This window comes from Cynocephalus volans, chromosome 2, assembly GCF_027409185.1.
Source record: "Cynocephalus volans isolate mCynVol1 chromosome 2, mCynVol1.pri, whole genome shotgun sequence".
NCBI classification, from domain to species: domain Eukaryota; kingdom Metazoa; phylum Chordata; class Mammalia; order Dermoptera; family Cynocephalidae; genus Cynocephalus; species Cynocephalus volans.
The window spans coordinates 206,475,146-206,619,324 of record NC_084461.1 but is presented as its reverse complement, the minus strand read 5'-3'; the positions used below and the strand labels follow the sequence as shown (position 1 = coordinate 206,619,324).

At 41.4% G+C, this 144,179-nt stretch overlaps 1 protein-coding gene, 3 pseudogenes and 2 gene segments (V, D, J or C); 1 reads left to right on the top strand and 5 right to left on the bottom strand.

The window, feature by feature from the left end:
- Window positions 1-7,262: 7,262 nt before the first annotated feature.
- On the bottom strand, window positions 7,263-9,582 carry LOC134370779 (immunoglobulin lambda variable 10-54-like). The segment is given in 3 exon segments: window positions 7,263-7,321; window positions 9,113-9,415; window positions 9,537-9,582. Coding segments are annotated over 3 exon segments (408 nt in total).
- A 160-nt stretch (window positions 9,583-9,742) lies between these two features.
- LOC134370777 (immunoglobulin lambda variable 6-57-like) lies at window positions 9,743-20,666 on the bottom strand. The segment is given in 3 exon segments: window positions 9,743-9,898; window positions 20,164-20,498; window positions 20,621-20,666. Coding segments are annotated over 3 exon segments (537 nt in total).
- Window positions 20,667-46,945: 26,279 nt separating this feature from the next.
- LOC134370776 (uncharacterized) lies at window positions 46,946-57,644 on the bottom strand (annotated as a pseudogene).
- A 14,716-nt stretch (window positions 57,645-72,360) lies between these two features.
- LOC134369641 (sodium/glucose cotransporter 1) lies at window positions 72,361-114,222 on the bottom strand. Of its 4 annotated transcripts, XM_063086230.1 has the most exons (12): window positions 114,118-114,222; window positions 103,811-103,916; window positions 102,714-102,794; window positions 101,987-102,207; window positions 101,620-101,755; window positions 100,134-100,241; window positions 83,161-83,311; window positions 80,902-81,070; window positions 77,590-77,805; window positions 75,696-75,801; window positions 73,798-73,806; window positions 72,361-72,575 (listed from the first exon to the last, which is right to left on the bottom strand). In XM_063086230.1, the coding sequence occupies exons 1-12, from the start codon at window positions 114,211-114,213 to the stop codon at window positions 72,361-72,363; spliced, it is 1,614 nt and encodes a 537-aa protein (XP_062942300.1). In that variant the 5' UTR covers window positions 114,214-114,222. The 4 variants fall into 4 exon arrangements, with proteins under 4 accessions (XP_062942300.1, XP_062942297.1, XP_062942299.1 ...); XM_063086227.1 differs by lacking the exon at window positions 73,798-73,806 and having other exon boundaries at window positions 72,361-72,578; XM_063086229.1 differs by lacking the exon at window positions 73,798-73,806.
- LOC134369642 (large ribosomal subunit protein uL30-like) lies at window positions 111,743-112,486 on the top strand (annotated as a pseudogene).
- A 6,488-nt stretch (window positions 114,223-120,710) lies between the features above and the next one.
- Window positions 120,711-120,883, bottom strand: LOC134371248 (U2 spliceosomal RNA; annotated as a pseudogene).
- Window positions 120,884-144,179: the final 23,296 nt, after the last annotated feature.

Here is a 144,179-nt window from a genome sequence, read left to right as displayed (position 1 = left end):
TTACAACTGACACCTCAGAAATGCAAGGAATCATTAGAGACTACTATAAACAACTATATACCAACAAATTTGAAAATCTGGAGGAAACAAAAAAATTTCTGGATGCATACAAACTACCAAAAATGAGCCAAGAAGAGGTGGGGGAGAGGAATGGTAAAGGGGCATGAACATCGACTACAATGTCTTTTGAGAAGTAAAATAAAAAATAAAAATGAACAAGCACATGGAGCAATGGAGCAGAATAGAGAACCCAGAAATCAATCCACGAATTTACAGCCAACTGATTTTCGACAAGGGCACCAAGAACATACATTGGGGAAAAGACTGCCTCTTCAATAAATGGTGCTGGAAAAACTGGAAAGCCATTTATAGAAGAATGAAACTTGATCCATACCTCTCAAATTACTTCAAAATGGATTAGAGGCTTAAACATAAGGCCTGAAACTTTAAAACTCCTGGAAGAAACCATAGGGGAAACACTCCAGGATTTAGGGCTGGGCAATGACTTTATGAATAACCTCCAAAAGCATAGGCAACAAAAGAAAAATAAACAACAGAAGAAAAATAAACAAATGGGATTATATCTTGCTTTTCTTTCAAAACAGAGAAAGAAAAATCTCTGGGAAGTTGAGGTAATATCTACCAAAGAAATTTGATATACCTACTAAATCTCTTTAAAAACCCATACTCAATTAAAAAAAAAAAAAAGACAAATGAAATTACACAAAACCCAAACTCTCAGTAAAATCAGAAGACAGAAAATGTCCAAACTTCAAATTATGTCAAATAGAATTATATGTGAATCACCTATAAATAAATAAATAAACACACACACTACCAAATCCCAGCAGGCTATTTCCCACGCTTCCATCATGAGCCATAGTCTAAGCAGAAAGCAAGGCCAGTCAAAAAATCTTTGAGGTAGATAGAAGCGAAAAGCTAGCAACAGGCCTAATATTGATCTAAAACTATGGCAAGGAATAGAAAGTATAGAGATTTGAGTGTAGAGGTCCAGAAGAAGAATGCAGGGAGGCCAGATCCCTGACCACAGTGTGGGCTAGGGACAATCAAGTAAAGGAGTTGTAGGAAAGGTAATGCTTTGTGAAAGACGGGAACTAAAAGGAAAGGATGGGAGCTGTTTAGAAACCATATGGTGAAGGCAAAAACAAGCAAGGGGGAGAAATTTACAGTTCTTCCAGGTACAAGAAAGTTAAAATGACAAGTGAGGAACAATCTATTTACCCATCACAATAAAAGAAACCATTTACAAGGCAAAGAATTTTTATTAAAAACAGTAGATCAAAACAGTACATCAAAATATTTTTTTAATTTATTTGTTATGAATATTCATGAGATACAAAGCTAATTGTCAGCCTTTGTGTCCATAATGTGAGGGCCAGATTCATACTGGGGCCATATCCACTACCCAAAATTACTTTTGTACACCATGTCCCCTACCCAATTATCCCCCCCACCTCACTCCCCCTCCCCCTTTCCCCCCATGCCATTTTATAGCCCTAGGAATGTTCCCTCCCTCTGTACGACCAATGCACTATTGCGATCTTTCTTTCCTTCCTTCCTTTCTCTCTTAGCTCCCACAAAAGAGTGAGCACATGCAGCATTTATTCCTCTCTGCTTTGCTTCTTTCACATATGTTCTCCAGACTCATCCATGTTGTTGCAAATGGGAGTATTTCATTATTTTTAGTATATGTGCTGCCGAAGCGAGCACTTTTATGGCAGAGTAGTATTCCATGGTATATATATACCACAGTTTCCTTATCTAATCATACACTGATGGGCATTTAGGTTGGTTTCATATCTTGGTTATTGTGAACAGAGCTGCAATGAACATGGGAGTGCAGGTATCCCTTTGACACGATGATTTCCATTCCTCTGGGTATATACCCAGAAGTGGGATTGCTGGATCATGTGGAAGATCTATCTGTAGTTGTTTGAGAAACCTCCACACTGTGTCCCATAGTGGTTGTACTAATTTACATTCCCACCAACAGTGTAGCAGTGTTCCCTTCTCTCCACACCCTCACCAGCATTTGTTATTCACCATCTTTTTGATTATAGCCAGTCTAACTGGAATGAGGTGTTATCTCAATGTAGTTTTAATTTCCATTTCCCTGATGACTACTGATGTTGAGCATTTTTTCATGTATCTGTTGGCAATTTGTATGTCTTCCTTTGAAAAATGTCTATTCAGCTCCTTTGCCCATTTTTTAATTGGGTTATTTGTTTTTTAACTGTATAATTGCTTGAGTTCTATGTATATTCCGGATATTAAACCTTTGTCAGATGCATAGTTAGCAAAAATTTCCTCCCAATCTGTAGGTTGTCATTTCACTCTGTTTATTGTTTCCTTTGCTGTGAAGAAGCTTTTTAGTTTGATATAGTCCCATTTGTTTATTTTTTCTTTTGCTGCTTGTGCTTTTGGGCTCATTTTCATAAAGTCTGTGCCCAGACATAATTGCCGAAGTGTTTCACCTATACTTTCCCTTAGTATTTTTACAGTTTCAGGTCTTATTAAGTTTTTAATCCATTTTGAGTTGATTTTAGTGTATGGTGAGAGATGCATATCTAGTTTCATTCTTCTGTATATGGATATCCAGTTTTGCCAGCACCACTTGTTGAATATGCAATCTTTTCCCCAATGTAGGTTTTTGTTGCCTTTGTCGAATATCAGATGGCTATAAGCCTGAGGGGTGATTTCTGGGTTCTCAATTCTACTCCACTGGTCTGAATGTATATTCTTCTACCGGTACCATATTTGGGTACAATAGCTTTGTAGTATAATTTGAAGTCAGGTAGTGTTATGCCTCCAACTTTTTTTTTTTTTTTTTCTGCTCAGGATTGCTTTGGCTATTCAGTGTCTTATGTTGTTCCATATAAAAGGTAAGATTGTTTTTTCCATTTCTGTGAAGAATGCCATTGGTTTTTTGATGGGGATTGCATTGAATCTATAGATCGCTTTGGGTAGGATAGACATTTTCACAATGTTATTTCTTCCTATCCAAGAGCATGGAATATCTTTCCATCTTTCTGTGTCTTCTTTAATTTCTTTCAGAAGTGGTTTGTAGTTCTCGTCATAGAGGTCTTTCACCTCCTTGGTTAAATTGATCCCTAGGTATCTTATTTTGTGTGTGACAATTGTAAATGGGCTTACTTTCTTTATTTCTCTTTCTATTAATTCATTATTTGAGTATATAAATGCTACTGATTTGGAGGCATTTATTTTGTATCCTGCAATGTTATTGAAGTTATTAAGCAGCTCTAGGAGTTTTTTGATAGAGTCTTTAGGTTACTCTATATATAGTATCATGTCATCTGCAAATAGAGAAAGTTTGACTTCATCTTTTCCATTCTGGATTCCCTTTATTTCTTTCTCTTGCCTGAATGCTCTGGCTAGTACCTTAAGTACTATGTTAAATAGAAGTAGTGAGAGTGGGCATCCTTGTCTTATTCCTGTTCTTAAGGGAGAGGCCTTCAGTTTTTCCCCATTCAGAAAGGTACTGGTAGTGGGCTTGTCATAAAATGGTTTTTGTTGCATTGAGATATTTTCCTTCTATAACTAATTTGTTGAGAGTGTTTATCATGAAGCGATGCTGAATTTTGTCAAATGCTTTTTCAGCATCTATTGAGATAATCATGTGGTCTTTGTCCTTGAGTTTATTGATGTGATGTATCACATTTATTGACTTTTGTATATTGAAACATCCTTGCATCCCTGGGATGAATCCCACTTGATCATAGTGTATAATTTTTTTAATATGTTGCTGTATCCTGATTGCTAATATTTTGTTAAGGATTTTAGCATCAAGGTTCATCAAGGATATTGGCCTATAATTTTCTTTTTTTGTTGTTTCTTTATCTGGTTTTGGTATCAGAGTTACGTTGGCCTCATAGAATGAGTTTGGGAGAGTAGTGGCTGTTTCAATTGTTTGGAATAGTTTGAGGAGAATTGGTGTTAACTCCTTTTTAAACATTTGAAAGAATTCAGCTGTAAAACCATCCAGACCCAGACTTTTCTTTGTTGGAAGATTGCTAATTACTGCTTCAATCTCCTTGCTTGATATCGGTCTGTTCAGGTTTTCTATCTCTTCTTGGTTCAGTCTTGGTAGTTTGTATGTGTCTGGGAACTTATCCATATCTTCCAGATTTTCATATTTGTTGTCTATACAGTTGTTTATAATAGTCTCTATTGATTCTTTGTATTTCAGTGGTATCAATAGCAATGTCTCCCTTTTCATTTCATGTTTTTGTTATTTGGGTCTTCTCTCTTTTTTTTTTCTTTTTTTCTTTTTTCTTTTTTTTTTTTTCTTTTTTTTTTTGGTTAACCTAGCTAATGGGTTGTCTATTTTATTTATCTTCTCAAAAATCCAACTCTTTGTTTTGTTAATCTTTGCCATTGTTTTGTGGGTCTCTATTTCATTTAGTTCTGCTCTGATCTTAATTATTTCTTTCCATCGACTACCTTTAGGTTTGGATTGTTGTTGTTTTTCAAGTTCTTTGAGGTGTAGTATTAGGTCATTTATTTGAAGTCTTTCCATTCTTTTGATATAAGCATTTATTGCAATAAATTTGCCTCTTAGTACTGATTTTGCAGTATACCATGGGTTTTGGTATGATGCATCTTTATTTTCATTAGTTTCTAGAAATTTTTGATTGCCTGCTTAATTTCTTCTTGGACCCATAGGTCATTCAGGAGCCTATTATTTAGTTTCCATGTATTTGTATAGCTTCCAGAGTTTTGCTTATTGTTTATTTCCAATTTTAGCCCATTGTGGTCTGAAAAGATAGTTGGAATGATTTCACTTTTTTTAAGTTTGCTGAGGCTAGTTTTGTGACATAATATGTGGCCCATCCTGGAAAATGTACCATGAGCTAATGAGAAGAAAGTGTATTCTTTAGCTGTTGGGTGAAATGTTCTGTATATATCTGCCAAGTACAGTTGTTCTAGAGTGTGGATTAAATCCTGTGTCTCTTTGTTAACTTGTTGCCTGGAAGATCTGTCCCATACTGAGAGAGGGGTGTTCAGATCACCCACTATTAATGTATTAGGTCCTATTTCTTTCTTTAGGTCTTAGGGTGTTTGCTTTATATATCTGGGTGCTCCAGTATTGGGTGCATACATGTTTATGATTGCTATGTTTTCTAGCTAGATAGATCCCTTTATCATTATGTAGTGGCCTTGTCTCTTTTTATGTTTTTTGGTTTAAAGTCTATTTTGTCCAATATAAGGATAGCTACTCCTGCTTGTTTTGGGTTTCCATTTGCATGGTATATCTTTTTCCATCCCTTCACTTTTAGTCTATGTGTGTCTCTACAGGTGAGGTGGGTCTTTGAAGACAGCATATACTTGGGTCTAGCTTTTTAATCCAATCAGTCAGTCTGTTTCTTTTGAATGGGGAATTTAATCCATTCACATTTAGGGTAGTTATTGACAAGTGTTGCTTAATTCCTGTCATTTAATTGCTTCTTGTTTAGATGGTTTAAATGTCTTTTGATCATTATTTCCCCTTTTATTTCTCTTCTTCAATGTTAGTTGGGAATTTAAGGTGGGATGATTTTGCTTCTTTCTCCTTCTTCCTAGCATTTTTGTTTTAACAGTGGGTTTTATTTTTTCTTGTGTATTTGTGATATTGGTCATCATTACTCAGATTCCAAATGAATGACTCCTTTGAGAATTTCTTGCAGGGCTAGTCGTGTGGTGGTGAACTCCCACAACTTTGGTTTGTCTGGGTAATATACTATTTCTCCCTCATTTCTGAAGGAGAGCTTTGCTGGCTAAAGAATTCTTGGCTGGCAATTTTTTTCTTTTAGTATTTTGAATATATCATTCCACTTTCTTCTGGCTTGTAGTGTTTCAGTTGAGAAGTCTGTTGTTAGTTTGATGGGGGCCCCCCTGTAAGTGACCTGATGCTTCTCTCTTTCTGCTTGTAGAATTCTCTCTTTGTCTTTGGGCTTTGAAAATTTAACTATAATGTGTCTTGGGGAGGATCTTCTTGGGTTGAATCTGTTTGGGGACCTTTGAGCTTCCTGGATCTGAAGGTCTGTATCTCGCCCCACACCTGGGAATTTTTCTGTTACTATTTCCTTGGGCAGGTTTTCAGTACCTTTTCCTTTCTCCTCCCCTTCAGGAATACCCATGATTCAGATGTTAGCGTGCTTGAGGTTGTCTGCTGTCTCTCTTATATTTTTGTCATTATTTTTAATTCTTTTTTCCTTTTTTTTTTTTTTTGTCTGCCTGAGTTACTTCAAAAAGACCATCTTCAAGCTCTGAAATTCTTCTGCTTGCTCTACCCTGCTGCTCAAGCTCTCAGTTGTGTTTTTTATTTCACTGAGTGAATCTTTCATTTCTGTATGTTCTGCTACACTCTTTTTTAAGGTATTAATCTCTTTGTAGATTTTCTCTTTCATATTCTGGATATTTTTTCTTGTTTCATTGTGTTCTATAATTGAGTCTTCCTTTATTTCTTCAAGTTTTCTTAAGATCATTGCTTGAAATTCTTTTTCAGACATTTCAAGGATTCCCTGTTCCATGGAGTCTGACTTTGGAGCACTACTGTATTCTTTTGTTGGTGTCATTTCTTCTTGTTTGTTTGTACTTCTAGTATTTTTTTGTTGACATTTTGGTCATTTGATAGAAGCTTTGCTTCTTCTATTACACTGAGTTTGGCTGTGGAGTAGCCCTGGTTGCTACTGTGGTGGTGAATTGTCTTTGCTTGACAGTAGGTGTGGTGTTGGTTATGTTAAATCACCTTGGGTCCTGTTCCAGAATCTGTGGTCATACAATGAGCCCCCACTGTTGCACAGTTCTGCTGGGCATACCTCGGCGGGTCAGATCCCAGGGGCAGTTGTTCCCCTCAAGGTCCAAGGAGGGTGGAGGGACCACCTCTAGCCATGCAGATCCACCACTGCTGCTGGGCTCACTTTGGTGTGGAATGGGTCAGGGTGTGGGGCGGGGCTGGCTGGCACTCCCCTCCAGGTCCTAGGAGGGGCAGGGCTGCCACTCTCAAAATCTTTTTTTAAATGACAGAATAAAAGAACCACTTACTAACTTATTTAATGATGATAGATAATTCTAAATATGTATAAATAATTGAAAATTAAAAATAAAAATAACCATGAGATAACCTCTATTTTAAAAATCAGATAAATCCATGCATTCCTTAAAAATACAAAATGTTTAAACAGACCACTTTGTTTAGGAAAATAACAGAGACTGTTAGTATGGAACAATTCCACAGAAAGTCATGAGGTCAAAATAGTTTCCTGGGAACCTTCTAACTCACCTTCAAAGATCAGATGGCTCCAGTTGGCTTGTTTCATAATTTTTTCCAAAGCATTGAAAAATACAGACAAAAGGTGAAAAGAACTGGGAAAGGGAAGCAGAAAGAGGTCTTAGCCCACATGCCCTGGGGCCAAGAGCACAAAGAAAGCTCCAAGACTGTTATTCAGGTCCAGAATAATAGTCTCCTGCTCAAGTTGCAGCCCAGGATACAGCAATCATCACATTCATAGGACTTTAGAATGGGAACTGTGGGTTCCAGACTGCATCAAAATTACCCACATCTCTGAAGCTTCCATTACAAAAGATGGTGACCTTCTGGCTTAGTGACAAATAAACTGAGACAGAGAGTTGTGAGCTTGGTTTCACAGCACACCTGTTCCTTGCAAACCAAAGAAGAAAGGTGGACTTTTGTTATCTCAGGGACGTCTTCCCTTAAATCCCTGGCAAATGCCCCCCTTTATAAAGGACTGAAGGAGAAAGAATCCGGGGCATGGTGGAAATGCCTCGGAGCTCTGTCTCCAGAAGCTCCTTATGGGGATTATACCCACAAGCAAGGTGTCATCCCCCAGTCAGGCTCTCCAAGGAGCAAACTTAATCCTTCTACATATAGTCTGGGTCCTCACTATCTACCAGCCCTTCATAGAACAGATTTGGGGAAATTCTATAGAGAATAAGGAGGAAATGATCCACATCTGAACAATTTGAGTGAGAGAGGCAGACCCAAAAGCTCATGGTATGATGGGGCTCATCACAGGTGGAGGAAAGTCACACATCAATGAGGACACCGTTAGTCCAACTCCCCTAGAGTCAGCTCAGTGGTTTACCAGCTGTCCGGCACGCACCTGTTCTCTTAGGACACCACAGAGTGCCACCTGCTGGCAACAGAACCCACCTCCTCCAGTCACTGTGATGACCTAGGCACATGGAGCAGAGTCCTTTCTGTACAGTAGTGTTTCCTGGTGTCGCTATCTAAGACAAAACAGTGAGAAGTGTCCTTTATAGGTCCACCATCAGAATAGTGATGCTCACACAGTTGGAGTTTTATCTCAATGGAAAACCATCATTTTTTTAAAATGTCAGTGTCTGTCAACTGTATCCCAGAAGCTCCAACTTTGCCTGCTGTTTCCAGACACTGGCTGTGGCATGTAAAGGAACAGTTAAAGAGTGCCGGGGGGAAAAAAACACCTGTGGGGAAATTGTCCTGTCTGCAAGTTGGAGGTATGCAGGGAAGTTGGGCAACAGAAACCTCAACAAAGTATGATGCATAAGTTTCGACCCATAGAGTGAGTCACGTGATCTCTGTGACAGAGAAGGGGAAGAGGCTATTGTAATCAGAGGTCAAGGCATGTACCAGGGCCAAAAAAGGAAGGGAAGCTGGTTTCCGGAGACCTTAGTACATGGCCACTCAGGTCAGAGAAGTGGACCGTCTGAGCATGTGAATCCAGCATCTCCAAATGGAATAGAAAAGAAAAATATGGAAAAACGTATCCTCCCTTAGTTAAACCACGCATTCCTTTTAACTAATATTAATGCATGTGTATGTACATATCTAAGTTGCTGCAAATAGATTCACAATGATCTTGCTTATATATTCATACACTTGTTAATAACTTTGCAGGTTCAGCCATTTTAACTCATTTTATTATTTTAATATTCCTAAAGTGTACACACCTGTCACTTGGAATTCAGCCCTTGACTTTCTGTGGGTCCAGTTTAAGCAGTGCTCCATGAGGTCCCCATGTGCTGGGTGAGGCTGGGGAGCTCATGGGTTTCTGTCTCACTTCCCCACTGGCCTGAAGCACCGTGCAAGCATTTAGGCTGCTGTCCCATGCTATGCAGTAATAGTCAGCCTCGTCCTCAGGCTGCAGCCCAGAGATAGTCAGGGAGGCCGTGCTCCCTGACCTGGAGCCAGAAAACCTCTCTGAGATCCCAGAGGGCCGGTTGTTATTCCTATGCATCAGGAGTTTGGGGACATGGCCTGGGTGCTGCTGAAGCCAAGCTGCTCCTTGGTTGCCAACATTGTTGCTGTTCCCAGTACAGGTCAGTGTGACCATCTGTCCCAAGGCCTTGGACACTGAGGGCAGCTGAGTCAGCCCTGCCTGGGCCACAGACACTGTGAGGGAGGCAGAGAGGACTGTGAGATCAGGACCACCAGAGCACACTGGACTAAAGTGGGGGACATAAAGCAGAGCTGGGTGAGGATCTCCCACCTCCCAGGTAAGTTCTACACTCACCTGTGTAGTGAACAAGGAGGGTGAGGAGGAGAGGAGCCCAGGTCATGGTGCAGACTCTGACTCTGCTTCTTAAAGTTCTGATTTGAAGTCTGGGCTCCCCTAAGTCTCCTTATATCTCCCCAAACCTTGGGGGAGGAGTCGCCGCATTCAAATAAGACTTTGCTATCTGTCTCTTCCTGGCTCTCCCTGCCCTGGCTGCTCACAGGTCAGAAGAGGGAGGAGGAGATGAGCTGATCCAGTAGGTGGAGGTGGCCTGGCCCATGATGATCCCTGGCTACTACTGGGAGGTCAGCGTAGTTGCACAAACACAGTCCAATAGACACACTGATAGCTGAACCTGGAGGCCCTGAGTGAATTTCCAGCTGGGGGAGGAAGGTCAGTCTCAGGATTGTCCCACACTGCCCCACACTGTCCTCAGACCCAAAACCCTACCTGTCTCTTTGACACACCTGGGCATTTCAGTTAGAGGCCACAGGATTTCCTGAGTGTATTTTCTCTGTCAGTTTTTCATGGAACCCACATGCACAGTTTAATTACACTTAATTTCTTAGCACTCCCATCATCAGCCACTGAAAGGCCCTTTTTTATTTTATTTTATTTTATTTCATTTCATTATTTCATTTTATTGTTTACCATTATGATCATTTCAAATCATGTCTCCACCTACTCTTGAAGCACCCTCTCCAGTGTAAATAATGTAGTTCCAGGCTAACTTCCATTGGATATTCTCAAAGATATAAGTGTTTCTGTTTTTAAATTAAATATGTGTTTTTTCTTTTAGGTCTCATTCTGCTTCTTTTTTTTTTTTTAAACTTTGTGTAGGTTTTTGCTTGTTTTTTGTTTGTTTTACTTTCTAACTCATAATTATACTTCTATTTTATCCATGTTGCTATATGCTATGTGAAAGTTTCTCACTACTTACAACTGGTAGCTCTACACCTACTACACTGAAGTTTTAGTTCCCCTTGTGTTGGGCACTTAAGTTGACGCCGGTATTTAACCACCAGGATGGACTTCCCCGTGGACGTTTCCTCGTGCCTTGTGTAAGAGTGGACGTGCTGCACACACACTTAATATTCTCGGAGTGCTGAGGGACATCCTTCCTGACTGACTGGACTGACTTACACGTGCCCCTCCGTAAGCAACAGATTATGATTCTTCACATCCTCCCTGGTGCTTTATTTTCATTGTTTTTCTTTACAAAATCACTCCTCTAACATCCTCCAGGACTTCATGCATCCCTCAGAAGTAAGTCCATAGTTCTCAAAAGGTCCACAAGAACCTACATTTTTTGCCTCTTCTCCTGCCTGTGCCAGCTCCTTGATCCATATCTCACCCTCAGCGCTCTCTGACCTTCTCAACACTCTCCCGTGGTTCCAGCCGTGGGCCTGTTGCTGCCCCTCACCTCCTCCCGTCTCACTCCCACCTGAAGCCCTTTTCCTTTGCTGGTGGCTCTGCCTGGGCAGCTCCCTCCACGCAGACATGCGGGGCTCTCTCCACAGCTTCACCTGGGAGATTCCATTCCCTTCTTTTTGCCTTTGGTGCAATTCACCTATGTTCGTGTAACTTTTATCCACTTACATTTTGCCTGCTATGAATAGTTTATTTGCATTTTTGCCCATTTCTCTTGGGTTTCTTAGTTATTTGTCTTCTCTATTTGAACTTTTCATTTGAATTATATATAGCGGTACTTTGTCATCTGGCTGTTGAGAGACAGAGGGAGAGATGAGTCTGAGAGAGGTTTTGGAGTTTGAACCCACAGGATTAGCAGGCAATTAGATGGTAGTGGCATAAAAGAAGAGTACATGATCCTCTTAATTGCACAAAGATTCTCTCTTTGTGGTGATGTCTGGTTGGCACTAATGCCGTGTCTTTGATCCAGGAAGTGGGCAATGGGGTGGATACATGTGACAATGTCTGGAGACATGTATCCACCTCATGTCACACTTGGGGCAGAGGGGTGCCACTGATATCTAGAGATAGAAGACAGGGATGCTGCTAATCACGCTTTAATACACATGACAGCCCCCTACATCAAAGAGCTCTCTGGCCCAAAAGTCAACTAGTGCCAAAGTTCAGAAACTAAGGCAACGAAAACATTTGAGAAGGAATATAACTGGTAATGAGTCTGGTTTTGTTTTTCTTGATTTATAGAACATGGTGGAAATACAATGGTGAAATTCAGGGAACTATTAGGGCTGCAGGGACTTCATTTTCTCTTCCTGTAGTTAAGGTATGAAAATAGGAAGGTTTGCTTCATAGGGTTTTTAGCATTCATTCATTCATTCATTAAACAATTATTTAAGGAACCTCTGGAATATGCCAGCAGTAGGACTGCTAACAGACAGAAGGCCATTCTGGCTGTTGCAGGGAGATAGGGACACAGGAGATGGAAAGGTCTGTCCACCACAGACCCATACATATGCAAAAACAGTTTTAAAACCAACTCTTCTATATACATCTCCTGGAGAAGGCAGGAAAGCTTTCTCTTCTTCTGGAGGGCACAAAATTTATTTCATCGCTTTGTCCCAGTCGGGTCAGTGTCCAGGAACTGTCATGTCTCTGAGGCCTCCTCACATCCAGATTCCCACCTCCTTCCCCTTCCCTCTGTCCCTGGGCCTGGGGTGAGAGTATCTGAGTGCACAGCTGCAGGAACTGGAGAGGCTGAAACTGCAGAGCCTGGAGAAGCAAAGGCTTCAGGAGGTAGAGATGTTGGGTCTTCAACCTCCACCCTGCCCACAGGATGAGGTCGGAGGTTAGAGTGTCAAAACCCAGGCCCAGAGAAAGAAGACAGTGTGATGCCCAACAGTAACTTTTTAATATATATTTTTTATATTTATCGCAGCTCTAATTTTACAGAGAAATTGAGCAGAAAGTACAGTTTATTCCCATACCCTCCCTTACCAACATATACAGTTTATCCTATTATTGACATGTTACAGTAGTGTGCTACATTTGTTACAATTATGAATCAGTATTGATATATGGTTATTAACGTAATTTTACATTAGGCTTCCCTCTCCATATTGCACAGCTCTATGGGTTTTGAAAAATGCATAATGTCACCGTCACAGTATCACACAGAATCGTTTCCTGCGCTGAAAATCCTCTGTGCTCCACCTATTTATCCCTCCCTCCTTCCCTCATCCCAAAAAACCCTGGAAACCACTGACTTTTTTTCCATTATTTTAAACATTCATCATTTCTTTGTCCTGACAGTAATTATTTTTTATCGAAACATATTAATTGTACATATTTATAGGATACAGAGTTATATCTCAATCTATGTATACAATGTGTGATGATCCATTCAGGGCAATCAGCATATTCATCCTTGCAAAACCCAATCATTTCTTTGTCTTGTGCACATTTCATCCCCCCTGTCCTAGTCATTTGGTAACATGCAGTAAATCATCCCAAGAGTTACTTCTTACTCGGAAAGAAAAATGATCTAAAGGAATCCTGTTGCTTGGCGGGTTAATTTCTTTGGTGATGGAAGTTATGCATGTGAATCTTTCTGTGGGAGCTTCCTAGGTCATTTCCCTCTTGTTGATTTCCTAATGCTGCACAGTGATCTAGCACTGAGCCTCATCTGCTGGAAGATGCAGCCCTGGGTGAACACCAGAAACCCGACAGCTCTTGCCACAGATGCCACATCCGATGCACCATTTGAACTTCACCACTAGTGGGGAGGACACCTGTGACCCTTGCAGGAGGAAGAGTGAAGTGAGGATCTTAGAGGTTAGGGGCCTTCCCTGCAAATTGTGGAGCTAAGGAGTGTTTGTTCTGGCTTTTCCCACTCTGTATGATACAGGGGAGCGAGGATCATGCGTTTGTGCTCAGGAAATAACTGTGTGAAAAGTGGACACCTGGATCCTTACAGAAGACAGGACCCTCCAACTAATCCAACCCTCATGGTGGAGGCCTGGACCCCAGCCCAGCCCAGGAAGGAGGCAGACGAGGAGCAGTTGACGATGTTACCTCCAGGGTCCCCCAGGGATAGAGGGAAAAAGCAAGTAATTGTCAGCATGGACACAGAATGTTTTGATAATTTCCCCAAAAATCAAGACCTTGCTCTTTTGCTAAAGAATTCTGCCTTCAATTTATCTGATTCATTACATATTTCACTATAAACAATAAGAAGAAACTGGGCCACACCTTCAACACTTTGAAAAATCTCCTTAGGTGAATATTCAGTTCATCCTTTACAAGGTCTGCTCTTCACGCAAGTGTAGGACACAATTCAGCCAATCTTTCTGCCTCATGCAACAGGGATCCCCTTTCCTCTGTTACATCCTTTCTCCAAAACATGTTTCTCAATTCCTTCTGAGGCCTCTCCAGCAGCATCTTAACATACATATTTCTACTAATGTTGTGTTTAATTCAATCTAGTCTTTTTCTATCATGCTCCTCAAAATTCTTCCAGCCTCTACCTTGTACCTAATTCCAAAATTACTTCCGCATATTTAGGTATTTGGTACAGTAGCACCCCTCTTCTAAGTAAAAGAAATCTGTATTCATTTCCATTGTTACTGTGATGAATTGTCACAAACTGGGTGACTTAGGAGGACATTATTTATATGTCACATGACATATTATATGTATATAATATATATATAATATATAAGTATATATATATTATATATGTGTGTGTATATATTTGATATAAATTGAAGGAGCGGATGGGGGCTGGGAGGTGTAGGGCAGCACCCAGGGCTGGCGAGTTGTGGATAAGATGATGGATACAATGACGGGGGGCAGATACCACACTGAGGACTAGACATTCTATCCTCTACGGATTTGAGAATATCTTGACTTTTTAGTAGAAAAAAAGGAGAGGAAAGAAAAGAAGTGGAATTTTTAATCTACTATGTTAGATATTTCATGGAACAGAGAATGGACTTAGGCTACTTGTCACACAAGAAGGGACAGTGTAGTGACATCTACAGAGAAAAAAAGGAAAAATCTGAAGAATGCATAGAATTTTAATCTCCATCTCTGGTGACCAACTAGATGTGCAGCGCAACTGGAAAAGAAGAGCACATAATACTCGAAGGTTTCCAATTTCTTCGACTGAGAAAATGGCAGTGTCATGAAAGCAGGTAAAGTATGTTAGGTAAGGTGCATGATTCGGGTATAAGATAATGCATGAAGTTTGTGGATGAGTATGGTACCTGTTTCAACAAGAATATAAACTTCACAACAAAACCATGTTAAGAAAATTCTTTAACAACAGTCAAGTGCTACAGAGATCTATATTTTGAAAACATACTTTCTGTGTGATAGTAAGATTATCCCTCTTATATATTCAAAACCAGGGTGAGAAATGAATTCAATATGAATAATGACCTTCTGTTTAAAGGCTTTTCTTCACTTCACTGAACAAAACGTAAGCACTTAGGTCACCAAGTCACCAAACATTTCCATAATGATTAATTGTAATATATAGTTGATTTTACCACAGATGTAAACTGTGGTTTTCTCCCTTATGTGGTTTTTTTTTTTTTTTTAAAGATGACCGGTAAGGGGATCTTAACCCTTGACTTGGTGTTGTCAGCACCACACTCTCCCAAGTGAGCCACGGGCCAGCTCTACGTGTCATATTTTGATCATAAATTTCATTAAATAACATGCATCATCGAATTTTGGTAACAGGAAGGAAGGTATCATTCCAGCTGTATAGGGATGCAAGCTTATTGTCCTATAAGCTTTAACAGATGTGCAGAACTTCTATCTAGAGTGGGCATCAGAATTGAGAAATAAGGTCCTCGTACTCCCTGGACTCTTCTTGGCTATGTAAACTAAAGGATGTCAAAATTTTCAGCTCCCACACCCAAAAGTTCTTGTGTTTTTATTTCCTTCCATGCCCATCTTCACAACTGAATTTGCATTCTTAGTGTCACTTTTCCTTGTATAAGGACAGGGCCTGGTGCTGACTGCCACTGCTGTTGGATTTCAGGATGGGTTTGAAAGATGTTTAGGAGACACAACCTGCAGTGGACTCTACAGGGAGGGCGAGGAGTCCTCCTTAGGGCTGACTAAGCTGATCTGATGCACAAGGAGATCCTGGGGTGAGGACTACAGGCCTGCTCGCATGTTTACTGGACACAGTTCTTCATTGTAAGCTGTCCTCTGGACAAAACTGACCTTCAGAGATAGGTTACCAGCAGAAAATTCCTCTCAGATTCTGCCAATGGTGGAATTCTGTTGGTTCGAGCAATTTTTTTTTTTTTTTTTTTTTTTTTAGTCCTTGCAGTTATTTGGTGAAAAATTGGGAGAGTTTTCCTGAGTGGAGTTTCTGTTTTGTTTTGTTTTGTTTTAATAAATGTAGTGTAGATGAATTTCAACATCAACAAAGTAAGAGTCATAGACCACCACGTGTGCGGTTTTTGTCCCACTCCCCCATCTGTGTCACTATGAGATGCACCACTGTGCCAGATCCCACAGTAGTAATCGGCCTTGTCCTCAGGCTCCAGCCCAGAGATGAGCCAAAGCCCTGCACTGGCCGAGGCATTTTGTATTCAGAGAAGCAGCTGGGGACCCCAGAACCCTGGTGCTTATTAAAATCAGAGTGGTACTGTAGAGGGTACAAGGGGGGGCTCCCCCGCTTCTCCAGGGATAAGCATGTCTAGAAGTCACCCACATGGAAGCACTGCTCAGGGTGCAGGAGAGACTCACAGATGCTCCTACAGGTGCAGAGAAGGAGGGTGGTTGAGTCAGCCAGGCTGGGAGAGGGAACCTACAGACACAGACACTTGTGGGTGTTGGAGCAGATACCAGGGTTAGCCTGCTGGGAGTCTGAGCCAGGGGGGTGGGCTCTGATGGAGAAGCTGACCCCGGTGTCTGAGAACAGAGCCTACCTGTGCAGTGAGAGGGGAGCACGAGGAGGAGAGGCATCCAGGCCCTGGTGGACACAGTTCTCCTGATCCTCACAGCAGGGCTGGGCAGCCCCAGGCCTTATTCCCTCCCCAATGGCCTCATGTTCTATTCCCTCCCCATTGCCTCACAGAGGAACAGCTGCTCATGGGCATGTTTTGCCACCACAATGTGTCCTAATAAAAGGACTGGGGGCCTGTGGAGAGTGAATTTCCTGATGGGCAGGACCTGAGAGGAAGCAGTTGCTGGTGCAACACCCACAGGACACAGCTGCTGAGTGCCCATCAGTGAGCACAGGGTCCACTTCCCTCGGTCCACCCCACAAAGACTTGAAATCCTTTGGGGACTTCTCCACCTGCGAAGTTTATGGGGTTCTAAAAACTGTCCCACAGGGCCCCCTGCTGACCACATGTAAAACTTCAGTCTCCTCCTGGTCCTTGGCCTCTGCTATTTCATCTTTTTAATGTGATTCCACACATACTGTTTGAGATGTTTGTGTGCCAGGCACTGGCCTTAGCTCAATATTACTTGCACTAATGGACTCTCTGTGTTTGTGAGGAGCTGCCCTGCTGGACTCAGGCACATCCACGTGTCATCCTTTGGAAAGGGAAATGTTTAACTCAAGCATCTTTAAATTTGTCTTTAAGCGTTTGGGATTGAGAAAAATTTGCTTTTGCAATTCTGCAATTCTCTATGATTCCTTTTTTTTTTCCATGTTTTATGATTCTCATTCTTGTATTTTTCTTCTATTTGTGAAACAAGCAAAAAAATACTTTCTAAGCTCATCTCTTAGAGGTGTGTTGTAAAATTCAAACAGTGAGAATTAACCTGTGCTTGCAATCAGTATTCCAACTCTAATCCTACAGCCACTGGCTTAATAGAATTGTTTTTCCTCTTATGTGTTTTGCAGGTAACATCTAATGAAATATATGCCAATAAATAAAATGGAAAACTGTTTTTGCAACCATCATAAACAGTTTTATCAATGCCCACTGTCAGTCACAAAAGCCGATTCTCTATATTTCATTATTTTTGATACTGCTGCCCCCAACCGACCCCAATTTGCTATTTTAATTCCTATAGTGCTCAGGATAGGTTGCAGTAACGAATCACACCAATATCCCAGTAGCATACAAAAACAAAAGTTTGCTTCTCATTATACACCATTTCCAACACCAATCGGCTGTGCCTCTTACTTATTTTATCTTCATTACAGAATTCAGGCTAGCAGAGAAAATCCCACTGGGTAAACTGCTGATCTCACAGTAGAGAAAGAAGATAACTTGGCTAAGCTAGTCTTGCATCTGGTGCTCAGAAATTACACTTTTCACTTCTCCTCATTTCGTTGGCCTAAGCTAATCATGTAACCATATCTGAGGTCAGTGAGGTGCAGTGGTTCAATATAATACTCCCACAGAGAGGGCTGAGGAGATTGTGGAAAGTATGAAAATTCTTTAGAGTTTTAGACATCTTACTTTACAGGTGACGAAAGAGTTAAGAAAATGCTATGTGAATTGTCTAGTGGACAATTTTTTGCTGTGATGGAAATGTTATATCTAGTTTGTCAAATTTGGTGGCCACTAGGCAGACATGGCCATTGAGCAGTTGAAATTCAACTAGCAAGACTGAAAGATAAAACTTTTAATTTTCTTTAATTTTAATAAACTTAGACTTAAATATAAATATCTACATGTCATTGGTGGAGACTATAGTGTTCACTGGTGGTAAAGGACATGCAAATAGAGGCAGAGCCAAAATGTGATCCCAGACACTGGTGAAAAAAGTGCAATATTGTCCACACAGTTATGCATCTGCTCTGACTTGTCTCATATCCATCATAAAATGTAGACTCCAAGAGTTTAGGACATTGTCACATATTTCTTCATCTTAGTATCCTATGCTTTAAAAATACTCCCCGACAGAATAAATGGTGATGGTTGTATTATAGTTTCATGAACTTGTATGAGGATTAAAAATTTCATTACATACTTAGTCTGGCCAAAAACTGTACTTGACACTTTGGTGGGGAGGAGATTCTGTGTGATTGATTAACAGGTTCTCTGACCTCTGGTGCTTGGAATATTATTCATCCATCAAAACAATCATTTGAGTTCTGTGCAACTGTTTTGTCCAACAGATGAGAAAGCAGGAGCACAGAGAGTGAATACTTCCAGCCTTACCTCCAGCTTAATGGCATAAACAGGATTCAAAGTCAAAGGCTTTCTTTAGATAACAACATGGTCTTTTAACCCAGTACTTTTCAAACTCAGGTGATACTGCCCCAAGGGGGGAAACATTTGGCAATGTCTAGAGATTTTCTTTGTCACGACCTGAAGAGTAGGTTGCTACTGGCATCTGACGTGTGGGGACCAAGGATGCTTCTAAACATCCTACAATGCACAGAACAGCCACCACCACAAGAAATAATCTATCCCACATTGTCAATGGTGCCAAGGTTCATAAACTCTGTTTTGAACTAAATCTTCTCCATGAAGTCACTGCAAAGGGATTAGAAGATCATCCATCAAGACATGAGAGAAGAAATTCATAATCGGGAGAAAAAATAAAAGGACTCTTGAACAGAAAATTCAAACTTCAGCATTCATTCAGGAGACAGAAAAGATATATCCAAAGGAATGGAAGTCAATATGTTTATCATGGCTCCATATTTATCACAATACCCAACCTAAATGTCCTTCAACAGATGATTGGACAAAGAAAATGTGGCATATACACACAATGGAATACTACTCAGCCATAAAAAACAATGAAATTCTTCTGTTTACAGCACTATGAATGACCTTGGAAAAAACCATGTTAAGTGAAATAAGCGAGACACAGAAAGAGAAATACCGCATGTTGTCACTCCTATGTGGAAGCTAAAAAAGTTTGATCTCATAGAAGTAGAGAGTAGATTAGTAGTCATTAGAGACTAGGAAGGGGAGGGAGAGTGGGAAGAGGACAGAGAGGTCAGTGGATAAAAAATTGTAGAGAGATAGGAAGAATTAGATCCAGTGTTCAATAGCAGTTATAGAGAGACTACAGTCAACATCAAAGTACTGTGTATCTTTGAGTAGTTATTCGAGATGATGTTGAATGTTCCCAACACAAAGAAGTGACAAATATTTGAGGTGATGGACCTACTAAGCACCCTGATATGATCATTGCACATCATAAGAAAGCACCCAAATAGCATATTGCACTCCATAGGTATATATAATTATCATGGGTCAATGATGAAAACTAAATTACAAAGAAAAAAGAGAGAGAAATAAAGAGTAGAATAGTTGTTACCAGAGACAGGGAAAGGAAGGGAGGAGGAGGAGCCAGGGAAAGATTTGTAAACTGGTACAAAGTTACACAGTCACAGTTAGACAGGAAGAGTAAGTTCTGGTGCTCTAGAGTGACAATAGCTAATAACATTGTATTGTATATCTCAAGACAGCCAGAAAAGAGGATCTGGAATGTTATAACCACAAAGAAATGAAAATGTTTAGGTGATAGAAATGCTAACTATTCTGATTGGATTATTACACAATATATGCATGTAGTGAAACAACAAACAGTGCCTCATAAATATGTAAAATGAAAAATAAATAAATAAAATTTTTAAAAAAGAAAGTAGGGATAAATGTTTTTTTTTAAGTGAAATTAAAAAAAAGAAAAGAGCAGTGCTGCCTGGTGAACTCCCTGGTGGAGTCAGGCTGAGGCTGACCCACGATGGGGACGCTCTGAGGAGTTTTCGTCTCACTTCCCCATGGCTCTGGTGCACTGTGTGATTGTTGTTGCCATCATAAGACTGACAGTAGTAGTCGGCCTCGTCCTCAGGCTGCAGCCCAGAGACGGTCAAGGAGGCAACATTGGAGGAGCTGTCGACGGAGCCAGAGAACCGATCAGGAACACCTGAGGGTCTTTGGTTATCCTCATAAATCACAGTGGTGGGGGCACTGCCCGGGCGCTGCTGGTACCAGTACACATATCTATCATCAATGCTGCCACTGCTGCGGGTGCAGGAGATGGTGACTGTCTGCCCCAGAGACCCTGACACAGATTGGGGCTGAGTGAACACAACCTCAGCCCAAGACCCTGCAAGGGAGAGACACATAGATCAGTGAAGACAAGCCAGGCCTCATTCCCAGGGAGGAGGGAGAAGTCATCATCCCAGTTGACAACCTGATTCCCTCCTTGAATTCCCTGCAGGCAGTCACCTGTGCAGTGAGCAAAGAGGGTGAGGAAGAGCGGAGCCCAGGCCATGGTGGAGAAACCCCCAGTGAGGCCAGAGCTCCCCAAGCCTTCTTATCCTCAGGGTGGGAGGTCTCCATGCAAATCTTCCTTTTTCTGGAGGCTGCACAAACCCCTCCTTTAACGTCAAACTCGCTCTGGCTGAGAAAAGAGACTGGGGGGGAGTTGTTTTTTGGTTTGGGGTTTTTTTCACTCCTGTGAGAGCACGGGAACACCTGCAAGGGTTGGGGGCAGTTTCTGAGAAACTGGGCAGCACCAAGGAGGGGCTTAGGCCACAGCGCCCTCTGGTGGGTGGAAGAGACACGTTGACCCAGGACAGGTGCTGGTGCTCAGGGCTCCCACTCTCCCCAACCCTCAGCCCTCACAATTCAGGCCATGTGTCCTGGGGGTCTCTGCACAGCACCCTATGCTCACTGTATATTTAAACCATGATATCTGTCCAGATGGGCCAAGGGCCACTGCTCTGATACAGACTTTTTGAGTCACTTTATGTTATTGCAGGTGATGAATATCATGGTGAGAGGAAAGCTCTGCATTTCTCCAGGAGGTACCACATGGAGCGAGGCTGTGAGCCCTCCTCTGAAAAAAGGCCCAGCCTTTCAGACAGGCAGAGGAAGGAGCCCAGGGATCAGGACAATATTCCATCATCAGAAGGCACCGAGAGAACAGAAAGACTCTGTGGAAGCAGGAAGGGGTGGGCCTGGGTCTGAATTAGGGGAAATTTAATCATAACCCATAATAATTAAGTTCCATAAAGGTCTGAAATAAGGCATTAGAATGGAAAGTCAACAGGACCAAATTTGAAAGCGGTTTGGAGGGAGAATGCATGTGGCTGGTGACCAACAAGATCTCTGTGTAAAGATAATTGTCAATATAAATTTCAGATTTCTCATTTTGCAGTTGGATGTTAACTACTTCTATTTTTATGTTGAGTAGCCTTAAACCAAATTTGCACCTCTTTATTAAGGCGATATATGATTACCGTTAGTAATTCTGAAGCGGGTTGACAATAAATGATATTTGGAGATTCTGTGACCGCCGTGACGTTCTTTCATGAACGCATATGTGAACTCCATTGATGGCATGGTCACAGCCACTGCCATTGGTACCACTACCACTATGGCTTTATTTGGGAGCCAACATTCCAAGAGGATGAACGTGTTACTTTTCAGCATGAGGTGAGAGAAATTGCAGATAGAATTTTTTCCTATGCATATTCACACACCCACGCTGTCCTCCGTGCACCCACGTGGAGCCTATGCTTCAACAGCGCTCCTCATCTCTGCCTGGCTTCTCTATTTTAAATTTTGGTTAAAAACATACAATATGCAATTTATCATCTTAAACATTTTTAAGTGTACCCTTCTGTAGTGTTAATTATGTTCACGTTGTCGTGCAATACACCTCCAGAACTTTTTTATCTTGCCAAATAGAAACTCCATACCCATTAAATAACACTCTTGATTTCTCTCTCTCTCCAAGCCACTGACAACCATCATTCTAGTGCATGTCTCCATGAATGTGATGATGTTGGATACCTCATAGGAGTGGAATTATACACTATTTGTCTTTTTGTATCTGGCCTATTTCACTTAGCTTAATGTCCTCAAGATTTATTCATTGTAGTATGTGAGAGGAATTACTTCACTTTTAAGGCTGAATAATACTCCGTGGTATGCATACACCATATTTTGTTTATCCGTTTATCTGCGGATCATCGTTAAGTTTGCTTCCATATGTTGTCTATTGTGAATAATGCTGCAATAAACATGGGTATACAAATATATCTTCAATATCATGCTTTCAATTCTTTGGATATATACCTAGAAGTGAGATTGCTGAATCATATGGTAACTCTATTTTTAATTTTTTTAGGAACCACTGTACTGGTTTCCATAGCAGCTGCACCATTTTATATTCCCACCAGCAGTGCACAGGGATCCAATGTCTCCACAGTCTCCCCCACACTTACTATATGTTAGATTGTTTCTTTTATAGTGGCCATTTTAATGGGCATGAGATGATATATCATTGAGGTATTTGTATTAGTTCATTTTATGTTGCTTATAACATTACCTGAAACTGGGGAATTCATAAAGAAATAAAATGTAATTCTTACAGTTTCAGAGGCTGGGAAGTCCAGAGTCCAGGGCGTACATCTAGTGAGGGGGTTTGTTCTTAGTGGTGACTCTCCACAGCAACACAGAATATCACATGGTAAGAATGGATTAAGCAGGAGAGGTAATCTGCTCACCCACTCTCCTTATAGATCCTCAAGGCCATGGCCATGACCACCCATTAAACCATCAACTCATTACTTCATGAATGGATCAATCCATTCAATAGGACACGGTGCTCACAATCTAATCACCTTAAAGATTCCACCTTTCAAATACCATAATTAGATTTCCCACTTTCTTAACACTGTTACAATGGAGATTAAGTTTCCAACACATGAACATTTGGGGGAAAAATTAACACATAACATTCTATCCTTGGCCCCCCAAAGTTCATGTTCTTCTCACAGGTAAATACATTCTTTCCAACCCCAATGTCTTAACTCCTTTCACCTCAAAAGTCCAAAGTCTTATCTGTGAAATCAAACAAGTTCTCTACTTCCAAGATGTAATAGGGGAATGGGCATAAAACAGAAATTGTCACTCCAAAATGGAGAAATAGGCCAAAATAAAATAGTGACAGGCCCCAAACAAGTCCAAAACCCAGCAGAGATGACATCAAATCTTGAATCAGGTGAATAACCTCCCTTGACTCTGTGTACAGCATCCTCTGCACACTGGTGTGTGGGTTGCGCACCTAAGTCCTCAGGCACACCCTCTGCTGTGGCTATCCTGGTCTCTGGCCATGCTTCAGATCCCCCAGGCTGGCATTCCACTCTGGTAGCTCCACAAGTATGGGGTCTCCATGGCAGTCCTGCTACCACAGCTCCACTAGGCATGGCCTTGGTTAGGTTCTCTGCTGCATCTCCAACCCCACATTTCTGCTTGGCATTGCTCTAGCAAAGCCTCTCTGAGGTGATTCCACTCCTGTGACAGATCTCTACCTGGGTCCCCAGGCTTTTGTGTATATTCTTTGAAATTAGGGTGAACACTCTTGCACAGCTCTGGCATTCTGCAAGTCAGCACGCTTACCACCACCTGGACACCACCAAGGCTTCCAGCTTGTATCATTCAAAATAGGGGGTCCAGCAGCATCTGGGGCTAATTTAGCAATGACTGGAGCAGCTAAAGAAGCCATGGTTCAGGGAGCAGCATCCCATGGTGACCCTGGGCAGCAAGACCATGGAGTGCACGTTGGGCCTAAACCACTCTGCCTCCCCAAACCTCTGGGCCTATGATGGGAGGAGCAGCCTCAAAGATCTCTGAAATGCCTTCAAGGTATTTCTTCTATTCTCTTGCTTCTCATTTATACCCAAGACCTTCTCAGAATGGCCTTTACTGTCCATGTTTCTGTCAGTATTCTGGTCACCACCACTAAACCACTCTCTAAGACCTTCTGACTATTCCTTGGTCTTCTTGTCTTCTAGCCCTTACCACAACCTAGGCTTTCTCTAGCCTGCTTTTTCAATTCTTCCAGCCACTTCCACATTTTCAGATATTTGTCATAAGCACACCCCACTCCCACTACCAACTTTCTGTATTAGTCTGTTGCTGTTGCTTATAACAGGATACTGAAACTGGGAAATTTATAAAGAAAGCAAATTTATTTCTTACAGTTTTGGAGTCTGTGAATTTCAAAGTCCAGGGGGCATATCTAGTGAGGTCCTTCTTCTCAGCGGAAACTGTCTGCAGGGTTGCGTGGCTACCAGGATGTCATGTGGTAAGAATGGGTCAAGCAAGAGAAAGCTAAACTTCTCACTCACTCTCCTTATAAAGCCATCATAGCCATGCCCATTGACCATCCATCAATGGATTAATGTACTCACAAGGTTACAGTCCTCATGATCTAATCACCTCTTAAAGGGCCCACCTTTCAATTATCATAATTGGATTTTCCATCCTCTTAACACTGTTATAATGGGGGTCAAGTTTCCAATACATGAAATTTGGGGGGATACATTTAACCCGTAGCATTCAAAATGCCTAGATCCTGGTGATGGCTTAGAAGACAAGAAGACCAGGGAAAGTGCGGAACCCCTTAGTGACTGGTTAAGTGGTGGTGACCACGATGCTGATAGAAATATGGACTGTAAAGACCTTTCTAAGAAGATCTTAAGTGTAATTGGGAAGCAAGAGAATGGAAGAAAGACCCAGAAAGCATTTCAGAGATCTTCCAGGATGCCCCTCCCATCACAGACCCAGAGGCCTAGGGAGACAGAACGGTTTGGGGGAACAGGCCCAAGGTGCCTTCACAGGATCACTGCCCAAGGCCACCTCAGGAAGCTGCTTCAGCTGCTTCAACCATGGCTAAATTGGCCCCAGCATGGCTGGACCCACAGCTTGGGAAGACGCAAGCTGGAAACCTTGGTGGGGTCCACATGGTATTAAGTCTGCAAAGAATGCAGGAGCTTGTGGAGCCATCACATCCAGATTTCAAAGGATGTATGAAAAAACCTTAGAGATCTGTGACAGGGGTGGAATCACCACAGAGAGCCTTCACTAGAGCAATGCCAGGTGGAAATGTGGGGTTGGAGTTGCATCACAGAATCCCCAGTAGGGCCATGCCTAGTGGAGCCATGGGAGCAGGATCACCGTGGAGACTCCAGAATTGTAGACTTACCAGCATGGAACGCCAGTTTGGGAGAGATGAAACATGGCCAGACAACAGGAGGGGGGGTGTCAAGGACTCGGGTGCCCAGTTCCAAACCAGTGTGTGGAGGAATCCATACTTGGAATCAAGGGAGATTATTCACCAAATTTAAGATTTGATGTCTGCCCTGCTGGGTTTTGGACTTGTTATAGACCTTTTACCACTTTATTTTGTCCTATTTCTCCATTTCAGAATGAGAATTTCTGTTTTATGCCTATTCCCACATTGCATCTTGTGACATTCAATTTGGGAAAGTCCCACCCCCTCCCCCATTTTAGGACTCCCCAAAGGTCGTCCTTCCCAGCAAAAGAACCCCATCTCCACGTGCCCTCCTGAAACTCTGGTCGTTCTGGTCAGGGACCTTTATAGTGCTGACTGACTTTGCTGCTGTTGCTGCTCAGGTCTTCAGAGAGGGACCAAGTGGCTGTTCTAGAACTCCATATGAAATGGAGGTGACTGTGGGCAGCCACCACATTGGAGGTGAGGTCAGGATCCCATCTCTTGCTGCACTTCCATAGCACACAGTGTTCTTACATCAATTCTATATTAATGATAATCATTGAACCATGTGGGGAACATACTCAGCCCTGATGCCCGGGTCCACAGTGTGGAGTAGGGACAGCAGAGTCTCTCTCATTCTTCTCCTTGATTCTTGGGGGAAGCCCAGCACTGAATGTCTCCATGGGGCTGGAGCAGTCCCAGCCACAGGACAGTCAAACACTGCTGTAGATTGGATGCCCCCCCCCCAGCCTCACTGGAACAGTTGAGAGTGGGAAATCCTATTATGGTAGTTGAAAGGTGGGGCTTTGAAAAGGTGATTAGGTTGTAGGACCTGCCGTAGGGAACGGATTTAAAATGGTGGTCACATGCGTGGTTCTGAGGGCTTTAAAAGAAGAGCACATGAGAAGATAGTCGCTCTCTGCTCTGCAGTTCTCTGCCATGGGAGACCCCTGGGTCACTGTCGTCGCCACCAAGACCCTCACCAGATGTGTTCCCTGGACTTGGGACTTCCTGTTCTCCAAAACTGTAAGCAATAAATTTTGTTTTCTTTATAAATTACCCAGTTTCGGGTATTTTGTTATAAGCAACAGAAACTAACAGAGACTAACATACACATCCCAGGGCTCTTTGCTCCCAGTCCCACTTGGAACAGTCTCAGCCATTTTCTACCTGAGGGCGCATCAGTCTCTCACTCTCTTGTCAGACCCACAACAACCCCCACCTGGCCTCAGAATCACAGTCCTCCACTTCATTTACGTTACACAGCTGAGCACTAGGCAGGTTAACCTGCTTCTGACATCTTTTCCTACCTTGAGAAGGAGAGGACGGTGTGGTTGGAAAGTCTACTCCCCAGGTGACCTCATGTGGTGTCACCATACATTGGAGAAACCATCAGCTGGCCTTCTGCAAACGCACTTTACTTGCCACCTCCTGCAGGCACATCAGTGATCCCAGTGTTGTGCTCATGGTTTTCACTCTTCCCTAGGTTTCCAGATATTCTGTTCCCAACATCATAATTGATCTCTTTATTAAATTCTCATCAAATTATCCTAGCTGAGTATGCCAGGTATTTCTTCACAATCCCTGATTAATACCTGCTAATCATATTTGGATCACAGGCAGACTTATTTTGGTAAATAAATCTCCCATACCATGTAAGAGTCAAAACAGTATCACCACGCTTGTCTCTCTTGGAGAGATTCTGTGTCCCGAGCAAGGAATTGCTGCATACCCAGAGATGTTAAAGCTCACAATGAGGCTCACATTCTCTAAAGACTAGTTCGATGGAAGGGCAGCAGGCTCACACAATAGAGCATAAACGGCTGAAGTGGTCACACAGATGTTAGCTGTTGTCACAGGCATGAGGGCCTAGAGAGAGCCCAGGCGGCACAAGCAGAGGTGGGGTTTCCTCCCTTCTCCAATAGTCTAAAGCAGGTGTGGCAGTGCCCTGTCATCCCACCTGACAGTAATAAACAGCTCCATCCTTGGGAAGAAGGCCTGAGATGACCAAATAACCTATATTAGTCAAGGCATGTTTTGATGCAGAGAAGCTGCTAGAAACCCTGGTGACCTGGTTCTTGCTTTAATCTATAGTATCTCAGGAGATAACAGGGAAGGCTCCCTGGTTTCTCTTAAGACCAGAAGATATTATTGCAGCCAGCACTGGTGCCTCTGCTCAAGGTGCAGGTGAGTCTGGCCAACAGTCCTGGAGACACTGGGAGTGAGCATGGTTGAGTCACCACAAGTTGGGAGAGAAAACTTGGAAACGACTATATAAATGCTGGAGCAGGGGTCAGAGCTAAACTGCTCTGAGGTCTGACCCAGTCGGGTTAACACAAGCCAGGGAGATGACCCAGGGCTGTGGGATCTGTACCTCCCTGTGTGCTGATAGAGGATCATAATCAGGCCACGGTGCACACAGCCTCCTGAGGCCCACAGTGAAACAGGCTAAACTTATCCCCTCCTTATGGGCCTCACCCATGACATGGCTGGTCACGCAGATGTGGCCTCAACTGTTATCTGCTCCCACGTCTCCCTGAGCACTAAATAAGGAATATGAGCTGAAGAACTTGTGGTTTTAAAAGGCTGACAGGCAGTGAGATTCAGCCCTATTGGATGGCCCAAGAGGAAGAGAGGCCCAGAGAGCACCCTGCAGGGAGCTCCCATCAGTGAACTAAGACTTGGCCCCAAGGCTTGCCAGCATTAGAGCACACCCACCTAAGAGAACCCTCCACGGGATACCCCACGGCAGTCCACAGTGCCCCCTGCCGGCCACAGTCCATCTTCAGTCTTCTCGAGGGTCCTAAGACTTTCTATCATTTGACCTGGTCACTTTCATGGAATAAACACTACTTGGAAAACCTATGTGGCTAGTATGGGACCAGCTCCAATGCAACTAATAGTAATATTCCACATTGTTTGAGGACATTTCTAATTTATAGGGGGATAATTCAATAAATAAATGAAAAAAGAGCATGAAAGATGCTGTAAGAATAGAGTGATGCCTGAGAAAACCTCCACTTACAGAATTTAGGGAAGCCTTCTCAAATGAGCCATTCCTTAATTTGAGCCTTAAATGATGGATACAGGTGTGGTTCTTGAGAGAGAAAAACAGAAAGGAGTGTCCTGGATGAAGACATACAGCACGATGATGGTCAGTGTCATAGAAGCATATGGCATGGGGATGCGATGAGAATGTCCTCAAGTGAGATGATGTTGTAGGAAAAAGCATGGAGGTTGCTGCAGAGCATTGCAGGCTTGAGTGTGAACAAGAACTTATGGAAGAGAATGAAGAAATATGTGAGAAGGAAAAATCAGGAGGAGACATGAACTGAAAATGTCTTCAGGAGGTAGAAAATACAGGAGAGTTGAACAACTAGAGGCTTTGTGTGAGGAACAGGTAAACATAGTCATGAATTTAAGGATTCTGGTTTGGAAAACAAGAAGGTTTATGTCACATGGTTTCATATGTTATTAAAGACTCAGTTTGATTCGCTCTTTTTCAGAATATGCAATTTATAGAGAATCAGATATAGGGTCAATATATGGCAATAATAGGCAAGGGTGTCTGTGAATAATGGTCTCAAATCTATAAATGATGTTAATAGACATCCAGGAGAGAATAGCAGTCACTAATGAGTCATGTGTATAATTGGAAGAGTCAAGGAATGAAAAACCTGAACATTTAAGGAATAAGTAGAAGAACCTAAAACCTACCTGATAGGGTGAGGAAGTCTCTCACTCATATACCCATTTATTATCACAACACATTCAATTATTGTCACAACACATTTATTGCTCCTTCTGCTTTAGCATCCTGAAGTAGGAACATGGTTGAAGACAATAACACACAAATGTATGCTCTGAGGCTGTTAATAATAATCAGTCTCCTTCTCAAGAAGCAGCCCAAGATACAGCAATTGTCACATTCATAGGACTACAGGATGGGAACTGTGGGTGCTAGACTCATCAAAACTGCTCACATTCCTGAAGCTTCTGGAATTGCAGAAGGTGGTGACCTTCCGACCTAGTGACAAATACACTGAGACAGAGGGTTGTGAGTCTGGTATCACAGCATGCCCGCTCCTTGCAAACCAAACAAGAAAGGCAGATTTTGTGTGATCCCAGAGAATTGTTCTCCTAAATCCCTTGTAAATGCCCCCCTTTATAAAGGACCAAAGGAGAAAGTCTCCAGTATAGTATATACAGTATTTTTATTAGCTCATCTGTTTCAATTCCAACAATAAGGATTATTTTATTTGTCAGTTTTTCATAGAACCAGTGTGCACAGAATTTAATCACACTTACTTTCTTAGCATTTCCATCATCAGACACAGAAAGACCTTACTTTTGTTTTATTGTATCTTTCTTTTTTGCTTTTATAACGATTACAAATCATGTGCCCATCTGCTCTGGAGAGCACCATTGCAGTGTAAATAATGTAGTTCCAGACTGCTTTCCAAGTAGTCCCTTATATATTAATGAAGAATTCATAATGCTTTTCTTTTTAAGCTAAATAACCGCTTTTTTTCTTTAGGTTTCATTCTGCTTTATTTTCGTTTGGCTTTTAGGAGGTTTTTGTTTGTTTGCTTGCTTTACTTTTTAACTCACACACTTATTTTATCCATATTGCTATATACTATATGAAAGCATTACTTCCAACTGGTAGCACTACACCTACAGCGCTTAAGTTATAAATTCCCCTGTACTGGGCACCTAGGTTGCGGCCAATATTTTCCTACCAGGATGGACTTCCTCATACATATTTCCTTGTGCCTTTGTATAAGAGTGAACCTCCTGGGCAAACATAGTATTCTCTGAGTGCTGAGGGACTTCCTTTCAGACTGACTGAACTTATTTTTACGTGCCCAGCTGTGAGTAAGAATTTGTGATTCTTCACATCCTCACTGGCACTTCATTTTCATTTTTTCCGTACAACATCACTCTTCTACTCTACTCCTCAATAGCTTTGTGCCTCCCTCGTAAGTAAGTCCCTAATTCTCAAAGAGTCCACAAGAACCCACATTTTTCTACCACTTCTGCCTGTGCCAACTCTCGCACCCCATACCTCACCCTCTAAATGACCTGTGACCCTCTCAACACTCTCTCTTGGCTCCAGGCACATGGGCTTCCTGCTGTTCCTCAGCCCCTCAGATCTTGCTTCCACCCCAAGCCCTTTTCTTTGCTGTCGGCTCTGCTGAAAGCTCCTTGCACACAGATGTGCTGGGCTCACTCCACAGCTTCCACTGGTCCCTCCTATTCCCTTTTCTTTGCCTCTAGTAAAATTGAGCCTATGTTCAAACAACTTTTATCCACTGATATTTTACCTTCAGTGAATGTCTTGTTTGTATTCTTTGCCCATTTTTAATGTGCTCCCTGGTTATTTGTCTTCTGTGTTTGAACGTTTCAATTCTGAATTCCATATAGTAGTACTTTGTCCTTTAGCTGTGGAGAGACTGAGGGAAGATTGGTGTAAAACAGGTTTTGCAGTTTGAATCCACAGCATTAGTAAGCAACCAGATGGGTGGTGACATAAAGGAAGAATCCTGATTGCACAAAGGTTCTCTCTGCACAGAGGCAATGAAGCCACCGGTCTGTCTGGTTGGCACAGATGCTGCATCTTTGAGCCAGGAAGCAGGCAATGGGGTGGGGGTGAGCACTGCCTTCCTCCTTGTCTGACCAGCAGCCTTTCTTTCATAGCTGCTTGTTTGTCGGGGCTTTAATTTTCAGACATATATGTCTTTAAACAGTGATGTCTTGTGGTACCCAGATGTACATAAATTGTGAGCCTTCATTTTCAGAGTTAAATTCAGTTTGTACATTATTCTGTGTCTTGTGGATTTGAGCAATTCATTGAAAGAAGCTTCATGATAAAATGCTAGCGTGCTTCAAGATGAAACCCCCTAGGTCCACCTCAATGATAATAAGGATAGAGCTGCTTTTTAATACAGCATCAATATGCCACAACCTGTAGACTTTGGTTTGGCTCCACTTCCCAACCTGCCTCAACCACACTGAGCCACACACTGAACCCCAGCTGGAGCTAAAAGCAGCCTCACAGAGACATTATCAAGGTGGCAGAATAGACAGTCCCCAACATCACTCTCCCCACAATAGACCAATTTACAACTATTCAAAAGCAAATACTGCCAACCTGGGACCGCTGAAGCTCAGGGAAGAAGAGGAGAGACCCGTGGAGTTTGTGAAGGCAGCAGAAGCTGCAGAGAGAGAAAGAAGAAACCGCTATCACCCTTCGAGCCCCTGATGTGTCAGGGCCAGCCCTCTGAGAGGCGGGAAGAAGCTGCAACACACACGGAGCATGAGCCAGCAAAAGCCACAGCTGAGACCTTTGTGTGAAATTGCCTGGAGTCTGCAGGGAAGGAGGGGACCTTGGAGCACACCCTAACAGCCTCCAGACAAGCGAGACCACTGACAGGGTTCCCGTGGACCCACACAGGAGCAAGGGTCATAGCTGACCAAAGGAAACACCCAGAGGCCCAGAGACTCACCCCGAGGGACCCCCACAAGGCCCACTCCATGTGAAGCATTTGGAGTGTGGGAGAGAGGCTGGCCTGCTGAGAGAACACTGGAGTATGGAGTGGGAAGCTGATCTGCCTTCTGATCCACACAGGTCCGCTCAGTGGAGACTAGTCAGGATGACAGAACTGCAGGGGGCACAGTTTGCTGTCCAGACTCGGTGCCAGGCCAGTATTTCCACACAGCCCAGGTGTATCTGACCTCACAAGACCCAGAAGTATTAAAAAACCACCAATTAAAATCTGGTTCACACAAAAAGCCTTCCCCAGAGAATTAGCAGCAAAGCAGCAATTTAGCACAACCACAAAGCTCATGTGCTGATCTCCATGGGAAGTTTCCCTGATTTTAGAATAAAGCAAAACCACATACTAGAGACAAAGCTTTGATATTAACTGGTAAAGGTCTAACACCAAAGAACACCTATAAAGTCTAGAAGAGGTGCAAGTCTCCTCAAATGCCCAGGCATTGATGTAAAGACAGGAAGGTCAAGAAAGAACAGGAAAATATGGCACCAACAAATAAAGCACCAGCAGTGAACACAGAGGAACAGAGGATTTATAAAATGTCTGACAGAGAATTCAGAATAATCCTCATAAGGATGGTCAGGATGTCACAAGAAAATATAGGTAGAAAATTAGGTGACATCTGGGAAACAATCCAAGAGCACAATGAGACACATGACAGAAAAATGAAATCAATTTAAAAAATAGAAATTCTAGAAGTAATACATTATCTGAACTGAAAAACTCAATAGAAAGATCCAACAGCAGACTTTAATCAAACAGAGGAAAATATCAGGGAGCTTGAAATAGAGCATATAAAATTATCCAATCAGAGGAGCAAAAAGAAAAAAGAACAGGAAAAAATGAAACAGAAATACAGCAAATATGGGACTCCCTCAAGCGAAATAACCTCCATGTAAAAGTCATATCTAAAGGAGAGAAAAAGGAAGAGATGTAGAAAGCACAGTCAAGAAAATAATGGCTGAAAATGTCCCAAGTATGGAGAAAGATAACAGCGACCAGGTACAGAAAGCTCAGAGATTTCCAATCAAATTCCATCCAAGGAGGAACATCCCCAAGGGACATCATCATCAAATTATCAAAAACCAAAGACAGAGAAAGAATTCTGAGAGCAGCAAGAGAAAAGAAACAGGTAACATTCAATGCAGCTCCAATACTTTCTCGGAGGATTTCTCAGTAGAAACCCTACAGGTCAGAAGACAATGGAATGATATATTCAGGGCGCTGAAGGGAAAAACCTGTCAGCCAAGAATTCTCTATCTAGTGGAACTAAACTTCAGTTATGAAGGAGAAATAAAATCTTCCCCAGACAAACAAAAGATAAGGGAATTCATCAACACTAGACCTGCACTACAATAAACGCTAAAGAGAGTTCTTCAATCTGAAAGAATATGCTAAGGAGCGGCAAGAAAACATGTAAAGGCACATAACTCATTAGAAAAGTGAGTTCACAGACAAACTTAGAATACTCCAGCATCATAAGGGTAATGAATAAACCACTTATATCCCTAGCATGGAGACTAAAGGACAACCCTAACAAGACACTAATATGCAATAACCATATAAGAGATAGGCGATATTAAAAAATACAATTGGAAAACCAAAAAAAAAATTGTCAAAAAGAGGACCGGGGTGGAGAAGGATACCAAAGCATAGAGTTGGCTTTGTTTTTTAACCTTTTCTTAGATATCAAAGCCAAGTTGTTATCATTCTAAAATAAGCTGTTATACATTGTATAGATGGTTTTCAAGATGGCGGTGGCTGCGGCGGTTGGCGCGGAGTAGCTGAGGTGGAAAAGGCGGCCACTGGGCCTCAGGCAGCCGGGAAACTTGTGGACCTTTCTCTCGCCATCACTTAAGGGAGGACCGCAGCTGCTGGCCGGTCGTGGGGGGTGACCGCCAATTCGGCCCAGCAGGAGAGGCTGCCTCATTTACAGGCAACAGCTTTGAAGTGTGGAGCAGGAAAAGAACTGTTTCTTAGCTGCAAAAGCAAGTCTCGAAACAGGGAACACGGCGCCAGGGCTGCTGTGGATGCAGACAGGATCCCGGAGGCCAGGGCCGCGCTGAAGGCGGCCAGCTGCCCTATTCAGGATTCAAGGTTTCAGGCCGGCATTAAAGAAGATTCCTGGGAGCGCCCGAGCCGCGCCACGACTGAACAGCCCGAGGCGGCAGCGGCCGAGAACGGGAAAGGCAGCAAACCAGAGGCAAAGAGTGAGCGCCCGACCTGGCACAGCCCTGTGAGTGACCCTTGGCCCAGTTCTGTTCGGGGGGCTGATGCCCACCCGGCTCCCGCCTGCAACACCGGTTCACTCACCGCCCCGGGGCTGCCTCCATTTTCCCAGGAGCAGGCAGCTCTGCCCGGCTCGGCCATCACTGAGCCTTCCCACTTGCTTGGCCCGGCGCGGGGCTTTCCGGAGCCTGCGGGCCGGCCTCCCCTCCCACTCCCTCTGCGGTTCTCTGGTGGGGCTGGTGGTGTGGGGCGTCCCCGGCCAGTGTCGGGAGGGCAAGGAAGTACGGGCGGGCCGACTGTCACTCCACCACATCCTGGACTCCGGCCCCCGGTAAACTTCCTGATACTGGGAGGCAGATACCATCTCTGCGGCCACAAGTTCAGAAAAAAGCCTAACGAATTTCTGGTTGGGAATAGTGTGGTAGGAGAGTTCCCAGGTTCGCTTGAACCTGCCGGAGAGCTGGCTGCAGGTGGGCGCTAGATTCGGTCTATGCCGGGGGGATAAAAAGGTGAACAAGACCCGAGAAAGATCTACACAGTGCTAAAAAGGCACCCAGAGCGACCGGTAGTCTGTGCCTAGCAGAAACCTGGTAGACTTCCTGGGCGAGGTGGTGCCGAGCAGGGTCTTGAAGGCCCAGCTGATTGATGAGGGGTGCAGAAGACACGCCCCAGCCCAGCACAGTGCGCACAGAGTGGGGAGACGTGCGGCCAGGGAGGTGGAGACTCGACAGAAACCACACACCCTGTGGGGTCGCCACTGCACAATCCAACAGCCTGGGCCAGAGCACACGGAACAGGGAGAAGTCCTGCACAGGAAGTGAAAGCTCAACAGAGATCACACACCCTGTGGTATGTGAGCCACCAGCCCAGCAGAGTCCAAGCTGAACAGAAAGGTGGCTCCCCGGAGAGGCCCAAGACCCAAGGCAACCACACACGCAAGGCACTAGAGGCCAACTGAGCAGTCACGGAGGGAGCCATACGAAATTGGCAACCACAGCAACATCCTAGGTAGTCATTAGTCTCAAACCGGTGGACTGTGAAACCCCCTGCCACAATGAATAAACACCAAAAAAAAGATACCAGAAATACCAAAAATCAAGAAAGTACACCACCAAAACTTAATAAATCTCAAACTCTAGATCCTATAGAACAAGAAGCCCTTGAAATAACTGACAAGGAATTTCGAGTGATAATTCTAAGGAAACTGAATGAGATACAAGAAAACTCAGCTAGACATCATGATGAAATGAGGAAAAGTATACAGGATCTGAAAGAGGAAATGTACAAGGAAATCAATGTCCTGAAAAAAAATGTAGCAGAACTTGCTGAACTGAAGAAGTTATTCAGCGAAATAAAAAACACAATGGAGAGTGTAACCAGCAGGCTTGTCGAAGTTGAAGAGAGAACCTCTGAACTTGAAGATGAGCTGTTTGAAATAACACAAGCAGACAAAAAGAAAGAAAAAAGAATCAAGGACATTGAAGAAAACTGAGAGAGATATCAGACAACCTTAAGCGCTCAAATATCCGAGTCATGGGTATTCCAGAAGGGGAGGAAAATGCAGATTCCATAGAAAACATATTCAACAAAATAGTGGCAGAAAACCTCCCAGGTATAGGAAAAATCACAGATCTTCAGATCCAGGAAGCTCAAAGATCTCCAAATGTATTCAACCCAAAAAGAACTTCTCCAAGTCATGTCATAGTCAAATTGGCAAAACTCAGAGACAAAGAAAGAATCTTAAAAGCTGCAAGAGAGAAGCGTCAAATCACCTATAAGGGAGCCCCAATCAGGTTAACATCAGACTTTTCATCACAAACCCTAAAAGCTAGAAAGGAATGGGATGATATTTTCAAAATACTAAAAGACAAAGATTGCCAGCCAAGAATACTCTACCCTGAAATACTCTATCCTTCCGAAATGAAGGGCAAATAGTGTATTTCTCAGACAAACAAAAACTGCGGGAGTTCACTACCACACGACCATCCTTACAAGAAATCCTCAAGGGAGTACTGGGTTTGGTTCCTGAAAAATAACTACCACTGCCATAAAAACCCAAGAAAAATCTAAACCTGCTAGTACAATAAAAATGGCATTCATGAAGAGAAAACAAGCAAACAAAAACACTATCTACAACCTAAGGAACCAACAAACAAAGAAACCAAACAGTAAATCAGAAAGCAAGGAGCAAAAGACACCTAAGACAACCAAACAACCAATAAAATGCTAGGAATAAATCAACACCTTTCAATAACAACTCTTAATGTAAAAGGCTTAAATTCCCCAATTAAAAGACACAGACTGGCTGACTGGATCAAAAAGCAGGACCCAACTATATGCTGCCTACAAGAGACCCACCTCACTCATAAAGATACACACAGACTAAGAGTGAAAGGATGGAAAAAGATTTACCATGCAAACAGAAAAGAAAAATGAGCTGGAGTAGCTATTCTTATATCTGACAAAATAGACTTTAAACTAAAAACCATAAAAAGAGACAATGAGGGACACTACTTAATGATAAAAGGACTGATCCATCAAGAAGACATAACAATCATAAATATGGACGCACCCAATGTTGGAGCAGCCAGATTTATAAAACAAACTCTATTAGACCTAAAGAAGGAAATAGACACTAATACCATAATAGCAGGGGACCTGAACACTCCACTGTCAATATTGGACAGATCATCTAGGCAAAGAATCAGCAGAACAACACAAGATCTAAACAAGACTCTAGACCAATTGGAATTGGCAGATATCTACAGAACATTCCACCCAACAACCTCAGACTATTCATTCTTCTCATCAGCACATGGATCATTCTCCAGGATAGATCACATATTAGGTCACAAATCAAGTCTCAATAAATTCAAAAAAATTGGAATTATCCCATGTATCTTCTCAGACCACAATGGATTAAAACTAGAAATTAATAACAAACGAAACTCTGGAAACTATACAAACACATGGAAATTAAACAGCATTCTACTTAATGACATATGGGTCCAAGAAGAAATCAAGCAAGAAATCAAAAAATTTATTGAAACTAATGAAAATAATGATACATCATACCAAAACCTGTGGGATACTGCAAAAGCAGTATTGAGGGGGAAATTTATTGCATTAAACGCTCACTTCAGAAGAATAAAAAGATGGCAAGTGAACAACCTAACACTTCACCTTAAAGAACTAGAAAAACAAGAACAATCCAAACCTAAAGTTAGCAGACGGAGAGAAATCATTAAGAACAGAGCAGAACTGAATGAAATTGAAAACCAAAAAACAATTCAAAAGATCAATGAATCAAAAAGTTGGTTTTTTGAAAAGATAAATAAAATTGACAAACTATTAGCATGGCTAACAAAAAAAGGAAGAGAGAAGACTCAAATAACCAAAATTAGAAATGAAAAAGGCGATATTACAACTGATTCATCTGAAATACAAGGAATCATTCGAGACTACTATAAACAACTATATGCCAACAAATTTGAAAATCTGGAAAAAATGGATAAACTTCTGGACACACACAAGCTCCCAAAACTGAACCATGAAGACGTAGAAAATTTGAACAGACCAATAACAATAAAGGAGATTGAAGCTGTTATCAGAAGGCTCCCAACAAAGAAAAGCCCAGGACCAGATGGATTCACAGCAGAATTTTACCAAACATTCAAAGAGGAATTGACACCGATTCTTTACAAACTATTCCAAAAGATTGAAACGGACGCAAATCTCCCAAACTCATACTATGAAGCAAACATCATCCTGATACCAAAACCAGGCAAAGATATAACCAAAAAAGAAAACTACAGGCCGATATCCTTGATGAATATAGATGCAAAATCCTCACTAAAATACTAGCAAACAGAATACAGGAAGACATACGTAAAATTATTCATCACATTCAAGTGGGAATCATCCCAGGGATGCAAGGTTGGTTCAACATATGCAAATCAATAAATGTGATACACCATATTAATAAAGTCAAACACAAGGACCATATGATCATCTCTATAGATGCTGAAAAAGCATTTGATAAAGTTCAGCACTCATTCATGACAAAGACCCTCTATAAGTTAGGTATAGAGGGAAAGTATCTCAACATAATTAAAGCCATATATGACAAACCCACTGCCAATATCATCCTGAATGGGGAAAAGCTGAAAGCTTTTCCTTTAAGAACAGGAACTAGACAAGGATGCCCACTCTCACCACTCCTATTCAACATAGTGTTGGAAGTACTAGCCAGAGCAATCAGAGAAGAGAAGGAAATAAAGGGCATCCAGATTGGAAAAGATGAAGTCAACCTGTCCCTGCTTGCAGATGACATGATCCTATATATCGAACAGCCTAAAACCTCTATAAAAAAACTGCTGGAATTGATAAATGATTTCAGCACAGTAGCAGGATACAAAATCAACACACAAAAATCCGTAGCATTTCTTTTCTCCAATAGTGAACATGCAGAACGAGAAATCAAGAAAGCCTGCCCATTTACAATAGCCACCAAAAAAATAAAATACTTAGGAATTGAGTTAACCAAGGAGGTGAAAAATCTCTATAATGAGAACTACAAACCACTGCTGAGAGAAATTAGAGAGGATACAAGAAGATGGAAAGATATCCCATGCTCTTGGATTGGAAGAATCAACATAGTGAAAATGTCCATACTACCCAAAGTGATATACAAATTCAATGCAATCCCCATCAAAATTCTAATGACATTTTTCTCAGAAATGGAAAAAACTATCCAGACATTTATATGGAACAATAAAATACCACACACAGCCAAAGCAATGCTGAGCAAAAAAAATAAAGCTGGAGGCTTAACACTACCTGACTTTAAGCTATACTACAAAGCTATAATAACCAAAACAGTATGGTACTGGCATAAAAACAGACACACTGACCAATGGAATAGAATAGAGAATACAGAAATCAGCCCACACACTTGCTGCCATCTGATCTTTGACAAAGGCACCAAGCCTATTCACTGGGGAAGGGACTGCCTCTTCAGCAAATGGTGCTGGGATAACTGGATTTCCATATGCAGGAGAATGAAACTAGATCCATACCTCTCACCGAATACTAAAATCAACTCAAAATGGATTAAAGATTTAAATATACACCCTGAAACAATAAAACTTCTTAAAGAAAACATAGGAGAAACACTTCAGGAAATAGGACTGGATACAGACTTCATGAATACGACCCCAAAAGCATGGGCAACCAAAGGAAAAATAAACAAATGGGATTATATCAAACTAAAAAGCTTCTGCACAGCAAAAGAAACAATTAACAGAGTTAAAAGACAACCAACAGAGTGGGAGAAAATATTTGCAAAATATACATCCGACAAAGGATTAATATCCAGAATATATAAGGAACTCAAACAACTTTACAAGAAGAAAACAAGCAACCCAATTAAAAAATGGGCAAAAGAGCTAAGTAGGCATTTCTCTAAGGAAGATATACAAATGGCCAACAGACATATGAAAAAATGCTCAACATCACTCAGCATCCGGCAAATGCAAATTAAAACCACATTGAGATACCATCTAACCCCAGTTAGGATGGCTAAAATCCAAAAGACTCTGAACGATAAATGCTGGCGAGGTTGCGGAGAAAAAGGAACTCTCATACATTGTTGGTGGGACTGCAAAATGGTGCAGCCTCAATGGAAAATGGTATGGAGGTTCCTCAAACAATTGCAGATAGATCTACCATACGACCCAGCTACCCCACTGTTGGGAATATACCCAGAGGAATGGAAATCATCAAGTCGAAGGTATACATGTTCCCCAATGTTTATCGCAGCACTCTCTACAATAACCAAGAGTTGGAACCAGCCCTAATGCCAATCATCAGATGAGTGGATACGGAAAATGTGGTACATCTACACAATGGAATACTACTCAGCTATAAAAACGAATGAAATACTGCCATTTGCAACAACATGGATGGACCTTGAGGGAATTATATTAAATGAAACAAGTCAGGCACAGAAAGAGAAATACCACATGTTCTCACTTATTGGTGGTAGCTAAAAATTAATATATAAATTCACACACACACACACACACACACACACACACACACACATACACACACAAAACGAGGGGGGAGAAGATATAACAACCACAATTACTTGAAGTTGATACGACAAGCAAATAGAAAGGACATTGTTGGGGGGGAGGGGGGAGGGAGAAGGGAGGGAGGTTTTGGTGATGGGGAGCAATAATCAGCCACAATGGATATCGACAAAATAAAATTTAAAAAAATAAATTAATTAATTAAATAAAATAAAATAAGCTGTTATAATTCTAACATTTTTTTAAGCCTCATGGTTACCATAATACAAAAAAAAAAAAACCACAAAATCATGTGACACATATAAAAATGAATAGCAAGAAATGAAAATACACTGCTAGAAAAAAACAGTCAATCATGAAGGAAGACAATAAGATTAGAAAAAAGAGAAAAAGGGGGAAAAAAACAACCACACTAAAAGAATGAAATGGCAGTAACAAATCCCCATATATCAATAATAACTCTAAATATAAATGGATAAATGACCCAAATAAGTGGCAGAGTGGCTCAATCAATTATAAAACAAGAACCAACAATATGCTGCATATAATAAACATATGAAGACGTACACCATCTAAGAGAGAAGGGATGGAAAAAGATATTTCATGAAATGGAAACCGAAAAAGAACAGGAGTAGCTATAATTATATCAGATAAAATAGATATCAAAACAAGGAAGGTAAAAAAAGATAAGGAACATCATTATACATTGATAAAGGAATCAATTCAACAAGAAGATATAACAATTCTAAATATCTACACACTCAACTCTGGAGCACTTAGTTATAATAGCAGTTACTATTAGACTTAACCAGAGAAATAGATCCCAACACAAAAGTATTGGGATTTAACACCCCACTATCAGCAATAGACAGAAAATGTAAATAGAAAGTTAACCAGGAAACATCAGAATTAATCTTTACTCTAGACCAATTGGACCTAACAGACATATATAGAACATTTTATCCAACAGCTGCAGAATACACATTCTTCTCAGCATCCAATGGAACATTCTCTAGAACAGACCATAGGTTCGGTCACAAAACAAGTCTCAACAAATTTTTTACAAGTACATCATGTCAATAACCTTGTTCAACTACAATGGAATAAAACTAGAAATCAACAACAAAAGGGATGCTAGAAACCATACAAGTACTTGGATATTAAACAGCATGTTCCTAAACAACAAGTGGGTCAATGAAGAAATCAAAAAGGAAATTTAAAAATTCCTGGAGACAAATGAAAATTAAAGCACATCATACCAGAACCTATGGGATACAGGGAAAGCAGTTTTAAGAGGGAAGTTTATATTAATAAATGCCTACATCAAAAAAGAAGAAAGACGTCAAATAAACAAACTAACATTATACCTTAAGAAGCTGGAAAACAAGAACAAACCAAACCAAAACTCAGTAGAAGGACAGAAATAACAAAAATCAGAGTAGAAATGAATGAATTACAGATTTAAAAAAACAACACAAAAAATCAATGAAACTAATAGTTGGTTTTTCAAAAAGATAAAATTGATAAACATTTAGCTAGAATAATGAAGAAAAGAAAGAAAGGACTCAATAAAATCAGAAATGAAAAAGGAGACATTACAAATGATACCACAGAAATACAAAGGATCATAAGAGACTACTCAAACAACTATATGTGAAAAAATTGGAAAACCTAGAAGAAATGGATAAATTCCTGGATACATACAACTTAACAAGGTTGAATCATGAAGAACTAGAAAACCTCAGCATACCAATAATGACTAATGAGATTGAAGCAGTAATAAAAATTCTCCAAACAAAGAAAACCCCAGCACCAGATGGCTTCACTTCTGAATTCTACCAAATATTTAAAGAACTAGTACCAATCTTCTCAAACTCTTCCAAAAAACTGAAGAGGAGGAAATACTTCCAAACTCGTTCTAGAAGTCCAGCATTAATCTCATACCAAAACTGGAAAAATACAACAGCAACAACACAAACCCCACAGACCAATATCCCTAATCAACACAGATGCAAATATCTTCAATAAAATACTAGCAAACAGAATCCAACAACACATTAAAAAGATCATTCACCACAATAAAGTAGGGTTAATTCCAGGGATGCAAGGATGGTTTGACATACGCAAATCAATAAGCATGATACATCGCATTGACAGAATGAAGGGGAAAAAAACTGTCGTCATTTCAATAGATGCAGGAGAAGCAATTCATAAACTCCAATACCACCCATGATAAAAAAAATTCATCAAATTAGGTATAGAAAAAATGTGCCTTAAGGCCATAAGTGACAGACCCACAGCTAATATGATACCAAATGGACAAATGTTGGAGGCTTTCACTCTATGATCTGGAACATGACAAGGATGACCACTTTCCCCATTCTTATTCAAAATAGTACTGGAAGTTCTAGTCAGAGCAATAAGGCAAGAAAAAGTAATAAAGGACATCCAAATTGGAAAGGAGGAAGTCAAACTATCCCTACTTGCAAATGACATGATCCTATATGTAGAAAATCCTAAAGACTCCACCAAAAAATTACTAGAGGCAAGATACAAAATCAACACACTAAAGTCAATAGCCTTCCTATACACCAATATATTAGTCTCCTTCTGTTGCTTATAATAGAATATCTGGAACTGGATAACATATAAAGAAATAGACTTTATTTTGTGCAGTTTGGGGAAGTCCAAAGTCCAGGGAACATATCTGGTGAGAGCCTTGTCAATGGATAGTGACTCTTCACAGCAAAGCATGGTATCACATGGCAAGAATAGCAGAGCAGAGAGAGAGAGACTCTCACATGTCTCCTTTTAAAGCCTTGAGAACCAAGCCCATGTCCATCATTAAACTATCAAATTAGTAATCCATTTACTAGGGCACAGTCCTCAAAATCTAATCACCTATTCAAGTCCCTACATCTCAATTACCATAACAGGATTTTCCAGCCTCATACTGTTACAGTGGGGATTAAGTGTCAGTGAGTTTGAGGGGACATTCAGTCTACAGCAGCCAGTAATGAAATAGCTGAAAAAGAAATCAAGAAAGTAATCCCATTCACAATCGCTACCAAAAAAAAAAATGAAGTACCTAAAAGTAAGTTTAACCAAGTAGGTGAAAAATCTCTGCAATGAGAACTATAACACATTGGTGAAAGAAATTGAGAATGACACAAATATATGGAAAGATATGCCATGTTCTTGGGCTGGAAGAATTAACATCATCAAAATGTCTGTATTACCCAAAATGATCTATGCATTCAATGCAGTCCCTTTCAAAATACCAATGACATTCTTTGCAGAAATAGAAATAGAAAAAAATAAGATCATGACATTTGTAGGGAACCACAAATGACCCCGTATAGCTGAAGAAATCTTGAACAAAAAGAACAAAGTTGGTGGCCTCACACTTCCTGACTTCAAAATATACCATAAAGGTATAGTAATCAAAACAGCATGGTTCTGTTATGGAGCAGAATTGAATGCCCAGAAATAAACCCATGCACTTACAGCCAACTGATTTGCAACCAAGGTGCCAAGAATGACAGCCTCTTCAATAAATGGTGATGGGAAAACTAGATATCCACATGCAGAAGATTGAAACTAAAACCCTGTCTCTCACCAGACACAAAAATCAACTCAAAATGAATTAAAGATCAAAATTTAAGACCTGAAACTATGAAACTGCTGCAAGATAACATAGGGTAAATGCTACACAAAATGGCAGGGGCAGCACTTTTTTGAAAAAGACTACAAAGGTACAGGTAACTAAAGCAAAAATACATGAAATGGACTAGACCGAACTGAAAAGCTTCTGCACAGCAAGGTACACTATTAACAAAGTGAAGAGACATCCTACAGAAGAGGAGGAAGTGTTTGCAAACCACACATCAGATAAGGGACTAATATCCAGAATACATAAGGAACTCCAACAATTCAACAGCAAAAAAAAAATTTTTTAATGGGCAAAGGATCTGAACAGACATTTCTCAAAAAAGACATACAAATGACCAGCAATCACATGAAACAATGCTCAAAATCACTAATTATCAGAGAAATGCAAATTAAAACCACAATGAGATATCATCTCACCCCAGTTGCAATGGCTAATACCAATGTGACAGAAAATAACAAATGCTGACGAGGATGGGGAGAAAAGGGAACTCTCCTACATCGTTGGTGAAATGTAAATTAGTACTACTATTGTGGAAAACGGTATGGAGGCTCCTCAGAGAATAAACGTAGATCTACCTTGTGACCCAGCTATCCCACTACTGGATATATACCCACAGGAAATGAAATCAATATACCAAAAAGATACCTGTACTCCCGTGTTCATCACAGCACTATTTACAATAGCCAAGAGATGAAATCAACCTAACTGTCCATCGATGGATGAATGGATTTTAAAAATCTGTGGTACATATGCACAATGGAATACTGTTAAGCTATACAAAGAAATGATATCCTACCATTTTCAGAAACATCTATGGAACTGGAAACCATCATGTTAAGTGAAGTAAGTCAGGCACAGAAAGACAAATGCCAAATCAAATAACCTCATTCATATGTGGAATCTTAAAAAAAAAAAAAAAAATGGTTCCTATAGAAGTAGAGCATATAATAATGCTTACCAGAGGCCGGGAGGGGAGGGGAAGTGGTGGTAATCAGAAGTGTTGGATTAACAGGAACAATACTTTGCTGTCTACCCTAAGTGAATCACTGTACAATTTGTGAATGTATTGAAACAACACACTGTACCTCGCAAATACGTGCAAGGAAATGTTAAAATAAAATTTAAAAACAAATTGAAAATAACAAAATTGGCCCCATTCTATATAAAATGATTAAACAGACCAATATCCTTCAGGAATAAAAAAAAAAAACCCAGAGAATGTCAAAATGGAACCAATCCACACAAAGGCACGAGGTCAAGATAGATTCACAGGAACCTTCTAACAAACCTTCAGAGATCAGATGGTTCCAATTGATTTGCTTCTTAATTTTTCCCAAAGCATTAAAACAGATGGAAGAAAGAAGAAAATAATTGGGCAAGAGGAGCAGAAGGGAGGTCCTAGCCCACTTCCCCTGGAGCCAACAGCACAAAGTAAGCTCTGAGGCTGTTATTCAGGTCCATAATAATAACCATCTCCTGCTCAAGTTGCAGCCCATGATACAGCAATCATCACATTCACAGGACTTCAGGATGGGAACTGTGGGTGCCACACTGCATCAAAATTACCCACATCTCTGAAGCTTCCATTACACCAGGTGGTGACCTTCTGACCTAGTGACAAATACACTGAGACAGAGGGTTAGGAGCCTAGTATCACAGCACACCTGCTCCTTGCAAACCAAAGAAGAACGGCTGTTCTTTTGTGATTTCAGGGGCTTCTTCCACCAAAGCCCTGACAAATCCCTGCTTTATAAAAGACCAAAGGAGGAAAGACTCCATGACATGGTGGAGATGACTCAGAGCTGTCTCCAGAAACTCCACAGTGGGGATTATTCCCACAAGCAGGGTCTCATTCCCTGGCCAGGCTCTTCTAGGAGAAGAATTGCTCCTTCCACATACATTCTGGGTCCTCACTGTCTATTAGCCTTTCCTGGTCCAGATTTGGGGAAATCTCTGTAGAGAAAAAGGAGGATATGACCTACATCTGAAGAAATGGGATGGGAGAGTCAGACCCAGGAGCTCACGGGATGATGTGGGGGTGGGCATCACAGATGGAGGAAAGTCACACATCAGTGAGGACACCATTTTTCCAACTGCCCTAGAGTCAGCTCAGTGGTTTACCAGCTGTCTGGCACATATCTGTTCTCTTAGGACATAACAGAGTGCCACCTGTTGGCAACAGAACCCACCTCCTCCAGTCACTGTGATGACCTAGGCATATGGAGCAGAGTCCATTCTGTACAGTAGTATTTCCTGGTGTCGCTATCTAAGACTAAACAGTGAGAAGTGTCCTTTATAGGTCCACCACTGGAATAGTGATGCTCCCACAGTTGGAGTTTTATCTCAATGGAAAACTATCATTTTTTTAAAATGTCAGCGTCTGTCAACTGTATCCCAGAAGCTCTGACTTTGCCTGCTGTTTCCAGACGCTGGATGTAGCATGTAAAAGGACAGATACAAGGTGCAAAAAAACACACAAATGGGGAAATTGTCCTGTCTGCACTTGGGGATACACAGGGAAGTTGGGTAAAGGAAACCTCAACAAATATGATGTATAAATTTGGATCTATAGAATGAGTCATGTGATCTCTGTGAAAGAGAGGGGGAAAGGCTATTCTGATCAGAGGACAACGCATGTGCCAGGGCCAAAATGAAGGGAGGTTGGTTTCTGGAGACCTTAGTAAATGGCCACTCAGGTCCAAGAAGTGGACCATCTGAGCATGTGAATCCAGTCTTTCCAAATGGAATAGAAAAGAAAAGTATGGAAAAATGTATACTCCCTTAGTTAAACCATGCATTCCTTCTAAGTAACATTAATGCATGTGTATGTACGTATCTAAGTTGCTGTGAATATATTCACAATGATCTTGCCTATATACTCATACACTTGTTAATTGCACAGGTCCAGCCATTTTAACTTACTTTACTATTTTAATATTCCTAAAATGTACACGTGTCACTTGGAACTCAGCACTTGTCTTTTTGTGGGTCCAGTTTAAACAGGGGTCCATGAGGTCCCTGTGTGCTGGGTGAGGCTGGGGAGCTCATGGGTTTCTGTCTCACTTCCCGACTGGCCTGAAGCACCGTGCAAGCATTTAGGCTGCTGTCCCATGCTACGCAGTAATAGTCAGCCTCGTCCTCAGGTTGCAGCCCAGAGATAGTCAGGGAGGCCGTGCTCTCTGACCTGGAGCCAGAGAATCTGAGATCCCAGAGGGCCAGTTGTTATTTCTGTGTTTCAGGAGTTTGGAAACATTGCCCAGGTGCTGCTGAGGCCAAGCTGCTCCCTGGTAGCCAACATTGTTGCTGTTCCCAGTGCCAGTGAGTGTGACCTTCTGTCCCAAGGCCTTGGACACTGAGGGTAGTTGAGTCAGCCCTGCCTGGGCCACAGACACTGTGAGGGGGCAGAGAGGACTGTGAGTGCAGGACCAGAACACACTGGACTGAAGTGGGGGGACATAGAACAGAGCTGGGTATGGGTCTCCCAACCCACAGGTAAATTCCACACTCACCTGTGTAGTGAGCAGGAAGGGTGAGGAGGAGAGGAGCCCAGGTCATGGTGCAGACTCTGACTCCCCTTTCTAAAGCTGTTATTTGACAGTGCATTGTTCTCAAAAGGTCCACAATAACCTACATTTTTCTGCCTCTTCCCCTGCCTGTGCCAGCTCCTTGATCCGTATCTCACCCTCTAAATGCTCTCTGACCTTCTCAACACTCTCTCGTTGTTCCAGCCATGGGGCCTGTTGCTGCCCCTCACCTCCTCCCATCAGCAGGACAAGTAACAGAGAGAAGGCCATTCTAGCTGTAGTAGAGAGATAGCGACACAAGAGGTGGATGAATCTGTCCACCACAGACCCATATATATGCGAAAACAGTTTTAAAACTGACTCTTCTATGCGGGTCTCCCAGAGAAGGCAGGAGAGCTTTTTCTTCTTTTGGAGGACACAAGTTACTTCATCGCTTTGTCCCAGACTGGTCAGTGTCCAGGAACTCTCAGGTCTCTGGGGCCTCCTCATGCCCAGATTCCCTCCTCCTTCCCCTTCTCTCTGTCCCTGGGCCTGGGATGAGAGTCTCTGGGTGAACAACTGCAGGAGCTAGAGAGGCTTTGGCACCAGAACCCAGAGGAGCAAAGGCTTCAGGAGGTAGAGATGCTGGGCCTTGAACCTCCACCCTAACCACATATGAGGTGGAAGCTCAGAGTATCAAAATTCCAGGCCTAGAGGTGGAAGACAATGTGATGCCCAACAGTAACTTCTTTTTTTAATTATTTTTATTTTCATAGCAGTTTTAGTTTTACAGAGAAATTGGGCAGAAAGTACAGATATTCCCATACCCTCCCCCATCCATAGTTTCTCCCATTATTGACATGTTACATTATTGTGCCACATTTGTTACAATTATGAATCAATCTTGATATATTATTATTAACTTAGTTTTACACTAGGTTTCCCTCTTTGTGTTGTATAGTTCTACGGGTTTTGTCAAATGCATAAAGAGATCATCCATCAGGACATGAAAGGAGAAATTCATATTTTGGGGAGAAAATAGAGGGACTGTTGAACAGAAAATTCCAATTCTTGCATTTAAGCAGGAGGCAGAAAAGAGCAACCATTCCTGCTAGGGACAGGTTGAGGACAAACCCAGCACAGAGACTGTCTGAGGAGTTTTTGTCTCACTTCCCCATGAGTCTGGAGCATTGTGTGATCAAAGCTGCTATCGTAAGACTGACAGGAGTGGTCGGCCTCGTCCTCGGGCTGCAGCCCAGAGATGTTCAGGGAGGTGGCATTGGAGGAGCTGTGGATGGAGCCAGAAAAATGAACGGAAACCTCAGAGGACATTGGGTTATCCTCATAGATACTGTGGTGGGGGCAGTTCCCAGACACTGCTGGTACCAGTGCATATATTTGCTCCCAATGCTGCTGCTGCTGCGGATGCAGGAGATGTGGACCATCTGCCCCAAAGACCCTGACACAGAGCCACCTGTTTCTCAAGCAGTGGGAGAAACATATTTTTAAAGTGTTTCTGGCGGGACCGAGTGAGCAGCCTCAGGCGGTGGCAGCCGAGGACGGGGATGGCGACAACGCAGAGACGGAGAGAGAGCCACTCGGCCCAGCCCAGCCCCGTGAGTGACCCCTGGCACGGCCCTGCTCATGGGGCAGACACCCACCCAGCTTCCACCTGCCCCACCGGGCCAGTCACCGGCCCCGGGGCTGCCTCCATTTTCTCAGGCGGTGGTGGCTCTGGCCTGGCTCAGCCGGGCCTGTCCTCCTCGCCCGGCTCAGCTCCTCATTGAGCCTTCCCACTTGCTTGCCCCGGCGCGGGGCTTCCCAGGGCCTGCAGGCGGGCCTCCCCTCCCACTCCCTCCGTGATTCTCTGGCGGGGCTGGTGGCGTGGGGCGTCTCCAGCCAGCGTTGGGAGGGCAGGGAAGTGTGGGCCAGGCTGACGGTCACTCCACCACACCCAGGGCTCCTGCCCCCCATAAACTTCCTGTTACAGGGAAGCAGATACCATCTCTGCGGCCACCAGTTCAGAAAATCTCCTAACCGATTTCTGGTTAGGAATAGTGTGGTCGGAGCATTCCCGAGTTCGCTTGAACCTGCTGGAGAGCTGACTGCGGGTGGGTGCCGGAGTTGGTCTGCACCGGGGGGATTCAAAGGTGAACTGTGTGCTGTGGGCTCCTCCCCCGAGGAGCTCACACTCTGGTGTGGGTGATAAGACAAGTACACAAATAACTGCAATACCAGGAGGAAGGTGATAAGTCCCGAGAAAGATCTACACAGTGCTACAAAGGCACCCAGAGCGACCAGTTGTTTGCACCTAGCAGAAACCTGGAAGACTTCCTGGGCGAGGCGGTGCCGGGCAGGGTCTTGAAGGTCCGGCTGATAGACGAAGGTTGCAGAAGACACGTCCCAGCCCAGCCCAGTGCACACAGAGTGGGGAGACGTCTGGCTAGGGAGGCGGAGACTCGGCAGAAAACACACACTCTGTGGGGCCGCCACTGCGAGATCCAGCAGCCCAGCCTAGTGCGCACAGAGTGGGGAGTGGTCCGGCTAGAGAGGCAGAGACTTGGCAGAAACCACACACCTTGTGGGGCTGCCACTGCGTGATCCTGCAGCCCAGGCCAGTGCACACGGAACAGGGAGAAGTCCTGCACAGGAAGTGGAAGCTCAGCAGAGACCACACACCCTGCGGTACCGCCCTGTGATCCAGCAGCCCAGCAGAGTCCAAGCTGACCAGAGAGGTGGCTCCCCGGAGAGGCCCAAGACCCGAGGCAACCACACACAAAAAACACTAGAGACCAACTGAGCAGTCATGGAGGTAGCCATACCAAATTGGCAAACACAGCAACACCTTAGTTAGTCAATAGGGTCAAACCTATGGACGGTGAAACCCCCTCCCACAATGAATAAACATTAAAAAAAGACACCAGAAATACAAAAAATCAAGAAAGTACACCACCAAAACTTAATAAATCTCAAACTCTAGATCCTATAGAACAAGAAGCCCTTGAAATGACTGACAAGGAATTTTGAGTGATAATTCTAAGGAAACTGAATGAGATACAAGAAAACTCAGCTAGACATCATAATGAAATGAGGAAAAGTATACAGGACCTGAAAGAGGAAATGTACAAGGAAATCAATGCCCTCAAAAAAAATGTAGCAGAACTTGCTGAACTGAAGAAGTTATTCAGTGAAATAAAAAACACAACAGAGAGTTTAACCAGCAGGCTTGTGGAAGTTGAAGAGAGAACCTCTGAACTTGAAGATGGGCTGTTTGAAATAACACAAGCAGGCAAAAAAAAAAAGAAAAAAGAATCAAAGGCATTGAAGAAAATCTGAGAGAGATATCAGACAACCTTAAGCACTCAAATATCTGAGTCATGGGTATTCCAGAAGGGGAGGAAAAAGGAGATTGAATTGAAAACATATTTGACAAAATAGTGGCAGAAAACTTCCCAGGTATAGGAAAAATCACAGACCTTCAGATTCAGAAAGCTCAACAATCTGCAAACGTGTTCAACCCAAAAAGGTCTTCTCCAAGACATGTTATAGTCAATTGGCAAAACTCAAAAACAAAGAAAGAATCTTAAAAGCTGCAAGAGAGAAGCGTCAAATCACTTATAAGGGAGCCCCAATCAGGCTAACATCAGACTTTTCATCACAAACCCTAAAAGATAGAAAGGAATGAGATCATATATTCAAAATACTAAAAGACAAAGATTGCCAGCCAAGAATACTCTACCTGGCAAGGCTATCCTTCCGAAATGAAGGGCAAATAGTATATTTCTCAGACAAACAAAAAATCCAGGAGTTCACCACCACACAACCACCCTTACAAGAAATTCTCAAGGGAGGACTAGGTTTGGTTCCTGAAAAGTAACTATCACTGCCATAAAAACCCAAGAAAATCAAAACCCACTAGTATAATAAAAATGGCAATTATGAAGAAAAAACAAACAAACAAAAACACTATCTACAACCTAAGGAACCAACAAACACAGAAACCAAACAGTAAATCAGAAAGCAAGGAACAAAAGACACCTAAGACAACCAAACAACCAATAAAATACTAGGAATAAATCAACACCTTTCAATAACAACTCTTAATGGAAAAGGCTTAAATTCCGCAATCAAAAGACACAGACTGGCTGACTGGATCAAAAAGGAGGACCCAACTATATGCTGCCTACAAGAGACCCACCTCACCCATAAAGATTCACAAAGACTAAGAGTGAAAGGATGGAAAAAGATTTACCATGCAAACAGAAAAGAAAAACGAGCTGGAGTAGCTATTCTGATATCTGACAAAGTAGACATTAAACTAAAAACCATAAAAAGAGACAATGAGGGACACTACTTAATGATAAAAGGACTGATGCATCAAGAAGACATAACAATCATCAATATGTACACACCCAGTGTTGGAGCAGCCAGATTTATAAAACAAACTCTATTAGACCTAAAAATGGAAATAGACACTAATACCATAATAGCAGGGGACCTGAACACCCCACTGTCAATATTAGACAGATCATCTAGGCAAAGAATCAGTAGAGAAACACAAGATCTAAACAATACTCTAGACCAATTGGAATTGGCAGATATCTACAGAACATTCCACCCAACAACCTCAGAATATTCATTCTTCTCATCAGCACATGGATCATTCTCCAGGATAGATCACATATTAGGTCACAAATCAAGTCTCAATAAATTCAAAAAAATTGGAATTATCCCATGTATTTTCTCAGACCACAATGGATTAAAATTAGAAATTAATAACAAACAAAACTCTGGAAACTATACAAACACATGGAAATTAAACAGCATACTACTTAATGACATATGGGTCCAAGAAGAAATCAAGCAGGAAATCAAAAAATTTATTGAAACTAATGAAAATAATGATACATCATACCAAAACCTGTGGGATACTGCAAAAGCAGTATTAAGGGGGAAATTTATTGCATTAAATGCTCACCTCAGAAGAATGGAAAGATGGCAAGTGAACAACCTAACCCTTCACCTTAAAGAACTAGAAAAACAAGAACAATCCCAACCTAAAGTTAGCAGACGGAAAGAAATCATTAAGATCAGAGCAGAACTTAATGAAATTGAAACCCAAAAAACAATCCAAAAGATCAATGAGTCAAAAAGTTGGTTTTTTGAAAAGATAAATAAAATTGACAAACCATTAGCGTGGCTAACAAAAAAAAGAAGAGAGAAGATTCAAATAACAAATATTAGAAATGAGAAAGGCGATATTACAACTGATTCATCTGAAATACAAGGAATCATTCGAGACTACTATAAACAACTATACACCAACAAATTTGAAAATCTGGAGGAAATGGATAAATACCTGGACACACACAAGCTCCCAAAACTGAACCAAGAAGATGTAGAAAATTTGAACAGACCAATAACAATAAAGGAGATTGAAGCTGTTATCAGAAGGCTCCCAACAAAGAAAAGCCCAGGACCAGATGGATTCACAGCAGAATTTTACCAAACATTCAAAGAGGAATTGACACCGACTCTTTACAAACTATTCCAAAAGATTGAAACAGACGCAAATCTCCCAAACTCATTCTATTAAGCAAACATCACCCTGATACCAAAACCAGGTAAAGATATAACCCAAAAAGAAAACGACAGGCCGATATCCTTGATGAATATAGATGCAAAAGTCCTCAATAAAATACTAGCAAACAGAATACAGCAACACAGATTCATCCCAGGGATGCAAGGTTGGTTCAACATACGCAAATCAATAAATGTGATACACCATATTAATAAAGTCAAAAACAAGGACCTTATGATCATCTCTATAGATGCTGAAAAAGCATTTGATAAAGTTCAGCTCTCATTCTTGACAAAGACCCTCTATAAGTTAGGTATAGAGGGAAAGTATCTCAACATAATTAAAGCCATATATGACAAACCCACTGCCAATATCATCCTGAATGGGGAAAAGCTGAAAGCTTTTCCTTTAAGAACAGGAACTAGACAAGGATGCTCACTCTCACCACTCCTATTCAACATAATGTTGGAAGTATTAGCCAGAGCAATCAGAGAAGAGAAGGAAATAAAGGGCATCTAGATTAGAAAAGAAGAAGTCAAGCTGTCCCTGTTTGCAGATGACATGATCCTATATATCAAACAGCCTAAAGCCTCTACAAAAAAACTCTTGCAGTTGATAAATGATTTCAGTACAGTAGCAGGATACAAAATCAACACACAAAAATCAGTAGCATTTCTTTTCTCCAATAGTGAACATGCAGAACGAGAAATCAAGAAAGCCTGCCCATTTACAATAGCCACAAAAAATAAAATACTTAGGAATTGAGTTAACCAAGGATGTAAAAAATCTCTATAATGAGAACTACAAACCACTGCTGAGAGAAATTAGAGAGGATACATGAAGATCGAAAGATATCCCATGCTCTTGGATTGGAAGAATCAGCATTGTGAAAATGTCCATACTACCCAAAGTGATATACAAATTCAATGCAATCCCCATCAAAATTCCAAAGACATTTTTCTCAGAAATGGAAAGTACTATCCAGACATTTATTTGGAATAACAAAAGACCACGCGTAGCCAAAGCGATGCTGAACAAAAAAAATAAAGCTGGAGGCATAACACTACCTGACTTTAAGCTATACTACAAAGCTATAATAACCAAAACAGTATGGTACTGGCATAAAAACAGACACACTGATCAATGGAATAGAATAGAGAATTCAGAAATCATCCCACGCACTTACTGCCATCTGATCTTTGACAAAGGCACCAAGCCTATTCACTGGGGAAGGGACTGCCTCTTCAGCAAATGGTGCTGGGATAACAGGATATCCATATGCAGGAGAATGAAACTAGACCCATACCTCTCACCATATACTAAAATCAACTCAAAATGGATTAAGGATTTAAATATACACCCTGAAACAATAAAACTTCTTAAAGAAGACATAGGAGAAACACTTCAGGAAATAGGACTGGACACAGACTTCATGAATACGACCCCAAAAGCATGGGCAACAAAGGAAAAATAAACAAATGGGATTATATCAAACTAAAAAGCTTCTGCACAGCAAAAGAAACTATTAGCAGAGTTAGAAGACAACCAACAGAGTGGGAGAAAATATTTGCAAAATATACATCCGACAAAGGATTATTATCCAGAATATACAAGGAACTCAAACAACTTTACCAGAAAAAAACAAGCAACCCAATTAAAAAATGGGCAAATGAGCTAAGTAGGCATTTCTCTAATGAAGATATACAAATGGCCAACAGACATATGAAAAAATACTCAACATCACTCAGCACCCGGGAAATGCAAATCAAAACCACACTGAGATACCATCTAACCCAAGTTAGGATGGCTAAAATCCAAAAGACTCTGAACGATAAATGCTGGCGAGGTTGCGGAGAAAAAGGAACTCTCATACATTGTTGGTGGGGCTACAAAATGGTGCAGCCTCTATGGAAAATGGTATGGAGGTTCCTCAAACAATTGCAGATAGATCTACCATACGACCCAGCTATCCCACTGTTGGGAATATACCCAGAGGAATGGAAATCATCAAGTTGAAGGTATACCTGTTCCCCAATGTTCATCGCAGCACTCTTTACAATAGCCAAGAGTTGGAACCAGCCCAAATGTCCATCATCGGATGAGTGGATCCGGAAAATGTGGTACATCTACACAATGGAATACTACTCTGCTGTAAAAAAGAATGAAATACTGCCATTTGCAACAACATGGATGGACCTTGAGAGAATTATATTAAGTGAAATGAGTCAGGCACAGAAAGAGAAATACCACATGTTCTCACTTATTGGTGGGAGCTGAAAATAAATAAATAAATTCACACATATACACACAAAAAAAAACTGGGGGGGGGGAAGAAGATATAACAACTACAATTCCTTAACGTTGATATGACAAGCAAACAGAAAGGACATTGTTGGGTGGAAGGGAGGAGAGGGAGGAGGAAGGGAGGTTTCGGTAATGGGCCACAATAATCAACCACATTGTACATCGGCAAAATAAAAATTTAAATTAAAAAAAAAAAGACCCTGACACAGATCAGAACTCAGTGAACACAGCCACAGCCTAAGACCCTGCAAGGAGGGAGAGACACAGAGATCAGTGAAAACAAGCCAGACCTCATTCCCAGGGAGGTTGGAGTGGTCATCATCTCAGGTAACGTCCAGGTACCCTCCCAGTCCCTGCAGCAGCCACCTGTACAGAGAGTAAGGATGGTGAGGAGCAACAGAGCCCAGGCCACGGTGAAGGCACCCCAGACTCTGCTTCCTGACCCCTGAGCCAGGCTGGAGCCCATAAATCCTTCTTATCCTTAGGGTGGGAGGTCTCCCATGCAATCCTTTATTTTTTTTAGAGGCTGTACAAGCCTCTCGTTCATCCTTAGCCTGGGCTCCACCTGAGAAAAAGAGCGTGGGGAGGGTGTGTTTTTTACTCCTATGAGGGCATAGCAACACCTGCCGGAGATGTGGAAACAGCGAAATTGGGCAGCACCAAGCATGTGCTTAGGCCACAGCGCCCTCTGGTGGATAGACGAGACATGTCGCTCGCGGGCAAGTACTGCTGTTCCAGGACTCCTGCCCTCCCCAACACTCATCCCCTCACAATTCCAGCCATATGTCGCGGGGGGTGGGGGGTCTCTGCTCAGCATTCTATGCTCACTGTACATTTAAACTGCCATATATATCCAAATGGGAAACATGCTTCTACTCTGGTCTAGACATTTTGATTCACTTTGTGTTTGGAGGTGATGAATATCAGGGCGAGAATAGGCTCTGTTTAAAGGAAAGGGAGGTGAGAGCTCTGTCTTCTCCAGGAGGAACCACATGTGGTGAATTTTTGATCCTTCCCTGAAAGGAGGTCCAGCCCTTCCGGCAGGAATAGGGAAGAACCCCAGGATCAGGACCAGATTTTACCATCAAATTACACCTGGAGAGAAGAAAGACTGTGGAGGCAGGAAGGGGTGGGCCTGGGTGTGAATCAGGGGAAATTTAATCAGAACCCATAATCAGTAAGTGCCATAAAGGTTTGAAATAAGACAACAGAATGGAAAGTCAATAGGGCCAGATGAATTTGAAAGATGTTTGGAGAGAGAATCTACATGGCTGGTAACCAATTAGATATTTGGGTATGGTAAAGTCAGCATAAATTTGAGGTTTCTCATTTTACAGACCAGTTGGGTTTTAAATACTTTTATTTTTACGTTGAATAGTCTTAAGCCAAATTTGCACTTTTTTATTCGTGCAATAGAGCTACAGTTAGTGATTCAGAAGAAGGAAAAGAATAAATGGTATTTGGAGATTCTGTGACCACCATGATAGACACTGTGACTTCCACTGATGGCACAGTCACAGCCACTGCCAGTGGTGCCACTACCACTATGGCTGTAGTTTGTGGCCAACATTCCAAGGGGATGAACATGCTACTGTTCAGCAGGAGATGAGAGAAAATGCGGATGGTATTTTCTCCTATTCGCTTTCACACACCCAGACTGTCATCTATGCACCTCATGTTGGGAGCCTAAGCTTCAACAGCTCCCATCATATCCAGCATACCTTCTTTCATAAAAATTTTAGTAAACAATGCATAACATAAAATTTGCCATCTTAACCATTTTAAGTGTACTCTTCAGTGGTGTTAAGTATATTCACATCGATGGGCACTACATCCCCAAAAATTCTTTTTCTTGCAACTCTGATACTCCATGCCCATTAAATAACAACTTTCCATTTCCCTCTCTCCCCAGCCACTGACAACCATCATTCTATTTTATGTTTCTATGAACTTCCTGATTTTAGATAACTCATATACAAGTAAGTGGAATTATACAGATTTGTCTATCTGTAACTAGCCTACTTCACTTAGCTTAATGTTTTCAAGATTCATCCATATTGCAGGATGTGATAGGATTGCCTTCTTTTGTAAGACTGAGTAATGTTCCATTATATGTACATACCACATTTTGTTTATCCATTCATCTGTGAATGAACATTAAGTTTGATTCCGAGCCGAGTGCACACTGACCACAGAGGTGCACCGCCAGAGAGGCCCATGTGCCCCATGGCACCAGCATGTGAACTAGCAGGTAGGCCTTACGGCCACCAGACTCCATCCCCACCCCGATCGAGTGTGCACCAACCAGAGAGACACCCTGCTGGAGAGGCCCGAGTCCTGCGGAGACAATGGGCCCTGTAGCGCCGATGCACAACCAACCAGGTATGCCTCGCTACCATCAGACCCCATCCCCAGCTCAGCCGAGTGTGTGCTGACCAGAGAGGTACCTCCCCAGAGAGGCCCAAGACCTGATGAGACCATGCACCTGAGGTGCCAGAGGGCAACCAAGCAGACGGTGAGGTAGCCATGGCAAATTCGCAGCACCAGCAGGATCCTAGCCAGACAATAGTGTCAAACTAGTGGACTGTGAAACCCCCTGCCACAATGACTAAACACCAAAGGAAAGATACCAGGAATATGAAAAATCAAGAAAGTACACCACCAAAGGGTAATAACTCTCAAGCTCTAGATCCTATAGAACAAGAAGCCCTTGAAATGTCTGACAAGGAATTTCGAGCAATAATTCTAAGGAAACTAAATGAGATACAAGAAAACTCACCTAGACAACATGATGAAACAAGGAAAAGTATACAGGGCCTGAAAGAAGAAATGTACAAGGAAACCAATGCCCTGAAAAAGAATGTAGCAGAGCTTGCTGAGCTGAAGAATTCATTCAACAAAATAAAAAACACGACAGAGAGTTTAACCAGCAGGCTTGCAGAAGTAGAAGAGAAAACTTCTAACCTTGAAGATGGGTTGTTTGAAATAACACAGGCAGACAAAAAAAAAGAAAAAAGAATTAAAAGCATTGAAGAAAATCTAAGAGAGATATCAGACAACCTTAAGCGCTCTATCAATATTGGACAGATCATCTAGGCAAAGAATCAATAGAGAAACACAAGATCTAAATAACATACTAGACCAATTGGACTTGACAGATACCTACAGAACATTCCATCCAACATCAGAATATTCATTCTTCTCATCAGCACATAGAACATTCTCCAGGATAGACCACAGTTAGGTAACAGAGTAAGTCTCAAGAAATTCAGAACAATTGGAATTATTCCATGTATTTTCTCAGACCACAGTGGATTAAAGTTAGAACTCAATAACAAATGAAATTATGGAAACTATACAAACACATGGAAATTAAACAGCATTCTACTTAATGACATATGGATCCAAGAGGGAATCAAAAAATTTCTTGAAACTAATGAAAATAATGATACATCATACCAAAACCTGTGGGATACTGCAAAAGCAGTACTAAGGAGATAATTTATCACATTAAAGGCTCACTTCAGAAGAATGGGAAGCTGGCAAGTGAACAACCTAACACTTCACTTTAAAGAACTAGAAAAACAAGAACAATCCAAACCCAAAGTTAGCAGATGGAAAGAAATCATTAAGATCAGAGCAGAACTTAATGAAATTGAAACCCAAAAAATGATATAAAAGATCAATCAATCAAAAAGTTGGTTTTTGAAAAGATAAATAAAATTGACAAACCATTAGCATGACTAACTAAAACAAGAAGAGAGAAGATTCAAATAACAAAAATTAGAAATGAAAAAGGTGATATTACAACTGATATGTCTGAAATATAACAAATCATCCAAGACTACGATAAACAACTATATGCCAACAAATTTGAAAATCTGGAGGAAATGGATAAATTTCTGGACACACACAAGCTACCAAAACTAAGCCAAGAAGATGTACAAAATCTGAACAGACCAATAACAATAAAGGAGATTGAAGCTGTTATCAGAAGGCTCCCAACAAAGAAAAGCCCAGGACCAGATGGATTCACAGCAGAATTTTACCAAACATTCAAAGAGGAATTGACACCAATTCTTTACAAGCTATTCCAAAAGATTGAAACAGCGGCAATTCTCCCAAACTCATTCTGTGAAGCAAACATCACCCTGATACCAAAACCAGGTAAAGATAAAACTAAAAAAGAAAACTACAGGCCGATATCCTTGATGAATATAGATGCAAAAATCCTCAATAAAATACTATCTAACATAATACAGAAGCACATATGCAAAATTATACACCACGATCAAGTGGGATTCATCCCAGGGATGCAAGGTGGGTTCAACATACGCAAATCGATAAACGTGATACACCATGTTAATAAAATCAAACACAAGGACCATATGATCATCTCTATAGATGCTGAAAAAGCATTTGATAAAATTCTTTTTTTTTTTTTTTTTTTTTTTGTCCTTTTTTGTGACCGCGCTCAGCCAGTGAGCAAACCGGCCATTCCTACATAGGATCCAAACCCGCGGTGGGAGCGCGGCTTCGCTCCCAGCGCCGCACTCTCCCAAGTGAGCCACGGGGTCGGCCCGCATTTGATAAAATTCAACATTCATTCATGACAAAGACCCTCTCTAATTTAGGTATAGATGGAAAGTATCTCAACACAATTAAAGCCATATATGATAAGCCCACTGCCAATATCCTCCTGAATGGGGAAAAGCTGAAAGCTTTTCCTTTAAGAACAGGAACTAGACAAGGATGCCCACTCTCACCACTCCTATTCAACATAGTGTTGGAAGTACTAGCCAGAGCAATCAGAGAAGAGAAGGAAATAAAGGGCATCTAGATCGGAAAAGATGAAGTCAAGCTGTCCCTCTCTGCAGATGACATGATCCTATATATCGAACAGCCTAAAGCCTCTACAAAAAAACTCTTGCAGTTGATAAATGATTTAAGCAAAGTAGCAGAATACAAAATCAACACACAAAAATCAGTAGCATTTCTATTCTCCAATAGTGAGCATGCAGAAAGAGAAATCAAGAAAGCTTGCCCATTTACCACAGCCACCAAAAAAATAAAATACTTAGGAATTGAGTTAACCAAGGATGTGAAAAATCTCTATAAAATGGGGTGTAATGGGCAGGGCAAGGTAAGCAGACTAAGCAGGATTGGCTAGTCTAAACAATTTCAGTGGGCTCCAGGGTGTAGGGGATACCCCTAGTTGTCTGATACCTGGCCCTGGAGTAACTAGGGCAGAATAATAGTGGCCCAGAGTGTATGAGCCTGATCAAGGAGGTTGCTGATGTGTGTGGGCTCTGAGTTGGTTAGTTTGCATATAAAAGGTATGTTCAAATGTGAGTCATTTACTATCCCTAGGTATTGGCCTACCCTAGGAGAGTCAGTCTGTCCAAGGACAGCAAGACACTAGACAGTAAAACTATCAGAAACGTGATTAATACAAGAGTACTTCAGAAAGTTCATGGAAACGCAGAATTAAAAGATAATGTGAATCCTTCCATTAACTTTTTGAAGTACCCTCATGCACTACTGTACAGTCCCATCCTCCCCAATTTATGTGGTTGTTGTCACAAATTATATCTCTATACATGTTACAATTATACAAATTGTAATTATTTTATTGTTAACAATTATACAATTGATCATTTTACAATTATACAAATTACACAAAGTATAACATATAAGTATAATGCAAACTCTGTGCATTGTGTAATATAAATCTACATACATAGATTGAAATTTTTTCCATTTTATCTTTAAATCTTATAGGAAATAAAAGCTGGAGTTACAAACCAAAAATACAATAATACAGGCTTTTATATTTGCCCATATACTGTCTTTACTGGTGCTATGGTCTGAATGTTTGTGTTCCCAAAAAAATCATGTTAAAATTCTAACCCACAAAGTAGAGATATTAGGAGGTGATTAGGTCATGAGAGGAGAGGCTTCATAAATAGGATTAGTGCCTTATAAAATTTGGCCCTTCCACCATGTAAGGACACAGTGAAAATGTGCCATCTATTGAGAAAGGAAGCCCTCATCAGATACTGAGTCTGCCAGCTCCTTGGTTTTGAACTTCTCACACTCTACAACTATGAGAAACAAACTTATAAGCTACCCAGTTTGTGGTATTTTGTTATAGCAGCCCAAACAGACTAAGATAACCAGAGATCTTTATTTCTTCACATGGCTTTGAGTTACTGCCTAGGGTTCTTTCATTTCAACCTGAAGGACTCCCTTAAGCATTGCTTGCAGGGTAAGTCTAGTTAAGCTTTGTTCATTCTGCTACTTAGCCCATTATCCAAGTGTCCTATTTCAACAAGTTAGATTTCCCTTTGAATAACTTTGAGTAGAAAGTATAATACAATATTAAGAAATAAAACTCAGATACCTACGAGTCAGATACCTAGGTTAGAATTTCAGCTCCACTCCTTAATACCTGAGTAACTTTGAAAAAATGAGTTAACCCCCTGAGCTTCAACTCTACCTCATAGGAATGTTGTAATGATGAAATAAGATAATATATGTCAAACTCTTAGAACATTGTCTAGCATATAAGTAAACTCTCAAATGTGAATTGATGCTATTAATATTTTTATTTTTATCATCATCATCTTGTTTTCTGACTGTCTTTACTGTCTTTTTTTTCTAACTGCTTGTTCAAACTATAGTATCTCTTCTCTCTTTCATTGGCTAGAGCCTCACAAGGTCTCATTTAAACCCTGGAGAGGGGCTGGACAGTGGCTCTCTTAGGAGAGTGTAGTGCTGATAACACCAAGGTCAAGGGTCCAGATCCCCATACCAGCCAGCCAGGAAAAAATAAATCAATACATAAACTTCCTGGTCGTTCTATTACAAGTAGATCCCTCACTTGAGTCTATTTTTCTCTCAGCCAACAGAACAGGGCTTCCTAATCTTTGAATCTAAAATTGTCATTTGTGGCCTATAGGCCTCCCAGCTTCCAGTTTCTAAGCAGATAAAGGACAAATATTCTAGGCTTGGGATAAAACGTAAGATTTTCACAGTCTGGCACCAACCTGTACATTAGCTGCAGCTTAGATTCATTTCCCACCACTCTTCCCCTCGTGAATCCTCTATTTTCAACTATATTTGTTTGCTAAGACACATGAAGCCGGGTTGTTGTTGTTTTTTTTTTTCCTGACTTTATATACCATTTCCTCTGCCTAACTATGACCCAATTCTGTATCCAGATAAGTGTCACTTATCCTTGAAGACTCAAGTCAGACGTTCCCTCTGTGAAGGTTTTCTGGAAGTTCAGAAGCAGCTTCAAATTCCTGCAACAGTTTGACCTCCCTCTATCTTGATGCTCATCACACAGGGACACAGAATCATTACTCATCTGCTCACCTGGGTAAAGCCACATCCTCCACTGTGAACCACTCAAGGAAAGGAATGGGATCTCACGCATCTATATATGTCAGAACCAGGCCAGGTAATGACTGTATATGGGTGTTACTATTGAGCCACATGTATGGAGTATACCTGACAGATGGGCACAGAGCACCCAACTTTAGATATTTATTCCCACCTTGATGTCATAGGAACAAACAGCCACCCTAGAACCAACCATAGAAAAAAGAGCAAAAAGAAACTATGAAAAGAATATTAAGTTAAAGAGGATTTGTTTGAGGGCCTTGCCATTTCATTGCCCCTGATTTGAGGGGGTGAGAGGTAGGGATCCTGACTGAAATCCTACCACACATGACCCATTTATATCTTTCAGACTACCCCAGGCTCTCTTTCTGCTGGGTACCATAAACCAGAGCCTACCTCGTGCTGAGGTTTAATATATGACCTGCAATGCGTAGTAAGAAGAGACAGAAGCTAAGGGGTCCAAGCCCAACATTGCTTCTGAAAGACAACATAATCCCTATGAAAAGGAACTATTAATGAATGGTGGGTGCTGTGTCCCCCATATTTTCATATACTGGAAATTTAGTTCCCACTATGACAGTGTTAAGAAGGTAGAGAATCTTATTATGGTAATTGAAAGGTGGGGCCTTGAAGAGATGATTAGATTTTGAATACTGCACCCTCTTGAATAGATTGATCCACTCATGGAGTAATGGTCATGGTTCTGATGGCTTTAAAAGGAGAGTAAGTGAGGAGGTTACTCTCTCTTGCTCAGCCATTTTGCCAGGCGATACCCTGCATTGCTATAGAGTCATTACTGGGAAAAAGCTCTCACCAGATGTGTTCCCTAAACTTCAGACTTCCCAGACTCTGGAACTATAATAAATAAATTCTATTTCCTTATGAACTACCCAGTTTCAAGTATTTCTGTTATAAGCAACAGAAATGTACTAATACAGTGGGAATTATAGGCAAGATGTCAAAGCAATGAGAGAAATATTCGGGGACAGAAGAATATTCTCAGTGGCCCTCAAGTCTTGCCATATAATTATGGTAATGATAATAATAAAATCTTGCATTAATATGTTATGTTTACAAAGAGCTTTTGCATATGTTACTCATGTTGCTTTCACAACAACCAGATGAAGCAAATACAATTAGCATGTTTATTCCTGTCTTTTGGATAGGGAACCCAAGGCTTACAGAGACTGAAGAAACCCAACGTCACACAGCTGTAAGAGGAGCTACTGGGCTCTTTGCAGCCTGATAATATCACTTGCTCAAGTCAGAGGACATGTCTGTCTATGCATCTGGAGGTTGGCTGCATTCCTGAGAACCCAGAGTCTGTGAAAGCAATTCTAGTGGCATAGTCCTCAACCAAGGAGGGGCTGAGGCATTTTCAATGACTTAAAGTCATGTCTTGAGTCTGTTTTGGACTGGCATGATTATCATTACCCAACTTTATCATTACCCAACTTTTTCTACTCTTTTCAGAAGTACATAAGTGCATATACACGCAGTAGAAAAAGTTAAGGTGCAGGAGAATACTCAGTTCACTCAAGAAATATTTATGTGTCTCACATTGTGCTCAGTGATGGGGGGACTGCCAAAAAAAAGAAGACATGGTGTCTACACTTATGGAACTTTTAATCCATTTAAGAGACAAAAATTCTGCTAAAGAAATAATTTGAAGAAAACTAGAACTACAAGGACTTATAGATTCTACTTAAAATCTCCTAAATCATCTAGTTATTAATGGCCTGTTGATGACCTGTTCAGGCCCCCTCTGATTTTTTTGCACTCATTCCTAGGTATCATCTAGATATTATTCCTGGGAGATTCTCCTGAAACTCTCTCTTCATCCCCAGTCTGTATCAGATGTCCTCCTAGAGAGCCATCATCGTTCTTGCCACAATACATAGAATTCACATCTGTCTCCCCCACTAGAATGAACCTTGCCAAAGCACTAGACTCTGCGTTTTGCATCTTTGTGTTTCTGGGGCCTATTAGAGTTACTGCACACATAGTAGGAATGTCACATGTTGACAGGAATTCAACGTGTAATAATTCAAGCAAAAGAGATATGAGAACTACAATGGTCAAGATTTTCCAGACTAAAGTTCATTCCAGACTAAAGATGAGGCTTGAATAGGACAAAAGGGATATTCATGATGAGAGTAACTAGTTGATCAAATGCTTGGACAAGGGTAATAAAAAAGGGTGGGAATGGCCCAGGGACACTGATGGCACATGGGGATGGTCTTGAATGTCAGGCTAGTTTGGTCCCTGTGGGATGAACCATAAGAAGTCAAAAATCTAAACCAAGAGCAAAGAAGGTACATCCTCAGACCAATATGTTTGGATATAAAACTGATTTAAAAGTGGAGGTCTGTGGTGTCACTTACACTCCACTCAAGTGTTGCACAAGTAATGCCTTGAAGCCACTCCCATTCCAGCCAGCCCCACAAAGTCTGTTACTGATGTCACTGGCAAAAAGAGATATGCCCTTCTGGAATCCAAGAGGAGAAGGGACCCGAGATACACTTCTTAAAAACTTTTGCAACCTAATACCAATCCCCTATGCCTTAGTGCAGATTAAGTCAGATTGTTACCCCTCCTGGAACTATTTGCCTCTTTGAGTTTCAGACACTTACTTCAAAGAAAAATGTAACCCCATCTTAGTTACAATCTTGGTCATTTGGCCAGCTGAAAGGTTACGGAACCTAGAGCTCACATCGCATAAGTATGAACTTAAAATCATGTCCTGAATGTCCTGAACCTCCATCCAATTGTATGACCTTAGACTTATTACTTAATCACTCAGAACCTCAGTTTTCTCATCTACAAATTGGAGATAAGTCTTCCTGCAGAATTTGTATACTGAGAGAGAATATAGGCACATTGGCTTAGACTTCACTTCCCATCAGTAATCAATGTCATTGTATAATATATGCATGTATTGAAACAACACTCTCTACCCCACAAATATGTACAATTAGATTTATAAATAAAAAAATTTTTTAAAAATCAATGTTAGTCCCATGCTTAAAGTGTGTCTTGGTCTCTCTAGACTTGTTTTCTCTTCTGGAAAAGGTCTGCTTTTACAGGCTCAAGGTGACAGTTAAATGCAATATGCAAAAGCACTTCGCATAGTATATGTGAGGCTAAGTTATTATTTTATTCATTATTCCTAAAAGTCACATTAAATAGCTTTCTGCTATTGTTACGCACAAGGGACTTGCTCTCCTAGTCTCTGATTCATAATATAGCAGCTGATGTTAGATGAGAAAATGGTGAATAGTTATTTAAAAAGAGATAATCATCATTTGGAAAATATAATGTGTCAAGCCCTATGCAAAGCACTGTCACACTAAAGCCTCAAAATAATTCCGTGGGGCACATCCTTTTATTCACATTCTCCAGATAAGAAAACTGCCATTAAAAAAACATAAGTACACTGCCCAAGGCCACACAGCCAATAAGACAAGGAGCCAAGATTTCAACCTGTTTTGTCAGGTTGAAAATTCCATGCTCTTAACCATTACACAGGCCATTTATAACCTTATGATCTTAATAACAGTGGAAAAGGGTAGAGGAAGGATTGATAATGGGCAAAGACATAAGGTGCAATGAGTTGAAACACACCAAGATTCTACCATTCAGCCAGAGAATCTCAATGGAATTTTTCATAAGAAACAGGCAGATGGAGAATTGTTTCTGGGCTGATAGACTTTCTTCTCTCAACTTGAACCATGTGGGATAGGCAGCCTCCTACTTTCTTGGTGTGGCCTTAGCCCAAAAGATAGCTTTGAAGGAGACCCAGCCCTAAACAGGGCTTTTTATTCAGGGAGAGAGAGAGAAAAACCCTCACTCACAGGCAATCAGCTCATTTCTCAATCTTCTAGGAAGAAGCTCTGACTCCGGGGGCCTCATCATGGGGCCGGGGCTTCAAGTGCTGGCCATGGTTGAAGGCTGTGCTTCTCTGTCCCAGTATGATATTGTGAAATATATATTTGGTCTTCGTTCCATTTCCTGGCACACAACTCTTGAAACCTTGGAATCTCCAAAGTAATAAATGTCTTTTTGTATGCTAATTAGTTGACTAATGGCTGGCAGCCCCTAGGTAGCTCCAGGATTGGAGCTGGTCACCAGAAAGACCAAGGCAGGATTAGTGGGTTGGAACATTTATTCCAACCCCCAACCTCCAGGAAAGAGAGGGGCTGAAGTTTAAGTTGACTACCAATGGCCAATGATTTAATCACTCATGCCTATGTAACAAAGCCTTCATAAAAACCCAAAAGGACAGGGTTGGAAGAGCTTCCGGATAGCCGAACACCTGGCGGTTTCTGGAGGGTGGCATGCCCAGAGAGGGCGTGGAAGTTCCATCCACCTTTCCCCATACCTTGCCCTATATATCTCTTCATCTTATCCTTTGTAATATTCTTTATAATAAACCAATAAACACAAGTAAGTATTTCCCTGAGTTCTGTGAGCCACTCTAGCAAATTAATTGAACCCAAGAAGGGGTTTGTGGGAACCCCAATTTATAGCCAGACAGTCAGAAGCACTATTGAAACAAACTAGAGCTTACAATTGGCATCTGAAGGGGAAGGGACAGTCTTGTGGAACTGTGGGATCTGACATATCTCCGGGCAGACAGTGTCAGAATTGAACTGAATCTGGAGAACTGATTGGTTGTTAGTGGGGAGAAATCTCCACATACTCCTCTGTAACCAGAGGTCATAGAGGTCTCCTGTGTTGATTGTTGTCTTATAAGAGCAGAGGAAAAACATTTGGTTTTACTTACACCCAGACATGACCCCTTCTTTACATAAATTCTGAGTAATTTATAAGTTCAGGGAGGTGGAGCTTGATATCAAAGCTGGAGCCTGAGCATAAAATTAACCAAGGCTGGGCCTCTTTTCCAGCACCAGGCTCTCGAAACCTGGCCCTAAAGCGTCCAGAATTGAGTTGTGAGAATGAGAAGCAAGAAGTGTGAACCTGTAAGAACAGCTTGTGTTGATTAACATCAAGGATGTGGTGCTGAAAACATGTTCTCTGAAAGCATAGACTGAAACTCTTTGCTATTTGAAATTATATAAGTGAGAATGAAATATCTCACTGGTGCCTGAAGGTTCCAAATCATGTGCATCACTGAAAAAGAAGCAGCCTCAATTTCCAACCATAGTGCACAGCTTCAGATAAGGGGTTTTCAATATAACATTCTCATATTTATCTCAACTTTGAATTTCCAAAATAAACAGGAACACTGAGTTTTCTTCTCAGACCAAGTTTCATGTTAATCCCTTAGTCACACTCTCTGCTTTATTTTGAGCCTAACAAAACATGGCTTCATGTAAATTCTTCCTAAACTCTACCCTTCTTCAAAGTCCCATAACTCCATCTCTTCTGTTTTGTGAGAAGCTAAAGTTCTGTTTTAATTTCTCCCTTGCTGCAGCAAGTTGAATCAGCATAGCTTTGGGTGACATAGGTGTGCCCTTGTGGGCTCCAGTTGATGGTGAGTTTCAAGAGACTGGTGATGTAGGTTCACTGAGGTCCATAATGTAGTGGGACCAAGGAAATGAGTACTGAGGAGAGAAGAATGGGGAAAAAGATAGAAGAAGAAGAGAGGGTAAAGGGGCCAGAAGAAAGGATAAGAAAGAGAAAGAGAGCCTTTTAAAGAAATGATAGTGCAGTTACTGATCAACAGGCTATCGGAAGATGTCCTGCAGATGTTTGAGCTAGCTATTCAAAGTGGAAGGGATTTGTGAAGTTTATTATCTCAGGTCCCCGAGAGGGGGGGTCACTGCAAGTCACGCAGGGTAATGGGGGAAGCATCAGGGTCAGTGAAGAGAGAGGAGTGAGGGAAAGGAATAGGCCACAACCTTTATTTGAGTTTCCGTGGAAAAAGCAAGGTAGGACAGAGTAAATAGCTTATGATTGGCTAGTTTGAACAATTCCAGCAGGCTTTGGGCCATCAGAGCGGTCTCTAGTTGTCTGGTACCTGGCCCTGGGATGATTTAGGGCAGTGGAAATATTGGCTTGGTGTGTGGAAGTTAGATAAGAAGGAGACTGTGGATATAGACTTGGGATTGGTTGGTTTATATATGCAACACATGCTTCCAGCCAAGCCTTTTCCTCTCTCTAAGAAAGGGCTAGCCCTGAGAGAGGCAGTCTTTCCCCAAGTCTGTAAGTCCCTCCAAATACCAGAGCATCAAGAATACAGGAAATAAGAAATATATAGATAATATAATTGGCCTGTAATAAATGGATGCCAAGTAGACAAATACAGAATCTAAGAAAACGCAGAGCAGGATCTTACTTCCTTATAGATAGTATCCATTTGCTAGGTCTGCCATAACAAAGTCCCCTAGACTGGGTGGCTTAAATATTAGAATTTATTTTCTTATAGTTCTGGAGGCTAGAAGTTCAAGATCACGCTGTCCACGGGGTTGGTTTCTTCTGAGGCCTCTTTCCTTGGCTTGTAGGTAGTTGTCTCTCTTTGTGTTTTCACATGGTCTTCCTTCTGTCTGTGTCCTGAATCTCCTCTTTTTATGAGACCAGTCATATTGGATTAAGGGCCACCCTAAGGACCTCATTTTAATTTAATCACCTCATTAAAGACCCTGTCTCCCAATGTAGTAACATTCTGAGAAACTGAGGATTAGGAATTCAACATAAGAGGTTTGGTTTGGTTTTGCTTTGTTGTTTGTTTGTTTGTTTGTTTGTTTGTTTGTTTGTTTTTACAAAGGAAATGTCAGTTTATTCGAAAATGTACACATTATCATAAAAATCATTATGCAAAAGTTAAGCTCTATTTCAAATTAGTAAGATGATATAAAAAGGCATTATTCTGAGATAGCACATCAATTAATGATGAAAAAGTATGTCCACATACATTTTCATATTGATGACTACAACCATTGAAAGTGTCTTTTCCTTTAGTCACTTAGAGAATTAAATATATTTAGAATAATAAGCAACTTTGTCTGTTTATCAGTTTTGTAGAGGGAGGCCCAGGTCCACAACACATTTCAGACTACATTTTATAGAAGTATAGGGTTTTATTAAACTTCCTGTTTCTGCTGGCTGCTTGCTTGAGTAATTGTTTGGAGGCAACATGATTAAGCCCACAACACAGATAGAATTAAGTACGCATCTTTTGGATTTCCAAGTCAGAGGTTCCCATGGAACACATAATCTGAAGTAGATGTTATGCAGCAAAAGGAGATAGAATTAGAAGCTGAACATACCCATATAGAGCCTGTGGGTGAGGCAAGGCATGGGTGGGCAGGGCCTTTGGGTGAAAAATCATGATTTTTCAGTTCTGTAAACTGAGCATTAATAAGCAGTCACTGTCCCCTGTATAACACCATCTTCTATTTGAGGAAAAGTATAGCTCTTCCGTGTACCCCTGAGATTATTCTAGTATGATTTATCTTTTACTGGTCCCTGGTTACCCAGTGGTCCAGTCTATTCTAACAGTAAGGTAGAGTTACTCACCTCATGTTTACTAGAGGTTTTGTAGAGAAAATCATCTCCAAACTTAGCTATATATTTTTGAATTGTTCAAGTAGCTAGATTCTATTCTCAATTTTCCTGGCCTCCTGCTTCCTAATTCATATCTTGTGCTAACTAATGCTCACCACAGATACATTTAATATTTGTCTAGAATCTCTAGAGAACAGGGAATCAAGATGTCAGGGGTTCTTAATGTTTTTATTTGTATCAAAGTAATATATTTTAATTTATGGGCTTAATATAACATCTGTATAGTATCTTTCATGTCCATATCTCCCATCTCCTTTTGAAAGTGTCCTCACCACAACCACAGGAGGTAGGTAGATGCTATAAGCACCAAGGTCCCATTTTTCAAAGAGAAAAATACACAGTTGAGACAAAATCATTTCTGACAATATACACAGTAGATCATTGGCAAAGCCAGAAACTGAATTCAGGACAAATTAGATATTTTACACTGTCCACTCCATTCACCAGTTTTTGATCCTCTCCCTTTATCCTCTCAAAACTCAAAACACACCACAAACTCCACAGAAAACTGAGTGCTCTGAGCAATACTATTCATGAGAAGTTCTCCACTTTTCCCTCTTCTCTAGCTTAATGGGAATGAGAAGGCACTTCAAATAGTGCTCTCTGTGTTTTCTTCTTTCCATAAGAAAAAGCCATGCCTTTACCTGTTGAATCATTTTTATACCCAGGAACTTCCCCCAGCTCTTTTCTAAACTAGCCTAAAATCAGTTAATACTAACATCATGACTTTTTCTTAACTACAATGGGATTATATTACAATATGATTGAGATTTCACAGGTGGAATTTTAAAATTGACTTAATTCATTAAATGTAAATTAAATTACATTTAATGGTTCCCCCTAGGAAACCAGTTCAACAAGAGATATACTCCTTTCAGTGAGAAATGTTGAGCACTAGCACCTGGAATTGAGACCACCTACCCTTACCCTTGTCAACTGATGACCACCAGATGACCACCAATCGAAACTCCTGAAAAAAGAAGTGCTGTAGTCACCCGAACTCACAGGGAGGGAGAGCTCTGGCTAATTATTTCAATGTTTTGGGAGGACACAGCTGCTTTGAGATGGCAGATGCCCCCAGCAGGGGCATTTGCTCTAACATATGACACAGTGTCAACTTCTAAGCCCATATGTCAACATCAGCACTGTAAGACAGAGTGGCCTCTGGCAAACGCATTCCAATTCATTATAGTCACCAGAGGGTCTACTTTGGGCAGCCACAGGAAAAGATTAACTAAGGGCCAGCCTTACATAGGAAATAAAGCAATAATTTATAAATAAATGTCCATATGAGTCACTGAGTTAACAAACATTGCCGAGTGGCTCAGATATTCTAGTCACAGTAAATGCCCAAATGAGTGAAATCCCAAACACGGGGAACTCACAATGGACATTTTTAAGAAGGTCAGAAAATCCCCGGGACTCAAGATTATCTGCTTCCCCAGATAATGAGGTTGGTGCCTGGGTCCCTCCCTTTTGGGTAAGTACTGCCATCCTTAGGATCCCACTTCAAAGAGCAAATGCCCGGGACAAGGACCCCGTCAATCTCCCATCCTTAGTTTTCATGTGTGCATCAGTTTATCAGATTGATTTTTCTTGTGCCAGGAAAAACTTGACAAGGATATGATGAGGGAAAGTTTTCTTTTTCAAAAATATGAGGAAGAAGTCAGGCAGGGAAAGTAGCAGGAACCAGGGAGACCAAAAGTCTTAAAATTGTATTCAAGGATGACAAACAACCTTGACATGCTGAATCTGTCTGAGACAGACTTGCATCAGACATCACGGGGCTTCTGTTTCCTGGTCCGCCTTTGAGTGTGACTGAGCGGACTTTCCTTCCACAGCTCTGCTACGTACAGATGACTATATCATGGTGGATTCAAATACGTAAGTTAAGAGCAAAGTAATGAGTTTTCCTCCAGCTAGCCTACAATTACACATGTACACATTTATCCGACCGGGCAAAATTTACAACTGACTGGTTTTCCCTCAACACCACAGAATGGGATTAAAGGAAGTAAAGATTCCAGCCTCAGCGAGTCTGCAGCAGGAGGCAGGACTCAGGCAAAATATGCATGGCAGAATACAGCCACAGCCAGCAGGATGATGCCATTAATGTTTACTACTGTCCTCCACAGAGGCTTCTCAGAGGTGTCCGTCAGCTTCAGCTTCATGGCTGCCTCCTCTTCCTTAGTCATCTTGGGTCCCTTCTGCTGGTCCAGCCCACAAAATAGGTCACAGGCCCGCCTGAAGCACCCTTTTTCCTCCTCAGGAACTTCTGTGTCAGGGGAAAGGCATAAAAGGATTATGGGATACAGAAGTAGGATGGCATAGAAAAAGTTTCTCCAGGGGAGATTCCATACAATGCAGCATCCGCCATTGTGCAGAAATTTCCCAACTTTCTTGTTTTCAGGAATAGAAATGGTACAGATGTTCAAATGAACTTAATTAATTACAAGCCAACGTTACTAGATGGATTCTACATCCTTATGATCAGCTAGCCTAAGTTTTATCTCTCTTAGTCCCAATACAAATGCATTTTGATTTAGAACAGTCAGATCAAATAGTGTTTTATGAGAGAGAAATGTTAACAGTGGGCTGGGGAATATTGTGACATATGAAGAACATGGAAAACCCACCTCTGAAACACATATACTCATATCTGTTTGCTACATCACTGGAAAGCAATGAGGCTGGAATGACTTAGGAGTGCATTGACTACATCTGTCAATTCTAAGGCTTCACCACAGACCCAGAAAGGTGGTAGGGACTGGTCTGAAAAGCTCCTGATGAAGGGCAGCGGTGATCAACATTTCCAGGGCTTAAGATCTGATTTTGCATACAAACACTGCTGAATCAAATCATCCAACTGGTCCTGACACTCAAAGCGGATGCTTTTCAAGGAAACTGATTCCCTCCTCTGAGCCCAGGTGTGGCACTGGAGGTAGACAAACCTAGTTTCAAATTCCAGCTCTGCCACTCAAGAGACGTGAGCCCACTGTGTTTTCAACACCATGGAACCATGGCCAGAGACCACTGCTCTGCACTTTCTCATTTTTGTGAGTCACAGAATTTTTTCTTTAAAGAGACACAGAATTTTAGAACTGGAATGAACCTTAGTGATCAAGTTGCATACATGAGTCAGAACTAAGACCAAGACCTAGCTTTACGGCTTTGTTAATTCACCCCTCTGATCTTCAGGCATCTGTAAAATTGGATAAATAATACCTTCTTCATTTTATTAATGAAGATTTAATGAGAGATTAATGATTCATTGAGAGAGTACTTAGCACATAGCAGATATCAGGAAGTGCTAGTCTCCTTCCATTCTCTCTCTTTTTTCTCTCACACACATAATAGAGACCCCTCCCTTCTGATTCACTCCACCAAAAGAGTAGAATGGATAAAAAGGAGCAAGGAGTTGGGCTCACTGACCAGCTCAAGAGAGAAATGCATGATTATCGGGGTCAATAAAAAATTGATTAGCCTTGTGGAACTCTCTATGTCTCATTTTCCTTGTCTGTAAAGTTGGAAGAATTATATTTGCATTATCTTCCTTAAAAGGATGATGTAGTGCTAAAATAAAACACCAAACTAGAATAACGTATTTATAATTAAAACATATTATTATCATATCATTATCAATCATGATGGTGCTGATGATGGTGATGGTTATGATGCAGCTACAAGGCTTGCTTGTGCTGCTGTTTCTCAGGGAATAGTGTGACACCCATGGTCTATATAAGCCCTCAAGAGAGCTTAGTTTATTTAATAAGTTTTAACAAAATAGGGTGTTCAGTCTGATTTTACTATGAGTTCATCAAGAAACAACAGAATACTAGTGCTGCCATGAACCTCGGTGGTCACCAAGCCAATTCTCTAGCCAGTGTGGGAGTCCTCTCTGTAGCATCCCTGATAGATGCACACTTGCTGCCCATCCCTTTCCAGAACAACTCAGCTAGAAAACTCTTCCTTCAAAGCAATCATAATGGTGATAATTATAGCCAATTCTGATAGTGGAACATTATCTCATTCTATGTTTCCAACTGTGCCATGAGGTGTGGGCTATCATTTAGAATACTTTTACACGAGAAACCTGAACTTTAGAAAATTGGAATTATTTGCCCAGGGTACTAAGTAGAGAAGTCAGGATTCAATGCCAGACTTTTCTGATTCCAAATCCCACAATCTATCTCTGCACTGTCCTGACTTCTTACTCTGAGTTAAAATTGCATGACTTCTTCCCACCCATCAGTCTTGTCTGCCCTCTGGTGCAAAAATAATCTCTTCTTCCACATTAAAACCACTCAACTCAATACTTCTCACCCATGTTCCTTTAAAGTTTATGATATTCTCACTCAACGTGGAGACATTTTGGGAGGTAGTAGAAGTACGGGGTATGTTCATGCCTATCTGCTCCGGGGAAGCAAGAAAACATGCCTGTTTTCAGCACCATGGTCAGCTGCCTGTGGCTCCATGCTCCCTCTGACACGGTACTTGCAAAAAGTCACAGGTTTCAGGACTGAAAGGTCCTTAGAGATCAAGAGCAGATTATACCAGAGCTGGGATCACAGGCAATGCTTCTCAACGCTTCTCCCTCTCATGTCTGTAAAATCACGTGATAATACCAAATAATCTCTAGGGCCCTTTCCAGAGCTAGGATTCTATGATGTTCCTGATGGCCAGATTCCAGATTTGTTCTGCTGCATCTGTGCTCTCCTTTAGATGGAGTGATGAGACCTCAGCCCAGAGCCAAGTAAAACACACATGACCTTGAGTTCCCCACCTCTGCATGCCGCACACCTCCACAATCATCCTACATGTATGTGCCTCTCCCATGTAGGAAGGAAAAGTTGCAAAATTGAAACTGAAGAAAGCATTGACTTAAAGGATAAGTCTCTGGGTACTCAGTAAGAATCATCTCACCAGGATTCCAGAGAAATTTGATTTTCTAAATTTGAAATAGTAAGCCAGTAAGACATAGGACCCCACAACCCTGTATCCCATCCTCCCTGATGTCCCTAGAACTGACCATAGCCTTATTTCCATCTGCTCCCAGTTCACAGGCTGTGTCATAAGAGCTCTGACTCTTCTCTTGTCCCTGACCATGCCTCAAATCAAGGCAGAGTGGCAAATTTCTCACTGAGATTTACTCACTGAGCACAGTAAAATCTGAGGGATGAAGGAGCTGGGATGATTCTGCACCTCCCTCCTCTCCTTGAGCAGGCCTCAGAGTGAACTTCTCAAAACCCATTCATCCATCTCATCTCCACTCCTCTGTAGAGGAGAGAGCTGAGCTTTGACAAAGGCATTTAGTAAAGGCTTCGGGAGAGTTGTCTTGCTGTTGTAGGAGTAATTTTTATGGTTTGGGAATAGGTTCTGAGTCATACATCACCTATTTCAATGGTTTCCTTTGGCGCTTCTTGGATATACTCCTGTTCTGCATCCAGGTCAATACGCTCCTCTTTGCTGTTACGCAGGCTCCAGCACAGACGGTAGAGCTGTGGAGGAAGCAGACAGGTGAACAGAAAGATCCAAATAGAGTCTTAGGCCAAGAAGTTGGGAGAACAAAGAACCATGCATCAAGAAATGTGTCCTCTCAGTACCAACAAAAACATAGCATTTTCTTTAAGTACGTTGGGAACTTAGATGTAAATCGTACACACTTATACACTAGCCCTTATGATGTATGTACAGTCGTGCTCCCCAACATTGGGTAACAATGTTTCAATTGGGTAAAAATGTTTCAGTCAATGACAGACCACGTATACACTGGTGGTCCCATAAGATTATAATAGAATTGGAGGTATGTAGTAGGCTATACCATCTAGGTTTGTGTAAGTACAATCTATGATGTTCACACAACAATGAAATTGCCTAACAACGAATTTCTCAGAATGTATTCCTGTCATTAAGTGATGCATGACTGTACATTCAGATGCTAAGAGACTCCTCAAATATAGAAACATTTGTTGAATGAATAAACTCTTTTTACATGTGCCAAATGAATTTGTTGCCTTTAGCACTGGTACTAACAAGACTAGACAGCCATTTGCCCAGAAGAGCAATGCAAGATCAGATTTCTGTACTATGTCATATTACAGGGACAAGAATCCATAAACTTAATAGACTAGGATAGAGTTGGAAACACAGTTTCTATTGACATAGTCTAGAATGTGAAACAGAAACTTGAAGTCTGAAAATCAATGCAATGTGCTCATCCCAACCATAACCTTTGGTGACTATCTTGCTTTCTCTACTTCAAGAGGAAGCACAGAGCTAAATGTGTCTGGGGCTGCAAAACTTTCATAGACTGAGACATGAGGAAGAAATTGATACAACACAAAGAAAGCCTGTGACAGACCTAACCAATACACACGATGGTGGTGATGTTGGTTCTGCTGCTACCAAAGCAGTCTTTGTTTGACATTAAAGTTTGTCATAGCTCTCGAAAATTTGGCAATGAGGTTGAAGGTCTCAGAGATTCCATAGGCCCTTGTATTTGTGTATGCGTGAGCAAAGTATTAACAAAATCCTTCCCCTTTCTCTATGGATAAATATGACAGTGGGTTAACTTTCTAGCTCTGTTCCCTTGGAAACCTGGAAAAGGTGGACTGTCATCTGTGTTGGGTTACCAGACTACATTGCTTATGGTAAATATAGCCCATAACTGGTAATCTTTATCTGCATTGGGAGGGCTATGAATGAACTCTAAATCAATGGGGGGAATTTAGAGCTAAAGAAGAGTAATGGCAATTTTTGAAGTTTTGAATCAATTGGACTTTGATATTGTCTGAAATGTCTTGAATTCTATAAGCAACTGTTTGGTGGCCTAACTGGAAAAAAATCAAGAGGTAAACTATACTTTAGGTTTCCCTGAGTATAGTGATTTTTGTAACTAGGCATATCCCTTGCTGGGACCCCTGGGAGTTTTGGCCAAGGGACTATTACAAAAAATAACAGTTCCTATTTGGGACATGGGCTTCTAAGCTACCCATGCCATCTTATTCTCTTGCACCGGAGCTGTCACTTCGGGAGCAAGGTCCAGAGAATAGCCCCTGGACTGAAGTGTGGACTTCTGTGAGGACTCCTGCTGAAGACAATTGCTCAATACTGCCACGAAGGCACAATGTGTTTTCTGTCCTGTATTCTTCTACACAAAATCAATGCAAGTATAGACTATTTTGGTCATGTGAGTGTGAGATGTGTAACTGAACTGAGGCCAACCAAGAGTGTTGCATCATGAACATGAAGTAAGGGCAAGACAGGTCTCCCAAAAGGATACTCACATGCACATCTGGAATGGGCTTGGTGAAGAGGGAGACAACCACAATGGTGATGACAGAAATGACAAAGAGGATGATGGCAAAGTACAAGTAATGCACTCCACAAATAATCGTGGGACATTTACTAGGCTCCACACAGCTGCCAGTTCCATAAGCAAATTCAGTAATCATACGGGAAATTCCAATCAGAAATCCTAGGATCAGTCCCCAAAAAGCTCCCTGTGAAAGAAAATCCTGGGTTAACTAATGCAGAGCCCACAAAACGGTTGGACATTCTACCTTTCCTGGGACAGAAGCAAAGGAATAAAGGTGAGAGAGATAGTAGCTCCAGGCCATCTGAAGCCAGAGCACTGGCTAGGGATGTGATGTCAGGCATTCAGTGGGTCTATCTATCATGTTACAGTGACATGATTTCACCTGGATTCTAAAACAAGGATTCATAATATAATGGGGTAAAGTATCTAATAACTGGTATAGAACATCAACTTGAAGCCTAATTCCAAAAATTCCCTTTTACTTGAAAAATAATGTGAACCTCCCTGCTCACAGCTATTGTCACCACCAGTCTCCAGATTCAGGTACATTCAGATGTAAAGTAATTACTTTTGAAGTAATTTGCATTCCTTGAAGACATGGAAAAAGAAATTGGGTCTTTGAGGGATAGAAGAGAAAGAAATTTTTCCATCAAAATATAAATAATACTTCCTTCTTCAGCCCCCTTTATAGATCCAAAGCCACTACTTTTAGTTTGAGAACATAAACTTATACTATGTATTTTTACATTAACTTTTGGGTTTGCATGTTAGAAATATGGAAGCCTTTAAGAGATTAGAAACATTATGGAACAATTTTTCAAAGTTTTTTTTTCCCTTTGGTCAGTTCTCACCTAGAGGACCAGGTCTGAGCCTGGAGGCCACAGTTTAAGAGGGCCAGTGACAAAGCAGAGTACACTCTCAGAAGGGTAGCCCAAAGGAGCCTTCCTGATTTTGTCAAGTATTGACCAATGCCTTTGCTAGCCATTGGCACCCCTGTACTTTATATTTCAACTGTGCCAAACTACCAGCCATTTTTTAAACATGTTACATGTATTCATGTCCCTGGGTTTTTGTACAGGTCATTCTCTCTGTCTTAGAGAGTACAAACTCTCCTTTCCTGGTAACCTTGTTCTAACTTAAACAGAACAAGCTAGACAGCAATGGGTGCACACCCTCCTTGCTGTGGTCAAAGCACCAACCCCACTGCTATGTAATCACTCATTCATTTCTCGGTCTCCTCATCTGAACTGGGATCTTGCCCCTGGTAGGAACCAGGTTTCATCCACTTTTTGTTGCTAATGCCTCACCCTATGTCTGTCATCTGGAAGTGTCTGCTAGATGAATAAATGAATAAGGAAAAAGAAAAAATACATTCCCCATTTATCCTATACACTAGTTCACTCCAAAAAAATTTTGTTGGTTTCAGTTTGTGTAAGTAGTATTGATAAAACTTGCTAAGGCTTTCCCTATCTTTTGACAATTAACCTCTTTCTGTTCTTTTAGGCTTTATTCTCAAGAGGCTCTTGAGAATTCTGGTAGCCTTTGTCATTTTCCTCAAAACTTGGAGTCACCACCCTTCAGCAAACACAGTACCTGACCAGTCCTGAGGATCACCTTACAATCTTTATCAGCTATTGCCTGGAAACTCTAGCCAAGGCTTTCTCAACCTCAGCACTATGACATTTGGATAATTCTTTGGGGGTGCTGTCTTATGCACTGTAGGGTGTTGACAAGCATTCATGGCCTCTACCCACTAGATAATAGTAGATAATAGATAATAGTAGACAATAATCAAAGATGTTTCCATACATTCCCAACTCTCCCCTCAGGGGGGGGTGGGCAAAATCACCCCTAGTTGAGAACCTCTACAGTCTATCTCAATTCTAAGGCTTATCTTTTGAAAGCCCTGTTCCATTGCTGAACTGAATCTGCCTGTGGCCTGCTGCAATACCCAGATGAGCTTTGGATACACTTTCTTAACTTATATTTTAGAAATCTCCCAATAAGCCAGCTTTCTGCTAATCCCTACTGAGATTTATCCCACGATATGTGTCTATTTCTCTAGCCTATCAAGATGACTTGCAGATTTAATTCTGATCTCTCAAAGGTGTTTATATGCACACCTGGTATTGTGTCACCAGAAAATGTGGACTATCTTCCTAAAGGAAGAGAGGCACATATGGTAATTTATGCACTTCAAAATGGGGTTACTCAAGTGAGGTATTTCCCTGATGTACATCCGTTTCTGTCCCATTGGGAGAAAGGGAGTGTCTCCAATCAAAAATGTGTCATTGTCTATACTGTTACAGACAATTAGCCACATGGTCAGCACCTCCTTACCTCCCCAACCCTCCCAGGCAGGTAGATGGTTGGATACAGAGACAACAAAGCAACACCTCAGTTTTATAGCATATCTGAAGTCATCGTTTTCATTGTACTTTAAAATCTGCAATAGTGTACCACTGTTGATCTAAATTCTTTACCCTGGCTTTCAAAGGGGCCATTCTCAATCTAACCTTGACCTGCCTTTCCATTATTCACATTCATAAACTCCCTCTCGTGCCAGGTGGGATTCCTTATAAGTCCTTCACCCTCACCCCTATCCTTCTACTTTTGGCTAAAAGTACTGTTCTCTCTGCCTTGAATGCCATCTCTTGCCTCTCCAGCTTCAAATCCTTCCAGCTCCACCTCCTCCCCAGAGCCTTCCCTGACTGTTTTAGCCCATGCTGATATAGCTTTTCTTGAATCCCTTCCTACTTATATTACATGTTTCATTTTATCCCTCATTTGTTATGTGCTTTACATTGTTCTACGTATAAACTGCTTGAGCACCAGGAATTTGTCCTTCACTGGGCCCTGAAAACTGCTGGCTGGAAAGCCAAGTGCATGGCAGAGCCACTGCTGAAATTTATGTTAGAATTTCCCCTGCAGCTACTCAGCCAGAGGCCACAAACTTCCCAGGGGATGCCATACAGTCAGGTCAAAATCACCAAGATTCAATAGAAAATGTACAACATTTTGTGGGAGCCTGTAGCAAGGAGGACAGGGAAGTTGGAGGGAATGTGGACCTAGTACCAACTCCCAAGGAGTTCATTTCAGCTCTCAGAGAGCTCCGTGGTCCTTCTGCCTCTTGAAGCTTTCCCATATAAACCTTTAGCAGCACATCTATTTCTGATTAAGATCTCTAGGAAAGAGAATCCTTTCCACAGAGAATATACAAACCCAGGTAGGAACTTCTGTGCCAGATTGGCTTTTCTGGACATGCCAGAATGATACCTACTTGCTCATTGACTCTTTTGCAGAAAATAGCAAGCAGGAAGACAGCTGCAATGGGTGGTCCCAAGTAACTGGTGATGGACTGGATGTAATCAAAGAGCTGACCACTTTGTGCTGACTGCACAACAGGCACCCAGGCGATACTGATGCCAATCAGCACCAGGATGAACAACCTGAAATCAAAGCCCCACAACAGAGTGTCAATAAATAACGCTATATGAATAAAGATATATCACCAGGTATCATATTTATAAACACCACCAGCAAATATGAACACCGCTAGGAAAAAGAATTAGCAAATTTATTCTTGAGGCTTTTGTCTTCCATATTCTGCCTATAGAAAAGTTATCTGTGCCTATGAGTAAGTGAAATGCACTTGACTTTCAATAGTGACCTAGGCCCAGTCACCACCATAAGAGAATCCCACTTGAAGAGGCAATAGAGTATAGGAATAAGGGTATGGATTTTGGAGCCAGGCAGTCCTGGATTCAAATTCTTATTCTCTCTCTGTGACATACAACACATTGCTTAACCTGAGTTTCAAGTTCTCCATCTGTATACTGCGACTATGACCAACCTTGCAAGGCTGGAATAAGGGATAGTGATATTAAAACACCTTGCAAACAACAGGCACTCAGTAAACAGTAATAATTATTATTATTTTCTTCTCCTCCTTCTCCTCCTCTTTTTCCTCTTCTTTATAACAAAGTTAAAAACACTAGCCAAGTAGAGTTCATAAAGGAATAGCCTGAATAAGAAGGGCCACTACTAGGTATTTCCAGCTCTCCTTCCTCCTCTTGAGCTTCATTTCAAGTCCTGAAAAGATTGGAGATTCCCTTACAAACTCTTCTTACTTGTGCTCTTGATTTAATTAGAAAGAAAACCATTATTTCCTTACCTGCATTTAAGGCAAAAAGAGTCTTAAACAGACCTTCACAAAGCGATGTTTTCACTCAGTATTTCTACCTCTGGAATGCCTTTCCCACTGGCCCCCACTTACCCAAATCCTACCCCCATTTTGGAATCAGGTCAGGTTCTCCCTACCCCAGCAGCCTCCCCCAGATACATCACGCCATGCTCATCTCTCCCTTATCTGAGCCCCTGATTGCTCTTACAGTCTCCATAGCAGAGTCTGGAATTTTTTCATGTCACTATGAGTTTGTCCAGGGCTGGGACAAGCCTTAGGGTAGTAGTTAAGGAATGCACAAAAAATGTAAGCCGCAACATAGTCTTAGGACCATGGGATCTAGACCTGAGCAAAGCCACAAAATGGTTTGCTTTCCCATTTTGCATATGAGCCATATGAACAACAGGAAACATCAGTGCCTTTCTAAGGAAAAATCAGCCAAGATAACAGGTGGCTTCCTATGGCACAGAGTAGTATAGACTCTTGCCTGGTCAGATCTCCCTTAGGTGCCAGGTCTCTTGACACCTGAAAGTTGCCAGCCACTTTTCCTTCTCTTCCTTTACCCTGATCTTGCTGATGAGACTTATGAGGTAGCAGCCCAGACCCCTCCTGCATTTACTGGGAAACTTTCCCTTGACTGACATCTCAGGGACTTGTTCCACCTGCCCTGAGGAGGTGTGACCTGCCTTAGCCCCATGGATAGACATAGCAGAGCTTCTGTTATCCTCTATCCAGAGCATCTGCTCCATGGATGAGCATGAGAACAAGCACAACTGATCCATGTATCAATGCTTTGATGCTTTCCGTATCCTGTTGTGTCTTTTAGACCATTGGCAATAAGAAATATGCACATAGCTTGATGTTTTACACTTTATGGAGCATGTTCACAAATACAACCTCATTTAACCTTTTACAGTGGTTCTGAAAAATGTTGTATTACAGGTTGAGGCATCAGAGGCATTTGGGTCTCAAAGATGGTGAGTGTGAAGGGCTGAGAAGGACAACATGGAGAGTATAAAGGGACTCAGACAAGGACTTAGTGAGCTGAAGATTCCAGTCCTGGCTCTGTCATTGTCCAAACTATCTGGGTTTACGTAGGATGAGCCTCATTTTGCTTGTTGATAGCCTGAGAGATTAGATGATCTCTTATGTCCCTTTTAACTCCAGAGGGCCATTGTTTGATGATCTCTAATTTAAAGTTAAATGCCACTGAAGGGCAAATATAACTAGCTACAAAAGTTATTCCCATTCTACTAAGGCATCTGCCAATTCTTCTAAGCTTGAGGGGTAGCACAAATGGAACCTCTCTGATCATTCAAGAAAGCTTGGTACATGGCAGGAGGAAGCTATATTTACCTTCCTACAATCATGAGCTCTTTCTCAGATGCCCTTTTCCGGATCTTGGTGTAGATGTCCATGGTAAAGAGGGTGCTGGCACTGTTGAAGATGGAGGTCAAGGAGCTCATGAGAGAGGCCATCATGACCGACAGCATCAGGCCCCGCAGTCCTGGAAGAGAAGAAGGTTCTGAATAGCACACACCGCACCTCAGCTCTTTCGTGCTTGGAAATAATGAGGACTCAAGGTTTGTTTGCCTCCTGAAACCAAGCCATGTTATCCAATTTATCTCTCCAGAAAGACTAGACATTTTAAGAAATGGGCTGTGGCTTTAAATTATACTATAAGCCTATAGCAGCCAGCAAAGAGCTAAAGACATTATATATAAGAGATAAATACTCTGCAATTGGGTGGTGATGGTGGTGTGTTTCCATCTGAGGGGACTTTTATAAGGTCTCTCACCCAAAAGATCCATGATGTAACAGAAAGAGATTTAAACTAAGATTCAAAAGATGAGGTTCTCAGAACTGTGGTTACTAGAGATGGGAAAGGGGAAAGAGGGGGTAATGAGAAGTGGGTAAAGGGTCACAAAGAATGATTACATTTTGCAATGCCTAATATACTAATTATCCTGATTTGAGCTTACATGTTGTATCCAGGTATTAATATTCAACTCTGTACCCCACAAATATTTATAATCAATTATGTTTCAATAAAAAAGTTTTAAAGAAAAAGATGAGGTTCTCAAGAAAATGAAAAGACAAGCACAAAATGAGAGAAAATAGTGGGCAAATAATATATCTGAGAAGGGTCTTGTATACAGAACATATAAAGAACTCCTACAGCTCAATAGTAAAACTGAAAAAATTAAAAATTAAAAACGACAAAGGATCTGAATGGACACCTCTCCAAAGATATACAAATGGCCAATAATGACATGAAAAAATGCTTGACATTGGAGAAATTCCAATCAACACCACATGAGATACTACTTTGCACCCACAGGAAGACTATAATAAAAATAATAAGAGACAGAAAATAACAAGTGTGAGTGGAGATGTGGGGAAATAGGAACTCTCATCCATTGTTGGCAGGAATGTAAAATGGTACAGCCACTGTGGAAAATGGTCTGGCAGATCTTCAAATATAATTAAACATAGAGTTACGATATGGCCCATCAATTCCACATATGTTTTCACAAAAACTCATACATGAAAGTTCATAGCAACATTATTTATAAAGCCAAAACATACAACCAACATATATGTTCATCAACTGATTAATAATAAGCAAAACAGATAAACAATTGATAGAGCCACAGACAGTCATGCCAACAGACAGCAAGAGCATATAGGACCTAAGAAGCTGCTACCACAGATACCAGTTCCACACAGGTGGTCTCCTGCAACCACTGCCACAGCCACTATCACTGAAAGTGTGGCTTAATACCATAGAAGCAGCTACGGCTGCCATGCAGGCAGCCCACCAACTACTTGACTGCACTGACACAAGGAGAGTCACCAGTGGAGCTGGGGAAAGAGGTGAGCAAGTGCAGACCCATGACCAGTGGCCAACCCACAGGGTGAATTATGCTGCCACACTTGGTAGCACACCTAGGGGTGAGAGGTACATGTGCAACCCACGAGACTGCCTTGATCCAGGGAGAGACACACGTGGAACCCCCTGAGAATACAGAAATCCAAGGTACCCAAAAAGAGTAAGAAATAAAATTCCCAATCACCACCAACCCATCGCCCAACCAGGGGAAGCAAGGACCAAGGAGTAACCTTTTCCTGTAGGAAAAAGCAAAGAGAAACCCCACCATGGTTACCCATTCAACCTGAGGAGCTCCAGTACACCCCTGTGCACCCATCAGGGTCATGGGATGCTAGCTGGATGCCAACAAGCCTGCCCAAGGTCACCCACCCCAGCCAAAGAGTAACAGGGAACTCAGGCGTTTTTCTCAAGAACTCAAGAGCTTACCCTCATCTTCAGTAACCTAACACAGGTTAGAACCTCAGCAAGGAATCAATAGAACACAGAGGCACTCAGATGAAACTCCAACACTGAATATGGCCAAAGTATTCACACAGGGACGAGACTACTGCATGTATCCAGAGCCAATACTAAAACATCCTACTCAACGGTCAATGTAAAACACATCTACAGGATGTAGTCTCTCTTCCCAAAGTCCACTCCAGAGTAATTAAAGAAGAAACTGCTCTACCAGATAAGCAGACATCAATGTAGAGATACTAGAAATATGAGAAAACAGGAAAATATGACACCACCAAAGAATACAATAATTCTCAAGTACCAGACTCCATAGAGAAGGAAACCCTCAAAATGACTGAAAAGGAATTCCGAATAACAGTATTAAGGAAACTCAATGAGATACAAGAAGAATAAGTTAGACAAAACAATGAAATGAGAAAAACTACCCAGGATATGAAGGAGGAAATTTAGAAAGAGATTGATACCTTAAAAAAGAATGTAACAGAACTCCTGGAACTGAAGGATTCATTCAACAATATTAAAGATTGAGAGAGAGAGTTTAAGCACCAGGTTAGAGCAAACAGAAGAAAGAATTTCTGATCATGAAGATGGTCTTTTCAAAATAACCCAGACAGACAAAAAAGAAAGAAACAAGGATCTAAAAAAATAAAGAAAATCTAAGAGAGCTAGCAGACAACCTTAAGCACACAAACATCTGATTCATGGGTGTTTGGGAAGGAGAGGAGAAAGGAAAAGGCACTGAAACATTCAACAAAATAATAGCAGAAAACTTCCCAGGTATAGGAAGACACACAGACCTTCAGATCAAGGAGGTTCAAAGATTCCCAAAGAGATTGAATCCAAAAAGGTCCTCTTGGAGATATATTATAGTCATACTAACGAAACTCAAAGGCAAAGAGACAATCTTAAAAACAGCAAGAGAAAAGAATCAAGTCACATATAAGGGAGTCCCCATCAGAATAGCAGCAAACTTTTCAACAGAAACTCTATAGCTAGAAGAGAATGGGATAACATATTCAAAATCCTAAAGGAAAAATCTGACAACCAAGACTACTATTCCCAGCAAGGCTACCCTTCAGAAATGAAGGATAAATAGTGTATTTCCCAGACAAACAAAAATTGTAGGAGTTCATCCCACACAACCAACCGTACAAGAATATTCTCAAGGGAGTCCTGCATCTGGAATCAAAAAAAATGATAAACACTACTATGAATAAACAAGAAGGAACAAAACCTACTGGTAAAACATATATATGCAAATAAGAGAGAGGAAGAAACTGTTCCTTACCACCTCCAAAAACCAAAGAACACCAAAGAAAAACAATAAAAGGGAAACAAAGAAAAAAGATATTTAAAACATCCAAATGAAAATTGATAAAATGCCAGGAGTGAGACAATACTTTTCAATAACAGCCCTAAATGTAAATGGATTAAACTCCCCACTCAAAAGACACAGACTGGCTGATTGGATTAAAAAGCTAGACCCAACTATATCCTGCCTACAAGTAACCCACCTCACCTGTAAAGACTCACACAAACTAATAATGAAAGGATGGAAAAAGACATACCACAAAAATGAAAACCCAAAACAAGCAGGAGTAGCTATTCTTATAATGGATAAAATACATTTTAAACCAAAAACCATGAAAAGAGACAAAGAAGGCCACTATATAATTATAAAAGAATCTACCTAGCAAAAAGATGTAACAATCATAAATATATGTGCATACAATGCCAGAACACACAGACACATAAAGCAAACACTATTAGACCTAAAGAAAGAGATAGACCCTAATATGACAATAATGGGAGATCTGAACATACCTCTCTCAGCAATGGACAGATCATCTAGGCAAAAAATCAACAGAGAAACACAGGATTTAAGATACACTTTAGACCAATTGGACCTGGCAGATATCTACAGAACTTTTCAACCAACAACTACAGAATATACATTCTTCTCATCAGCACATGGAACATTCCCCAGCATAGACCACATGTTAGGTCATAAATCAAGTCTCAACAAATTTTAAAAGACCAAAATCATTTCAAGTATCTTTTCAGATCACAATGGATTAAAACTAGAAATCAATGACAAGCAAAACTCTGGCCACTGTACAAATGCATGGAAATTAAACAACATGCTCCTAAATGACCTATGGGTCCACGAAGAAATTAAACAAGAAATCAAAAAATTTCTAGAAACTAATGAAAATAAAGACACATTATACCAAAACCTGTGAGATACTGCAAAAGCAGTAATAAAAAGGAAGTTTATTGCAATAAATGCTTATATCAAAAGAATAGGTTTCAAATAAACACCCTACTTGAAACCTCAAAGAACTAGAAAAACAAGAACAATCCAATCCCAAAATTAGTACACAGAAAGAAATAACTAAGATCAGAGCTCAGTTAAATGATATAGAGACAAAATAATAATAAAAAAATTAATGAAACAAAAAGTTGGTTTTTGAGAAGATAAACAAACCATTAGCTAGTCTAACTAAAAAAAAGAAAAGAGAAGACCCAAATAACAATAATCAGAAATGAAAAAGGAGACATCATAACCAATACCACAAAAATACAAAGAATCATCAGAGACTATTACAAACAACTATATGCCAAAAAATTTGAAAACCTGGAGAAAATGGATAAATTTCTGGACACATACAAACTACCAAGACTGAATCAAGAAGAAATAGAAAACCTGAACGGACCAATAACAAGTCATGCAATTGAAGCAGTAATCAGCAGTCTCCCAATGAAGAAAGCCCAGGACCAGATGGCTTTATGGCAGAATTCCACCAAACCTTTAATGGGGAATTAATACCAATTCTCTTCAAACTATTCCAAAATATTGAAACAGAAACCATTCTCCTAAACTCATTCTATGAAGCCAGCATCATTGTGATACCAAAACCAGATAAACAGAAACATAGAACTACAGGCCAATATTTCTGATGAACATAGATGTAAAAATCCTCAACAAAATATTAGCAAACATAATGTGGCAACACATAAAAAAAAATCATACCCCATGATCAAGTGGGATTCATCTCAGGCATGCAAGGATGGTTCAACGTATGCTAATCAATAAATGTGATACATCAACAAAATCAAGGACAAAAACCACATGATTATCTCAATGGATGCAGAAAAAGCATTTGAAAAAAATCAGCATCCCTTATGATAAAGACTTGCAGCAAATTAGGTATAGAAGAGAAGTATCTCAACACAGTAAATGCCATATACGACAAAACTACCACCAATAAAGTATTGGAACAGGAACAATACAAGGATGCCCAATCTCACCACTCCTATTTAACATAGTATTAGAAATCTATCCATAGCAATCAGACAAAAGAAATAAATTAAGGGCATCCAGAATGGAAAAAATGAAATCAAGCTGTCCCTGTTTGCAGAGCACAGGATCTTATATATAGAATAGCCTAAACACTTCACAAAAAAGCTCTTAGAGCTGATGAACTATTTTGGTAACATTGCAGGATACAAAATCAACACACAAAAATCAGAAGTGTTTTTATACTTCAATAACAACATAGCAGAAAAACAAATCAAGAAAGCAAGCCCATTTATAATGTCCCTCAAAAAATAAGATACCTAGGAATCAATTAAACCAAAGAGGTGAAAGATCTCTACAACAAGAACTGCAAACAAGTGCTGAAAGAAATTAAAGAGGACACAAAAATATGAAAAAACACTACATGCTCTTGGACTGGAAGAACAAACATTGTGAAAATGTCCATATTACCCAAAGTGATCTACAGATTTAATGCAATCCCCATCAAAATGACTTTCTTCACAGAAATGGAAAAAACTATCCTCGCATTCATATGGAACAACAAAAGACCTCGAATAACCAAATCAATCCCAAGCAAAAAAAATAAAGCCGGAGTGTGCATGGAACAGAGATGCCCAGCTGGAGAAGCGGAAGTTTCACGGAGACCACACGCCCTGCGGTGCCAGCATGCGACCCAGCAGGTAGGCCTCACTGCCACCTCCAGACTCCATCCCCAGCACAGCCAAGTGCATGCTGACCAGAGAGGTGCCTCTCCAGAGAGGCCCAAGACCCAAGACAACCACACACCCAAGGCACTAGTGGCCAACTGAGCAGACACTGAGGCAGCCATGCCGAATTGACAGCCCCAGCAGCATCTTAGCCAGACAATAGTGTCAAACCAGTGGACCGTGAAATCCCCTGCCACAATGACTAAAAATAAAAGGAAAGATACCAGAAATATGAAAAATCAAGAAAGTACACCACCAAAGGGTAATAACTCTCAAGTTCTAGATCCTATAGAATAAGAAGTCCTTGAAATGTCTGAAAAGGAATTATGAGTGATAATTCTAAGGAAACTGAAGGAGATACAAAATAATTCAGCTAGACAACACGATGAAATGAGGAAAAGTATATAGGACCTGGAAGAAGAAATCTACAAGGAAATCAATGCCCTGAAAAAGAATGTAGCAGAGCTTGCTGAGCTGAAGAATTCATTCAACAAAATAAAAAACACAACAGAGAGTTTAACCAGCAGGATTGCAGAAGTAGAAGAAAGAACTTATGACCTTGAAGATGGGCTGTTTGAAATAACACAAGCAAACAAAAAAAAAAGAAAAAAGAATTAAAAACATTGAAGAAAATCTAAGAGAGATATCAGAAAACCTTAAGCGCTCAAATATCCAAGTCATGGGTACTCCAGAAGGAGAGGAAAAAGGAGATCGCATTGAAAACATACTCAACAAAATAGTGGCAGAAAACTTCCCAGGTATAGGAAAATACACAGATTTTCAGATTCAGGAAGCTCAAAGGTCCCTAACTGTATTCAACCCAAAAAGGTCTTCTCCAAGACATGTTATAGTCAAATTGGCAAAACTCAAAGACAAAGAGAAAATCTTAAAAGCTGCAAGAGAGAAGTGTGAAATCACCTATAAGGGAGCCACAATCAGACTAACATCAGACTTTTCATCACAAACTCTAAAAGCCAGAAAGGAATGGGATGATATATTCAAAATACTAAAACACAGAGATTGCCAGCCAAGAATAATCTACCCCAAAAAGCTATCCTTCCAAAATGAAGGGCCAATAGTATATTTCTCAGACAAACAAAAGCTGTGGGAGTTCGATACCACACAACCACCCTTACAAGAAATTCTCAAGGGAGTACTGGGTTTGGTACCTGAAAAAAAACTACCACTGCCATAAAAACCCAAGAAAAATCAAAACCCACGAGTATAATAAAAATGCCAACAATGAAGAGAAAACAAACAAAAAAAGCTATCTACAACCCAAGAACCAACAAATACAGAAAACAAACAGCAAATCAGAAAGAAAGGAACAAAAGACACTTAAGACATCTAAACAAAAATCAAGAAAATGCTAGGAGTAAATCAAAACCTTTGAATAACAACTCTTAATGTAAAAGGATTAAATTCCCCACTCAAAAGACACAGACTGGCTGACTGGATTAAAAAGGAGGACCCAACTATATGCAGCCTTCAGGAGACCCACCTCACCTATAAAGACTCCCATAGACTAAGAGTGAAAGGATAGAAAAAGATTTACCATGCAAACAGAAATGAAAACACGAGCTGGAGTAGGTATTCTTATATCAGATAAAATAGACTTTAAACTAAAAACCATAAAAAGAGATACTGAGGGCCACTATATAATGATAAAAGGATTGATCCATCAAGAAGACATAACAATCATAAATATATACGCACCCAATGTCGGAGCAGCCAGATTTATAAAACAAACTCTATTAGACCTAAAGAAGGAAATAGACACTAATACCATAATAGCAGGGGACCTGAACACCCCACTATCAAAATTGGACAGATCATCTAGGCAAAGAATCAGTAGAGAAACACAAGACCTAAACAAGACTCTAGACCGATTGGAATTGGCAGATATCTACAGAACATTCCATCCAACAACCTCAGAATATTCATTCTTCTCATCAGCACATGGATCATTCTCCAGGATAGATCACATATTAGGTCACAAATCAAGTCTCAATGAATTCAAAAAATTGGAATTATCCCATGTATCTTGTCAGACCACAATGGATTAAAACTAGAAATTAATAACAAACGAAACTCTGGAAACTATACAAACACATGGAAATTAAACAGCATACCACTTAATGACATATGGGTCCAAGAAGAAATCAAACAGGAAATCAAAAAATTTCTTGAAACTAATGAAAACAATGATACATCATACCAAAACCTGTGGGATACTGCAAAAGCAGTATTAAGGGGGAAATTTATTGCATTAAACGCTCACCTCAGAAGAATGGAAAGATGGCAAGTGAACAACCTAACCCTTCACCTTACAGAACTAGAAAAACAAGAACAATCCAAACCTAAAGTTAGCAGACGGAAAGAAATCATTAAGATCAGAGCAGAACTGAATGAAAATGAAACCCAAAACACAATACAAAAGATCAATGAATCAAACAGTTGGTTTTTTTGAAAAGATAAATAAAATTGACAAACCATTAGCATAGCTAACTAAAAAAAGAAGAGAGAAGACTCAAATAACAAAAATTAGAAATGAAAAAGGCGATATTACAACTGATTCATCTGAAATACAAGGAACCATTCGAGACTACTATAAACAACTATACGCCAACAAATTTGAAAATCTGGAGGAAATGGATAAATTTATGGACACACACAAGCTCCCAAAACTGAACCCTGAAGACGTAGAAAATTTGAACAGACCAGTAACAATAAAGGAGATTGAAGCTGTTATCAGAAGGCTCCCAACAAAGAAAAGCCCAGGACTAGATGGATTCACAGCAGAATTTTACCAAACATTCAAAGAGGAATTGACACCAATTCTTTAAAAACTATTCCAAAAGATTGAAACAGATGCAAATCTCCCAAACTCATTCTATGATGCAAACATCATCCTGATACCAAAACCAGGTAAAGATATAACCAAAAAAGAAAACTACAGGCCGATATCCTTGACGAAAATAGATGCAAAAATCCTCACTAAAATACTAGCAAACAGAATACAGCAATACATACGTAAAATTATTCTCCACGATCAAGTAGGATTCATCCCAGGGATGCAAGGTGGGTTCAACATACACAAATCAATAAATGTGATACACCATATTAATAAAGTCAAACACAAGGACCATATGATCATCTCTATAGATGCTGAAAAAGCATTTGATAAAATTCAGCACTCATTCTTGAGAAAGACCCTCTATAAGTTAGGTATAGAGGGAAAGTATCTCAACATAATTAAAGCCATATATGAGAAACCCACTGTCAATATCATCCTGAATGGGGAAAAGCTGAAAGCTTTTCCTTTAAGAACAGGAACTAGACAAGGATGCCCACTCTCACCACTCCTATTCAACATAGTGTTGGAAGTACTAGCCAGAGCAATCAGAGAAGAGAAGGAAATAAAGGGCATCCAGATTGGAAAAGATGAAGTCAAACTGTCCCTGTTTGCAGATGACATGATCCTATATATCGAACAGCCTAAAACCTCTACAAAAAAACTCTTGGAATTGATAAATGATTTCAGCACAGTAGCAGGACACAAAATCAACACACAAAAATCAGTAGCATTTCTTTTCTCCAATAGTGAACATGCAGAACGAGAAATCAAGAAAGCCTGCCCATTTACAATAGCCACCAAAAAAATAAAATACTTGGGAATTGAGTTAACCAAGGATGTGAAAAATCTCTATAATGAGAACTACAAACCACTGCTGAGAGAAATTAGAGAGGATACAAGAAGATGGAAAGATATCCCATGCTCTTGGATTGGAAGAATCAACATAGTGAAAATGTCCATACTACCCAAAGTGATATACAAATTCAATGCAATCCCCATCAAAATTCCAAAGACATTTTTCTCAGAAATGGAAAGAACTATCCAGACATTTATATGGAATAATAAAAGACCACGCACAGCCAAAGCAATGCTGAGCAAAAAGATAAAGCTAGAGGCATAACACTACCTGACTTTAAGCTATACTACAAAGCTATAATAACCAAAACAGTATGGTACTGGCATAAAAACAGACACACTGATCAATGGAATAGAATAGAGAATCCAGAAATCAACCGAGAATCCAGAAATCAACCCACACCCTTACTGCCATCTGTCCTTTGACAAAGGCACCAAGCCTATTCACTGGGGAAGGAACTGCCTCTTCAGCAAATGGTGCTGGGATAACTGGATATCCATATGCAGGAGAATGAAAGTAGACCCATACCTCTCACCATATACTAAAATCAACTCAAAATGGATTAAGGATTTAAATATACACCCTAAAACAATAAAACTTCTTAAAGAAAACATAGGAGAAACACTTCAGGAAATAGGACTGGACACAGACTTCATGAATACGACCCCAAAAGCACGGGCAACCAAAGGAAAAATAAACAAATGGGATTATATCAAACTAAAGAGCTTCTGCACAGCAAAAGAAACAATTAGCAGAGTTAAAAGACAACCAACAGAGTGGGAGAAAATATTTGCAAAAATAACATCTGACAAAGGATTAATATCCGCAATATATAAGGAACTCAAACAACTTTACAAGAAGAAAACAAGCAACCCAATTAAAAAATGGACAAAAGAGCTAAGTAGGCATTTCTCTAAGGAAGATATACAAATGGCCAACAGACATATGAAAAAATGCTCAACATCACTCAGCATCTGGGAAATGCAAATCAAAACCACATTGAGATACCATCTAACCCCAGTTAGGATGGCTAAAATCCAAAAGACTATGAACGATAAATGCTGGCGAGGTTGCGGAGAAAAAGGAACTCTCATACATTGTTGGTGGGGCTACAAAATGGTGCAGCCTCTATGGAAAATGGTATGGAGGTTCCTCAAACAATTGCAGATAGATCTACCATACGACCCAGCTATCCCACTGTTGGGAATATACCCAGAGGAATGGAAATCATCAAGTCGAAGGTATACCTGTTCCCCAATGTTCATCACAGCACTCTTTCCAATAGCCAAGCATTGGAACCAGCCCAAATGTCCATCATCAGATGAGTGGATATGGAAAACGTGGTACATCTACACAATGGAATACTACTCAGCTATAAAAACGAATGAAATACTGCAATTTGCAACAACATGGATGGACCTTGAGAGAATTATATTAAGTGAAACAGTCAGGCACAGAAAGAGAAATACCACATGTTCTCACTTATTGGTGGGAGATAAAAATTAATATATAAATTCACACACACACACACACACAAAAAAAAAAAAAACGGTGGGGGGGTGGAGAAGACATAACAACCACAATAACCACAATTACTTGAGGTTGATACGACAAGCAAACAGAGGGGACATTGGTGGTGGGGAGGGGGGTAGGGAGGAGGGAGGGAGGTTTTGGTGATGGGCAACAATAATCAGCCACAATGTATATTGACAAAATAAAATATAAAAATAAATAAATAAATAAATAAAAGATTTTATGAATAAGACCCCAAAAGCACAGGCAACAAAAGGGAAAATAAGCAAATGGGACTATATCAAACTAAAAAGTTTCTACACAAAGAAACGCTTAACAGAGCGAAAAGACAATCTACAGAATGGATGAAAATACTTGCAAAGTATACATCTGACAAAGGATCAACATCCAGAATATATAAGGAACTTAATCAACTTACAGTAAAAAAAAAAAAAAAAAAAAGTAACCCAATTTGAAAATGGGCAAAAGAGCTGAATAGACATTTCTCAAAGGAAGATATACAAATGGCGAACAGACACATGAAAAAATGCTCAACATCACTCAGCATCAGGGAAATCCAAATCAAAACCACACTGAGATACCATCTCACCCCAGTTAAACTGCCATTATCAAAAAGGTAGAGAATAACAAATGTTGGTGAGGATGCAGAAAAAGGGAAACCCTCCTACAATGTCGGTGGGATTGTAAATTAGTGAAGCCATTATGGAAAACAGTATAAAGGTTCCTCAAACTACACATAGAACTGCCATACAATCCAGCAATCCCACTGCTGGGTATATATATCCAAATGAAAGGAAATTATCATGTCAAAGGGATACCTACACTCCCCATGTTTATCACAGCTCTACTTACAATAGCCAAAATATGGAACCAACCTAAATGTCCATTGACAAATGACTAGGTAAGGAAAATGTGGTATATATACACAATGGAGTACTACTACTGTGCCATTAAAAATAATAAAAGCCTGCCATTCATAGCAACATGGATAAACTTAGAGAAAATTATGGTAAGTGAAATAAGCCAGACACAGAAACAGAAATACCACATGTCCTCATTCATAAATGGGAGCTAAGAAAATAAATAAACTTTTAAAAAGGAAGAAAGATACAACAATCACAATAATTCATTGAACTTTCAAAAAGAGAGAACAGAACTGAGGCCACAGAGGTGGAAAAGGGAGAGGAGGAGATTAGCGAGAAATTGGCAAAGGGTCACAAAAAATGATTACATTGTATAATGACAAATATACTAATTATCATGATTTGAGAATCACATATTGCACATAGGTATTGATATTCAATTCTGTACCCCACAGACATGTACTGTAAGAATAAAATATAACTTTAACATGCACAATTTGCTTCTGATGATAAAACATAACTAATGCCATTTTAAGTAAGGCAGCTTCTAAGGGGATATGCAGAGGCCAGGCAAGTCAAGGCAAGCCCAAGCACGCTAAATTCCAGGAAGGGAGTAATCACCACCCGGTTCCAGGAACTGACCAGTTCCTTATCTAGAGGCCACCTGGCCACAAGAAAGATAAATGATTGGGAAATACACTATTCCTTATTGGTGTGCCAGCCCGCTAAAGCCCACCAATAAATCCAAAGGCCACCTCTGATAACCTGTAAACAATAAACAACTCATCCTGTTGCCAAAGTCTGTCTAAAAAACTGTATAAGAAGTTCTTGTGTTAAGAGCTCAGGGTTGCTCTTGTCCAGCAGACTGAGTGACCCCAGCATGCTGGAATAAACTCCTCTTGCTTGATTGCAGCAGTCTCTGTCTCGTGGACTCTGTGAGGTGAGCCGTCCCGACGTGTGGGATTTGTGCATGGTGCACAAGTCTTACAGTACAATCAATTATATTTCAATAAACTTTAAAAACTGATAAATGAATAAACATGCAGTGGAATATTATTCATCAATAAAAAAGAATGAAGTACAAATGCACACTACAACACGGATGACCTTGAAAACATTATGCTAGGTGAAAGAAGCCAGTCACAAAGAACCATATATTATATGATTCTATTTATATGAAATGTCCAGAAAAGGCAAACCCATAGAGACAGGAATTACATTAGTGGTTGCCTAGTGCTGGGGATTTGGGGTAAAATAGGAACTGACTGCTAATTTCTTTAGCAGGTACAGGATTTCTTTATGGGGTAAAAAAAATTTCTAAAACCGATTGTGGTGATGGTTGCACAACTCTGTAAATATACCAAAAACCACTGAATTGTGTACCTTAAATGGGTGAGTTGTGTGGTATGTCAAAATTATAGCTCAATAAAGTTATATGGTATACAACTTCTATTTGGTATACAATGTTTATTGAGCAAGTTATGCCAACCTCTAGGCCTCATTTCTTGTTGTGTTAAATAAGGAGACTACTACATCTACCCAAATCAGAATGAGGAATTTTTCTTAACGTTTTCCCAGTCGTGGAAAGCATAGTTGGCTATAATCTCTATTATTCTTTCCATACCAAGGAGGCCACAGGGCTGTACCTGCTGAGGCTGGAAGGCTGAGGGTCCACCAACAAGAGTACAGATTAACAGTCTCAGTAGTAAAAGTAACCTTAGGAACACCTAGGCCTATCATCCATCTGACTCATGAATCCCTTCCACAACACTTCCTCTGTCAAACCCTCCAGCAACAAGAAATCCACTACCCTACAGTGCCTGCTTCCTCTTGGCAAAATTTGCTTCTATAGAGCTTCAGATATAGTCCTTATGCTACTCAACAGAACAGGTCTTATCCTTCATGTATTTTACCATCTTTCATATATTCAAAGACAGCTCATGTCCCCTTGAACTTTGTCTTTTCTAAGCTAATTATCCTCAGCTTCTTCCAATATTCCTATATAATTAGGATTGGGGGACCCAAATACATAGAATTTAACTTACATCTCTATAAACTTCAGTTTGTTCGATTTGAGTCAACATTCAGGCCTCCTGAGATCTTTTTGGAACATGATTCTGTCATTCCTCCAGATTTTGTATCTGTAAATAATTTTATGGCTTCATCTATAGCCTTGTAAAATGAATCATAAAGGCTGCCTATTCCAATTATTTTGTCATTTGCTGGGAGGTCTTTCAAATGGTTCCTCCTGAGTTTGTGTAAGGTAGATCACAGACTATCAGAGCTATAAAGAGTTATAAGAGTTATAAAGATCATCTAGTCCAACTCTCTCATTTTTCAGGTGATAAAACAAAGGTCCATTTCAAGGGGTCTGTAGGTAGAGCTTCCAGCTCTGCCACTTGCTCCAGGTTACTTTATCCTGAAATTGCTAAGCTGGAATAGAACTCTCCTCTCTGTTCCACACTCTTATTATCAAACCCTCACTCATTTATTCACTCAGCAAATATTTGTTGAACATAATTTTACAAGAGACCAGGCAAGAAACAATGGTATATCACACTGGGGTAACAGATATAAAAAGAGAGAGGTAGATGAATATAACAGACATTTAAGAGACAAAATCAACACAATTTGATGGAGATTGGTGGGGAAACGTTTACTGGCCATGCAGAGGAGAGTGAACCTGCAAATAAGGCAAAAAGGAGCAGCCAAAGAGGATGGAGAAAAGAGATAAACAGGAGAGTATAGTATTATGAAATCCAAGAGGAGAGAATAACTCAGGAACGACGAGTAATCAATAATGCTGAGTGCTACTGAAAAGTCAAGTCAGGCGAGGAATGGACAATTCTATTTGATCTAGCACAGGGTGGTCATAGGGGAGGGAACGGCAATGGCACACGTGAACACAGCATTTTGTTGTTCTGCATGACGCATAGCTTTCTGTTGTGCACGGTCCACTCTAACATAATGTTCACAGCTACAGTCCTCCATAAGGATCTGCCAGTCTAAGGAAATAACATAAACACTCCCGGTGTAATCAGTCCCAGTGTAAAAGGCCAGTGTAATCCAAGCCAGAACTCTAAAAGAGCCATCATGACTTTTGCTAGATGCAACCTTAATTAATAAGCACACTGTGTTACTCCTATTTTCATATAATTTGAATGCAAATGTTTGCCCAAGGTCACGTATGAAGCCAATGGTTAAAAAGAAAATCCTCCCAAATTCTTCAATTCCAGCCTTGAGCAGAGTTAAGCAAGCCAGATGGCAGACACCAAGTTGCAGGGTGGCCTTAGAAAAGTCACTTCCCCTATGCAGGCCTCAGTTTCACCAACTGTAAAATAAAGGGGTTTGACTAGATGGCCTCTAAGTTCCTTTCAGTATAAAGTATATTCTAATTTTATCTGGTTTATACCTTTGAATTGTTTGTCTGCTGAGACCCCATAACCTAACCAGATGCAAATCCCGAGAGTCAGAATCAGAAGATTTTTCTTCAATAGAAAACATGAACTGCAACCCCACATGTCAATCCCAAAACTCTAGTAGCTATTGGAGACTCAGAGTTAAGTACTCAATCTACTGGGATAACATATTCTTTATGGTGAGAAGCCCCCTTGAATCCCATCCATCTACTGCTTCAAACTTTCTCGTTCTAGAGCTAAAACCTTGCCTTTTTCTCCATATATTTCCTTGAAATAGCCTAGAAGTCAACCTAATCTCCAAGTAATCTCCTCTGGACTTAGTTCAAGGCACCACATTAATATCTGTTGAGGAACTTTCCTTTTATTTATTTTTAATTGACAAAAATTATATATATTTATAGTGTTAAATACGATGTTTCAAAATATGTGTACATTGTGGAATGGCTAAATTGAACTAATTAACATACCCATCACTTCGCATACTTGTTTTTTGTGGTGAGAACACTTAAAATCTACTCACTTAGCAATTTTCAAGTATGCAATACATTGTTCTTAACTATAATTCCATGTTGGACGATAGATCTCTTGAATTTATTTCTCCCGTCTAAGGAAACTTTGTATCCTTTGACCGACGTCTCCCTAATCCACCTCCCTACCTACACGGCAGCCCCTGGTAACCACCATTCTTCTCCCTGCTCCTGTGAGTTCAACTGTTTTAGATTCTACATTTAAGTGAGAACATGCAGTATTTATCTTTCTGTATCTGGCTTATTTCACTTAATATAATGTTCTCCAGGTTCATCCATGCTGTCGCAAATGACAGGATTTCCTTCTTTTTAAAAGCTAAATAGTATTCCATTGTGTATATATACCACATTACCTTTATCTATTTAACCATTGATGGGCACTTGGGTTGATTCTATATCTTGACTACTGTGAATAATTCTGCAACAAACATGGGAGTGCAGATATTGCCTTGATATACTGATTTCATTTGCTTTAGATATATAGCCAGTAGTGGGATTGCTGGATCATATGGCAGTTCTACTTTTAAATTTTTGAGGAACCTCCATACTGATTTCCATAATGGCATTCCCTCTGTTGGAGAGCTTTGAAAGACCTTCTAGATGAGCATGGAAAAATCACATTTTTCCCTAATGAGTTTTCAGATCATCTCCTTTCCAAGCATGGCTGATGAACAAGTACCAGGACTCACAGAGCCCAACCAAGCCATATGTCTCCTTCCCACTAAGAGAAGACACGTTCAAAAACTGAGGGCACCCAGAGTGAAGCTTTCCCTATTGATAATCCAGGTTCAGAGATGGCTTTGCCCCAGGAGGCCCACAGAAATCTAAGTGGAGCCTAAACTCCATCAGCTTCTCAAGGAAGACCCCACCAGCCTCCCAAGAAAGACTCTCACCGTTAGGCATGAGCTCCACCACTAAGGTTGGGTAGGCAATGTTGGTACAGCCGACCTTGGTGCCGCAATATTTCTCACATTCCGAGGGGAGGACACAGGCAATTTTTTCTGGGGAGAGATGAAGAGCCATGTCAGCAAGCAGACATCAGGGAAATATTTCCAAAGTTCAACTTCTTAAAACAAGGCTTCAAACAGGACTGCCCAAGGCCCTGAAAGCATTCCTCAAAAAGTGCAGCTCCCAGCTGAGCCCCTCTGTGCCATGCCCCTGCTGAATAGAGAGGAATGACCATTCCTAGGCAGAGGCGAAAAGGAAATAAAGAAATGTTCAGGGTATGAAGGGAGGAGGCACAGTCCTTAGACTTGAGCTAACTACCCTGCAGCTAGTTTTTCCTGAAAATCACAGTGACTTATGGCTCCTAATGTTGAGGTTTAATTTAAGCACCTCTTGCAAGTAGTGTTGAATGCTCAGACAACTGAGGGAATTCTCCAGTGGCAGGACTGTTGGGTACTGCTTCCAAGATGTGGGAAATCTGGGATAGAGATTAAAAAAAGAAAGAAAGAAAGAAAGAAAGAAAAGAAACAGTCTGGGAGGAGAAGGAGACATGATCTAGAGACTTGGAGAAAATTTTAGAAACTTGTATAGAATTCAGACCAACAAACACTTATTAGGTACCTACTATATATACGTGTACTTCATTTAGTGCTGCCCAATATAGCCCTGATTCATTATGACACTATTTCAAATATTTTTATGAATAAATTTGTGTAATAGCCATTATAATATGAACTATTCAGTCAGTATAGGACTGTGAGAGCACTTTAGGAGCACACAGCCAGTGACAGCAAGTTCTCCCAGACTGTCTTGTCTTCATTTCGGAGGGTGCTCACCAAACTATCACTCTGTGGTTATTTTGCCATTATTTCATATTCCAGGAAACAGTTTTGACCCGTGATAGCTGATCAAAAAAAAAATTACAAATGGCAATGCTGGAGAGGCCACAAAATGGCCAAGGAAGAATCTATCACCCTAGATTGTAAAGTGCAAGGCTTGGGGCACCTTCAAGGAAATGGTCCAGGAACCAGGGCTTAGAGCAGTGAGCAGTTAGAGACTGTCTGTGTCCTTTGACATTACAATTAGAAAGGAAATCATACACACCACTACAAGCCTGGGGGAGGGGCTGGGGAGAGTGAGCAACAATTGAGCAAATATTATTAGCTGGAAGAAGCAACCTGGAGGCACGTCATGACTTTAGAAGATTTGAAAAAAGGGGGAAAGCAACTGCCAATGTAAGAAACCAAGGAAGGCATCTCCAAAAGTTCTGTGCTCTCAAGTTGCTCACTGTCTAGCAGGGGAACGATAACGTCAGTGATCACGGCAAGAAAAGGAGAAGATGGAAAAGAGAAAGCAAGGAGCTACAGGACTTTAGAATTGATTTTGAGCCAGGAAAATGGAAGAGCAGCCAGTAAGTCCAGCAGAAGACATCACCTGTGTACAGAATGCGGCTGACCATCCCCGTCATCACCATGAGGAACATGGGCAGCAGCTTCAGGTACCCACACAGGATGCAGCCAGCCTTCACGTGTGACATGTTTTTGGCCGAGAGGCAGCGCTGCACAATGACCTGCCAGGGAAAGCCCAATACGAGAGGGGTACAGGTCAGAGACCCCATGATACCCTCCTGCTACCCCATCCTGGATCCCTGGCCTGGCACTCCCATGTCACCAGGGTTCAGTGACCTACCTACCACATGAGCCTCCCCTGGCTTTCCCAACCACACAAGCCACAGACAGACAGAAGTTCTTGCAGTGCCCTGGGGAAGATCCCGTCAACCCTGCCCATCCAGCCTGGGTACCTGATCTGTGCACCAGTACCACAGGGCAAGGATGGTCAGCCCAAAGATGAGCCCAGGCCATGGGATGTCTCCCGTGATGGGATCTCGGAAAATGTGGAAAGAGTCGGCCCTCGGAGTGTAGCATTTTTCCTCAACAGTGAGGTTTCCATCAGAAATCAAGGTTGGAATGGCTTTCATATACTTCTCCATGAAGGCCTCATACCCTCCCACTTTGTGAAAAGCTGCAAAACATTGGTACAAAAATGAACACTCTGAAACATTCAACTCTTTATAGCAGTTTTCTTCTGTGGATGCCTGAGAAACTGAGAGGACCCAACCAAAAGAGCCCTCACTGTATGGTCTTGGTCATTCAGCTTCCCACTCTGGGCCTCAGCTTTCTCATCCATAGAATGAGTTTATTAACCCTGCAAAGTCCCCTTGGGAGCTACTATGAGGATCCAAAGTAGTAACTTGTGAACGTGTTCCAACCATAAACTTCTTTACATAAGGAAAGGTATTTTAACTATTGAAAGGAAGACCTCAGTCCTCCAATGGTGAGGAAGCTGCCCCTACACACCCACAATGATGGCCAATCCAGGCTGGACCACTCCCCTTGGGAGGGCGGAGTACTCACATGCTCACTGCCCGGGCTGGCAGCAGGGGAGAAGGCCAGATTTGCTTTTCTCTTCCTGGGCTGCATGCCTCTACTTCCACCCCCACTTCTCCAGCCTGCCCTTGTCCCACTTACCAAACCCAGTCAGGATAATAGATCCCACCAACATAATCACTGTCTGCAAGGTGTCCGTGTAAATCACAGCTGCCAGGCCCCCTAAGCAGGCAGGAAGACAACACATCTTACCTCGTGTGGAGGGGGACCTGTCCACTTGTTTCCTTTCCCCACCCTCTTCCCTCTATCTCTTGCACACCTTCTGAGAACCAACCCCCCTCAGTCACCCACCTGCCTTTCCTTCCTTCCCTCTCTTGTCCTGTTACAGTGTTCTGCAACTCAGAATGTTCCCATACATCTCCTTTTCTGAGAAATGCTTGTGAGGCCTTGGGGAGAGGAGGATGTTCCTCCCTGCTTGAGAGGGAAGAACTTGATGTGACCCTTTTAAGCCACAAGAAGGATCAAAGCAGATGGCTCTTCTATGGTAAGAAGAAGCATCTTCCACAAATGAAGGCAGAGAAGAGCAAAGAGCTGACTGTAGCGATGTCTGGGGACACTGGCTCATTTGAAAAGATGAGTTCTATGTCCACTCTCTCTTTTCTCACACCATCTAAGTATCTTCCTGCCCCCAAAGCTGTAGGGCTCCTTTTGAGCAGCAAGTTCCATTGCTGATCCTGCCCTCCATCCCCACCAACTAGGCAGAGTAGCACCTCTGCAAAGGAGCCCCCAATTGTTATTCATGTACTAGCTTCTCTGGTCACCCTCCTCCAGCCAAAACCACCCTTGCCCAGCCAAGAACATCTGCCTGCTCCCCCTACCTCCACCTCAGTCCATGCCCATTCCTGCTTCCATTCCCTGCTCTCACTTATTCCTGCATCTGGCACTCCCCTGATTGTCCCAACTTAGCCAAGTCATCTCCACGACCTGCAGAACCAAGCTTTGCCCTACCTCCTCTAAGAAGTTGTTCTGACTATTCCAGTACACTGGAGCTTTCTGAGACCAATCCTATAACTTGTTGGGTCTTTGAGTGGGGACCAACCAAATACTCCATTCTCAAACTGTTTCCTGGGCGTTCCTCTCCTCCTCAACAGCAGAAATCATGTCTCCTACTTCCTTTTATCTTTCATGAGTGCCTAACCTCAAGCTGGGCTTGAGCTAGTTCGTTTGAATGAACTCACCTGTGATTGTATAAAGGGCAGTGATAGCCAATAAAAGAACAATGGCCAGGTATAGATTCAGGCCCAGAGCCAGATTGATGAATATGGCCCCAGAGAAGATATCTGCCTGGAAGGAGAGGAGAGGTGGAGTTAGGAGTGGAAGAGGCCACAGGGTCCAAGCTCTATTCCTAAGTTTCCAAGTAGGCTTTCTTCAAGATGATAAGAGGTACTTCATAAGAAAAAGGATTCCATGGTCAAAAATGTCTGTGAAATGCTAGGTCAAACAAAGGTAAGGCTATTTCTTAAAAATAGAACTAACATATGATCCAGCAATATCACTACTGGGTATTTATCCAAAGGAAAGGAAATTAGTACACTGGAGATATATCTGCACCCCCATATTTATTGCAGCACTATTCACAATAGCCAAGATATGGAGTCAAATGAAGTGTCCATTGACAAATAAATGGGTAAAGAAAATGTGGTATATATACACAATGGAATACAACTCAGACATAAAAAGAATAAAATCCTGTCATTCGTGGCAACAAGGATGAACCTGGAAGACATTATGTTAAGTGAAATGTCAAGCACTACATGTTCTCAGGTGGGAGCTAAAAAAGTTAAGCTCATAGAAGTAGAGAAGAATTGAGGTTACTAGAGGCTGGTAAGGCGGGCAGGGTAGGGAGAAGTTGGTTGCCTGATACAAACTTACAACTAGATAGCAAGAATAAGTTCTGGTATTCTACAATACCATTAGGTGACTATAATTAATAACTTATCATACATTTTCAAATAGCTAGAAAAGAGGATTTTGAATGTACTCAACACAAAGAAATGATAAATGTTTGAGGTGATGGGTATGCTAATTACCCTGATTTGATCATCAGACCTTGTATATATGTATCAAAATATCACTCTGTACCCCATAAATGTGTACAATTATTATGTGTCAATCAGAAATAATAAAAATAAATAAAAAGTTAAGGCAGTGTCTTTGCCACACAACTTCTCTGAGCCTATAATGTACACTCTGTACTGGAATTCCCAGGACGGGAGCACGGTACACAACACTTCACAAACTCATTTAACTATGAAACTCTTTTTGCCAAGGAACACCTTGATGTTCCTTCCAACCCATCCGTAGACTGTTGCTCTAAGCTATTATCCATCATTTACACCTCGGTGTGCACAGGTTTATCAGATCTATTCCCAAAAATACGTCTGAGTGCTCAAGATGCCATGAATAGGAAACCCCATTCCTACTCCACAGTGGAAAGAAACTTCAGCAAGATCATCATTTTATTTCCTGAACCCAGATGGAGTCCATCCTCACTCAAACACAACCAGAACATCACCAAGCACCTCTTGCATAGCAAGTTGGTACCAGGTGGTTTTATCTAGATTATTGCATGCAATTTTCAGGAGAATTGTTCCCTCTTCAATCCTGAATTCGTTAGTTATGTTCTTGCTGCAGTTCTTCCACTGCCCCCCTCTCTCCTCTTCCTGTCTCATTTAGGTGCTTCATAAAGAACCTTCTACCTGGCTGGATGGTGCAGCTGCTAATATAAACCAGCAGAGAGCGCTGGGGTCACCCAAAATAAATTTTCAGATCATCTCCAAAATACTACCAGGAAAGGTAGTATAAGGGATGAACATGGTGAATCTTTTGTTTCCAAACTTTCAGGTGCAGGAGAAATTAGACTTCCCCTAGATGGAATGCACATGCTGTTTTATTGCACAAAACCTAATACATTTCAGGGCATGCTAAGGGTGCCCGGTCAGAGTCCTGGGGAATGGGCCGGCAAGGTTGGACTCTTGCATCTCCTCTCTCTTCTCATCTCCCCCCATCCCATCTCACTGCAGCTCCTGAGGACCCTCCAGTGGTTCAGGTCCCCCACCACCACCACACCATCCTGCTCCTCCCAGTGGAATCTCCTATTTCTCACTTCTGTTAGTTGGCAGAGAGTTTGTCTAAAATCAACTCCGTGTTTATGTGCTAATATGTGAGCCCTGGAGAGAAACAACCTCTTCCCCCAAAATGGGCCTTGTGAGGACCCGGTGCCTTAGTTCCTGTCCTCTCAGACCTCCCCTGCAGAGTTTCTTGCCCCAAGGAACCTAATGTCATCATCTTTCCTAGTGACGGCAGAGAGGTAGGGGAAAGACGTGACTTAGAAAGAGACATCCCCCTCCACCTGGGACTGGTGGTCAGAGGACCTGTGCTTTATCCCTCGTGTTGCCACTCTAGGCCTGAGTGACCTTGTACAAGACATTTCACCTCTCCACTTTTGAGAACTTGAAGTCCTGACTCCAGTGGCTTGTGATTCTCAATGGCTGGAAGTGGAAAAGTCCTACAGTCGAGGAAAGCATTCCCCTCCCAAATCCTGGACCAGTTTCATCCTGCCCTCTGCAGCAGCCCAAGAGGAGAAAAGAGCCCCTGCTGTACATTAGACTTGCTAAAGGTAAAATGGCCAGTCCTTCCTGACTATGCACACTGTGCCACTTGAAACTGTGATGGATTTTCATAATGCTGGTCCCTCCCCTCCAGTGACTTCTGTATAGTCACATAAAGTTATCTAAATTAAAAGAACCTTATTCATTGATCACAGTGGAATGTTGTTAAATGTACACACTTTGTTTTGGTAAATTAGCTAACAAGCATAAATAAGCTAGGAAAAGATTCCAAGCCTGCTATGGTATGTACTGCCTTAAAAATGCCCTTGATTGGTTTATTTTCCAGAGTAGTTCATTTTTAATGCTTCATGATGACATGCCATAGTATACTGTGATATGCTTATTAATATTTCCCTTTGACATTAGTCACAAATAAGTAACACACAACTCCTAAGATAATTCTATAAATGAAGTCTTTTTTAATATTCTATTTCCATCTAATAGTACAGATAAAGAATTCTAAGAAAATCTCCCTGGTAAATTGAAAAAAACTAGGACAGATTCTTCCCCCATGAGTCACTCCTAACTTCAGAAATAAATTCTGCCCTGGGACCCCCAAAAGCCAGCCTGAGGATACCTTAGCTAAACTCACATAGGTGACTCCAGCTGAGCGAACCCAGGTGCTTTGACATTAGTCTTTAGTTCTCTCCAGCTGCTCAAACTTTCTCCTGCTTCACTAGGGGTTTTTTCCTTCATATCCAGGGAATTTTACAATTTACCAAGAGCTTTCAGATGCATGTATTATTGCGATCCTCATAACAACATTGAAAAGTAAGGGACGTCCTTTCTGGTATATTTTCTGCAGAGAGTAATATCTTTCTTAACCAAAAAAAATTTTAAAATAAAATGATTTAATAATATAAAATAATTCATGTGTGTAGTTTAAAAACAAACAGCACAGAAAGTTATATGTTGAAAAGTAATAGCTCCACTTCCATCACTCTGACCAAAAGTGACCACTGTCAAAAGCTTTAATCCGTGCTGACCCCATGGCGCACTTGGGAGAGTGCGGCGCTGGGAGCGCAGCAGCGCTCCCGCCGCGGGTTTGGATCCTATATAGGGTGGCCGGTGCGCTCACTGGCTGAGCGCGGTGCGACCGGTCACATAAAAAGACAAAAAAAAAATTTAAAGCTTTAATCCACCAAAGAATGTTTAAATGGCTTGATGAAAATGACATATCAACAGTTATGTTCAACAACCCCTAAAAATAATAAAGATTCAAACCTGAAAAATGTTTACAATTTCATGGTAAGAGGGGAAGTGTGTTTGCTACCCATTCTGTTCCTAACCAAGATGTATCTGAACACACAATAAATCCTGCCTGGCAATTAGGTTTCAGATGCAGAAGCCCCATTACTCAAATTTCTCTTTCCATTTGTTAAAGCGAATGGCCCAGGTAATGAGCATTAAATCCCTGAGCAAAAGCCAAATCTCCTATTTTGACCCAAGGATCCAAAATGGACAGTGGAGGTGCTGTAAAAGCTTACTGCAGTTGTGATCTGTAATAACCCCAGGAAATACAAATGGGGACATTTGGACATCACACGTAATCATAAAATCTGAGGCTTTATCTCAAGTGATTGTGCACATTTTAATAAGATACACAATGTCAGGAAATTTTACAGAACAGAATGCTTCCCAGAACTTGATAAGGTAGGGTGCTCGAGGGAGTCAATAAAATTCAGGAGTTAGAAGAGGGACAATCAATAAGATGGCAGCCACAGCCAAGGCTCCACACCATGGCTGCCCAGTGTCCTGCACCTGCAATGCCCTTTTGCTTCCTCTCTCTCATCAGTCACACACCCCCTGGATCACTACGTCCTCCCTGGGCCTTTCTGGCAGGTCCCTGGTTGTTCCCTGTCTGGACATGGATCTCACAAGGCCATCCCTCCTCTCTTCTCACCCAACACAAACCATCTGTGCTTCCCCACACACCCAACAAAATCGATGAACCTTTGTGTGCAATATAAATACCTTTCTACTGTATTTTGTTAAATAACTGTTCTTTTCTTCTGTCTGTGAGCCTTGCACTCCTGTGTATCTTGATATGAGCTCCTAGTGGGGACAGTTGACATCAGTGTAATTCTTTAAAATTTTCATTCTCTATGACTCATGGGGAGCCAGCCAGCCAAACTTACGAAAGCAAAGCCTTGCCTGCTGCATCCCTCTCTACCTTCCCTCTACATAGGTGTCCCTCCTTCAGATCCTTCACACACCTATTGTGTCGCTGATGTTCTCTCCTCACAGTTCTCTCAAACCCTACTCTCAGAAATTCATTTATATTGTGAGGCTCATTCAACTGTCTCTCTTAATTTTTCCCCAGGTCTTAAATTTGAACTCTGTACTGGAGGAATGAGAGCGTTAGAAGGCAGGGAGGACATAACGCCAAAGAGCTTGAATTTAGAGTCAGGAAACCTGCTTCTCATCCTGTTTCTGCTCCTGTTTAACCCCACAAAGTCCCTTTCCCTCTCTGGACCTCAGTTTCCCCATCTGTAAAATGAGAGCATAGAACATAGGACTAGATGATCTACCCCATTTTCTTATTCATACCTTCATCCCATGCAAACACAGTGCAGAACTGTGAAGAGAACACAGACTTAGGGATAGAAAAACCCTGGTTACAATCCTGGCTTTGCCATATACTAGCTGTGTGATCTGGGGCAAATTACTTAAATTCTCTAAGGCTCAGTTTTCTCGTCCGTGAAGTGGAAAATAAAATAGAAATCCTTACCCATGTAGTACTCTTATGAGAACTGGAAATGGAGTAAGTGAAGCCTTTAGTGGAGACCAAATGAGAGACTGGCACTAAACAAAAGGCAGCTACCATCCTTCGTATGCATTTGTCAAGGGATCGCTGGCCTTAGGCAATGGGTGGAACAAGTACAACCTTGGTCAGGGCCTCCAGTAGAGAGCCCCAGAAATCTCACAGAGTGGGAGCAGTCTATACTGTGTACAATTCAAAAGCAACATTTAGAAAAAGCTGACTGCTGGGGGATGTGCCCCTTCAGGATCTGAGTGGAAGGAGGTTGCCCCTCAGCTACCTGTAGGGGCTCCCAAGTCCAAGGAGGTTTAATCAGTAACCTGAAAAATAGATGAGGCCACAGAAAAGGCAGGGAGAGAGGTTGGGCGCTTAGTCTATTTATATGACTACCCCTACAACAGCTCTGAGGGCAGAGTGCCCTTTCCATGGCAACTGCAGTCAACAGACTTTCACCCGCTTGAACTGTGGACTTTGAGAATGCTTGTTTCCAAGAAGGGGAAACCCCGTGCCCTCCTCTACATGCTCATTACACAGATGCCACCTCACAAGCTGAACCAAGGGACAATTATCTCACCAACCTCCCACTCCTTCCAGTGTGACCTCCCAACCCTCCCACTTACATCTCTTCTCTCTTAGATCAATGTCTTTCCCTCCCTCGGGAAACCAAGGCCTGACTTCTCCAGCCCTCCCAGCCCTTCCCAGTCTAGGCTCTGCACACCGATTATCTAATGAAATAAGAATGGAAAGCCCAGGGTCTTCATCTTGTAACTAAAAACTAACCTGAAGGAGAGGAGGAGAAAATGAAGAAGCAGAATCATCATGTGAATGGATAAAACACAAAGGCACAGGTCAAGGGCAGTAGCAGTGGAAGTCAGGAAGCTGCGCAAGGAGGGAACACTATTGGGGTGTCAGTCCCAACTCCAAGACAAAACCCTATTGGCCTTATCAATGTGAGCATGTTTTCACTGAGTTGTGTAAAAGCTTATGTATGAGACCATTCAATGGGGAGACAATCGTCTTTTCAACAAATGGTAATGGGAGAACTGGAAATCCACATGCAAAAGAATAAAGTGAGACCCCTACCTCACACCATACACAAAAATTATCTCAAAACGGATCAAAGCCCTAAACATAAGAGCTAAAACTCCTAAGAGAAAACATGAGGGTAAATCTTCATAACTTTGGATTTGCCAATGGATTCTTAGAAATGACACCAAAAGCATGAGCAACAAAAGACAAAATAGAAAAATTAAACTTCACCTAGATTTCAAACCTTTGTACATCAAAGGATACTATAAAGAAAGTGAAAAGACAACCTACAAAATGGGAGAAAATATTTGTAACTCATATATCTGATATTCACAATATATAAGGAACTTTTAAACTGAACAATAAAAAGACAAACTACCCAATCAAAAAAAAAAGTTTGTGCATGCAGGCCAGGACAGAAAGGTAATACATAAAAGGGAAAAATAACTGTGGTAGGCTGAAGGCTTGTACATATATAATTCCTTTAAAGAAAGAACAACCAAGTGCAATGTATGGACTTTGGATCCCGATTTAAATAAACTATCTGTAAGTAAAAGAACATTTTTGAGATAATTAGGGAAATGTGGATATGAACCAGGTATCAAATTATCGAAGTTGAGAAATTACTGTAAATTTTGTTAGATGTGATCAAAGCACAAAGTTTATGTTTTTAAAAAGTCAAAGGTGCATTCTGAAGAATTTATAGTGAAATGATAATAGTGAAATGATCTGGGATTTAATTTAACATATTGCTGGAAAAAAAGTGAAAGGGGATAGAGGAGTCAAGAATGGCATAATATTGATAATTGTTAAAGCGAAGTGATCAGTATTAGGTCCATGAGTGCACATTATACTATCCTGTCTCTGTGTAGGTATGTTTGAAATTTTCCATTAAAAAATGCAGATGTTACTTAATATTGCTGTTGTCTCAGCCTTAAGTAATCAGGAAAATAAAAGTACTAGCAACTGTCCTTTCAGCACCCTACCTAGCTAGAGGAAAATGCTCAGTTCAGTTCCAATCCAACTCAGATCTCAGCCAGGACAGATCTTTTGCAAGATACTGAAATTGGTCCAATCTCACCTTTGGTGCTGGATAAGGGAGGACAAGAAAAGGGAAGAAAACTGAACATAGCTAATGAGATAACCCTTTTGACAGAGCTATGAGCACTTTATAACTACTGGCTAAGGGAGAAAGTTGGAGCCACTCCCTGAGTGATATCAGAAAATGTCACTTCTCTCTGTCCTACTGCAGCTCAAGGAGCTTCTCATAGAGTGTTGAAGGTTCTTGACTGGCCATGTTCCTCATCATAATATCTAACATCTCAATAACACTTTATGTTTTCAAATAAATTCACTTGATCCTCACCACCACCCAGTGAGTTCGGCTAGGTAGGAATTATTATCCTTCCCTTACTCAGGAGGAAGCTAAGTTCTGGAAAGCTTATGCCATCTTCCCCAGGTCACCTGCTAGTGAGCAGTAGAACAGACCAGGAACCCAGCTTCTTCCAATTGTTTTCCTAGGTAGTTTTCTTACCAAGATCCTTTTTTCTTTCTTATTCTTTATCATTCACATTTTCTTTCTTTCTCTCTTTTTTTTTTTCCCCCACTGTTGTTTTAATCTTTATCAGACTGACATTCATCTTAGGGAAAGAAAAATGCCGACCAAAACTTACATGAAAACTTTTCTCCTCCTACCATCTTTTGGAACCATGAAGGGTGTCAACGAGAAGGAAAAGAAGGCTCCTGCTGTGACAGAAACCCTTAAGAAAAAGTGAAGGAACTTCACAGAGCTGAAGATCAAGCGCCAGAGGAAGAAGTTTGCCCTAAAGATGCTTCAAAAGACAAGGAAGAAGCTTATCTATGAAAAAGCTAAGCACTATCACAGGAATATAGGCAGATGTACAGAACTGAGATTCATATGGCTAGGATGGAAGAAAAACTGTTAACTTCTATGCACCTGCAGAACCCAAATTGGTAATTGTCATCAAGATTAGAGGTATCAAGTGTGAGCCCAAAGGTCTGAAAAGTGTTGCAGCTTCTTTTCCTTTGCCAGATCTTCAATGGCACCTTTGTTAAGCTCAACAAGGCTTCAATTAACATGCTGAGGATTGTGAAACCATATATTGCTTGTGGGTACCCAAACCTGAAGTCAGTAAATAAACTAATCTACAAAGCATGGTTATGGCAAAATCAATAAGAAGCAAATTGCCTTGATAGATAACACTTTGATTGCCCAATCTCTTAGTAAATATGGCATCATCTGCATGGAGGATCTGATTCATGAGATCTATACTGTTGGAAAGCACTTCAAAGAAGCGAGTAACTTCCTGTGGCCCTTCAAATTATCTTCTCCATGGGGTGGGATGAAGAAGACGACCACTCATTTTGTGGAAGGTGGAGATGCTAGCAACAGGGAAGATCAAATCAACGGGCTTATTAGAAAGATGAACTAAGGTGTCTGCCGTGATTGTTTTTGCAATCTGCTTAGTTAGATAAAGAGCGACTGCTTTCGAAAAAGAAAAGAATTTTGATGGTTTCCTGAGGGGGGGGGGTTCCCGCTTTGTTTTGTCTTGCCATCATGAGGAATTGACTTGAACACTTTCAAGGAAGAAAAAATGAAGGAAAGAAGGAATACAAGGCTTGCTCCAGTAGGTCAGCCAAGAGCTCTGCTCAGCTTTCAAAGGCACCCCAGTGGCCAGCCAGTTTCTGAGAAATCTCAGCTCTGCAAAATGGGGACTGCTGCTCCAGATTGGCAAGGAGAATAGGTTGGTAGGAGAGCAACCCCGTGGTTGGGTTCAGAGACAGTAAAAATCCCCTAAAGGGTTAGCAACTAGCAGCCCAGGGAGCTGATCTCAAGTGAACACAGGGAGCCTCATGCAGGGAAAAGGACAGTGAAGTAAGAGTCAGAAGCCTGGGTTCTACTCCTGATTCAGGATCCTGAGTACTTTCCATCCCCAGGGTTTTCATTTCCCTGTCCATAAAAGAAGACAGAATGTCAGTAGTCCCTTACAGAGTTGGCACTGATGTCCATGTTTAAGTGCATCAGAAATGTCAGATGGAGTCAAATTTTGACCCTGACAGGGCACCAAGTCCCATGGCTGCCTCTAAGGTTGGAGCCAGTCCTTAGATATTTCTAATTCCCCCTTTTTTTTAAATTGAGAAATAAAAATTGTATATACATATCATGTTCAACATGATGTTTTTAAATATGTGTACATTGTGAGATGGCTCAGTCAAGCTAATTAACATAAGCATTACTTCACATATCATTTTTTTATGGTGAAAACACAAAATCTTTCCTAGAGATTTTCAAATACAATACATTGTTATTAACTGTAGTCACCATGATATACAATAGATCTCTTGAACTTATTCTTATCTAACTGAAATTTTGTATCCTTTGACCAACATCTCCCCAGTCCCTGGTGACCACCATTCTACTCTCTGCTACTATGAGTTCAACTTTTTCAGATTTCACAAGTAAGTGAGGTCATGCTGTATTTGTCTTTCCATGTCTGGCTTTTTCCACTTAACATAACATCCTCCAGGTTCATCCATATTGTGGCAAATGACAGGATTTAATTCTTTTAATGACTGAATAGTATTCCATTGTGTATATATACCACATTTTCTTTATCCATTCATCCATTGACGGGCACTTGGGTTGATTCCACATTTTGGCTATTATGAATAATGTTGCAACTAAAATGGGTGTGCAGATATCTCTTCAACATACTGATTTTGTTTCCTTTGGATACGCACCCAGTAGTGGGATTGCTGGATCATATGGTGGTTCTATCCCTAACTCCCTTCTAATCTTCTTTCAAAAACAGCTTTCCCTGAGCCTTCTTAAACCTGTTTATGTTTTCAACCTGCACCACAGTGGAGGACAAGGAGTTCCATTGAACTCCCGTGGTTCCTTGATGCGTGAAATAGGACTTTACCCCAAGAAGCAAGAAGGCTTAAGGGACTGAGTTAATAGAAACATATAGAGCTGCATCTTGGTGCGGCAGCATGTGCTGGGAAGTGAGAGTGAGCAGCTACTGAGACAGCCAGTGCCCAGCCCCCAGAGCAGTGGACTCACCGAAATCTTGGTAAAAATGTAGAGCAACAGGGACAAAAGGGAAAGGTAGATCTGGATCCGCTTGCCTCCGAACCGCTTCTGCAGGTACTCTGGCATTGTCACCACCTGCATGGGATGCAAGAGAGGTCACTGCCAGCGAGAGAGACCAGAGGGCCCAGAACAGGCAGAGAAATGAGATCCACCCTGATGTTAGAGCCACGGAAGTATGCTCAAGGATTTATAACCATCATTGGCCACAGAAGTCTGCAAGGTGGAAAGATGGCCCCTGACTGCCAGCCATTTCCTTGTTGTAATCCCACCTGCCCCACTGCTATAGGAGTAGCTAGGTGTTATCCCAGCACATAGAAGATGATCAATAAACACCTGTTTTTGAATGGACACATGACTAGGCATAACTAAGGAGGCAGATCCTTGCCCTAGAGTAGGAGGGAATATATATATTTTTTTTTTTTTTCATTACTATACAGAGCACCTACTGCAAACAAGACATTGTAACAATGGTGGCATCTTTGCAGTGCACCAAACAAGCTGGCCAGGCTTCATGATGCTCTTCACACAGGCAGGGTTAATGATTGCAGCTGGAGGCCTGCCCAACTGTTCTCCCAGTTCCTTTCTGCAAATTCCAACCACGCTTCTTTTCTTGCTCCCTCAACCATGAGCCCATTGTCTCCTGGGACCAGACATGTGTCACCAATAAACTGTGAGCCTTGAAAAGATGCAGAATCTGCCCTGTGTTTCTCCTATATTGCTTTTATCTCCTACAGTATAGACTTACACATAATAGGTGTTCATTATATCTCACTGAACAGATGATACCAAAGCTGCCCTATGCAAAATGACAGAGAGACATAGTCAGGAAACCAAGCATGCATTTGATAGTTGAGTACAAGCTGCATGCTCAGCAAACAAGAGCTGCTGATGTATGTAAATGAAGGCAAAATAAAGTTCTTTTTCTCAAGCTGCTTCTTTTCCAGGGGCAGAGGCTAGAGTCAGTTCTATGTTAAGAGCAGTGCATGGCAGTGCAGTGCAAGTACACACCAAGAGTGAGGAAACATGATGCTTCAGAGAGTTGAATTGAGTGAGGTTGCTTAGGGGAGCTTCCTAGAGGGAAAGTCATGAGCATGGACTGACAAAAGCCATCAGATCCAACCTAGTGGATCTGTTTAATGCCCCTGCTGGCAGTCAGAAACTTTATGACCTGGGAGCAAAAGCCAACCCACAGGTCTTCTCTGACATTTGTACCATAAAGTCACCTCTGCTCTCCAGGAGCACCAAGCTCACATATATGTTTGCCAGCAAGAAATGGAATAACAGAACAGATACTTACCCCAGCCTTAATGTAAATGGGGACAAACACCCAGCCCAGTACAACCACCAAAACCAGGGCCTGAAATCAAAACAAGAGGTGGATTCAAACTAGAAGAAAGCTTAGCCCACGCCTGCCGCCTGAAGGGCCTCTTAGCTGTTGCAGAAAAATCACCCAGTATTTGCTCTTTTTAGCTCTGACGACAACTCCCTTGGTGGCCATTAGAGACTGGAGGCGGCCTTTGCTGCCCAGTAGGCCCAGGGAAACAGTAGTTGGGCAATAGCCGAGGGGATCCCAGGAGGTAACCCACTAATATCACAGCCCTAGGCCCTAGCCAGGGCACTGAGTTCTCCCTTGCCTCTTCCCTGGTTACAAGGAGTTAAAATACCATTCAGAGAGATTTTATAATAATAATAATTATTATTATTATGGAAATCTGGTGATTAGCAGTCCAAATCTGCAATGTGACTAGAAGGATACTGGGGGGCTTGGCTTTCTAACACTAAGGGGAAAGAGAACGACTGTCATATCAGTGGTTTTCTCATGCTGCTCTGGTGGATGCTGGGGCTCCTGAAGCCATGCCCCTCATCCACCTACACCTGGGCAGCTCTGAGGAGTTTCCTAACACCCAGCGCTCCTCTGAGCATAGATTGACCTGGCTGACTGCTAATGCTCCCTCCAGTCCCAGGACACAGTGGCTCTGTCGTTACTCACGTTCCATTCAAAGCCTCCCATGGCAATGCCTGAAGCTGCTCCTGTCCCAGCCAGTCCCACAAAGTGGCCACTTCCAATGTTACTGGCGAAGAGGGAGGCACCAATCTGGAAACACAAAAATAAATTCAGGTGCAGACTCTAGACTCAACCAGGACACTCAGAGTAGGACAAAGAGAGAAGGGACATGTCAGCCAAGAGAAGGACAGGAAAGAGCAGAGGTGGTGCAGGAACTCTACTGTGCTGGAGTCTGTCCGAATAGCTGGTTCAGAAGGCAGATGTGGGGACTTGGGAAATGGGGATGATGAAAAGGAGATGATTAGGGAAGAAGCAGTGGGAGGTATTCCCAAAGCAGATGATCCATGAGTCTTTTGTGAGACCAACGCGCAATAGTGAAGAAGACACGGGAAGCTCCACAGCCTGCTGGGCCTCTACTGAAAGTCTCCTGCGAGGCTGTCTACTCAGGGACAGGCCTGGGCCATTCAGCTCCATATCCTCCAGCATGCCTGGTGGCTTACGGCCTGGCCCAATACAGGCTCTCAGTAAATACAGGCAACTTTCTAGAAAAGAATCATTTAAAAGAAAACCTCTGGGCCTCAGTCATCTTGTCAAACTGGGAGGGGCACAGAGCCAGTGATTTCCCAGTGATTCTTAACTATTAAATTATATGATTCTATGTACTCCCAAGTAACAAGAGATGAAACTAATAATAATAATTCTCTAAATCCATATAGTATTTTTATTTTTTAAAATATTTTTACAAAGAGACTACATAGACACATGCACAAAATACTGAATTTTTCAAGGAGACACATATGTCTAAGTATACAGATTAGAAAACAGATTGGAAAGATATATATTAAATACCCAAGAGAGGAAGACTGGAAGAGGAAAGGATAATGGGACTGTGAATGGAGACAAAGAAAAAAATAGCAGTGAAAACAAGAAAGGGATCTTGCACTGACCAATATGCTATGCCATCAGGTCAACTCCATCTGTGAGCCAAAAGAACTCCAGAAAGTTCTCGAGTCCTTCTATACTCCAGAGAAGAAGGTACAGCAGCATTTGATAAGTACCAAACAAGTATAATTATTACCATTCTTGCTTAGCACATGGTGGAGGCTTGCAGTTATTTGTCTAATGTCCCTAAGATAGTCCAATTCTGGACCAAAACATCTATCTCCCAAAAGACAGATTACGCCAAGAAACTGTCCTAAAAATACCAGCCCTGTCCCAATATAAGGCAGCTGGTGCTCCTGCCAAATACTAAATCAGAGAAGAGGGAGATTGCTGAAGGCCTGGGTGGAAGGAGTTCTCAGAATGATGAGGAAGAGACAGCGGTGTAAGTGCACTCATTCATTCTCTCAACAAATATTAACTTAGCATCTACTAAATGTGCCAAACATTCTAGACTCTGGGGAATCAGCTGTTTATATTCAAACACAGTCAACATAAATAAACAACAAAAAGAAAGATCAGAGAATGGTAAGTGCTGTGAAGAGAATAAAGTTTGATAGAGTGGTTAGATTCTTCTCTAATTTTAGAGAATTATTATTATAACTCAAACCTTCAAGCCAAGATCTGAGTGAAAAAAGGAGCCAACCATGCAGAGATCGGAGGGAAAGCATGCCAACAAAGCAAAGACCCTCTGAGCAGGAAAGACATGCATGTGGTGAAGCAGAAAGAAAGCCAGAGTGGCTGGAAAGTGCTGGAAGGCAGGAGAATGGCCTGAGAGGAGGCTGGAAAGTCGGGAGGGTGGAGTCACATAGATTCTAGGAAGCCAGGATAGGAAGAGTGGGTTTTACTCTTAGCGTGATGGGAAGTCACTAGAATGTTTTAAGCAGGGAGGAAGCAGGATCTCATTTCTTTTAAAGATTGCTCTAAATTATGTGGAGGGTGTAGTATTGGGGGCAAGGGAGAGAACAGAAACCAGGTGGGAGGTTATCACTGCCTCTAGGTGAGAGGATGGCAGCTTGGACTAAGGTGGTAGCAGTAGAGACAAAGACAAATTAGAGATTGGGAGTAAGTTGTAGAAACAAAGTCAACAGGCTTTATGAATGGATTAGACATTGGAAATGAGGAAAAGAGTAATCAAGGGTAACCCCTAGATTTGGGACTTGAGTAACTGTGTGAATACCGTCCATTTAAAACAGAAAACTAGGGGAAATGAGATGTCCACCTGTTTCTGCTCAAAGCTTGCAGGGGATAAGAGTCCACTTTTAATCAAAATTTCCCTTCAGCAAGTGGCCCACCTGTCCTGACCCATTTTCATTTATCACCTCTCACTTGGTAAATTATTAAGCCTAATAGTGTACTATTAAGGACATAATTACCAGAAATTATTAACTGCATTAGATTAATCTTAAATTCCAGAAGTCCTCTCCAATATCCCCTCCAAAGGAAGACATCGGACTTTAAGCAATCTCAGGCTGTCCTGAGGTCCATCACCCCTCACCAGCTGAGAAGAGTATGGAAGGGGGCCAGGAGCGATTTGATGGTACCAGAATGTCCTGGGCCAGGTTCGGTTCATTTCTGTTAGGGGCACCACCTTAGCCTCATTCTGAACTCCCTCTCTCGACCCCATGACCTGCCCCTCAATCATTTACCAAAACCCTGACTCTGACTTCACAATGTTGTGGACATCTGTATTGCCTTTGTGCTGCCTGTCATTATATACAACAAGCTTCTAGATGATGTCTAGTCTCTCCCTCCTATCAGTCACCCCCACCCACTCCCATGGCCAGTTACCTCCCCACAGCACAACTGTGGTCATATCACTGCCCTATTCGGAGACCCTCCTGAACACCCTAAAGGGCCTGCCAAGCGCCCACAGCTTGGCTTGAACACATAGTCCCAGGAATTCAGCAAGATTTCACGGTAAATTTCCCTCCAGTGTGAAGACAGCATGAGCTTAAAAATTTGAGTTTGAATGCTTTCTTGACCTCTTGCTATCTGGGTGATCACACATCTGTGAGCTCCCACCTTCTCTCATGAAAGTGTTGTGCAAAAGTTCAGTGACATAATGAATCAGTAATGGCTGGCCACTCAGAATGACCCTCAATTGGTAACCATTCTCTCCCATTTCCTCCCAAGAGGACAATTATTTCACTCTCAAAGACAATTCACAAGAGCCACAATGGACACTGTTACAGACTGAATTGTGTCCTCCCTGCAAAATTCATGTGTTGAGCCCATAATCTTCATTTTTGGTCCTCTTTGCTAAGAAGAGCTATTGAAAAGGTCATAATACTGCAATTCAGAAGAAAGGAACAGAGCTAAGTAATCTAGAAAATGCCTCCTCTTGAAATGGATGTAGCACAGGAAATAGAAACTATAGAAAGGTTTAGGAATTGTATAACAAGGGAGTTTGACAAACTATCCACAGTGTTAGAGAAGGGATGGGCAGAGAGCTTGCAATGTATCACGGAGTTGAGAGAGTTAATAAAGTGAGGTTACAAGGTGGATTCTCCACAAAATCAAATCACTGAAGTAAATGCAAAACAGAGAAAATCTCACAGAATGCAGAGGAAAGGGAAAAGAAATCAAGATGAGAAAAAAAGAGACCAAGAGGGTCGGTCCAGGAGACACAATGTACACATAATAGGAATACCTGAAACAGAGGACAAAGCAAATGGAGCTGAAACAGTAATTAAGGGGCTAATTGAAGAAAATTTCCATAGTTGAAGAACACATTAGATCTACAAATGGAAAAAGTACACAGGGTACCTTTAAAATTCAATGAAAAGAAAGCAACACCTACATATATTCTGGTGACATTTTTAAATTTCAAGGATAAAGAAAAAATTCTACAAGTAGCCAGACAGAGAAAGCAAGTTACCTATAACAGGGCATAACTCAGACTGACCTTAGATTTTTCTCTTGCAACTCTAAATGCCATAAGATAATGGAACAATATCTACAGAGTTTTAAGGGAAAATAGTTTTGAGCCAAGAATTATATACCCTGCCAAGTTATCATTTCTATACAAAGGAAACTAGAAGACATTCTCAAATATGCAGAAGTTAAGAGAGTATGTCAACCAAGAACCTTCCCTGAAAAGTTTTCTGAATGATTTACTGCAGAAAACAGAGAACATGAACTGAAGTAACTCAAGAGTAGGGAGGCAATTGTATGAAAGAATTAATGTTAGCCTGGAATTGCAAACTTGCCACGAGACACATACTATCCAGATCCCAGGAAACCAAAGAAGATATCAATAAAGCTATACCGATTCCACCCCAAAGTTCATCAAAATCCAGCAGGACCCTAAGAAAACATCAAGGATGGGAACAGAAACCAGATGGAGCCTTGGCAAGAACTTGGATCTGGCTCCTTGCTCGGAGCCTTCACAGATCATGTCCCCTCCCTCCTTTTCATTTCCCACGCTCCATTCCCTCAACCCCCTCTTTAAAAACTCCTCAGTAAATCTGAGTCTTTGAGATGGTTTTAGTCTGGCCATTGTCCTTCAGGTTTACTGGAAAAATGGATTTGCCTGACATCTCTCCTCAGGTCATTGGTATTCCTGAGTAAAAGCTGACTTCTTATTCCACCACCACCAACAACAAAAAAATTCATATGTTGAAGCCCTAACCTCCAATGTGATTGTATTTGGAGACAGGGCCTTTAGGGAGATAAAAAGGTTAAATGAGGTCATAAGGGTGGGGCCCCAATCTGATAGGACTGGTGTCCTTATTAAACTGATAAAAACAGATACTACACTTGATCTTAGCAAAAAGGCCGAGAAGCAATGGACTGGTGTCCTTATAAGAAGAGGAAGAGATACCAGAGATCTCTCTTTATCTTACCCCCCCCCCACACACACACACACAATGAAGAGGCCATATGAGGACACAGAGAAAAGACAACTGTCTAGAAACCAGGAAAAGAGGCTTCACCAAGAACCAACCCCAACAGCACCTTGATCTGGGACTTCTAGCCTGCAGAACTTTGAAAAAATAAATTTCCATTGTTTAAGCTACCCGGTCTGTGGTATTTTGTTATGGCAGCTTGAGCAGACTAAGACAGACAGCACCGCTTTATCACCTACACTCCTCTGCCCCTCCTCTCGCTGGAGCTCATGAACAACACTTTCGTCACACTGATTTCCCAAACACTCTCTCTGTCCACTTCTCACCCACACTCATGCCCATTTGGGAATCAGAACCCATCCGGGGAGTGACCCAGTGACATGAATCATCACCATGTCCTTCTCTGTAATTTCTTCCCACACTCCCTCTGAATTCAGGGTTTTAGACTTTATCTAAAATTTCTCCAGCTTGACCATATTTCTGACTAACTTCTTTCCAAGCCCTCCTCATCCCCTGACGGGGCTAAAAAAGTCATCACAAGTAGATATTTTGCTGTCACTGTGCAAGATGAGCTGGGCCTGACCAAACCCAACAGGATTGAGAGCATAGTACTTGGGAAAATAACATAATGTCACATAATAAAAGGCAAAAAGACTGGGGGGGGGATTGCCTTTAGGAAATTCATGATCACATTTTACTGCCTAAATTTCCTATCTTAGAAGGTTGGCAGGAGGGGAGATTTATATGGAGAAATTATAGAATCATAGAGTCTTCCAGAGTTGGATGGGTCCACAGACGTCTCAGCTTGAGTCCTCTGTGCAACACCTCAAAGTGACAGCTTCTGACTGTACACCTCCAGTGACAGAGAACTCCCCACCTTACAAGGCAGCTGAATCCGTGGTTGGACAACTCTAATTGTTAAAAAGTCCTTCTTTACTTTGAGCTGAAATCTACCCATTAGTCCTACTTCCATCCTCTAGAGTCATACAGAACAAGTCAAATCTCTCTTCTGTAAGCTAGTTCTTCCAATATCTGAGGACAGGGGTGGTACCCCCCTTAAATCTTCTCCAGGCTGTTTCTTCTTCTCGTATGTCTGTTCCTTACCGGACATGGGCTGGAATATCATCACCCTTGTTGCTGTCTGCAGCTCTGAGCCCCCTCTCTGTCCCCAAGTGGGCCTCAGATCCGAATAGACTATTCCAGACATGAGCTGTCCAGAGTGGAGCAGGCCACCCTTCTTGACTTCCTGTCTGGTTTTAACATCATCTGGCTTCAAATCCTCTTTTAAACCTGTCACTTGGCTAGGGGTCCTTAGCAGTAGTAAGGACCTGGGCCAGTCTCTCTAATTCCTGTCACTATCAGAGAATCTGCCTCTACCTTATTTGGAACACTTAACAAGAACAGATTTCCTCTCATTGCAATTGAGATTCCTGATAAGACCAATTTGGTTTGCCTTAACAAGACAGGGGCTCCATCACCTAAATTTTTTTCTCTTCAACTCCTCCTAGGTTTGGCAGAAATTTGTTGTTTTCCCATGAGTCTTCTCTAAAGGGAAAACTACTTAAGCCATAAAGGAAAAAATCAGATCAAATCATTCCTCTTCTATTAGTGTTAGAAGTCAGAAGCTAGCAAGGATTGCATCTATCTCTTGAACTGAAGATAGACATTACACTAATGATCATTCCTTCAGTGCTTAAGTCAGCCCTTGAAATGAGGTCCCAGAACCAATCCTACTCACAGAGCATTCTGCAGGCCAGTAATATCAGCTTTATCTGGGAGCTTGTGAGAAATGCAAATCCTCAGTCGGCACCCAGACCTACTAAATCAGAGTAATAGGCTCTCCAGGTAATTCTCATGCACAATAAAGTTTGAGAAGGCTGCCCTAGACTGTGTTGAAAGTCCTTATTTCCTCCTTAAACTTGTTTTGACCTCTCTTCAGAAGCAGGAGCACAGTCACTAACTATACAATTACAATGCTAAGCTCTGGAGAACAAAAAATTCGGGATGAAAGAGGCTCTCTCCAAAATCCCCTGCTTAGTCCCCAGAGTTTTAAAGGTCTGTTACCATGGCATTCATACTGCCCAGTGGGAGATGCTGTTGATTCAATCACATGCCAACATATGGCACATAAGCTGGAAGAAGCTTTGACCCATCTCACCAATGAGACCACAAAACTGGTGGCTCAGTAGAATAAAGATTTCCAGAATATCCTCAGGCCACAGCAAAGTTATTGAGACATTTCAAATGGAAATTCTCTGAAGCCACTTAAAGGCTTTGTGGGAAATTCTTCCACACACAATTTATCCCCCCAAGAGATGGAATGATAAGAGTTCCCAGAAGGTGATCCCAACCACCAGAGACAACAGAGATTGTCAACCAGATAACTCCTCTGTCCCTCTGCTGTGGCATGAAATTTCAAGGCTCTCTGTAATCCAGCCAATCCTACTTTTCCAACCCCAGCAGCCTTGCCATGCTCTGTCATGTACCCTACACGCTGGCAAAATCACAGACTCAGTCTTCTAGACATGCTCTGTGCTCTCCTGCCTCCTGCTTTTGTTTATGCCATTTTTCTCTTCCTGGAATTCCCTCTCCATGGAGCTCTGCCTACCAAAACACTGCTCCAGTCTTCAAGATAAAGCCAGGTCCATCTCTCAGCTGACACCATGCACAGCTGATCTCTCCCTCCTCTAATCTCTCACCCCACATGTTACCTGTTCCACTCTCCTGGTCACATCCCATGTTGGTAACTTCTTCTGAACAAATGTGGTACCCCAAATATCTTCTAGCCTTCAAAGAGCATTTCTGCTTCCAGTTAGCACAGTATCTTCCTTATACATGGCAAGGACTCTGCTAAGTGAGTGGGTGATATCAAATCCCTGAATGCTTCTCTTGGGGAAACAACAAAAATCATGGTGACAAAATGCCTTAGAGTTATATTTGTTACTACTGGCTACATGGATGCTTCATAGGCCCATGCCAAGGACCACTCTATCCTGAGCAAGAGGCAACAAACCTGGCCTTCCAGACCTACATAAAGCCCATAAGGACAGCAGGGCACATGTACTAGAGACTATGAAAAGTCTCTGTGAGATATCAATCAGGTGACCTGTATGCTCAGTATAAGTAAGAACAAGACCAAAAGGGAGATCTGACTTTGTGGGTTAGTCCTTCAAACAAGCAAAAAATTTTAAAGATGATACTTGGTGTTGGCAAGCAAATAGGCTTTCCCACATATTTCTGGTAGAAATGTAAATTTCTAAATTGATCTAAATTGATACAATCTTTCTGGAAAACAGTTTGCTGGTACACATCAAAATCATTTAAAAGTTCATCTCCTTCCACTACATGATCCTATTTTTAGAATTCTATCTTAAGCACATTATCAGAGATTCAGACAAAGACATATATAAGGATTTCATTAGTAGGTTCATTGCCACATTATTTACAATAGAGGAAAGTTGGAAACAAGATAACTGCCCAACAATAGGAAAACAATTGGATAAATTAAGGTTCATACTTATTATGGAATATTATACAGCGATTAAAATTACAGCTTTGAAGAATTTGTTATGACATGGAGAGATACTCACGATAAAATGTCAAAAAAATAATCATGTGCAAACATATACACCATATGATCTCCAAAATGTTCAAATATATGCCTGTGTGTGTATGCATATGTTGATGGAAATATATCCAAATCAAACAGTGGTTATCTTTGGAAGAGAAAACAATAAGTGCTTTTTTTTTTAACTTTTTTTATACTTCTCCAATTTTTTCACAATGAGTTTGTGTAATTTTATCATCAGAAAGCAATTCTTAAACATAAAGGACAATAATTCCAGAGATATGTCAGATTCACTGGCAGAGCCCAAGAACTGAGAAGGAAGCAGGCAGGTAAGTTATATGTTTAGGGGGATGTAAAAAGAGACATGAAAACGTCATTGAATGCTAACTACAATTATGTTTTGTGTGACAGGAAATAGAAAATACACATCTTAACCCAGCTCATCTGAAGTTAGAGCTAGAATTACCTTGGAAATAATTAAAGTCAACCTTGTTATTTTCAAATGAAAATGAAAGTATAGCCCACAGGAAGAAAATGGCTCAAGTTTACACATTAATTTTATCTTTACTCCACACTCTGTGCAAAGTAAGAGCACTGCACTCTCAGACCCGCTAACCCAGGAGTGAAGACCTGCCCAAGGCAATGGACAATGGGTGTATGCATTTCTTCCCAGCTTCACAATCACAGGCAGCCAATGGACTTTTTCAAAAAGTGCCCTGTATGAATAATTGTGTCTGAAAGGACAATTAAATGGCATGGACATGTTTTTCTTCCTTCCCCTCCTTCTAAGCACCCTGGGAGCCTTCTGACCTGGTTCTAATCTTGGCTCTGCTATAGCAAACTATGGGACTTTAAGCCAGTCACTTTCCTCCACTATAACCCAAAGATAAGAATCCCTCTAAGCCTACCCCACGAGGGTGTGATTGGGCTTTTATGAGGTAATAAATGTGAGAAACCTTTTAAAAGGTTTTGCCCCACAAAGGCATGCTATTCTGAAGAAATATTTTATAGAATGCTCTGAATTTCCTGAAAGTGACAAAGTGGTCATGTTCTCTGTGAGGGAGCAGGATCATCATAGCTCAAGTGGAAAATGCACTCAGCTAATCGCTTTCTTTGTTAATGGACCATGTAATACCCAGAATGTGCAGAATTCTGGTGGTGGCTTCCTGATCCCTACTTCTGTCCTCACCTTTAAGGGATATCAGGAGATCCCAGGGCCTCCTCTCTATCCCTTCTTTGGGCTGTGCTAGACACCTCTGTTGGTATGTCTTCCCACAGTTGTTCTCAAACTTTGGCATACATCAGAATACAAGACACCCAGTTAAAGCTGCATTTCAGACAAATAATGAATACTATTTGTAGTATAAGTATGTCCCAAATATTTCATGGGACATACTTATACTAAAAAAAGTATTCATTATTTGTCTGAAATTCAGATGTAACTAGGTATCCTGTATTTTTATTTGCTAAATCTGGCAACCCTAATTAGAATCACCTGGAGGGCTTATTAAAACACAGATTACTGGGCCCCAGCCCCTATAGTTCCTGATTCAATAGGTCTGGGTTGGGGCTGGAAGATTTGCATTTCTAACAACAGCCCAGGTCTTGCTAATGCTGCTGGTCTGGGTGCCACACTTTGAGAGCCTCGTCCTGGGAGAATGAGAAAGGGAGAGAGGAACACTAACTTTTACAGTGCTTCCTTTGGACCAAGTGTTGAACCATTCACTTTATCTTATTTAATACCCACAGCAGTCCTGTGAGGTTGATATTATTCTCATCTTCACTTTATAGATGAGAAGATTAAGGATCAGAGGAAGGAAGTAACTTGCCCAAGGTCCCACAGCCAAAGGTGACTGAAGTCCAGGGGGCACAGGGAGAGACTACAGCACCACGCTCTTCCTCCTTCTTCCTCAGACATTCTCTTCTGAACGTCCCCGAAGAGGCACAGTGGTGTGAGACCCTCCTGCCCATCTCACTGTAAACTCGGGAACAGCATGTGCTCGTCTGTGTGGTGTTCCATTTCAGATTCCTCCCTCACCCTCTCAGGAACTGGTCTTTCATCTTGATCAGCATCTCCCTTAGCAAGCTCTCTTTGCAGGGGAAGTTTGGAAAGGTTTAACCTTTGACCCTTGTCATCTCTCTGGAATTACACTTCCTGGATTGGGACAGAAAAGAAGGTGGGGCTTGTACATTCAAAGTATTTTATTTCTGAGACTCTGGCAAATATGTAGACACAGGCCTTGCTCCAAAGTCATCATAATCTCTGTTTACTCTGTCAGCTCATGTGCCCACGGACAATGGTTGTCTTTTATTCATAATCTTCATGAATAGCTCTCCTTGACCAGAGAACCAAAGGGGCAGAAAATCAGGAAACTATTGCCAAAGCTGACATTTTCCCACTAGTTTTTGGCACAAAAGGCAGGTGACGTCTTCCATTGGCATTCAGAGGTCAAGGAGGCTGGAGACCAACCCACCCACCTATCCAGATAGGCCCATCTTTGGAATCATCAAACACTCGGGGTCCCTCACGCAAAAGGCCTGATCTAAATGCACTCTCTCCCCACCATGCTGGCCCCTTCTCAGTTCCTCAGATACTCCAGCTCTTTCCTACCTCAGGGCCTTTGACCACTCTGTTCCTTCTGCTTGGATTGCTCATCCTCCAATCTTCATATGGCTGGCTCCTTCTGACCGTTCAGGTCTCAGCCTAAATGCCCAATCTTCAGAAAGGCCCCCCCCCCGATCCTCCTACAGAAGTTAAGGAAGACCCTCTCCTTTCCAACCACCCTCTTTGACTCAAATACATTTCTTTCTTAACACTTAACTGCTGTTTGTAATTTTACATGTATATTGTAAGAATGTGAGTGACATGCACATATACACATGGACATATACCAGCAGCTAACATAGAATCTTGCACATAATAGGTAAACAACACATGGTTGTAGGATAAAAGAATAATAACGTATAAATGGATGAATGATTGAATATACAGTTTAAGGAGGAGAATCTGGAGATGAGATACAATAATAATGATGATAATAACAATAGCCAACCCTGGGTAGTACTAACTATAAACTGCCCTGAGAGATTTACATATATTAACTAATTTAATCCTCAAAACGACTCTACAAGGTAGGTGCTGTGATCTCTATATTGTGGTTGAGGAAACTGAGGCACAAAGAGGATAACTTGCCCAAGACCACACAGCTAGGTATGCAAGGAGCTGGGGTTCAAACCAAGGCAGCCTGGCTCCATAGTCCATCCTCCTAACTCCAACCCTCAATCATCTCCTTAATATAACATTTACCCCAAAAGATATATATTGTTGCAGCTGGCTTGTTTTGCCATGCCAATGGTAGACAAGAAAAGCACAGATATATTTCTAATATGAATAACCCAAAAACTTCATGTCAGCCAATAGTTTTAGCAGTCTTCTGACTTTAACCAACTAGAAATATTGATTACAATTTGCTTTTTCCTTTCTCTGTGTACAGAAGGGCTAATCTGTTAGAAAATGCTGGGAAGACTGCCAGTGAGAAAGAAGCTAAGAGCATAGGTACTAACTCAGTGACAGGAACTTAGCTACTTGCAGTCAACTGATGCCTAGAAACACAAAGAATACATGGGATGGTAAGTGGCTGTGCATTAATCAGAGAAGCTCCTTGGAGGAGACACCAAGCCATGAATAGTGGGAGGGAAAAGTCTCCACCAAAAAGAGACAGAGAGAAAAAAAGACAGAGGAAAGAGGTGAAGCTCTCTCTCTCTAAATCTGCTGGAGCTGGATACACTCTTCTCTCCTGTCTGTGGACATCAGAGCTCGAGACTCCTCAGCTTTCGGGTTCCAGAAATTAACACCAAGGACACCATCAGCTTCCCTGGTTTGGAGGCCTTGGGACTTGGACGGAGTCATGCTAGCAGCATCCAGTTTATAGACGGCCTATCGTGGGACATTTCTTCATAGTCACGATCGTAAGATGGCGGTGGCTGCAGTGGTTGGCGCAGAGTAGCTGAGGTGGAAAAGGCGGCCACTGGGCCTTAGGCAGCCGGGAAACTTGTGGACCTTCCTCTTGCCGTCTCTTAAGGGAGGACCGCTGCTGGTGGCCGGTCATGGGGGCTGACCGCCACTTTGCCCTTGGCAGGAGAGGCTGCCTCATTTACAGGCAACAGCTTTGAACTATGGAGCAGGAAAAGAAATGTTTCTTAGCTGCAAAAGCGAGTCTCTAAACAGGGAACACGGCGCTGGGGCTGCTGTTGACGCTGCCAGGATCCCGGAGGCTGGGGCCGAACTGAAGGCAGCCAGCTGCCCTATTCAGGATTCGAGGTTTCAGGCCAGCATAAAAGAAGATTCCTGGGAGCGCCCGAGCCACGCCGCGGGACCGAGTGAGCAGCCCGAGGCGGCGGCGGCCGAGAACGGGGACGGTGACAACGCAGAGGCAGAGAGGGAGCTGCCCGACCCGACACAGTCCTGTGAGTGACCCCTGGCCCGGCCCGGCTCGGGGGGCGGATGCCCGCCCGGCTTCCGCCTGCCCCACCAGGCCACTCACTGGCCCCGGGGCTGCCTCCATTTTCTCAGGTGGTGGCGGCTCTGGCCCGGCTAGGCCAAGCCTGTCCTCCTCACCAGGCTCAGCTCCTCACTGAGCCTTCCCACTTGCTTGACCTGGCGCGGGGCTTCCCGGGGCCTGCGGGCCAGCCTCCCCTCCCACTCCCTCCACGGTTCTCTGGCGGGGCTGGTGGCATGGGGCATCCCCAGCCAGCGTCAGGATGGCAAGGAAGTATGAGCTGGGCCGACTGTCACTCCACTGCACCATGGGCTCCAGCCCCTGGTAAACTTCCTGTTACCGGGAGGCAGATACCATCTGTGCGGCCACCAGTTCGGAAAAACGCCTAACCGATTTTTCGTCAGGAATAGTATGGTTGGAGAGTTCCCGAGTTCGCTTGAACCTGCCAGAGAGCTGACTGCGGGCGGGCACCGGACTTGGTCCACGCCGGGGGGATTCAAAGGTGAACCGTGTGCTGCGGGCTCCTCCCCCGAGGAGCTCACGCTCTGGTGTGGGAGATAACACAAGTACACAAATAACCGCAATACCAGGAGGAAGGTGATAAGTCCCGAGAAAGATCTACACAGTGCTACAAAGGCACCCAGAGCAACCGGTTGTCTGCGACGAGCAGAAACCTGGAAGACTTCCTGGGTGAGGCGGTGCCGAGCAGGGTCTTGAAGGCCCAGCTGATACACAAGGGCTGCAGAAGACACGTACCAGCCCAGCCCAGTGCGCACAGAGCGGGGAGACATCTGGCTAGGGAGGCGGAGACTCGACAGAAACCACACACCCTGTGGGGTCGCGACTGCGTGATCCAACAGCCCGGGCCAGAGCGCAGGGAACAGGGAGAAGTCCTGAATGGGAAGTGGAAGCTCAGCAGAGACCACACACCCTGCGGTACAACCCCATGACCTAGAAGCCCAGTAGAGTCCAAGCTGACCAGAGAGGTGGCTCCCCAGAGAGGCGCAAGACCCGAGGCAACCATACACACAAGGCACTAGAGGCCAACAGAGCAGTCATGGAGGTAGCCATACCAAATTGGCAACCACAGCAACATCTTAGTTAGTCAATAGTCTCAAACCGGTGGACTGTGAAACCCCCCGCCACAATGAATAAACATCCAAAAAAAGATACCAGAAATACAAAAAATCAAGAAAGTACACCACCAAAAGTTAATAAATCTCAAACTCTAGATCCTATAGAACAAGAAGCCCTTGAAATGACTGACAAGGAATTTCGAGTGATAATTCTAAGGAAACTGAATGAGATACAAGAGAACTCAGCTAGACATCATGATGAAATGAGGAAAAGTATACAGGACCTGAAAGAGGAAATGTACAAGGAAATCAATGTCCTGAAAAAAAAATGTAGCAGAACTTGCTGAACTGAAGAAGTTATTCAGTGAAATAAAAAACACAATGGAGAGTTTAACCAGCAGGCTTGTCGAAGTTGAAGAGAGAACCTCTGAACTTGAAGATGGGCTGTTTGAAATAACACAAGCAGACAAAAAAAAAGAAAAAAGAATCAAAGACATTGAAGAAAATCTGAGAGAGATATCAGACAACCTTAAGCGCTCAAATATCCAAGTCATGGGTATCCCAGAAGGGGAGGAAAACAGAGATTGCATTGAAAACATATTCAACAAAATAGTGGCAGAAAACTTCCCAGGTATAGGAAAAATCACAGATCTTCAGATCCAGGAAGCTCAACGATCTCCAAACGTATTCAAACGTATTAGGGTTAGGGTTGGGGTTAGGGTTGGGGTTAGGGTTAGGGTTAGTGTTGGCCTTCTCTAAGACATCTTATAGTTAAATTGACATAACTCAGGAACAAAGAGAGAATCTTAAAAGCTGCAAGAGAAAAGTGTCAAATCACCTATAAGGGAGTACCAGTCAGGCTAACATCAGACTTTTCATCACAAACCCTAAAAGCTAGAAAGGAATGGGATGATATTTTCAAAATACTAAAAGACAAAGATTTCCAGCCAAGAATACTCTACCCTGCAAGGCTATACTTCTGAAATGAAGGGCAAATAGTATATTTCTCAGACAAAAAAAAACTGCGGGAGTTCACTACCACACGACCACCCTCACAAGAAATCCTCAAGGGAGTACTGGGTTTGGTTCCTGAAAAATAACTACCACTGCCACAAAAACCCAAGAAAAATCTAAACCCACTAGTATAATAAAAATGGCATTCATGAAGAGAAACAAACAAACAAAAAGGCTATCGACAACCTAAGGAACCAACAAACACAGAAACCAAACAGTAAATCAGAAAGCAAGGAACAAAAGACACCTAAGATAACCAAACAACCAATAAAATACTAGGAATAAATCAACATCTTTCAATAACAACTCTTAATGTAAAAGGCTTAAATTCCCCAATCAAAAGACACAGACTGGCTGACTGGATCAAAAAGGAGGACCCAACTATAAGCTGCCTACAAGAGACACACCTCACCCACAAAGATTCACATAGACTAAGAGTGAAAGGATGGAAAAAGATTTACCATGCAAACAGCAAAGAAAAACGAGCTGGAGTAGCTATTCTTATATCTGACAAAATAGACTTTAAACTAAAAACCATAAAAAGAGACAATGAGGGACACTACTTAATGATAAAAGGACTGATCCATCAAGAAGTCATAACAATCATAAATATGTACGTACCCAATGTTGGAGCAGCCAGATTTATAAAACAAACTCTATTAGACCTAAAGAAGGAAATGGACACTAATACCATAATAGCAGGGAACCTGAACACCCCACTGCCATTATTAGACAGTTCATCTAGGCAAAGAATCAGTAGAGAAACACAAGATCTAAACAAGACTCTAGACCAATTGGAATTGGCAGATATCTACAGAGCATTCCACCCAACAACCTCAGAATATTCATTCTTCTCATCAGCACATGGATCATTCTCCAGGATAGATCACATATTAGGTCACAAATCAAGTCTCAATAAATTTAAAAAAAATTGGAATTATCCCATGTATTTTCTCAGACCACAATGGATTAAAACTAGAAATTAATAACAATTGAAACTCTGGAAACTATACAAACACATGGAAATTAAACAGCATTCTACTTAATGACATACGGGTCCAAAAGGAAATCAAGCAGGAAATCAAACAATTTATTGAAACTAATGAAAATAATGATACATCATACCAAAACCTCTGGGATACTGCAAATTAAGGGGGAAATTTATTGCATTAAATGCTCACCTCAGAAGAATGGAAAGACGGCAAGTGAACAACTTAACACTTCACCTTAAAGAACTAGAAAAACAAGAACAATCCAAACCCAAATTTAGCAGACGGAAAGACATCATTAAGTTCAGAGCAGAACTGAATGAAACTGAAACCCAAAAAACAATACAAAAGATCAATGAACCAAAAAGTTGGTTTTTTGAAAAGATAAATAAAATTGACAAACCATTAGCATGGCTAACAAAAAAAAGAAGAGAGAAGATTCAAATAACAAAAATTAGAAATGAAAAAGGCGATATTACAACTGATTCATCTGAAATACAAGGAATCATTCGAGATTACTATAAACAACTATACGCCAAAAAGTTTGAAAATCTGGAGAAAATGGATAAATTCCTGGACACACACAAGCTCCCCAAACTGAACCATGAAGACGTAGAAAATCTGAACAGACCAATAACAATAAAGGAGATTGAAGCTGTTATCAGAAGGCTCCCAACAAAGAAAAGCCCAGGACCAGATGGATTCACAGCAGAATTTTACCAAACATTCAAAGAGGAATTGACACCGATTCTTTACAAACTATTCCAAAAGATTGAAACAGACGCAAATCTCCCAAACTCATTCTATGAAGCAAACATCATCCTGATACCAAAACCAGGTAAAGATATAACCAAAAAAGAAAACTACAGGCCGATATCCTTGATGAATAAAGATGCAAAAATCCTCACTAAAATTCTAGCAAACAGAATACAGCAACACATACGAAAAATTATTCATCACGATCAAGTGGGATTCATCCCAAGGATGCAAGGTTGGTTCAACATACGCAAATCAATAAATGTGATACACCATATCAATAAACTCAAACACAAGGACCATATGATCATCTCTATAGGTGCTGAAAAAGCATTTGATAAAATTCAGCACTCATTCATGACAAAGACCCTCTATAAGTTAGGTATAGAGGGAAAAATATCTCAACATAATTAAAACTATATATGACAAACCCACTGCCAATATCATCCTGAATGGGGAAAAGCTGAAAGCTCTTCCTTTAAGAACAGGAACTAGACAAGGATGCCCACTCTCACCACTCCTATTCAACATAGTGTTGGAAGTACTAGCCAGAGCAATCAGAGAAGAGAAGGAAATAAAGGGCATCCAGATTGGAAAAGATGAAGTCAAACTGTCCCTGTTTGCAGATGACATGATCCTAAAACCTCTACAAAAAAACTCTTGGAACTGATAAATGATCTCAGCACAGTAGCAGGATACAAAATCAACACACAAAAATCAGTAGCATTTCTTCTCTCCAATAGTGAACATGCAGAACGAGAAATCAAGAAAGCCTGCCCATTTACAATAGCCACCAAAAAAATAAAATACTTAGGAATTGAGTTAACCAAGGATGTAAAAAATCTCTATAATTAGAACTACAAACCACTGCTGAGAGAAATTAGAGAGGATACAAGAAGATGGAAAGATATCCCATGCTCTTGGATTGGAAGAATCAACATAGTGAAAATGTCCATACTGCCCAAAGTGATATACAAATTCAATGCAATCCCCATCAAAATTCCAATGACATTTTTCTCAGAAATGGAAAGAAATATCCAGACATTTATATGGAATAATAAAAGACTGTGCATAGCCAAAGCAATGCTGAGCAAAAAAAATAAAGCTGGAGGCATAACACTACCCGACTTAAAGCTATACTACAAAGCTATAATAACCAAAACAGTATGGTACTGGCATAAAAACAGACACACTGACCAATGGAATAGAATAGAGAATCCAGAAATCAACCCACACACTTACTGCCATCTGATCTTTGACAACGGCACCAAGCCTATTCACTGGGGAAGGGACTGCATCTTCAGCAAATCGTGCTGGGATAACTGGATATCCATATGCAGGAGAATGAAACTAGACCCATACCTCTCACCATATACTAAAATCAACTCAAAATGGATTAAGGATTTAAATATACACCCTGAAACAATAAAACTTCTTAAAGAAAACATAGGAGAAACACTTCAGGAAATAGGACTGGACACAGACTTCATGAATACGACCCCAAAAGCACGGGCAACCAAAGGAAAAATAAACAAATGGGATTATATCAAACTAAAGAGCTTCTGCACAGCAAAAGACACAATTAACAGAGTTAAAAGACAACCAACAGAGTGGGAGAAAATATTTGCAAAAATAACATCTGACAAAGGATTAATATCCGGAATATATAAGGAACTGAAACAACTTTACAACAAAAAAACAAGCAACCCAATTAAAAAATGGGCAAAAGAGCTAAATAGGCATTTCTCTAAGGAAGATATACAAATGGCAAACAGACATATGAAAAAATGCTCAACATCACTCAGCATCCGGGAAATGCAAATCAAAACCACACTGAGATACCATCTAACCCCAGTTAGGATGGCCAAAATCCAAAAGACTCTGAACGATAAATGCTGGCGAGGTTGCGGAGAAAAAGGAACTCTCATACATTGTTGGTGGGACTGCAAAATGGTGCAGCCTCTATGGAAAATGGTATGGAGGTTCCTCAAACAATTGCAGATAGATCTACCATACGACCCAGCTACCCCACTGTTGGGAATATACCCAGAGGAATGGAAATCATCAAGTCGAAGGTATACCTGTTCCCCAATGTTCATTGCAGCACTCTTTACAATAGCCAAGAGTTGGAACCAGCCCAAATGTCCATAATTGGATGAGTGGATACAGAAAATGTGGTACATCTGCACAATGGAATACTACTCAGCTATAAAAACGAATGAAATACTGCCATTTGCAACAACATGGATGGACCTTGAGAGAATTATATTAAGTGAAACGAGTCAGGCACAGAAAGAGAAATACCACATGTTCTCACTGTTTGGTGAGGGCTAAAAATTAATATATAAATTCACACACACAGAGACAAAAAAAAAAAAACGGGAGGGTGGAAGAAGATATAACAACCACAATTCCTTGAAGTTGATACGACAAGCAAACAGAAAGGACATTGTTGAGGGGGAGGGAGGAGAGGGAGGAGGGAGGGAGATTTTGATAAGGGGCAACAAAAATCAACCACAATGTATATTGACAAAATAAACGTTTTAAAAAAAAAAGAGACAGAGAGAGAAGGAGAAGGGGGAGAGGGAGAAGGAAGTAGAACAGGGAAGGAGAAGAAGAAATGGGAGGAGGAGGAAAAGGAGGAAAAGGAGGAAGAGGAGGAAGAGGAGATGTAGGGGAAGAAGAGAAGAAACAGTTTGTTCAAGAGCAAGGCAGGAACTGCCATGAAAACAAACACTCCCACCAAAAAGCAGATATATATCTATGGGAACTGCTAAGTTTTGCAAAAACTTAACTCAAACTGAGAAAAAACAAATGGCCTGAGATAGCGAGAAAGCATGACCACAACAAGCATTACCAAGGGATCCAGTGTGGGCTGAACTGAGGTACTCTGGTTAAGGCCAGGCTGGCTTTTCTCATTTACTACCATGAGCCTAGAAAAACAATTTTTCTCTGTACATAGGAACAAAAATGTGGAGCACTGCTGGACGCAGGCTTTGACTTAGACCCAGTACCCTCCTAACCTCCTAAATTCTTTTTTTTTATTATTTAACTTCTCAAAATACATTGCAGTTTATTTTCATGCCCCTTTATCCATTCTTCTCCTCCCTCTACCCCCACATTGTATCTGTTCACTTGACTTAAATAGTTCAAGGAATTGTGATTGTTGTGTCTTCTTCCCTGCCCCCCATTTGTTTGTGTATTTATTTATTTATTTTTAGCTCCCACAAATAAGTGAGAATATGTGTTATTTCTCTTTCTGTGCCTGACTTGTTTCACTTAATATAATTTTCTCTAAGTCCATCCATGTTGTTGCGAATGGCAGTATTTCGTTCTTTTTTATAGCAGAGTAGTATTCCACTGTGTAGATATACCACAGTTTCCTTATCCACTCATCTGATGATGGACATTTGGGCTGGTTCCAGCTCTTGGCTATTGTAAATAGAGCTGCAATAAACATGAGAGTGCAGGTATCCCTTCGGCATGATGATTTCCATTCCTCTGGGTATATTCCCAGCAGTGAAATTGCTGGGTCGTATGCTAACCTCCTAAATTCTTACCCCTGCCTACCTGTGTGGCCCATGCACCAGAGAGCAGAATGTAGACTCAGGTCTCAGGTAACACCACAAAAGGGAGCCAAAGGGTCTGGGGACATGTCCCTCTCCTCCTGCCTTTTTCTTTAATTTGTCAAGCGCCTACTTGCAGTGCAAGACCTTGGACTAGGTGTTGTGAGGGAAAAGTGTAGGCTTGGCCCTCATCACAGGACACTGGGATGAATAAGGGCACAGACAGCTACATGCAGGTTGAAAGCAATCAGAGCAGGGAGAAGGCTGCAGGGACCTGGGGGTCAGAGGAGGCAGTAATCACTTTCCCCAGGTTAACGAAGGGCCAAGTACGTGTCTTTCCTTCTCACTTCGTCCTGGGCCTTCCGCCCTTGGTGGGCTCTCTGCCTCTGCTGTGTGCATTTGCCTGGTTCCTTCTCTTCCTCTCTGATTCATGAGCTCCAACCTATGTCTTAGGCCTACCAGGTGTTTCCAAGACACTCTTTGGCCACTCTGGTGGCATCATAAGTGGCTGAACTTTGATATGATCATTAGATTTTAGGGACTTACAGATAAAATCAGATATGTTTTTCTCAAGAGGGTTTTAAAAGTTTGAAAAGCTATCTTCTTTCTTCAGGGAAAATTTCCATCATGATCTCTGGTCAGCCCTAAATGAAAGAATTTCTTGGTTTTCAGATTAATTTCTAGATCACACCCATTGGCCTTATAAATTTCCACCTCAAAGGACGAGGAGAAAAAGACCTGAATAACCAGAAGAACAGAAGGAGTCCTAGCTCTGTCGTTATGTTGTGTGCACTTGGGCAACCCTTCGGGTTAATCATCATTCTGGCTGTACTGACCTGCTAGATCACTAAGGATTCAATTAGATAAGTGATGTGACAGTCCTTCAAAAGGTTCCAGTTGAAAAAAGAATAGCTAAACCTGAGAGTTTGCTGTGTGTCAGGCAATATTCTGAGACTGTGAATGTGTCCTCACAACAGCAAATCTGACCCTCTGCCTGTTTTTGTAAATAAAGTTTTATTGGAACACAGCCATACCTGTTCATTCATGTTTTTCCATGGAGGCTTTTGTGCTACAACAGCAGAATTGAGTAGTCGTGACAGCGATCACATAGCTGCAAAGCCAAAAATATTTACTATCTGACCCTTTACAGAATAAGTTTGTCAGCCCTTGCCTTAAAGCCATGATATGCTGTGTTCTGATGATTTTCTAGTAATAAAGGAAGGAAAGAAACTCTGGCTGTTGAGAGAAACAGCCATACCATCTTCAAGTCCCTCACTGGTGATGGACTGGCTAGCATGCCCACACCCATCTGCTGTACTTGTTCCCCCCGAATAGTATAGAATCTTAGAATTTTAGTCCTGGAAGAGGCTTTGAGATCCCTGATTGACTGTCTCATATAGGAGACTCTCTCAGATTCATGAATTGCCCAATGTCACAAAGCTGGGAGAAGCCAAATGTTTTGGCTCCTTGTGCGTTTCACACTCCCTGCCCTTTGGAATGCTAACTTCTGAGTCAAAGTGGGTTGCCAAAGCATTGGCTCAGCCCTGTCATACCTCACTGCTCCCATGGAGCCTGCTCTGCCAATGGTCCTAGTAGGTGGTGTGACCAAACTCTCCTCCCATACAAGAGTCCTCCACTGAGCTGTGTACCTGGGGCCCCACTTCCCTGAGTAATTTCTGCTGCCATTAGCCAAAGAGTGGGGAATTCCCCTTGACAGCCTTTCTACCCTTACATCTCCCACATCCCCAAATAATCATCACAACAAGCACATAGGCAGCTATTAGTTAAAGGTGCCAAACCATGGTGCCACAGAAAAAGGGAATCCTGGCCTATCAATTAGCCCACAATTACGTAAGGTATACCTTCTCGGTTTCGTGTTACTCATTCGGGTTGGCTAGGCTTGCCTCACCTGTGACTCAGTTTTCTGGGGCCCCCCCACCTGGCTCCCATGAAAGCTGACTCTTCTTGTAATTTCAGCCCTGGAATCCTCCTCCCCTCGGCTTGTGCTGGTCTTCTATCCTCAGGCCAAGGCACAAACTATTTCTCTCTCTGGGCCTCATTAACTTTTTAAGAATGGGGTCTTTTTCCAGAGCTCCTGGACCTTCACCTGTTACGGGTCATAACCGGCTCCTTTCAAAGCCCCCTAAGTCCCAGGAATGCCCCAAACCAGACTCTCCTCTGTCAAATCTCCTTTTAAACTTTATAAGCTCTGATTTCCTCCTGCTGTTCTCGTGGGTATTCCCTCCCTGCCTCGGGTATATCAAATTAGGGTTGACGCAAGTCCTCCCTTCCAAAAATCCCCTATCTTCCTGAAGGTTCTCTGGCTGCCCACTCCTCCTACAGCACACAGCAACTGGGCTAAAGGCAGATGGAGGGGGCAAGGGCCCCACTGGAGAGTTTCTGCTGTGGCCAACAGACCAAGAGAAATGTCAGCTCCGGAGAGCCACTGGCCCTTGGGATGTGCTTCTTCGGTTAGCACGTTTGAGAATTGATATTCTGGTCATGGACATACCAACTGATGACAGGCTTGAACTGACTTCATATTTCATTACAAAGGGAAATTTAGAAGTATAGTTTTGATGCAGTTGTTTTGGAGAGAAACTACTTAGATATGCATTTCCTTTGCATGCCATGTTTTCCTTTAACTCCTTTTTCAGGTGTGTGATGCTAAGGTATATTAAAACTGTTTTAAATTTTAGAATGGAAATCACCATGCTTATTTTCCTTCTACATTAGCAGTTTTTAAACTTTGTAAGATAACAAGATCTTGTTCTCAAACAAAATCTTAGAAGATTCCCCTTATATAAATTAATAAAATATATAAAAGTTGGGTTGGAGGGGGTGGGGGAGAGGAGGGTAGTCCCTGAAGCATTTCTGCAGAGCCCAAGGGTTGTAGTGAGTATAGTTTAAAAACTACTACTTTTGAATATAATCATATCTTATTGAATCTGAGACACCAACTATTGTAAGACATACCATGTAGCGCAAAGAATGAAAAAATATTACTACTGATTGATTAGAACATACAACCCAGTTTCAGAGATGTTAAAAGGCAGTCTTTGTGTAGCTAGAATTAATGATTTACAGTAGTATAAGTAAATATAAGTTATAGTTATAAATATATATATATATTTATAATTATAAATATAAATCATGTTAACTTATACACAACATCGACCTGAAAGTGAAATTCAAGAGACTGAGCAGCAATAGCTTTAGGTAAACGTTAGTCTCCCTTTACTGGGCACTACTAAGTTCTGTGCACAAGACAGATGCCACCTGGGTGTTCGTCTCAGCACTCCTGACCTTTCTTCCATTTCTTGATGTTCCTATTTATTGACCACTCTCCAGGTACAGTGCTGAGTGCTGTACATGCATTATCTCATATGATTCTGATACACGGGCAGGTTTAGAAACCATTAAAGTAATCTCATAAAGCCTTAGATGAAAAGATGAAAACTATGCCTGAAGGAAAAAGTTGAATGTCAGCCTCATCAAGGAAGCAGTGACTTCTGCACAAAAACAGAATGGTGCCGTGTTTCTCTCTTGGTTAGAAAAATCCACTACTAAGACATTCATGCATAAGGGAAACAATACTCTCAGGAAACCCCATGTAAACCACTGAAACCTACTGCTTTGGGTGGGGCTAATCCCTCTCATCAACCAACCTTCAGCCCAGATCCAGACCCAGGCACGATCAGGAAGGAAAACATCATCTCTGGTTAAGACGTGATATGTTCCCAGGTCTAACCCAAAATACATATGTCCTAAGGGTAGTTCTGCCCCGTGATTCCACCTCTTATTGGCTTTTTTCAAGACTCAGAGATTGAAAGCTGAGGTCTTGGCCCCAATAAATCAGCTCTAAAAAATTTCACCTTGATTATAGTCAATAGAATGAAAGATCGCTGTCTGAAAATGTAATGGTTTGTGTTGAAAATAGTGAGTTTCCTGTCTTGGGGGTTCGAGAGGAGAAAGTGAGGATGGGCACAAACAGGCTGGACGAGCATCTGGCAGACTTGCTACAGGGGGCCCTGAAGCATTCGATGGGGTGAGTGATGCACTGTTTTCAAAATAATGAAGTAACCTTCAAGGTCATGTTCAACTTTCTAATTCAGCAAATCTCAAGTCCGCTAAGATTTCATGCCAACCTTGGATCTGAAGTCCATAGAGTGGCATTGTCCAATTAAACTTTTTATACAATGATGGAAATGTTCTAATGTGCACTGTCCAATATGGTAGTCACATATGGCTACTGAGCATTTGCAATATGGCTATGTGACTGAGGAAAGAAATTTTTAATAACAGTCAACTCTGTACTCCACAAACATGTACACTCAACTGTGTTTCAATTAAAAAATGAAAATAATAATAATAATAATTTTAGTTTAAATAGCCAATGTGAATAGTGACTATCATGTTGGACAGCACAGCTCTAGAGGGACTACCCCATCCTTGTCTTGAACTTTAGGATCACAGCTGCCTCTTTAACACCAGCTTTTAGGAAAGCACGAGTGTCCAAGGCATGAGAAGACAAAAAGCCCTGACACAGAACTGAAAGGAGGTGCCCAAATGTATGTGCCTCTTCTCACAAAAGCATCAGGTGAGACCACCATGAGGGGCCCATCACAGAAACCAGCATCTGTCCAGTATTCTTGGGCACCTTAAGTATAAAATAGAAATGACTTCATGGTCCCACTTATATGCGGCATCTCGAAAAATTAAAATAATAGAAACAGAGAGTAGAATGGTGGTAAACAGGGTCTGGTTGGGAAGAGAGAGGGTATGGATGGGGAGATGTTGGGTAAAGGGCACAAAGTTTCAGTTAGGTTGAATAAGTTCTGGAGATCTACTGTACAGCATGGTGACCATAGTTAATAATAATGTGTAGAATACTTTAAAATTGCTAAGAAATTAGATCTTAAATGTTCTCACCACAAAAAATAATAATAAGTAGAGTATGAGGTGACAGATGTGTTAATTAGTTTGATTTAATCATTTTACAATATATACACATATCGAAGCATCATGCCATACACTGTAAATACAGTCATGCATCACTTAACAATTTATCCTGAGAAATGCATCATTAGGCGACTTCCTCATTGTGTGAAGCTCACAGAGTGCACTTACACAAACCTAGATGGTGTGGCCTACTACACACCTAGGCTCTATGATATAGCCTATTGCTCCCAGGCTGCAAACCTGTTCAGCATGTTACGGTGCTGACAACTACAGGCAATTGTAGCACAATAGCAAGTCTTTGTGAATCTAAACATATCTAAACACAGAAAAGGTACAGGAAAAATACGGTTTTATAAATATTATGGGACCGTCATCATATATGAGGTCCATCATTGACCAAAACCATGACACGTAACTGTATATGCAATTTTTATTTATCAAAAATTTTTAAATTTTAAAAAATAGAAATGACTTCAGGGATAACCCAAGCAACTGTGAAGATGCCAGTTATTAAAATCCATCCCAAAATAGCTGATCAAAGGCCAACTGCAGGATGTGGCACGATTTCCTGGTAAGTTCTCTCTGTGCTGTACATATCGCAACAGTGACAGTCTTTACTTTCTTGCTTCTCTTCCTCCAGTCAACTCACAGCTCTCACTCCCTTCTCATTTTATGTAGGTACATTACTCCCCTCTTTCAGCAGCTAGTCTTGCTTGTATCTTAAGCCCAAGGAACTACACGATTTGGCCATTTTTTTCAACCAGTCACTTTGGTGAGAACTCTGGATCAACATGGTCATTGAGCTGAACTGATAAACCAGCCAGAGTCCTGCGCTGATATGATGAAAGGAACCTCCAAGTTTCTCTTCCACTCATGCACATGTCCTTGGATTAAGATAGTTCTGCCCATGTGCAAGTGTCAGGGGAAATGTCTCTTCAATATACAAAACATAAAATCTACCAAGAGATGAGGAAACCTCATCCAAATTAAAGCTGGAATTAGAAACAGTAGGGGGTTCCTTCTCCATCCATTCAGTAAGTATTTACTGAAGGCCTCCTATGTATCAGGCACTGCATTAGGCTCCAGAGGTAGGACAGGTAAAATCTCTCTGCCATGGGGCTTACAGCAGGAAAAAGGGAGCAAAAGACCTACTGTTTATTGAGTTTCCACCCCATAAGAGTTCTCCACGTCTCTTAACACTTCTAGAAGGTAAATATTATCATCCCTATTTTGTAGATATAGAAATAGAAGCTCAGATTTAACCGAGATTACCTTGGTCTGGGTGCTCTTTTTGTTTCTCCACACCGCTCACCTTTTGCAGTCTTTTCCTCTATATATCCCTTGAAGGATTCCAAACATTACTTATTTATAGGCGATTCCCTTACCACAAGAGATTAAGGGTGCCCAAGAGACCTGGTGAGCATGAGACCCGTTATCGGGATCAAGAAGGAAAGGAAGAATCACCACCACCCAAAGCCAAGAAGAAAATGGGTTCCTAAAGGGAATATCATAGTTAAGCAAATAGTATTTCAGAGAAAACTTACCGGCCACCACACCATACTTCGGCCTGCCAAGAAGAAACCTCCAACAGTCCCACGATTAGTGGAAAACATAGCCTGAGGAGGAAAGGGTCAAAAATGTAACAGAAAACTACAGGAGTGACCTTGCCAGCCAAAAGGGTATGCCTCCCCCACACTGGCACTTTCTTCTACTCACTCCACTTTCTGAAAACTTTCACATTCTTTATTCCCCTGGAGCCTCAATACACTCAGATGGAGGAGGCAGGGACCTACATTTGACAGACAAGGAAACTGAGGTTCAGGCAGTTTAAACAGTTTGTCCTCATACTAGCTCTGTAATTAGCTTACAGCATGGCTTCGAGCCAGTGACTTCACCCAGATCTGTTTGCTTTTCTGTTAAACAGGAGGAAATGGAACTTTTTATGCCTTATTTACAAGCACATCAAGGTACCTAATGAAGCAGCACACAGTCAGCCCTCCATATCTACAGGTACCACATCCACAGATTCAACCAACCACAGATCAGAAATATTCAGAAAAAAATAAAAAGCAACAATATAACAATAAAAATAATATAGCTAAACAAACAATACAGTATAATAGCTATTTGCACAGCATTTACATTGTATTGGGTATTATAAGTAATCTAGAGATGATTTAAAGTATACAGAAGGATGTGTGTAGATGATATGCAAATACTATGTCATTTTATATCAGGGACTTGAGATCTAAAATCTATATCCATGGATTTTGGTATGGGGGGGCAGGAGGGTCCTGGAACCAATTCCCCACAGATACCAAGGGACAACTGTACTTTTTTAAAGTACCATATGGTATGTGAATTATATCTCAACAAAGCTGTTATCAAAAAATGAAAAATTCTATAAGGCATTTGTAATTATAAGACAACATGTTCAAACTCAATTCAAATCTTTCCTCTCTGAGGATGTAGGTAGGAGCTTGCTAGAATCACTACTTTTTAATATATCATGACTACTGCGATAAATACAGAAGAACAAGGGGATTCCTTCTGACTATGGCATCAGGCAAGGCTTCACAGGCAGGAGCATTTCAGCAAGTCTTGAAGAAAGGGTGAGGTTTTATTAGTCTGAGAGAAAAGGGAGGTACTTCTGACTGCAGGAACAGCAGATCAATGAGGTGGAACCACACCCAGTATGGGGAAGGAGAGAATGGTAAAAGTGTTATCTGGCGAAGCTGGCTGAGGCATAAGAATGGGGAATGTGGTGAGAAGTAGAGCAGAATGCAGGCTCTCAAATGCCAGGCTAA

What these genes read in the sequence shown, in the direction of transcription:
- LOC134369641 (XM_063086230.1), bottom strand. Translation starts at nt 114,213, where the DNA reads ATGCCAGAGTACCTGCAGAAGCGGTTCGGAGGCAAGCGGATCCAGATC. An exon ending in GGTACTGGTGCACAGATCAG is followed by an intron (nt 101,756 to 101,986) that starts GTACCCAGGCTG and finishes TTTCCCTGGCAG; the next exon opens with GTCATTGTGCAGCGCTGCCT. An exon ending in CAGCCGCATTCTGTACACAG is followed by an intron (nt 100,242 to 101,619) that starts GTGATGTCTTCT and finishes ATCTCTCCCCAG; the next exon opens with AAAAAATTGCCTGTGTCCTC.